Here is a 114,321-nt window from a genome sequence, read left to right as displayed (position 1 = left end):
ACAGCGTTTATTTGGTGTTTTAAACAATATAATGAATTACCCACTAGTCTAAAGACTTTTTGGCGGGACACAATTTTTAAGGACAGTTTTATTTTACACACTTTTATATATTCATATAAAATTTCTCGCCCTCCAAGCCCAGGTTTATAAAGAGCCTGGCTACTGTCTGAAAGGCGAGAGTTTACATTTTGCTAAATCTCCCCCTCTAAAGTAAAAAAGATCTGTTAAGTATTGCACTAATAGGTAGGGGGGGTGAGCTCTTTAATATCCTCAAGTTTAACCAGTAGTCCCCCGAGGATGAGGCTCCTTTTATGATGTAAAGCATCACATTCACATAGAATGTGGATAGGTGTTACCTCACCCGCACTGCAGAACTTACATCTAGAAGTTTCGGAAAGGTTCATTCTAGCAAGGTGTTAGTTCAATGTGCAGTGCCCTGGGCGGGCTCTAGTGATAACCCTTACTCGATTTCGGCTGAGCTTTATTAGTTCAAAAGCAAAACTTTGCGAGTACCTTTTATCAGTTCCTTCACATGGTGCCGACCAGGTGCTTTTTTCCAGAGCATTACACTGCTTTCTAGCCCATGATCTAAGATCATCAATAAGAAAAAGGGTAGGCGCTCTAACCTTCTACAACCTAATTCTTACAGGTGTACCAATGCAGTGCCCCATGCACCATTTGGTGGGAATGATGATGATGAAATGTATATCATCGACGGCAATCCACCACTGCATAACTCAAATTTATAGTCGAGATTAAAACATTTTTTATCATCGCTCAGAAAAATGCTGGTTTTTTCATAACAATTACATAAATTAACAAATTACAACAGGGAAGGAGAACATTTAAGAGAAGAGATATGGAAGTCTAGGCATTTACAGGGCTTATGACCTGTCTAGTCTAGCCTATTCCCTTCTAGTCCTATTTAAAATTCTCAACTCACTCTTTAATGCGCCTAAACTACTGAGCTCAATAAAATTAAATATCCCAACTAGAAACATCAGACAAAACTTCCTCTTTTATACCGATAACCATAGAACTAACTATGGTTTTCATTCCCCTATGCCCAGAATTCGCAGGTCTGCCAACAAACATACCAGTCTTGATTTCTTTGATAAGAAGTTGTCTTCTTTCAAACGATCACTGAATCAAATTCAATTGTCAACACACCTCTCCCGCTTCCACTCCCACCGAGTCTACTATATACCAGTGTGTCTTTCTACTTTCCTTTATAATAATTTTCTATGCACAAATTTGTCCTTAAAAATGTCCATTGGGCGTAAATATAAATAAATAAAAAGTTATTTTAAAACATGTCTTACGAAAGTCTTTTTTTTTCAATATACATCTATAAAAATATGCATTCAATTTATAAAATTAATTTATTTACATTTTGTACAATTGTTTTTTTAAGCCCATCAGGCTTTTACATGGATTCACAAATACAAAATATGAGGAGTTATTTCATTTTATGTATAGTTCTGCATACATATTTATAGAAAACAACAGATATATTGTATAAACTCAGAACCAATAACAGGTTTCCACAAATGAGGAACTTTAGCCCTACAGGAAATTGGATACAATAAATGTTTACTTGCACGCGGTAAAAATTGGAGCATTAAATTGTACGGCAATTTCCTGAAAATGTACAAAAAATAATTAAAAAAACATTCTGATAAAAACGGACTACTTTGAACGACGTCACAGGTTCATATGAATCAACCGGTGATAAGAGAGTTATGAAAGATTTTTGATTTGCTTGCCGCGAATGGACCGATGGGCAGAACGGATCGAGAATAAGCGGAAGAGAACCTCTGATGTCACGTGCGGAGTTATTTCAGAAATACAAAACTTTGAAATATTGTAGCGTTGATAATGCGATACAATTTATTTTATTTTTAATTTTGGCTTAGTTCAATAGTCCATTAACAAATAAACAAAATTTAAAAACCGATAACCTTCCTCATGGTACAAAGTCGTCCAGCCTGAACGTTGGCTTGCCTGCTATTAGCTGGTTTAGCAAACGTTTTTTCGTGACATTTGACATTGAGTTCGACATTTCAATCTTTTCGTTTTGTCGTCGAGTGATTTGCTGTTGCCCAAAGGAAAATCAAGATTGCAGCGCCACCTATCAGGTTCAATTATGAATCTAAACAAAAATGTATTCTGGTGGAAACCATCAATTCCAATTATCAGATAAATTTTTTTCGAAATCTCATCTATTGAAACAATTTAACGGAAATAGGATGTTTTCAGGAGTATGTATCATGTCCAAAATATGAATAAGGAAGACCAGAAAAGACTTTTGTCGAGTAAAAAATTAAAATTTAAGGGGTATACTGACAATTTATTGGCTATATTAAACATGCGGTCACATAAACCTGCGACGGTGCAAAGTAGTTTATTTTTATTAAAACCTCTTTTATGATTTTTTTAATAGATTTTTGAGAAACTTCACAGTACAATTTTAAATAACGTTGACTCCATATTTATGTTAATTTTACTAAATGGCTTAACACGTTCACTGCATTCTTTTCAAACGCTAAAACTATATTAAAATATGACGAACACTGACAGATTTCTTGCAGTGCTAAAACTAAAAAACAGCAATTGTAGACACGCTGTTGAATATTTGGTTGGGAACCTTGCGAGCACCAACATGACACGGCTCCCGTGACCGATGCGAGGCTACAATTTCTGCGTGGACACGGGAGTCCTGTCCACGCACCGAACGTGTTTTCATTTCACTTCATTTATTTATTTCTAGTTACACTGAGAACATTACAGAGTATCCAATTAATTCTCAACACATAAAATACACACATCAAATTTATTCAATAGAAAAGAGAAAAAAGTCATGTAAAATGGACATACATATTACAACAATATTTTGAGTTTGTCCAAATTTTTGTAGACAAGGACTGGATTCAACTCCCTGGGGAACTGTTTATATTAACATATTACAACAGAGATGAAGAACATTTGAGAGAAGGTAATATGGAAGTGTAGGCATCTACAGGGCTTATGACCTTCAATGGCTGGTTTAAGCGGCCACTTTACACACTGTGTAACATTCACCATTCAGCCCATATTTGAACATCTATATTCCTTCAATTCTTTCATCTGTTGATGTTTGTGAAGTTAAAGAGCTGAAACCTTTATTTATGCGGGTGAGATTCATCTAATTGAATTATTTCACCTACATACTAGGCAACGCCTGAAAATGTTATTTTTTCAATTTCTATACTTCTTCATGGACCAGGTAATTTATCAACACACAAACATCAACAGATGAAAGAATTGAAGGAATATAGATGTTCAAATATAGGCAGAATGGTGAATGTTACACAGTGTGTAAAGTGGCCACTTAAACCAGCCATTGACAGGTCATAAGCCATGTAGATGCCTAGACTTCTAAATTACTTTCTCTTAAATGTTCTTCATTTCTGTTGTAATATGTTAATACATATTACAATTTGGAAATTGCCCTCCTAAGAGAAATCCCACTGTCATGAAATATATCAACATCCAAGACGATACGATTGAATAACACGATTGCTCTGCCTACCGGTCTAACTATTGGCAGGTTGGTTCTGCATCGTGGTAGGTAGAAAAACCTGAGTTGCCTTTGTCAAAGATAATTATCAGGGACAAATAGACTGAATTCATTCAGAATATCGGAATTATGTATGCGACCACCGATGAGTTGAAAAAAGTGAACACCCAAATGAATATCCCTTCTCCCCAACAATGATTGGTAGCCCAGCATTCCTAGTAAGAAGTCAGTCGGGAAAAGCCACGGGAAATATCCATACTCCCTGAGATACAGATAATGCCGACATTTTTTCTGCACCCTCTCTACCATTAAGGAATACGTGGTTTCAATGATGCACCATCGTTGCTGGAACAAGTGGCATTCAATGTTCCGATCCGCCGGTTGCGAAACAATAATGTGCTGTTCCTTGATCAGCACACCACAAACTGTGGCTCGCATGCACCAATGTCCCGATTGTGTCGCATTGTAAACTCGAGACAAGATCTGAACTTTTTCTATTTCTAGATTTAAACAATCACTGAGATAGACCCGATCTTGTCTTGAGGTAGTAATTATTATTTAATTGTTTGTCCTAGCTTTAATTTCCTTTGTTTGTATTTTATTTCAATTGTGCCTATACAGGCATACATAGGCAATACATACGATACATCTTGTCGAGAGGTAGTAATTAGTATTTATTTTTTTGTCCCAGCTTTAATTTTCTTTAGCTGTTTTTTAAGTCAATGAGGAAGTTCAGTGTACTGTAAAAATATTTGTTAATATAATGTTAAACTAAGCCAAAAATTTTATTTTATTATTTTTATATATCGTATTATCAGCGCTATGATTTTTTAAAGTTCTGTATTTCTGAAATAACTCCGCGTGTGACGTCAGAGGTTGTTCTATGACAGTTCTTCCAATTGGTTCATTTATGGTGACAAAACCGGATATCCTTCAAAGCTTTAATATCATTGGACGGTTCATATGAACCAGTGACGTCATTCAAAGTAGTGCATTTTCATTAAAATATTTTCTTTTTTTTTTTTAACATTTTAAAGAAATTTTACCATACAATTGAACGCTCTAATTTTTACCGTGTGCAAGAAAACATTTTTGAATCCAATTTCCCCTAGGGCTGAAGTTCCTCATTGTACCTGTATATACTATAAAGAAATGTATTTACCATTGTTAAATGGACTTGATAAGTCCGTAAATGAAAAGATAAATGCTCTAATTTTTACCACGTATAAGAAAACATTTTGAATATCCAACTTCTTGTAGCACTGAACTTCCTCATTACGAAAACATGGCTCTCCGGGTTGAAAATAAATATAAATAAATGTTTTGACGTTGACTTATGAAATGAATGTCTCATTCCGTGGGGGATATATTCTGGGCTGCGGCGACGAGCGTGTCGTGGATCTCCTTGGCGTAGGACACCTGCGAGCGTGCCGTGGCCAGGAACTGCGGGTAGGACAGGGCTGGGGGTGCCGGGGGCTCCGGAGGGGGCTCGGAGCGCCCGGCCATCACGGGGAGGGGCAGCTGCTGGGCGGACCAGCCCGCCTGCTGCAGACACGCAACCGACGTTTTCTGGAAATTGTACCGTATTTATTTTCAACCGCATAAATACAATGCCCCGCATTGGATCAATACGGCAAAACTGAATAAATTTTTTTTTTATATAGAAAAATATAAATATTTGTATTCTTATGATTAACCAAAAAGATTATAAGTTGGGGTAGAGTGGAGTTCGAGCCTCGGACTTCTGATCTGTAAGTCCGCAACACTAGCCACGGGACCACAACCCGGTTGATATATGTTTTCTTTTCTATAACACCTGAGCGATAATTGCGGAGAAAGTCCAAAATCTTAATATTTTAATTTAGTATGCAGAAATGTTCCTGAATATATTTTCATATTGTATATTATCTGGTATCTGCTATATATTTTTTTCTTAAACTTCAAGAAATAATAATGGTACAATAATCATTATGCCATTGTTATTTCTGAAAACGAATTTCAATGGCACAAATGAGATAATTTTGTCCCTTTGTTTTAGCAAATTAATGTTAGTTTACTATAGCTTAATTAGAATGACAGTTGTCAGTAAAAGTGATGACATAACTTTGTGGTAACGTCTAAGGAGTGATTTATGTTGACATACGAAAAATCATTTGTATCTGGCATGTTAATTTACTTTTTTAATACGATGCTTGACATATAAACCAACATAATTATATAAAATCAGTTTTAAAACTAAAAAAAAACTAATTATTAACTACGTTCTTACAAGGTTACATTTTCCAAAAATGTTAAAGATGGGAAAAAATGATCAATGTAAATCGATCGAATAAAAAATTATTCATTTGATGTTGTTCATAAAAAAAGTATAAAATGTCTTATTTTTGGTGAATAATTGCCTTAAACACACTATAATAGGCTTGTTTTTGCGTTTTTATATCAATTTTCGGAAACACAGTATCATGATTGCATGGAAAAACTGATTAAATTGATTTGATCGGTACATGGTCAGTGATCAGTACTTTCCCATCACTAGTCACATTAGTTTGACAGCTGTCATTTTAATCAAGCTATATTTTAAGGACTATAATAGCAGGAGTGTGTGTTACGGCTCTCCTGTAAAATGAGTTTTTTTCAGTTGTGCCACAGTTATTCCCGGAATGCAGTATTATTAACATAATAAAACTGACATACATCTGTTTTCCTATTTTATTCCAGTTGCAACAAAAATTTTGTTGAATGTTACAACAATTGCAGTGTATCAAATTACTGACTTACGCTTATTGAAAAATAAGAATTTTGTAAAAATATTTCATATCTAAATATTAAAAAAATACTTTACCAAGTGTAATTCGATTTGATCACAAATGGAGTAAAATTCTTCCATATTTTTGTCAAACCGAGGTGCAGGAGAAGTTAGTCCCTTTCTGTAACAAAACATCAAATGGGTAAAAATATATGAAATGGCTTTAGAATAATTGATTGTTTTTCCAAAATCAATATGGTGTGGAGGTGTGGAGAAATGTTTTCATATATAACTTAAAATAAAATAATAAAAAAAAATGACACTAGAAAAACGCGACATGTTTGGTATTGATAGTTGTGACGTCAAGATTCGTGACAATGTTCAAAAACAAAATTTAACAGTTTTGAATGAAGTTGAAAATTAACATGAATTGTGGCGTGGCCAATGCAATGACTGTTTTTGCGAAAATTGAAAATTACAAATCAAAAAAAATTATATGCTACTAATAAGTAGCAAAAGTGTAGTTTTTTACTGGACAGTATTTCATAGACCCTTATTACTTGAAAAATGTTTTTAAAAATGTGACATTTCTCTATTCTTCATAGAAAAATGCAAATTTCATTGGAGCCTTCTCGGGAACGTTATTACGTATTAACTTATCTGGCATTAAACCTTGTGATCTTACTAAACATTCCTATGAAAATGAGACATATGTGTCATATTTTGTATGAAAATAGTGTCATACATATGAAATGAGTGTCATATTATGCATGAAATGAGTGACATATTTTTTATCAAATGTGTGTCATATTTTGTAAGAAATGTTCATTGTATTTTGTAAGAAATGCTCGTTGTATTTTGTATGAAATACATGTCATAATTTGTATGAAATAAATATCATATTTTGTATGAAACCCATGTGATCATTTGTACGGAATAAGTATTATATTTTTTATGAAACGTGTGTCATATTTTGTATAAAATAAGTTTTGTATGAAACGCATGTCGTATTTTGCATGAAATAAGTTGTATCATATTTTAAGCAAAATAAGTTTCATGTTTTGTATGAAACACATGTCATATTTTGTATGAATTACATGTCATATTCTGTATGAAATAAGTATCATATTTTAAGCAAAATAAGTTTCATATTTTGTATAAAATGCATGTTAGATTTTGTAAAAAAAGTATATCATCTTTTGTATGAAACACATTTCATAACTTGTATGAAATGAGTGTCAAATTTTGTAAGTTATGTCATATTTTTTATGAAATTAATGTCGTATTTTATATCAAATATCATATGTTTGAGTAATATTTTTAATGAATTAAAAAAGTATCGTAATTTGTATGAAATTTGTATTATATTCAATATGAATTACACATGTCATATTTTGTATGAAACACGTGCCTTAAAAAGGGCCTAAATCGCAGTCAACTGCATATTTATTGCATGACTGTGAATAAAAACTGACCTAAAATTAAGTAATTGCAAATGCAACAGAAAGAGGAAAAATAAAACGGAAACAATATGTTTTAACGATGCTCACAATATCGAAAAAAAACTGACTCAAGGTACTTAATAGTATACTTACTGAGAGCCGACATCCACCAAGTAATTCTGATGAAGAACAGATGCTGCTGACTTTAGAGTCACCTGAAAACATAGACACACAATAAGTTTTAAACTAGACAACTGTTACAGAGTTACTTTTACATTTGTATTTATATGTGCCGGAGACGTCTCGAGCCATCACCAAAGGACTGATGACCGATGATGATGACGACTGATGACAAAGGACCATCAGGCTCGAAAGCGCACTTCCAACGACATGAGATCTGTACAGTGATCCTATTGAGAGAAGAAAGACAATAATATGTCTGTTCCCAGTGATGTTTGGCTAGAAAAAAGAGGAGTACATTGTCCTATATTCCGGAAGAAAAAGGATCAGTGTGAAATGCATAGTTTGAAGAAAATAGAATCAAGGCCTTACTCATCATGCTCACATTGTAAAGTGTATTTATGCTGCGATAATAATAGCGATGGGACATCACATCACCACGCACACACAATTGTGCACTACAAACGTGTAATGTTCAGCGCTATCTGGCGGGTGTTTTACTAACTAAAATTGTATTGTGTGAAGTTAGCATCAGTATGCGGTAGATATACACATTACGGTACCTAGCGACCCGCCTAGCGGGTGTTTTAGTATCTAAAATTGTGTTGCATGAAGTTAGCTTCAGGGTGTTGTAAGTTATGAATGTACTGTATGAAGTTGTTTAGCGAGGTGTTAATCGTGGTAATCAGTAATATCACCTTAACATCGAGGTACCGTTTGAAAAAAAAATTGAATTTTATCATAAAATCTTATGTTTGTGTTTTTGGTATTACTATTGATTTTTCAACATTTCGGTGTAGGTACACAAGTCGTAATTTACAATGTATCTGCAAAATTAGCCATCAAATTGCCTCCTCCAATATTATTCATCATAATATTTTATCACAGAAAATAAAATTATTAGGTTGGTAATGTGGATTTACACCATGGGGTTATCTTCATGTAGTACAATCGTGTGAGTGTGCCCGATAACACACTCTGTTAAAAGTGACAAAACACGCTTGTGGTGTCCACAAAGTAAAAAGTGTGCATGTTGCACACTTTAACACACTGTAGTGGTACAATTGTGCGCTACACACGGTGTGTCTCATTGCTAGATAATAAGAATAATTGTATGAACAAATATATAATATTGCATAATATTTGTTTTTTAATAAGTAGTTATTGTCTGAAGGGACCCAAAAGTCCCATTGTTATAAAACCGGAATAAAAAAAATAAAAATAAGTTCAAAAATACGTGTTGCCTTATTCAACTCTTAAAGAAAACTAAGTAATGAAAAAAACATTTTTAAAAAATTCAGGCAGGAAAGGGCTAAAAATTAATGAAATGAAAATATTGATATATCAAGATCGTGTTAAATACAATACAATATATATTATTTAGTAATATTTTAAGTACATTTTTCTGCAATTTCAAAGTCCTTGCGTAAATAATAACACTGAGAGCCAAACCTGTAGCTGTAGCTATTGTAACGAGTTAAACATAAATAATATGATCTAAAGAACTACGGGTATCTCTTTCTCGCACAAATATTAGCATGTGATTAATCGTGATTATTTTTTTTTTCCAATTGTTGAGGGCAACCCAATATTTGGCAAATCATGCAGAAAGTAAGGGAGTAACGTGTCTATGTATTATACGTCAGCAGTGGATCCTGCAAGCTTCGATGCTGAATCAAAATGGATAACGTAGGGCGAGAACGGCACAAAGTGATCATATAAATCAGAACTTCAGACATAAGCTGAATTCACATGAGGACAATACAATCATCATTCCCTTTCCGCACCTAATGGTGCATAGGGCACTGCATTGGTACACCAATCACAGCGAATCTTGATCATTTTAGTAGCATGAAGGTAAGATGATCAGTGATCAGTCTTACGCTTCAGGTACCCGTCCAGGGACTATGAAATATTCAAGTGTAAAAACACCCTTTCAAATAAATATTTCACATCAACCAAGTCGGGAATCGAACCCGAGACCTCTTGCATGGTAGGCAAAATGGGCTGACCATTACACCACGAGGCCGACTATATAAATAAATTAAAAATAATAAAATAAATGTATCTTCTTAAAGGCCCGTCCCCCCATAGGTCACAGCCCTCCAATATTGATGTCCGAATTATGATGTGTCCCTGCAGGTAATTAGTGACTAATAGCCAAGTTAACTGAAAGTATGAAAACTACCTAGGATTCCTAAAGGGTTCATTTGTATTTCGGCATCGAAAGTGAGTTCATCCAAGAAAGTGCTTATTACTGTAATCAGTGCGCTTATTATTCACCATGTTAACTGTTCTATATTTCTCATAATTAGTAATTGATGTGTGTTTTTTTAACTATTTAGCCCCGCTCAGCCCCCTATCTTATTTACTACATAATGTTTATAAGAACATTTTATTTATGATACATACATTTTTGTCTGCACAACTTTGCTCCGGGGGCTAGTATGAGCCAAACACTCCGTACATTGCACACGCATAACAAATTTAGGAAAAATTACATGCCTGATTTTTTTTAGGATCTTTTTACAAGTGTTTATTTACGCAGATGCACTTGTTTGACATTTGGCTAGCTAAAAATAGAAGTAATGTGGAAAAAAACGGCATATTTTACATGTGTTGGCCGAACAATTACCCGATGTCGAAAATATCAACACAAATAACTTGAAAAATCGTATTGATTACTATAGTTCAAAAATATCCATGGTACTACTTGCCATCTTCTGTCCAGAAAATACTTATTCATGGATTTGAGGTGATTAAGCATGCGTTTTTGTCTCTTGGAGAGTTATCTAAGGAAGCACCGAAATCACGCAACAAAAATACTAAGCTTTGAACACACAAAAAATGTCACGCACTTTATCTAATACTGATCTCTTACATAGACTTCTTCTTACTTCAGATCCCTTAATTTCAAACATTAGGTATTTGCCTTGTAAGAAGAAGTCTATATTGCCAAAAGAGGTATTAGAATTGTTATGTGTTTAATTTTTTTTTTAAAGTGCAACTAATGGTTTTCAATAAGTTTTTTGAAAATATAGATTTTTGAATGCTTGAATGCTGATTTTTTTATTTATGTAAAATGACTTCACCCATGCTAGATTTTTAATAAATTGTTACTTTTTTGTATGTTTAGTTTTATATTTTATATTCACAATGTATTTTTCTGTCGAAAGGTAATTTTTGTGTACCTACTAAATAAACCGATATTAAGAAATTATAAGGTTTTGATGTGTTTATACTAAGCATCAGTTTTTAAATATTTTTTTTCTATTTTATTTAGCTAATAAACTGTATAATTCAATAAAAATTAGTTATTTTTTTCAGAAATTAGTCATTCTTATGAAAAGGTATTTTTTTAAATACAGTAGCATATGCTTTGAATATTTATTACAACAGCAAAAGGCTATGACCGCCCCTCTATGGACGCAGGACCACCGTGCACTGCTGGATATAGGCCTCTTCCAAATTTTTCCATGTTTTTCTGTCCTGGGCAGTCCGTTTCCATCTATGGCCCACGATTTCGACAACGTCGTCAGTCCATCTCCTCTGTGGTCTCCCTACTTTCCTTTTACTTTCGTAGGGTCTCCAGTTTAGTATTCTGGGGGTCCACCTATCGACTTCTCGTCTCGCCACATGACTCGCCCACTGCCATTTTTGTCTTCCCACTCTTTCTGCGACATCGGTCACCTTTGTACGGCGTCTTATCTCCTCATTCCTTATTCCATCTCTTAATAAATAAATGTAATAAATAAATGTATGATAACATAAAATCTCCCACAGCAGCACTGACTAGGAAATAGTAGATTAGGTGGCGAAGGCTTTTAGCGATGTATGTATGTAAAGAACTTCATAGAGGCTGAACTTTCCTCGATGGAGTGGAAGTCGATAGGTTTTGAGGAAGAAAAGTTATTTATTTTTGTCAATTATTGAAATAATATGAGTATTTATTTTCAATTTCTACTCATAACGCCATATGGGCCTGCCACACACTCGACGAGTGGCATGGGAAGTAGTAAGGAAAGGAGGCAGAGACGTAATGTGCAACATTACTCGCCATGCCGCACGTCACGCTCCTCGTCATGCCCACACGCAATAAGAGCGCAAGTGGCTGGACACATAATCGCGCGGTCGCAGTGCGCATCGAGCGCTCACACAAGACACACGCGTCATTTTTGAATGATGTATATTTCTTTGTAAGGCATTGATCTAATTAGCTATACTAAAATGCATAGCACGCACGCTGTCACAGTTTCATCGTCCATTGTATAGAAAGGCAAATGACAAGTGCGGAGCGTCGCGATAAATTGCGCGAGTAGAGCAGTGTGTGGGCAGAGAGGGCAACATCGGGCGAGAGGGCGGCAGCGCGAGGAGCATAGTGATGAGCAGCGCAAGGAGCATAGTGTGACGGGGCTTATTGAGGAAAAATTAATATCGTTGATGTCAGCCCGGTGCAGTAGACCGATGAATGTCGTCTGCTGCTGGGGACTGTAGGATCAATATTGCAGTATCAAGTTAATATTGACGACTTGCACGGATTTCTACAAAGGGAAAAACTGCTCAAAGTAAAATAATAATAAAAAGTATGGTCAGTAAGCACTTCTTCCGCAAGAAACACCACATAAAGCGTAAGAAAAATATTTTATAATTGAACATAAAAATTTCAAAATGGCATTTTTTGTTACTACGTCATCTCCCCAACCCAGAACGTTCCGACGCGACCCTAACAAAATCTGGGAACCCTAGACATGGGACATGACGCATACGTTTAAAAAGCTAGACGAAACATGAAATAGCGTGATGGTGCAGTAGTAAACTTACAGTGAGCGATTCCCTCAGGGGTCCGACGAGAGACTTCACTTTGGAAATATTGTCTAATTTTTCCGACGGCTGCTGAGCTTGGGGGGGCATGGACTGCTGGATTTGTTGCGGCGATGCTTGTTGCATTATCCCGCCGGGCACAGCCATAGGCATTCCGCCCCCGGGACCCCCTACCGGCTGATTTAAACCGTGCATATTCATCATGGGAACTGTAGAAACGGTGAAAATTTTTACTTGAAAATTAAGGCGATTAAAAAAGTTAATATTTGTTTTCCTTTGAAAGGATTTCAAATTTGACAGCAAACTGCTTCTTCGACACGGTCATAGACAATAACAAAGATCATAAGTGATAAAATGAAGCAGAGATGAACAATGTTCGGAAATTAATAGACAATAAAGAAAATAGACATTATGATGCAAACCATAGATACTCGTCAGAAATGTGAAACGTTAGTGATGTACATAGTTCTGTCGATATACAAAAAATATCGACAAACTCGTAGTTCATAAAAATTATTCTTTCAATTTCAAAGAATATAATGTTACAGTTAGTAGTCAAAACTAAATGTTGAAATTAAAAATAAATTACACATTAAAACCAGAACTGAAAAACAAGACAAGCCCTAAAAATATTTATTAATCTATCTACGTCTTTTTGAATTAACTGATTTGGAATTTATTTCAATTGTATTTTTTTAATATTCATGTTCTTATCTCCAGAAGAGATGAAATCCATTCCTTGTCTACAAGCATTTCGAAAAACGTTAAATATTGTTTGAAAAATAAGTACCCATATAAAAATTTGTGATTCATTTAATGTATCATGTTATAGCGTGCTAAATACTCACACACTTAATTATTGTTAAAAAATGTGTTACTCTCTTAGAGTATATACTTTAAAATTACTCCCACCTCAACATAGACTTTATCAGTGAGGCAAGTAATTGAAAATATAAATAATTAAGTAAATACAATAAGCATTTTTAAGAACATTTTTTTTAATTATGAGAATAGTAAGAATTATAACATTACGTAATACTAGAAAGACGAATTTTAATTTTTTTAAGCGGAAATTTTCATAATTTAGACTATTTATAAAATAAAATACATTTTTCAAAGTCAAATAAAAATCTTGATTTAATTTCCTAATACGGGAAAACATTTTTGACAAGGGCAAATTGCAAAGCTTATAACCTGTCACTGGCTGGCTTAAGTGGCCACTTTACACACTGTGTAACATTTATCATTTTGTCTATGTTTAAACATCTATATTTCTTCAACTTGTCTATTTTTTATATTTGTGACGTAAAAGAGCTAAAACTTTTATCATGTCGGTGAGATTCATTCGACTGAATCGTTTCACCTATTTTAATATAGGCAATTTTTGAAAACATTAAAAAAAAATACATATGCCTTTTTTTTATTTTAAGTTACAGTGTGTAAAGTGGCCTCTTAAACCAGCCAATGACAGGTGTTAAGACTTTCGTATTCCCTTCTTAAAAAAAATTTCCCCCTGTTGCAATAAATTTACGATGATTTTATATTTTTCAAATAAATTTACAGCCTATCTTCACACATTTGAACTTACTCATAATATTATTGTCTAATAAAAATTTCCGACTTTTTTTGCAAAATATGAACATTGCTAGACGGTCCCCGTGATATTTGGATAAGATGTTTGTTTTACGCATAGGGGGTTCCGGTTTCGATTCCCGGTGAAATCTCGAAATGAAATGTGATTTAAAAAGTAAATTAATAAACATAAAAAATGTAATTTAAATCAAAGTACAAACTCGAAAAGTTCTTTTTAGTCAGAAGAAATATAATAAAAATGAAACCATAAACAATAGAAAATGGACGTTGATTTTTTAAGTATTATTTTATTCAGATTTTATTAACAAACATGGCTGACACCGAAGGACGCAAGTTGAGCGATTTAAGGGTTATAGATTTACGCACAGAATTGGAGAAACGTAATTTAGATAAAAGCGGCGTCAAAGTTGTTCTATACGACAAATTAGTTAAGGTAAATCTTCTTATAAACTAAGAATTGTCAATTTCTCGTCCGAGTGAAACCACACATCGATTTGTTTCCGCCATTAATCTAGAATCTGTTAAGCCGCCCAGTTCCTCATTATTTTATAAAATTGATATAAGTTTGCCGTGTGTACAAATCTATTAATAGCTATTTCTTGATTTCGTGTTTTATTTTAATATTTCGACACGAGTATTACTTCATTTTTATTTCTGGTGCGCCGTTGCAAATCCACAGTCCAATTTCATTTTACACGTGTATGGTCGCGTGGAAGTTAACGCGTTCTATTAATATTGTATTTGTCATAATTTCTCTATTTTTCGTGACAGGCTTTAAAAGAAGAAGGTCATGACCCCGAGACATATCTATTCGAACCTTTAAATTGCACGGAAAAAAAGTCTCCAGTGAAAAGGACATCGCGCTCCGGGAGCAACGCGGAGGGAGAGATGGACGATTCTCTCGAAGATGTCAACGTGGACGAGATGGTGGTGAAAGATGAGGTGGCGGATGAAGATATGGACGCCGAGGTGGAGAAGGGCGGCGCGGAGAACGGGGACGCCGCGCGGGAGGACGGGGGGCCCGCGGCGGAGCACGAGCAGCCGGCTGGCGGGGACAAAGGACGCCCCGAGGAGGCAGAGGAGCCGCCGGCCAAGAGGGCGCGCAGCAAGTCTCCCGTCCCAGCCCCCGCGCCTGCCGAGGAGCCCTCCCCTGCCAAGAACTCTGAGATAAGCAGAATGGACACTGAGGACTCCATCAACCTGGACATAGGAGAGGATGAGCTGCTCAATGAAGAGGTGACTACTCTCTTATTACCGTAAAATCTAGTAGTTTTCTGACAAACTTATTTCTTAACGAGGAAGTTCAGCCCTGCAGGAAATTTGATGTTTTCTTAAGCGCGGTAAAAATTAGAGCATTCAATTGAACAGCGAATATTCATTAAAGTTTATGGAATGAATAAAAAATATTTGAATAAAACAAACTACTTTGAACGACGTCACTAGTTCATATGAATCAACCGATGATAAAAGAGTTGTGAAAGATTTTCGGTTTTAGAAGAGAACTTGAGATGTCATCATCATCATTCTCCTTTCCGCACCTTACGGTGTGTAGGGCACTGCAATTGGTACACCAACCGCGGCGTAATCTCGACCATTTTTGTCACATGAAGGTAAAATGATCAGTGAAAGTGATCAGGACTATGAGTATTCTAGTGTAGAAACACCCTTTTTACATAAATATCTCGTGTCAACCATGTCGGAAATCGAACCCGAGACCTCTCGTATGGTAAGCAAACGCACTGACCACTACACCACGAGGCCGTTGATGTCACACACTGTGCAATTTTGGTAATTCAAAACATCAAAATATAGCAGTGATAATACAATACACAAAAATAAAAACATTTTTGAGAAGAGAATATGGAAGTCTAGGCTTTTACAGGGCTTACGACCTGTCATTGGCTGGTTTAAGTGGCCACTTTACACACTGTGTAACATTTATCATTTTATCTATGTTTAAACATCTATATTTCTTGAACTTGTCTATTTTTTTTATTTTTGTGAAGTAAAAGAGCTAAAACTTTTATCATGTGGGTGAGATTCATTCGACTGAATCGTTTCACCTACTATAATATAGGAAAGGACTGAAAACATTTAATTGTTTTTTATATATTTCTTTTTTTTATGCAGAATGTTTGTTTGATCCTCCTTTTTTGTTTTCTTTTCAGGGAGAAGGACGACCCAAGGCCAGTAAAGGTAAGATATATTAGGATTCTTCCGATTTTGTGCAGATAATGCTATATGGGTTGGAAGTCTTAAGCCGGGTCGCTATAGGTGGGGCTTAAATATTGCGAGTGCGTGTGTGTGTGCTCAAACTGAAACAGTGATACGGCCGGAACGTGAGAGTACAGCAAGACCTCAAGAGAGCGGACGCCTTCGAGAACTTCGGTGGCCAACTGCGCTGCGGCATTCACCCGTGTCTACGCCGGCCTCCGCATCCGCAAGAGTCTGCGGCAGAAGATCGGATCATCGCGGGACAGTGACTAAACCGATACTCTCCCCACCTTTAGTCCACCCGCAGCGCTATTTAGTAAAGAAGTTATATGTTTGATAATGTAAATCCAGCTTTCAGATAATGTAATGTAGTGAGGGAGAGAAGAGGCTCGACGGCAGGTTGACACGTCTGGCGAGCATGATCATCATATTGTGTTGGTGTAGATGGCGGAGCTCAGGAGGACGGGACGACGGAAGGGGCGGCGCCCGGACAAGAAGACTCGGCGCAGCAAGACACGGAGAGCCGCAAGAGCTCGCCGGCCGTCACCAGTGCTAGGTTGGTCCCCTTATCCCCGGTGGCGCGGGTATGTGGCTACAAAGTTTTGCACCTCGTCAAGACAGAAGACGACGCCCTTCGCCCTCAAGCCTCCGCACCCGGGTGCAAAACTTTGTAGCTAAAAATTTTTTACGACATTCATTCCACTGTACAACAAAGAATAACATTTGAAACTTTGCAAATAAATATAATTTATAAATCCTCCCCCCCGAGTGTTTCCGAGTCCGACTGTTGACGTTGCGGAGTACTCGGGATGTGTACAGACCACCATCGCCGGCTCAGGGCTGGGTAATGCAGGATTTTGTTTCTTGGGTGAGATTCGCGTGATGTGCGTTTCCTGGCAGCGGAGGAAGCCGAGGGTGAGAAATCCCGAGGATCTTGCCTTCTCGTTTATACACAAGCCAGAACCGGCAAACACTTCCTCGCACAATGAACAAATCCGCAGTTTGCTTTATGGATTTCAAACTATTTGGTACTCCACCCCTGTCTATTGGAGTCTATCGCCGATTAGCAAACACCCAAAATACTTTCTTTTTATCGAGGACTCGTCGCTGACCATGTTTACGATCCGGATAGCACAATGGGAATGAGAACGAATCGCCACGCAGATTATTTTCATCTTGATACTACAACCAGAAGTCGCCGCTACAGCAGCATAAGGTGAGAAGTAAAAAGTGGATCAATTAAAAGAGTTCTCGAAGACTTGAAAAAAATTTGGATATTTCATCCACGAGGAACGAATGAGCACGGTTAACCAAGTGCTGGCAACATTCTGCAAGATGCGGAGAATACTACTGATGCAATTCGTGTTGATATAATATGTGGAATGTACATATATAGTAAGGCAGCATACGAGGCCGAGACGCTCCAGGGTATATTGAGAGCCCACTGAAGGTAACATAATCACAATTTCCACCGAAGAAACAAAAGTTGATTGCTGTTGCCCAGTACTGAACAGTTTTCATTGTTTTTTTTTGCTCTACGAGGATCGTATGATGGTACCTGACTTAAATTTATTTTTAATAAAACCTTTTTTAATTTTTGTCCAAGGTTTTTCCAGTTTTGGATCCAAGTATTTATGATCAGTTGTAAGCAATCACGGCACTCTTCTTTCAAAAAGCTTTCTTGTATCCAAAAGATTTTTGGGCATTTCTCGCATTTATCGAATTGAGAGATTTACAATCTCACGCACTTTCAATCTTCTTTCATTTGTAATTCTGGTGACATTTTAATAATCTGGATTTACAACCTCATTAAATTCGGCTATCTAATATTCTCCATATACTTAGTCTTTCAATTTCTTTATTTAGTCGCTGTTTACTAGTTTTTTTTTTTTTTTAAAGAATACAAAACCTTTTTCATACATCAAGTAGTTATTATACGATCCTCGTATTTCGTAACCTGTGGTATTTTTCTAAATAATAATCTTGTGAAACATTTTCAGCGGAGCCACTGATGGGGACAAAGGAAATAAGGAAAAAGGTATTTATGACATTATTATGTCTAATAGAGGTAAAAAAATGTAACTGCTGTTTTAAAACAGTTACCTTTCCAAAACACTTAAAACTGTTTCACAAAATAAATTAAATCGTTTAAAAAAAAAACAAAAACTAAATCACCAAGCTCATAAGTAAATAAAAAAATACATTTCTCTTAGTGCAAAAAATTCAATGCCCCGCCGCACTCCGTACCGCGCTTCTCCCTAACTTCAAATCTTTATCCGTAATACCTACCTACTCATATTGTTATCTCCTAAGGAACAAGTACATACACATATACGCATGAAATCTCCCTGGCCCATATTCACTCCGCCCCTCACCTGCGCAGTCCCATGACCTTGTGCATCCTTATTCTGTATCTTAAAATGCAAAATTTTAAACAGCACGATGTCGTTAGTCATTACCGTTATACAAATAATACCAAAAACTGAAGGTGTTTCCGCAACGGAGAAGCAAATTAAACTGAAACTGTCATAACCAGACTTAAAAGATATTTTAAAAGAACGGGAAAACTTCACCATATTAAATAAACTGTGAGCCTACACCATTTAAAAACAACTGCGTGTCAAAGAAACCGGTTAAAAATATTACTTGGGTGTTAATTTTTACATTTTGAATCCATCCATCCCAACCCCATACAATATTATCGGAATTTACACACAATAATGAGGCACTTAAGCGCATAATTGTTTTAAAACGCCGACTCTGCCGTTTGTATAAAAGGAATGCTAAGTTTACACTTAGTGGCCCAATTTTAGTGTTAGCTTGCATAAACAACGTAAGTAAAAAAGCCCGCCTAATTTACTCGTGAATCAAATAATTAGCGCTGACAATTTCTTGTATAAATTTACAATATTAATAATTTAAAGTGGGTAATTCATTAAAAATGTTAAATGAATAATTAAGTACATATAATACGCATATAATCCAAATGAAAACATAATTACAGGCATAAATTAAATGATATTTTGTGAATTTAAAGGTCTCTTTTAGCATTTAATAAAAATTTTAAGCTATAATATATTAATGTCATTCCTTAAAATGAGGTTCCTATAAAATACAATAAATAATAATTTAAAAAATTAAAAAACCTCGTAGAAAATTAGTAATTTTTAGAAAATATTCATAACATAATATTTAATGCGATAATGGAAATGGGAAGCCAAAAATTTTTTTATATACTTAAATTGAGATTTTTTTTGGGGGGGGGGGGGGGGGATGCCCACTGCACTTAACCGTTATTTTTTAAACATCTTTACGAAACAGCTTAATTTGTGAAACGGTAATTGTCATTTTTATAAAAAAACCGAAATGCCCCTCTCTAATGGCTAATATTTATATATTTATTATTCATATAATACACTATACTGTTATCTAACATACTGGAAGCTCTATCATCCCCAATTCCTCCTCAATCCAATGAAGGGTGGTTTCAGATTGAAATAAATTGTCAAGCCCAGCACAGGCTGCCTGCCAATATAAATAATAATTGTATTTTTATGTATGTTCAATACTATTAAATTGAGTTTTTCTGGGATACTGTGCCCTCAGCCGCGATTACAAACGCCATCTTCATCGGTACATATTGAGACAGTATACTTGTCTCTTATTACGGAACATTATTTTTATTCTAATAATTTTATTCTGAATTTATTTCTCCCCAGATTTCTTCATAAAATAAATAATTTCTCCTTTTTCCTTTTGAATTACCAAAATAAATAACCAAATAAAAATAATAAATTCCCAAAATAAATAAAGTGTCTGTCGAATTCCCAAAATAAATAACCGGACACGGTTGGTCCCCAGATTCCAAGAAGTCGGGCAGCTGGTCGAGCCGCAACCTGTGGGTGAGCGGATTGTCGGGGGCCACGCGGGCCAAGGACCTGAAGATGCTGTGCTCGGTGCACGGGAAGGTGGTAGGAGCCAAGGTCGTCACCAACGCCAGTATGCCGGGCTCGCGTTGCTACGGCTACGTCACCATGGTTAGCTCGCAAGACGCCGATGCCTGCATCAAGTACATCCATCGTACGGGTAGGTTACCATCACTCATTCAACATGCAGGTCCATGCGTTCCCGAGTTCATTAGATGACCACATTAAGAACGTTAACTTAATGTACACGGGCTAGGGGCCTGAGGGCCGGGAAAGCACCGACCGCTAAGTCATCCTCGATAGTTCTTTAAGGGGTTTACCAACTGGTCGTGTCGGTACAGAGAGGCCAGCACAATCAGGGCAGTCCACGGACGCAACCAGCAGCGAAGCGAAAAACCGAGCGGGCGTCAAGAGCGAACTGATTTATTATTGCAAATTGCATAGGTTATAAATCGTACTGGATTCCCTGTCCGTCGCCGATGGCACGCAACTCGTCTGCTTAAAATTGTAAATTTTATTTTAATCATCGCTTAAGTTAACTAGAGGTATATTCTCCGTTTAAAGCACATTTTAAAATGGCGTTGCCTGCATTATCGTTATTACAGCTCTGCTCAAATTTTATATTGTTTAAAACTGTTAATAATGGAAATAATTAGGCGAGAATCCAAGATTTTATATTAAATCTACATTATTCCCCAGGAAGGGCTGCTGAGTCTATACGACATCCGTAACAGTGGGAATGTGGATGTTACAACAAATGCATAGATTTTTGAAGTCAGGGATTTTCGCGAATGTGTTGCCAGACGAATGTCTCCATTAACTAGTCGAAAGGTTGATAGAGGATTATTTCAATGGTGAAATCAGTTGGTTGCAAATATCATTTAAATCAGGTAGCTAATTTTAATTTACATTTCGTTAATCAGGATTTACAAGGAGATATATAATATGTGTGAAAATATTGAGCAGTATGTTTATTTAGGTTTAACAATAGATTGTAATTTTAAATGGGATGCAAATATAAGAAAATTGTGTAAGCGATTAAGAGCAATAAGTAATAGAATGTATATATAAAAATATTATGCCCCTGTTAATACTTAACAAATTATTTATTTATCTCTCTCTGAATCAATTATACAATACGCTTTAACTTCCTGGGGATTATCAAGTGAAACTAATAATATTTTATTCAAACTTTGCAAAATTCTATGATCAAATTGCTACTACATAAAGATGTATACCGCCAGAGACACAATATTTCAATATCATTGATGTTTAAATCTGTAAATAAATTATCAGTTAGGGCTCTACTTTGGTACGACTTAATTTGTCAGCTTGCGTCGCACTCCGAGTATAAACACAAGTTGGTACATGATTACAATACCAGGTTTACTAGTGTGGCTGTACTAGAGCTAGCTGTTCCTAGATATTGCAATAAATATGGCAAAAGGACACTGCAATACAGTATACCTAAAATATTTAACATGTTACCAAACTAATTTAAAATACTGAATGAAATAAAGGAGTGAGACGTATGCTCAAATCATGGTTAAATGAAAAAAGTTTTTTGTATTAGTGATAGTTTTTAATTTTCGATAACGTAATGAAATATGGTATATGTAATGTTTTTCAAGAAAAATTATTAGAATAATCTAAGCAATTTATAAGACCCTGCTGACGATTTGTATGTATACAACTCAGCAGGACTTTAATTGAAGACTATTATGTAAATAATTTTTAATAAATAAATTTTAAAAAATAATAATAAATCGTGTATGTGTTGTTAGCAATTAGTCGTGTGCGGATCGGGAATGATGATGAATGTAAATTTCAGAACTGCACGGGCGCATGATATCGGTGGAGAAGGCCAAGTCGGAGCTGGGCGCCGGGGGCTGGGGGAGTTCCGGGGGCACCACAGGGGGGGGTGGGGCCCGAACCGCGCGCACCAAGCGCCGCCCGGACAATGAGGTAAACTATTCGTATTTGAGCTTTTTCAGATGTCATTATCCTGAGGCTATTGCCGAGTTCCTCTCTTCGCGGATTCTCTGCATTTTTCTGCAGAGGTCCCGAGGGTGAAAGGTAACGTAGGATGAGGACGACCAAGAAAGACATGCATGATCAGACAAATGAAAATCTCACAATCCGAGGTCTAGGTCGAAGTGAAATGGATTGTCTCATTCCCCCAAACCAATATTGAATCAACTGCTCCACAAATGTATAACTTATGTTATGTTTTTGTTCTTTCATTGTGCGTTTTGTAATATAGTTGTACATAAATTAATTATAAACACAAATATGTTTCAAACTGTCTGATTATTTTGTTAATTATCTCTGTTTATTAAGTCTTCTTTGTTTATTCTCAAATGTAAAAATATTAAAAAAAAGTATATTGTTAAGTGTCCTCGGTATGGGTACCCCAGTGAGGTCACATTATTTTTATTATTAATCTTAGTAAATAATTGAATAAAAATATGAATAAATAAATAAATATAAAACAAGATGTATGAATTGCGGAAGGAGCTAGAAATATATCAGATAGAACCGTGTGGTGTTCTATCGACTACTTATTTCCATGGGGAAATGATGTGATGGTAGAAGAAGTAGGAATGATAGATTCTACCGAATTATTTCGCCTACTGTGAAACACTAAAGATACTTTTAATTTTTGTACTTCTTAGACCAATTTGTATGGTAAACAGTATTTTAAGTATGTCGAAATATTTGTAGAAGTGCTGATAAAAATTCTACCCTTTTTAATTGCGTCAGAACAATTGACACGCCAAAATTTGTTGCTGTAAAGTGACAATTTACTTTCCAAAATCACATGTTTGTGCGTAAACATATATATTCAGCTTCGTGATGTGATCCGTTCCAGGATGGCGACGTCAAGCCGAAGGAGGAAGAAAAGACTGAGGGATCAGGTGGGGAGGCCCGAGACAAGGGAGCGGAGGAGGGGGCGGAGCGCAAAGGGGGCTCACAGGAGACTCGCAGAAAGATTGTAAGTCTACCGACATTCCTTACTCTATGCATCATGATCATTTAAAAACATTTTAATAAAAATGAACTACTTTAGAACTACGTCACTAGTTTTTGTGAATCAGCCAATATAAGAGAGTTGTGAAAGATTTCCGGTTTACGGTAAGACAACAGGGCAATCGGCAGAACTGACAGAATTAAAGAAGAGGAAGAGAACTTCTGATGTCACATGCGAAGTAATTTCAGAAATACAAAACTTAAAAAAAATCATTGTGCTGATAATACGATATATAAAAATTAAAAAAAATATTTTTGGCTTAGTTTATTAACAAATATAATTTTTTTAAAAACCACTGAACTTCCTCATTAGTTTAGCACATTATACCTACTGTTAAAGCCCGTTATTTAGAACTACGTAATGTTGTCAACTCCTTCTGAATAGGACATGTATGCGCAATGCACATGACACACATGCGCAAAACTGCAATCGCAGCATTGTGATGGCAATATATACAAACGGAACCTGTACTCAGTATGTGTTAATCATTTGCAGAGGGAACGTTCAGGAAGAAGAGAAAGATCTCCACACCGCAAGCCTCCGTCACCCCGAGATGTCCTCTCCTTTTCAAAGATCAGGGTAATTATGATTTCATTTCATTTCATTTTTATTTAACTAAAAAAAAAATATTTATTTCAAAAACACAAATAATCATTATTTCAATAAAGACTTAAGATTAAAAGTTCTCCACGTTGAAATAAAATATTAAAATTAGACAACTTGGAAATCTTGGAAATTTAAAAAGCGATTTATAATAAGAAAAAACCAATAAATAAATAACCGAATAAGCGTATTCATCTCACATTACCATCCTTTCAAGACAAAAAGACTTGATTTCTTAGTTCATTGGCAGCATACTAATAAAATAATATAGGATAGAATTCACTAGTTGAGTATACCCCGATAAAGAAGCTTGTATAGCTTTTAACCCGTTGGTAGAAAAAAAAAATGTGGTTAACAACAAAGTTGTCTTTAAAATTATGACTAAAAATTACAAATTTCTCCTACGAAAAAGTTGGTATATTGATAGAAACTAACTTTAGACTCTTGAGCCGTCAGTTTTCAGTGCGGATTACAAATTTCTCCGTCGTAAACTACGTGAAAAAAAAAAAAAGAAAAACTGGGTTTTTATGTGACTTCAAAAATTATATGTAAATCGCGGGGACATATTTCGGGGTTTCACTGTATTAAAATCCACCAATTTGTAAATATCAACTCTGTGACCGACTGATCCCGGACATGTCAATGTGCGCAGAAGGAGCGCGAGGTGCAGCGCGAGCGCGAGCGGATGCGGCGCGCGCGCTCGGAGGAGCGGCGGCGGCGCGCGGCGGAGCAGGCGCTGCGCGAGCAGGAGCGGCGCCAGCGTGCGGAGAAGCAGCGCCTGGCCGTGGAGCGGGAGAAGCTGCGGCTGGAGCGCGAACGCATCGAGCGCGAGAAGAGCGAGCTGCACCGCATCGAGCGCGAGCGCCAGAAGCTGGAGCGGGAGAAGCTGGAGTTCGAGAGGCAGGAGCTCAAGAGGGCGCAAATCAAGTACAGTTAAACTTTACACTGACAAATGATTTATTATCAAATTATAATACCTTCGATGAAACGAGCCCATTGCAGGTGTAAACAGAGTTCCGGTTTAGAGGGTACAAATCATCATTGTACCGGGCTCAACTTTCACTAGAGGGTGCTGTATTAACCGTTGAAATTTAATCTGTGCTAAATGACACATTGAAATTTACTTATTTCTCTTTCGTATTTTGAATGTATATTTTTTTAATATATATTTATTTAATCTATATTTATTTATTTAACTTTTTGTACATAATGTTATTTGTACATTGGCGGGCTTATTGCCAAATGGCAATTTTTTCCGACCAACCAATATACAGGTGTTCTTTAAACCTTGTCACATCCGAAACCACGATGATCAGTATGAGCAAGAAGACATATTGGCACATTAAAATAATTTTTTAGAACGAATAAAATTTTAAAAAATTAAACATAAAAAAAGCAAATGGTTGCTTACTTCTGCAGGGGTGAATCGAGGCGGGGTAAGGGGGGAGTCTGACACTGCACCGCGCTCCCCTCACTTCTCCCCTGCAGAAGTAAGCAACCATTTGTTTTTTTTAATATTTTATTTTTAAAAAAATTCTTTGATCTAAATATTTTTTTAAATATGCTATTATGTCTTCTTGCCCATACTGATCATCGTGGTTTCGGATGTGACAGGGTTTAAAGAACACTATTATATTTGGACCCCTGTAGCCTTACGTGTCATGTACAAGGCTAAGGTATTAGGAAAAAATAGTTTTTGTTTGTCTTGGAAATGGGATGTTCGATCACTGATTTTGGTTTATTACCTTTTAAGTCCAATCACCATTGTTGCAGAGTCCAAGGACAATGGCGCGTGATAACTACTTTTATCGATAGTGTGGATATCCACATATATATGTATGCTAAGGATATTCCATCTTTCCTGCACTCTGCTTCAAGATTATGGCGTAAACTGAAAAATGGGCACTGAAATAACAGATGTTCGATACTCTGCGAAGAAATATCATCGCATGGACAATATGCAGCATTCCTTAATTTAAACCTATATACGTAACTTCTCATAGCTCCGCGTCCGTGTATTTTAAATAGGCTTTTAAGAAAAAAAGGATCACCTAAGAACGATTAAAAATTTAAATGAATTTAAGCAAAAATAATGTCGTTTTTAATGTGTACCGTGGGGTACATACCGATAACCCACCTCATAACTTGAAGACGATGGTTCGGTAGTGTATTGTGATCGCTCGGGAGACTTTATATTCAATTATACCATCATGGTGCAGGTATGACGTCCTCAACTTCCCATTGTAATCGCAGCCCAGGTGTGTACGAGGGGCGTTCAATATATTCTCGGTATGGGTATGAAGGAAAAGACTCCGATTAATAATTTTCTTTTTATTCTTCAATATAGTCACCCTTAATATCTATGCACTTCTTACTTCCAGCAATCAATTTATTTAAACCCTCATCAAAATATGATTCTGGTTTGTTATCAAAATGTTCATTATCGCCGCTTTTAACGAGTCATCGTCATCAAATTGTTTCCCACGAATGTCTTTCTTTAGATTTGGAAACAGAAAAAATTACTCGGTGCCAGGTCTGGTCTATACGGTGGGTGATTGATTTCTGCGAAACCACATTCACGAACTGCAGCCTTTGCAACTTGTCGTGAAGGAGCTGAATCCCCCTGGCCAGTTTTCTCCGCCTTTTCTCTTTGATCGCCTCCCTCAATTGATGAAGGATGCTAGAGTAGTATTCTCTGGTGATATTGATGCCCTTTTTCTAGTAATCTATCAGCGAAATTCCCTGGGAATCCCAGAAAACTGTCACCATGACCTTCCCTGCGGATCAGTCACCTTGAACTTCTTTGGGTGCTCTGTACTTTTTCGGTGCCACTGCATCCCGCTTACTCTCAGTATCAAGTGATGAACCCAGGTTTCATCCCCAGTAATGATTTTTTTAATAGTTTATTTAGAATTTTCACCACATAGCTCCAAAAACCCTTTGAAACTTTGTACGCGGTGAGATTTTTGGAGTGGCGTTAGGAATCTCGGCACCCATCTTGCACTGACTTTTGACATGTGTAGGCGGTCGTGTAAAATAGAAACAATGGCACCAGTGGATAGGCTAGTAATCTGGGCTATTTTTTTCATCTTAATTCTGGCATCCTCCAATATTAAATTTTCTCCACATTTTCTTCATTACTGGCATCGATTGGCCGACCCGATCGCTCGTCGTCTTCTATGCTCTTTCTGCCCCTCTTAAATTCACCGGACCACTTTTGAACTGTCGGTAATGAAGGAGCAGACTCCCCGTAAAATTCTGACATCTCTTTGTAGATGGTTTTCTGATTTTTTTACAACGGCACGGTACTCGAGTTTGCGAAATGCCTCATCTTGCTTGTGTTTCGGGGACAGCTACTCAATAACTAATGATCCGTTTGTTATGAAACTCAGTACTTATACTCTTAATGAGTGCAATATAAGGAGGTAATTAACTATTCATTCATAGTTGCACTCCTTCATATCAATACCGAGAATATATTGAACGCCCCTCGTATTTTAATCACTCACCAACCAGTTTTGGTGGGGATTTTATAAATTTAAAAACTCATAGCGCTTATAATACGATACATAAAAAAAAAAATATCAACGAATAAAAAAACCACCCAACTTCCTCATTGGTAATACATTACGGTCTGAAGCTTCTGCTGCAGAGGAATAAGTAAATTTGTATCTGATGCATGGAATGCTTTCGGTCAGGTTGGAAGAGGAGCGGCGTGCTAAGCGCAGCTACGCGTACGGCGCGACGTCGCCCACGTGGGCCAAGGGGGGCGGCTACGAGGGGGGTAGGGGCGCTGGCAGCAAGGGACGCGGAGGCTTCGCGGGCCCCGCCTCCTTCGCGGAGCCGACCACTGCACCGCCCGCGCCCTCTTACGACCGCCCCGCGCCCCCCGCCGACAAGGCCCGCGACAGGAGAAGCGACTATCGCCACCCCACCACAGGTAATTTATTGTGTATTGTTAAAATAAGAAATAATCACATTAACTTTGTCCAAATGCACGAAGACGAGCACGAAATTCAAGACTGAAAGATAATATTAAAAATCAATGACCGGCTATAAGCCCTGTTAATGCCTAGACTTCCATATTCGCTTCTCAAAAATGATAATTTCTGTTGTTACATCTTTCGAATCCTTTCTCTTTTGAATTCGTATTTTTGTTATTGGCGCTGTTGTTATTGACATTGTAATTGACACTATTGTTATTAATATTGTTTTTGATGCTATTATTATTGACACTACTATATATTTAAATTGCTAATGACATTATTGCTATTGGCACTGTTGTTACTGTCACCGTAATTGATATTATTTGTCATTAACATTATTGTTATCAAATTATTTATTTTAAATGTCACCATTGTTATTGTAATTGATACTATTGTTATTGGCACTATTGCTATTGACATTGACACTATTGTTATTAACATTGTCATAGATGTATTATTATTAACATTGTTATTGATGCTATTATTATTGACAATATTGTTATTAAAATTGCTAATGAAATAATTGTTATTGAAATTATTGATATTGGCACTGATGTTATTGTCATTGTAATTGGTTATTAACATTATTGTTATCATATTAAAAAAATAATAAAAATTTCACTATTGTTATTGACATTTTATCAATTTATACTATTTCAATTATTGATAATAAAAGTCTATAACGAAGTTAGCAATAAATATAATTTAGTTGATAAATGTTGATAATTAGAAAGTAACGGTTTTTGAAAGGGATGAAAGTATAGCTAAATGTGAGATCAGTGTGGAGATATTTTGAATCAGGTAGAAGAATTTGTGTATCTGAGAAGTATGTTTACTAGGAATGAAAAGACTGGGAAAGATATTAAAGGAGGACAAGTGCCAGGAACAGGTTTGTCGCAGGAGGAAGAACAAGTAGTTTACAACGGAGTTCTGGTGCCTACCCTTATGTATGGGAGCGAAATATGGAATAGAAAAAACTATGATTAAAGTCAAAATGCGATCTCTCCGGTGAATGTGGGGTAAAACGATGTACGAAAGGTGCACAAATGTCGTGATCCATGCACTATGTAAGGCTGAGACTAGCATTATTGATGTTGGTTTGAACATGTAAAGCGAATAGACAGTGAAAAAATAGCTAAAAATATTTACTATGCGAATGTTGATGGATGCAGAAATGGAAGAAGACCGAGAAAATCATGGTACAATCAAACACTCGAAGGCAGACACGAGCATGATAAGATGTATGAATGTAGGGGTAGCGAGATCTGAATTACATAACGTTCTATCCTCTCTGCCTACGGCTGTATGTTATTTTGTCTGTCTGCCACTATTGTTATTAAAGTAAATGGATGTTTGCAGGCGGCAGTAGCAGCTCGAGTATGAAGTATCAGAGCAACGGGAACTCTTACGACTCCCGCCAGCCCCTCCCGCCCGGCACCCGCCCCCGCGAACAGAGGTACCCCATTTAACTCATTTTATAAATTCGAAAGCCCCCCCCTCTCACCCGAATCCCCTTTTAGAGGTCTTGTGGTTTTCAGATACACATTGCAAAAACAAATTATAAACTTTATTTGACAATTCATTGTTTATTATTATTCTTTGTTTACAAAAGATTCGCATTATTTGGAATTTACATTTATTGCTTTTAATGACCCTTTCACCGTCAGTGCGCCTCAGTACATATAGTCAATTTGTCTGTCACCCTCAATCCTATTTTACCAATTCTGATAGTGATAGGGTATGTTAGTTCATTAGCATTATTATATATTTTTTACCTAAGTATGTCAAGTATTAAAATTCTAGAGTTATTATATAGAATAATGTATAAAACAACCGTGTAATACGAGTATGTATAGATATATTGTTATTATATTATTTCATAATTTTGTAATAGAACACTGTTATTTATTATATAAATAAAACACGAGTGATACTTTAATCCACAAATTTGGAATATCCAGTGACCGGTTTCATCGCTTTCGCGACATCTTCGAGACTGGTATCTTTATTAAAAAGTTAAATGTATTTATACAGAACAGAGGTAAGGATACATAATTCAAAGTTATATGTAAGTAAATTAAATAAAGTTATTTTTATCTTAAGGATCATTATCAACAAATTTTCTATGGGTTAACTAATGAATTGATATAATGCTATTTTAATGAGTTTAAGTATTTTATTTTATTTTTGGTGTTTGGTGGTATTTTTGGTGGATTAAAGTATCACTCGTGTTTTATTTATATAATAAATTACAATGAACTTCCATCAAGAATTTTCACTTACAAACTTAAATGTTTTAGATAACGCGAACACTGTTATGTTAATTGTATTTATGTTTATAAAAGGCATTTGTGCCGTGTACACTCTAATAAATAAATAAATAAGCTAGATAGATGTCTTTGAAACAGGCAAAATAATATGAAAAGGTTGGTCTGCAAGAAAATACAATCAAATTACTATATTAATTTTGAAGCAATCAACTTAAAGATGCTTCGATCTAATTAAATTTAAACTGTAACATTCACCATTCTGCCTGTTTAAACATCCACATTTCCTCAACTCCTCCATCTGTTGACTTTTGTGAAGTAAAAGAGCTGAAACCTTTATCATGTGGGTCCAATTTTTTATACTTCTTTTACCAGGTATTTGATTCAATGTTTTGAGTATGTCCAAACACTTGCAGACTGGCTGGATTTTCTCCCCAGGGAGTTGTTCATATTTAAATTTTTGCAATGTTACACGGTGTGTAAAGTGGCCACTCAAATCAGCCAATGACAGATTATAAGGTCTGGAAATGCCTAGACTCCAATATTCCCCTCTCAAAAATGTTTTCTCTCTGTTGCAAAAAAGTTAAAGATGAACAACTCCCTAGAGAGAAAATCCAGTCAGTCTGCAAGCATTTGGACATACTCAAAACATTGCTTAGATCTATTTTAATGAAAGTAGTTGATGTAGTTGTTGGCTTACTTTAAATTTTCTGAAACAAATCTGGTCCATTTTTGAACCCATTTGAGACTACGCGTTGACATCAGCATTGCTCAGGAAATGCTTCCGTGGATTTAGATTGAATCTGGTTTTCTCCAGCCTGAGACTGTGGCCTCGAAGACGAGCATCTTGTTTAAGCCCGAACATGGCATCCAAATATGGGCAATGTTTATATATTATGTATATTACCATAAAAACATTTTGATGTTTTTTAAATTTGTGTTTGGCCCATCTAGATTTTAAAATGTCTGTATATCAATTTTCTTTATCTGTTACAGCAGTCGCCTGGAGGGCGGAGGAGGGGGCGGGGGCGGCTCGCGTGGGGAGCGCTACGGGGGCGCGGAAAGCAGCGCTCGCGGAACGCGGGGCTCTCCCAAGCGCGACCACCGCTACGTAGACTCGGCGCCGCCCACCAAGGGTAAGTCTTTTAAATATATCATCGGGTCTCCCGTAATACTGGTCCACAATGATTCTGTAACATGACCTGTTCTTATATAATTTAGATTGCTGATCTCGAATTTGCCATCAGAATTTGTAATCACCATGCCTCATTTTGTTCTGAATCTCATTCCGGGATCATTGTTCACAGGTGACTATGACAGGTCGGGCAATACGTGGCACGGCAGCAGCTCGGGGGCGTCCAAAGGCGGCTTCCCCTCGGCGCCCCCGTCGTGGAGCAAGGCGGGCGAGGGAGGCTGGGGCGCGAGCAGCGGCGGTGGGGGCGGCGGCGAGCGCGGCGCGTACGCTAGCACGGGCTACGGCAGCGTGGTCCGCTATCCGCTGCACCAACCCGCGCCCCCCGGCGCCGCACCCTCTTCCTACCCCTCCCAGAGGGACTACCGGGGGAAGTACTAGGCCCGCCGGTCGAGCGGACATCAAACTTCAACTTTTCGAGATAATAAATAGCTTGCAAATGTCAATACACTGGAACCTCTGCACGGGGGGTGCGTTCCACACAGTACAGAGGAAAAAAGCATTCTAAAAAAGAACTGTGGATTGGTTTCCTTGTAATCAAAAATCAATTGAACGTGGTTTTGCAGAAAGCAGCTAGTCCACAATTAAAAAATATATATATATTAATGTTATCGGGTGCTGTAAGGTCAATTCTATGTTCCGCTGAAAATACCCAGGCCGCTTTCATACAAAAAATTGTTATCACCCTCTGAAAAAGTGTTGATCACAAAAATGGCATTTCTTAATTTTCAGAAAACACACAGCCCTAGAGAAACCTCATGGTGTAGCTGTGATTGGAAGATTAATGCCTTTAGAAATAGATTAGAACTAGAGTTCTCTTAAATAAATTAAAGTGGACAAATATACAGTGGAACTTGGTTATTACGAGGAAGATGGGACCACTTGAATTTGCTCGTTATAAGCGTTACTCGTTATACCAGAGAAAGGTTTTTTTTTTAATACAATCGCTATTGGACATTGTCACTAAGTAAACAAATCCATATATAATTCATACAGAATTTTTTTACAGGGGTTAAATTTTAACTGATCTGGTCTAGAACTCATTTGATATCACCCACTTGTAATGTTTATTGTGTATTGAAATAAGCCTAGAACATTTAAAAAATCTAAAAAAACCCCGAAACAAGCATGTCATTCATAAACTAGAAAAGCAGCTGTAAATTGTAACAATGTGCTGAACCGGCACTTACTAAGTTCACAAAGCTTAGACTTTTTTTAAAACCATGTGTGTTCGTTTTTCAATATTGTCGGCAAAAAATTCAATTAGGTACTTTGACACTTACATATCTATTATAAACATAACGTTCGGCAATATTTATCCTTTACGTTAGCTGACCGTTTAGATTTTATTACTTAGATTCTTATTTCGAGAATGATGTTTTTAACAATTGAAGATTTTGTATAATTTTTGACAGTATTTTTGTTCGGTATGTCCGAGAAGTAGCTAGCTAACAGTGAATAATTGTATGGAGAAAACCAACCATCAACTAAAATGTCAACTAACGTTTCCTCCTTACATCCGAGATCTCGCTATTTCCGTGATCGTTATATCCCAGTTCGACTGTATAAGTATTTTAATTTTATAAATTCATCAATTTTAAAGTACCAGCCAGACTTTAAAAATCATTAAAACTGGTCAAATACATGATATAAAAAAAAATTGTATAAAAAAAAACGAATGTAAAGGTAAAAACCATTCCAACTCTTGTGTAGATTTGATTATTCACTCTTTTCTCAAAAGTGCTATTATCTCAGTATCACTTTTCTATGGCTGGCTGCTTTCTGCATGACTACTTTCAATCAGAAATTATTTACCCTATTATACTTATTGTTTTTTCTTAAATATAAGACGACATCAAAATACTTTGAATTGTAACAAAGATTAATCACTATCATATTTATTAGTCCAATATCGCGGATGAATCATTTGTTAAAATGTTCAGGAGAGACAAATAATCTTGTGTTTTTTAAAAAATTTTAAATTAAAAGTTTATTTTGTGTTGTTGATTTACATTAGAAAATCTATATTTACTGTCGTATGCGTCTATACGAAGTTAATTGCCACAGTTAAACAGGCAGTTACGTATGGCTTATTTGCGGTATTGCCTTTACCTAAATCGAGTATGTCTCATCCGCATATTGGCTTTAGGGATGTATGCAGATTTATTTGCAGTACTGAATTTAATCTAATATAAGCAGCCTATTGGTCAATTTTGATATTCAAATATACCAGCCAACGTGGCTTGTCCCATTCAATTGAAAACGCCAAAAAAATACATTTAATTTTTTTAGCTCATACGCAGTATCGAACTTACACAGACGATATGCCAAGTAAGTAAAAGAGCGATGTAGGACATTTGAATAACCTAATACTATAACCCTATTACTATCATTACGCATTGTTAAATTATTGTTAAAAAAAAAATATTTCAAAACCGTGTAAAAAAAAAAAACATGTAAAAAGAGGTTCCAATGTTTGCTATTTTTTGAAGGGTACTCTACAAAAACGGGCTCATTGCGTTTTGTTAATGCCTGTTTTTCTCCTGAATGAGTTCATTAAAATGGAATATTAAAAACTGACAAAATGTGGGTCTGATAAATTGTAGGCAAAAATATGGGACCCCAGTGACCACTGCTAGAAAAACAGTAAAAATGTATTTTTCATCAATGAGGACGTTCAGTGGTTTTGTATGACATCACAAGTTTTCTCTGGCGAGTTCCGCTTCTGGTGGGTCGGCTTCCTGTAAACCGGAAATATATCACAACACTATCATTGGTTGATTCGGAAGAACTAGTGACGTTTAACCTCTACAGTAGTAAGATATTATTGACATTTTAAAATGACTGTAACTCGGTCGGTGAAATCAATATTTTAAAAAGGATTTATTTTTCTTTGTCGAATCGTCCATAGATGTCAAAAGTAATGAAATTTTAGACAGTATCTGGGTTTTATAAAGAAATAAGTACTCGGTCCCAACCGTAGGGCCATATGTTTTTTGAGCAGGATTTTTTACGTTTTCAAGAAACCTCGTTTGTACATGTGAATGTTCTAATTTTTACCGCGCGTAAGAAAACATTTTTTATATCCCATTTCCCATAGCACTGAACCTTGTTGATATACAACTGATTTTGAACTGAAAACCCATATTTATTAAATATGAACAGAGTGTCCCACAAAGAAAGCTTTTATTTTTACATTTGTAAATGAGCCCGTTTTTGCTACAGTACAGTGCCATTTTTACCTCAAGTAATATTTGGAGTGGCGTAAACTAAAAAAGGGTTTGGGGAAACTCGGTGACATATGAACGGTAGTGGCCCTATACTCTAACGCAACTTACAAAACCCACACTTGTGATCAAATATCTACTAATTTGCTCGGTATAAAAAGCCTCTAGAGCGGGTTTCGTACCTCTGCAGCCAAAATCTATCTAATGGAGAAATGAGAATGGAGGGCTTTTTTTTTCATATATATTTTAAGGTCTTACAAATAATGACTGTTTAAGAAGTTTAGAATTATTATCTTCTTTAGATAACCAAATTGATGAGAATATTTTGTCTAGCTAATTTTGACTACTATACATTTTCTCGCAGATGAGGATGGAATGCTACTTATGATCGTATTTTTACAATTCAACTTTTCCTTTATATTTGTACATATGACATTGTTTTACCTGTTGTCCTTTGTCTCCTTCGGCTTTAATAACCGAACAGTATTGAAATTCAAGTCGTCTTTTATGTTCCTTAGTCATTGGATTCTGAAAATCCATTTATGTATTATTCTAATAATATACTTTACTTAAATTTGACTTTCCTCGCAAGTAGCGATGGTCCGGGTAAGTTAACGGATGTTATTCTTCGCTTCTTTGAACTTATTTCTACATTCCACTTCGTCTGCAACATTTTTCATTTCTGTTATTTGATCCTAATAATTCCATTATTTTAAGTTAAAACATTGTAATGTAATAAATTAATAGTTAAAAAGCTAGACAATGTTGTATAGCACTACAAACGTTGTATATACAGCGCAGTATGTTCTCTCTGCCGCATCATGTTGATTGATAATATATGGAGGGTTCTTGTGTATAAAATTTACAATAATATTTATAATGAAGGAAAATGTGACGAGTGGATACACGCATAGTTTGGATTACTTTTTGTAAGTATTTTAAAACATGCGACGAAATGTAAGGACTGAAATGTTTGTCTGAAAGCGAAAAAAAAAAAAATCATAGAGCATTTTGTTCACTCCCTAGAGAGTTATTAAGATAAAAGTTTACCGTAACAGAGGAAAGTCTAGGCATTTACGGGGCTTATGACTTCTTATTGTCTGGTTTATATTCCCTTCTTAAAAATGTTTTCCCCCTCTGTTGCAGTAAATTTCAGCAAATCATAACTCAGCCTGTGTAATTAATTTTATAGGATTATTTTTTGTAAATGACGATCGCATCGCCGTAGTAGTTAAATTTCTTCCCACAGCATTGAGCGGAAAGGGACAACCGTTCATTTAAATCATAAGTTAAATTATTAGGCACTTTTAATGCCTGTTCCAATAATGAGAAAATCTTCGCACTACATAATTTGTTAAGCTGCCTTATGCTAATGTTCGCAATACAACGGTGAGATAAAATCAAATTACTTACTGAAAGAATGCAGCAGTTAAATCGAGAGGTTTTCCATTTTATCCGCAATTCACCGGATGACACTACTAGAGTGCTCGTTGAACCCACTGAACGAGGTTTAAATTCTAGCACTGTCACTTACGGATCACCTCTGGTCAGTACGGATGTTGGTATGCGAGTCATCCGAGTAGTTCCGCTCGCTGTTTATACCATCAGTCCAATCCTAGTCACGCACTGGGAGTGACGAGACTAATCTAGAAGCTCCAGCACTCCAAATTACTAATTTAGAGTGGTGAAGCTACATATATATGTCTTTTGTATTATAATTATTTTAATCTTTGTTCATAAAAAATGTGCTAATAAAACATAAAGTTTTCTAGATTTATGGAAATTAGTTTAATAAAGTTTTTTTTTTTTTAATAAACCTGTTTATTCAAAATTTTGGCATTTTATTTATAAATATTATCTTCAGTCTTGTGTGTTTAATCTTATTAATAAAGGGTTTATAAGGAGTAAAACTATAAAACAAACTACATAAACATGTTTAAAGATTATATTCCATTTCATAAATAATAATTATAAAATATTATATTCTACATAATTTTTTATCTACATACATATTAATAATCATATTTGGATAGGTTCATAAAAAAGATGATATTATTATGTGATAAAATAAAATATTAAATTTGACAATGTAAATTATGTCTCAAAAACCCACTAAAGTTATGGTAAAAGAACCAATAATTAAATTGTATGTATTTAAAAAAAAAAGTTAAAATGCAGGTGTTTTGTATAAATTTCAGTACAAAATCTGACTTAGATAAAAAAATGTTATGACGAAAAATAGTACCACTCTCATTTAGATACTATTTTCGGTCATATACGTATAAAAGCTATAGAACTAACGAGCAGTACGATGTTTAATTCGCTCGAGGTTCCACGATCAACATTCGCATGTAACTCTGGAAGTTTAAAGTGTACAGCTGATGACCTTACATTACTATTCTAATTGTGCACGAGATTTAGCAAAAAGTTAACAAAGAACAAAACATTAGTACGAGAGCCTTTAAATTTGAATAATTAAAAATCAAAGAATTAAAAGTTGATAAAAAAACACAGTTATATAAACTATATTCATAAATTGAACAAAACTATTAATAAATTAATAAAACAAGATCTATAGTGTACTTTTTGTAAATCTATCTTCAACATATAACTCGAATTACAATATTCTTCTACACTCTTTAAAGAAAATGTTTTCAAAAGCTGGAAGCTTTTTATGGCGATAAATGCCAATTTATTAAAACTCTCACTGACAATCGTAAGACGATCAGAGAGGAATGATGGGTAAATAATGGGTAATAATAAGTGAAACCGTAAAACTACCTTAATTATACGTATATTATCTTAAACGACAGTAATTCAGTCCCAGTTTATTCACAATATGGATCCGAGACCCAAACAAAATGGAATGAATAACACGCATACATTCATTCTTAATTTTAAGAACACATCGAGAAATAACTATTTATATTTTATGGCTTCAATGTTTAAGGCTTCGTCTGAAAATTCTCAATTAACGTGAATTTCCCAACATTGTCTCAGTGCAGAAATGTTCTTTTTCACCGTTGACTCTGATCACAGTTTCTCAATAAAGACAGTGAGAATCTAATAATGGACATGGTTTAGATTATCATTAATAATGCATGCTTATGGCTTACTCTTTGGTCGACGACGAAAGTATATAACTGTACCTCAGAGGCAGACGGATGCAAATCCAAACGTCAAATGTTCAACCAAAGCCTAAAAAATCCACTTTCTCCAAGTGATTTCTAATAATTTATAGTATTCATTTGTATTTTCAGTATCTTAATACATTGGTTCATTCATTATAAGACTTACATTTCTTCAAAATCAATGGACATGATCATAAACTGGATACGAAAATCGAAATGTCATTTCATCAAATTTTGGATTTGCATCCGTCTGCCTCTGAGGTACAGATATATAATGTTATGTTAGTACCACTTTTAATCTAGATTTATTTTTTCAAAATCTAAATATCCGAGGATAGACTCAGAAAGTAGGTAATAAAAATATGAGGTAAACTTTAGACTGTAGGAACTATTTGTAGCTTTACGTGGAGACCCAAAAAAATTTTTTTTTAACCAACAGATGGATTTTAAATACAAATGCCAGAAGTCTATGGCGGCTTTCTTCAGCCAAACTGTCGAGGAATGGACTAGGTGTGCAGAAATGCCTCACCCCGAAGTAAGTAAATTTAGAGTGGACTGTATTTGAAGGGAAGGTTGCGCAACTCCGCTAACACGCTGTTGTGTTACGGCGTGACGTGGTGCTGGCGCTTTGTTGAAGAAGCTGACGGTCAAGGTGGACGCTTGCAGGGTAATGTCAGTCGAGTACTAGCGATTTAAAGTTTGACAGCCACCGAAATGCGTGATTATTGTTGCGTGGAGCTGCGCTGGGAATCAATGGAAAGTGGGACGGGTATGGATAGATGGAGAATAATTTTACTACGAACAAAACAATAGGCTTATTTTAAATTTGAATTATTCTTGGTAAAGTTGATTATATTATCGGAAGCATTTCTGGAAGATTCATTTCAAAAGGGCCTTCAGCAGTTCCGTCATGGCCTTTTCAATGTCGGGAATAGTGTCATAGCGTTCTATTAGCAGTTTTTAATTTTGGGAAGAGCAAGAAGTTGCATAGTGTTAAATCCGGAGAGTAAGGCAGATGTGGACAGACAGGAACCTTTTTTTCGGCCAAAAACACGCGGATTAGAAGCTAGGTTTCGTGCCAAATTTTGCACTTATCTCATTTGCAAATTATCGGTTAAAATTCTTGATGCCATGATGAGCAACACACGATAAACACAACCTCACTCTTTCCGTTCCGGAAGCCGACTGACAAGTCACAACTAGTTCAAACTTGACACTTGACTATCTCAACGGATCAATTGGACTTATCACTTCAAATGGACGTAGCTCAGCAGTTACTGCTATAAAGTCATTCACCATATTTTTTCATCAGAGAATGTATAGTTAATATCTCGCATAACGTGTTGTGTCGTGGTGTATGGTTGGTGTTACGTCCCGGGTTTAATTCCTAATGAAATGTCGACATTATTTTTTTTTTTCAATAAGGCGTTTATATACGGCAATATTTCGTAGTCTGCAAAGGACATGTAGCAAAGCACCGTGAGGTGCAAATAAGAGAATGGTAAAAATATTTATGTTGGGTCCATGTAATGTTGCAAATCCGTAGTCAACCTTTCAAGAAAGATTTTTCCTGTAGGTTTTAATGAAATATTGATTAAGGATAACCAATTTGCAAAAACAGGTGCATGGTTTGGATCAGTTCTGAAAAAGTTTGCACAGGTATATTTTGATATAAAAATAATTTTTGGAAAAATAGCAGTTTTGAATCTTTTGCATGAACCTGGTAATATTATTTGATATACTGATTCAAGAATTGAATTGTGCCCACGTAGAAGATCATATACCACACAAATGAAAAAAAACAAACAAAAAACAGTTTTATTTAACGAGGTACCAACGACAATCATTGAATTTTGTGAAATAAGCATTGTCTTATAGAAAAAACAATAAAATTTATTTAAAAGAAAAAAGTTTTTATTAATATTATTATATTTACTCTATAAAAAAACGAAATCTCTTATACGTGGGCATAATTGAAACGTCAACAAAGTGCATATTATCTACTAATTAAATTTCCAAAAATAGCAGTTCTGCATAATCCTGACAACCTCTCTGGAGATGTAAAATTAAGAACATACCACAATGGGTGTATATTTACAATAAATTGTGGTTTAGTACGGACCTGACGATATCTTTGCAGTTAAATATTTAAGAATTTGCCATAAGTGCAGGTTTCCGAATAAATTTGCAAAAGCGGCGGATCCGCACGGAGCTGATGATTTCCTGATCACATGATGATCTGCGGTTCGGGGACGGAGAGAGCGATGGACTTGTGAGGAAGGACCTGTCCCCCGTTGACGTACAGCTCGTCCTGCACCACCACGTCCTCACCCAGCACGGAGCAGCCCTCCATGCGGACCCACCGCCCCACTACACAGCGCCAGCCCACGATGCACCCGGATAGCCACGCGTGCGATCGGATCAGCGCGCCGCTCATTATCGTGCTGCGCTTAATGCACGCACCTGCGGAAATTCAAGCGGTCAATGAGTCCAAAATTAAAATAATCGAGTTAGACTACAGCCTTAATGTTCGTTAAATGAGATGTGCCTAAATTGTTTCTTAAAAATTTTTATCAGTGTTAGTGAAATACATTGATTTTCTCTCTAAAATTTACTCAAAAAGTTACACAGTCGCCTCAGAACTGGTGTGAGTTTGTGATGTTATAAAATAAAGTCGTTTATCATGGTGAAATCAAATGAAAAAAATAAATTATTATGGAATATAGTCAAAAAACGCCGGTTATTCTCATCAGGTTTTACTCAGATTTCAAGAACTTTTAATGGCTATATATATTTACCGTCTTCGATGACCACATCAGGTCCGATGGTCACGTTGGGCCCTATCCGACATCCCGCTCCTATCTTGGCAGAAGGATGGACCAGCACATTACCCACGATGCAACTCCTGGCACTCAGACTGTCCGGGTTCTTCTGTCTCACGCTGGTCAAGTAGAGGCACATACCTGCGATGTATTTAATATGACGTTGATGATTGAATTATCGGCTGTGAACTAATTATTTGCCATGTTACATTTATTTATGGTTTACTACAAGAAAGCCTGTAACTGGAAGAGGATATTTTTAATTTTGTAATATTAGATTTATACAATAATTCCTATCATCGTTTAGCTAACAACACAGGGTAAGTCAATTTGTTATTTTTACAGGGTGACGAAAAAACTGCCTATTTTATTGAAAGCTCAACTAAAGTATGCCTTTAAATGTATTAAAATGAATTTTTTGTCTATAAAATGTCACCAATTGAAAACTGAAGTCTGATATTTCTTTTCAATTCAATCAAATAAGGAGTTTTTTCATCGTCCTGTAAAACAAACAAAAATGACCTACGCGATGTTGTTAACCAAGGGACGATATCTGTTGACCTTCCTATAAAATAAACACACATTAGAGCAAAGATAATAACAAAAGAACCATGTCACCAGAAGTCAATATCTGCTATTTATTATATCTTCTAAGAGCAACTTTTGTTTTTATGCCCCAATGTCCAGAATGTGTACATTAGTCAATTCATCACACGACTAGGAATTCTTAGGGATAGATCTTCCGGCTTTTCGTAGATCTCTTCGCGACTAAACAGTGAGGGATGAAGTTGGATTGGCATGGTTTAGCTCGAAGTCTTATGTCTTTCGTTTTTATGAATATATTGTATACCATTATTGTTTTGCACTTGTTTGTCTTTTGCTACATAGTTTTATGTTCTTTTTGTTCAGTTTCTTGTATTTATGTATCTTCATGTAACTGTTGTAATTGGCTTAGGCCGTATATATAATAAATAAATTAGAGTGCCGGGTAGCGCTATCACGCAACATTGTATATTCTTAGTTTATTTATAAATTGCACAAAATATAATTAAAACTGGTTTTAGTTATAGCATTTTAATTTGATACCATTTTTTTCTTTCCAATAGTGAAAATATTTTCAGCAATTCAATTATCTACTTGCAAAAAAATCTTAGCACTAAAACGATTATTTGAATGAATTAATATTGATGCAAAGTATCGATCAAACTTCTTGGTTTATTTCTTTATTGACCAATGAACGCTTTGGCCTAAGTTGGCATCTTCAAGACTCGTGAAGAACATCAATCTTGTAAGGCCAAATAACCATCACAGAGTGATGAAAATTATTATGCAGAGTGAGTTATGAAAGAACACGTGTTATTTTATATAAATGTTCTACAAGTTAACCACCCGTTCGATCGATAAATGGTTATGTACTAACCGGTGAGAAAATCTTTAGGCTGTCCCACGTCCATCCAGAAGCCGCGAAGCTCCATGGCGTAAAGCTGGCCATCCTGGGACATGGCGGGGAATACCTCCTTCTCGATGGAGGTCGGTCTCAGCTCAATGCGGGACAGGACGGAGGGATTGAGTATATACAGCCCTTAAAAAAATCACATATCTATTAACGAGGAGGTTATGTTAAGGATGGGATGAATGATTGGATATTATTATTACCAGAGATTAGGTGTAAAGCTGTGATTTGATTGAATTATACTGACCCAAATAAGAATGTTTTTAACCCTTAAGCTTTGAATGAATGTACTAAAAAATTGGGAGAATGTTATTTTATAACATGTATGAATGATTGTATTTCAATGTTTACAAACAACCATAGAATTCAGAATAGTCCAGAAGGAGCGTAGAATCATATTTCAATACATCGGACTGTGTCCAAAAATGCCGCACTTTCGCCGCGCTCATACTTGAAGTCACCGCCAAATATTGCCAGATCGCGAAGAATATAATCATAACGCAAATGTACGTTTAAAAAAAATAGATTGTTAATTTTTATAAAATTTTATTGTGCAATCGGAAACATTGATTGACACAACAGAGTAGACAAGTAAAGGGTCATTTAATAAGAATCATTGAATTAATGAACTTTGAACTTAAATATAAAACAAATTATATTTTACATACAACGGATATTTTTATATGATGTTAAATAATATTTGATGTTTTAAAGATAATGTCTGTCAAATGTCCACCGAGGCGTTGTTTAATCCGAGGTTCAATTTTCATTATTTCTCTTATTATATGAGCAAAGTAGGGTAAAAAAATTTACTACCCTGGCAACACTAACGAAATTTCGAATTTGTTTCTTCGACAATCTGACAGATCGAAAAATAATTTAATTTTTAAGTAATGCCTTTGTTATATACACATTCATTTGCTAATTACACATGAAATGTGACTGCATCCTGTTTCTTTAAGATCCTAGAAGTATTTCTACACTTTAAAAGGACACAACACGGCATAGTTGAATTCAAATCAGGAGTTGTAAACTGAACGATGTCTGCAAAAAAACTAATGGGTCAAAACGTAAACCTACTCATTTGTAGTTGAGTCGCCTTCTGTTAGATGTGCGTATGCGGTTTCTGGACTATTCTTAATTCTATGCAAACAACATTCTTTTTTATGTATCACATTTTTGTAGCTCTAAAGCTGTAAAATAAATTATCAAGTATTTTTCAATAGCATAGATATATTTAACTACAGTAAACCCACTTTTAAAATGAAAATTAAAAAAACATTATTTGAAAAAAATTCTGTTTCTTCATAAAAGATATATATTTACATTATAAATTTAAGATGTTTCTATTCACTCATATCAAACACACACTCACCCTGTCCGTAAACCCACCCTCACACTCATATACACTCACACACATATATACCTACCAAAACCACACTTAACTCACATACCCACGCATCCTCACACACAAAAACTCGCACACATGCTCTTCTACATGTATTTATATCTAACTTAACTGGATTTTTATAATTGTATTTATGTGGAAAACTGATTTGGCTTTATTTTATGTTTTTTTATAATGTTGTGTATATTTTTTTGTATTGCTGTTGTTTTTCTGAATAAACAGAATTAAAAAAAAATAAATTATTTGTTCTGTAGATAAAAAGTGCGTCAATGTTTTATTCATCATTCAGCTGGGCTGTATTCGACGAAAATGCATGTACTATAAAATTCGGACAGTGTTATTTTTTAACATGTAAAAAAAATTGAATTGCAATGTTTATAACAATATAATTTTTTTATGTATTGCAGTTTTGTATCTCTTAAAATATTTTATTTGTTTTAAAGAAAAAAAATACCTTAATGTTTTATTCATCATTTAGCAGGACTGTATTCGAAGAGAATGCATGATATCGTATCAGTGCAAACCATTACAGACAGTTAGAATTTATAATTTTATGACTAAGACAGTTTTTCCTTATCACAGTAATATAAAAATAACATACAATAATATTTACGCAGTAAAAAATGTGTTGTTGAATAGATTGATTAGATGTATATTCACCTGAATCAATATAGTACTTAAAGAGTCAGGCTCGGGTAAAATGTACGCTATAATTATTTATTATTAAAATATTGTTAGTTTGTAGATAAAATTGATCAAAGCCAACATTAAAAAAAAAGCTTGAATTAAAATAAAACACCTAAATCATTACAAGAAATTAATCTGCGATTTAGACTATTCGGTCAATGAAGATTTAGAAAAAGATATTTATTTAGTTTAGAAACAATCTGTTCATCTTTAAATAAAGCAAGGTTTACATACATTGACAACAGATATGGAGAAAGGAATCATTAACAGGACTTATGACCCGTCACTGACTGGTTTTAGTGGCCACTCTACTCACTGTGGAGCATCGACCATTCTGCGCAGTTAGCAAGACGGCCAACTACGGAACTGGTGTCGCGGGTTCGATTCCCGCCAGTTGAGTAAAAAATTGAGTAAAAAAGTAAAAAATTCAAGAAATTTGACCAACAGGTTTTATCAGCAATATTTTAAGTCAGTCAAAACGTTTGCAGAAAGTCAGACGAATCTCACACGCACTGATAAAGGTTTCAGCTCTTTGATTTCACAAAAATCAACAGATGGAAGAAATATGGATGGTCAAAACAGGCAGAACGATGAATGTTGCAAAGTGTGTAAACTGGGTATTGTTGAAGAATTGTAAAAGAGAAATTACCTGCATTAATTTTATTTGAAACAAATTCCTGTGGTTTCTCTATAAAGCTCTGTATCTCCCCATCTTCCTTGTAAAGTACGACTCCGTATTTTGATGGCTCTTCGACCTTAGTAACTACTATCGTGCCTTCCTGAAATAATGTACAAAATCAACTCAATACACCAAAAAAACTAACAGTTTAAGTTGTACATTCTTTCGACATGATTAAAATGACATTAAAAGGGTGCACGGCAAAAATGGGCTAATTGCTTACAAAATATCAATGCCATTGTTTTCTCCTGAATGAGTTCAATATAATGGCACATTCAAAACTAACAAAATGTGGCTCCTTGTCCCACAAAAAAGTAGGGAAACACACAGTCACGGCTGGCAAAGACCCAGTCAAAAATGCGACCTTTGCTTCAATGGCATTTCATGTCTGAGTCTTTAATTCCAGAAATCGAATCAGGGACTAATCTTCACATGATTGTCTATTTTAGTATTTTTACTGGAGAGTAAAACACTTCTCCAAGGTTCTGATTCTATTTCACACACAGAATTGTATTTTTTTTTCCACCCGGACACTGGATAAAATATTATTACAATGAAAAATTACACACAAGATTAGTTGTGTGAAAGATCTGGGAGGAAAGATAAGTATCGTAGGTGAAATTGCTGTACCGCGTAACCTGTTTTTTTTTTTTTACAAAAATGTTTTAAAGAAATACATTCGCTATAGGGACACTTATAGTCGTTAGTTTAGACTATTTTTACTTTAACCACCCTTCCTTTGGGTTATTATTAAAAAAGTAGGTAATTAATATCAGGTTTTTTTTCACAAGATTTCTCAATAACAATGATGTTCAAAATGAACACCAACACCTTTCCTTGGGCCATTCTTCCATTGCATTTTCAGGGTGAACTGCTAAATATGAAGAGGCTTGTGAATTATGACTTTTTACCGATTCCTTCCTCATACAAACAAAACACAAACACATCCTTTAACTTCGACTGACCTCGAAATACTAAACTCGCCGTATAACGTATTTGTATGGCGGGTATACTTTTTGTACCTGGACGCACGGGATACAGCTTGTTGCGTTCGGGCGATAATATCGCGGACGTATCACGTACGTTTGTATGGGTAGAGCAGTTTAATAAAGATAATTTTTCTGATACTCTAGGGGTATTTTTGGTTGATTAAAATCGTGAGTAATATATTGAGAAAACGCTTTTTAGATTTCGCTGCCAAAACATTCGATTGATAGTTACGCGGTATTGCGGTATCACCGACGATACGTAGACAAACATGTAAAATGAAAAATATATTGTTATCTTTGTCCCTCTCCATTACAATTAGTTTAAACATTGGTACAATAATTAACTAAAATAAATGTTGGCGTAACAGCTGCATGTTGTTTGCAAGCATGAATTTAAAAATAATATCCGCTTAAGTAAATATTGCAAATGTGTCCACATCTTTTCAGTTATGCAGGTCAAATACCTGTGATAAAAAGTAAATATACAAAACAGGTTTGTCTTTAAAACCAAATAATGTAATCAATTTTGGTATGCACAAACAACGTAAGAAAAAGTTATCAGACTGATGAAAAATAGGACAAATATTTAAGAATCATTCAAAGAAACTGTCTTAATTTTTTTTCTCTTTTGCACTCAAATGCTGCCACAGTGGTACACAGCGGCACACATATGAACGGTAAAATGACTGATGTGTCAAAGTGAATTTTCCAGGGTCAATTAAAGGTTTAAAAAAATTAAAAATGGGCATTAATATTTTTAATAGTTTCCAAAACAATGTCGGTGAACAGGTGTTATGTAAAACATATAGAGGTATGTAGGATAAACTTAATCACCATTTCCCTTTCCACACCCAGTGGTGCAAAGAGCACTGCATTGGTACACTAATAATGCAGACTATTTCGATCATCCGTTACATTTCTCTAAATTTCTTCGAATCTCTAAGTTCAGTCATATCACTCCACTACTTCGGGAACTACACTGGCTACGTTTTCCACAGAGGGTCGAATACAAACTCTGTTGGCTTATGTATAAGTCACTGCACAACTCGGCTCCGGAATATCTAAGGGAACTATGCATTCCAGATGAACTAGCTGACAGGCGTCTCACGCTTAGATCAGCTACGTCTACGGCGAGAGGAAAAGTTATTATACCTCTACGCAAACAGCGCACTAAATTTGGTGAGCGCGCATTTGCGGTCGCAGGCCCTATGGCATGGAATGCTCTCCCAGCAGAGGTGCGAGGCTTCCGTAGCACGTGACAACAAAATAAATTATTTTAATTAAATTACAAATTTAAAAGCTTCAATTAAATTAACTTAACAATAGAATCACCATGTAAAGCGCCCTTGAGGTATTTTATTACGAAAATGGCGCTATATAAGTTATCCATAATTAATTAATTAATTAATTTAGGTAAAGTAATCAGTCTTACGCTTCAGGATAGTCCGGGGATAGTTCAATATTGCAGTGAATCACTTTTAAAATAAATATTTCTGCTATCCCACATTACGGGTCAGATATTCCAAACATCATTCCAACGGAAGAAATATTACTGATGATTTAACTGTTAATTCTTTATGGATGGATAGGTAAATATCTGAGGTATCTCAAATTGGTAATGAAAGGTAGTGAAATCCAAAATTGAAATTTTCAAAATACCATGAGAAATAAATCCAGGAACTGTAAAATTTGCAAAAATGCTTTTTCTGCCCATGGTTTAAATAAAAAAATATTTTTATAACCCCAGATAAAATAAGTGTAATACTCCAAATGCAGTACAACCACTTCAAATAATTAAATTTTCACTGTAATGAGGAAGTTCAGCCATATGGGAAATTGGATATAAAAAACGTATTCTTACGTTAGAATGTTTTAAAAAATATATAAGTATATTTTTAATAAAAATGAACTATTTTGCATGATGTCACCAGTTCTTTCGAATCAACCGATGATAAGAGAAATATATTTTCGGGTTTATAAGGGTAAAAGAACTTGAGACGTCACATGCAAAGTAATTTCAAAAATACATCATTTTTTTGGCTTAGCCTATTAACAAATATAAAAAAAACATTAAACGTCCTCATTCGGCACAACTTTTGAAATATTTCAAAATGCTAGAGTCGCCTCTTTCCTTATAAATTAATATCGGAGTATTCACGCATGGCTAAATAAATAGAACCAATATATTCATTTATTTGTCAGTTTAGAGAAATACTTCAATAATTATTTATTTATTTATGAACTCATTCAGTTCATTGAACATTGGCAAACACATTTTCTTATAATATATACGGGTACATTTAAAATAAAATACAACTAAAGAAAATTAAAGTTAGGACAAATTAAAATTATTACCTCAAGACAAGATCTGGACGCACGTGGGTTAAAATTATACATTAAAAAATATATATAAGCCAAGATGTGGGACCCTGTATGTACATAGAATACCTGGTGTCGGCGGTCCGCTAGTTTGTCTGTTGGGCCTTAATGATAAATAACTCACTTTGCCATGATTCCTGTGAAACTTTGCCAAGTCCTTGAAGGGGAAGTCACAGATCACGTCCGAGTTGAGAACGAAGAACGGCTCCGGGCTGACAAGGAGCAGCTCCCGAGCCAGGGCCAGTGGACCGGCGGTGCCCAGCGGCTCCGACTCGTGGCTGAACAGCAGCGTCACCCCCAGCTTCGACACCTCCTCACTCAGTTCTCGCTCCATATCCTCAGCGCGGTAGGAAACGGCTAAAATTACCTGACAGCGCGTACAAAACAAGTCGGTTAGTTAAGATAATGTAATCCTTATAGACAAGCCCCGGATTTAACCCTCTAGGGCAGTGATGGGTAACCTTTAAAGCTCGGTGTGTCAAAATTCTGAAAAAAACCTCGATTCGGGAGCCGTGTTACAACTAAGAATATTAATAGTTTTTGAAACACTAGTAAATGAAAGAGAAATGAAGAGGGCGCATCAGTTGTTCTTGGGTGAAGATAGTCTTGGCGTGTCACATCTGATACGCGTTTCATAGGTTACCCTCACTGCTCTAGGGAGTTCATCAAAATGTTGCAGGAGTGAAAAATAAATATTTAAAATAAATAACACAACTTTGTTTTTAACCACATTGTGGTTATAAAAACTTATAAGTGGTTAAAAACAAAGTTGTTTAAAAAAAAAAAACAAAAAAAAGTTTGGTTAAAAACATCTGACTGAATTATTTCACATACTAGGCAACGCCTGAAAACAATTTTTCTGACTGGTCCAGTCTTTTGTCTATGAACATTTGGACAAACTCAAATATTGTAATGAAACCAACTGGTCCAAGAAGAAGTTTAAAAATTGAAAAATTGTTTTCAGGCGTTGCCTAGTATGTGAAATAATTCAGTCAGATGAATCTCTTCACAACAATAAAGGTTTCAGCTCTTTAACTTCACTAAAATCAACAGATGGAAGAATTGAAGAAATATGGATGTTCAAACAAAGGCAAAGTGGTGAATGTTACACAGTGTGTAAAGTGGCCACTTAAACCAGCCAATGACAGGTCATAAGCCCTGTAAATGCCTTGACTTCCATATTCCCTTATTTAAGGTATTCTCCATCCCTGTTGTAATTTGTTAAGCTTAATGGCTCCCGAGGGGGTGAAATTCAGTCTTTTGTCTATGAACATTTGGACAAACTCAAATATTGTAATGTTTTATTTTTATTACATTACATTACATTTTTTTTTGTACAACAGGCCAGGAGGCCTAATTTCAGTGGTGAATTACATCACAGAGCACCCAGGCTTGAGAAATCTCACATTTTAATTTTTTTGTGTTCTCACCGGGAATCGAACCCGGAACCTTCCGTGCGTGAGTCAAGCGTCTTGACAACTACACCACGAAGGCCGCCATGTTTATGTTATTATAATGAATAACCACAAAGTTCGAGCTTCAAATATAACATTTATAGTAAATATTTATATCTCTTAAAAGATTGAGAAGGAAATATAAAAATATAAGCATTAACAGGGCATATAATCTGTCATTGTTTGGTTTAAATAATCATTTTGTATAACATTAAATGATTTAAAGAAAAAACATGAGACCGTTTTTATCAAACTGATAGTTACAAGCCATAAAAATTCTTATATTCACCGGTATTTTTAAGTAGTACAAGAATCGTAAAGTAAAAGAATTTATAATCTATAATTTCAAACCCCCCTTTAATCGAAAACGAAAATAAAATTGTTTAAATGTAATTTAACAAATAATAATTTAAATTTGTACGGATTATTTGCTTCAAACTCCACTTTAAATTAGAGAAAAAAGAACGCTCTGTAAATCATCGGTGTACTGATAAAACCTTAGAGTAATAATACGCCACACGCCTATATGTAGAGTCGCCCATACGCACAAAAACCATTCTATGATTATTTTATTTTTATTTTTTATTTTATTTTATTCAGAAAACATACAGTCATACATAATAAGTATTAAAAGCAACAATTTTTTAACATCAAAAGACCAATTAAGTTTTCATGAATTATGCAAAAGATGTGATGTGAAAAATGTGACAAAAAAAATTTAATAAATAAGAAATTCAAGTGAGAAAATAATAATTTTTAACATTTGCGTTTCCCGTGGAGGTTATCCTTATCACGAAGTTAGCTACAGCGATACAACAGGCCGTAGGTACTCAGGTTGAGAACTGCAAGCGCAAACTGAAACCGTCCATTACACGTTTGTTGCTGAACCAAAAACCCAATCAAAATTTTTTGACGTTTTTGTTCTATGTAATAGTGCGAAAGGGTGTCTCTTTAGCGGGTAGCGAATTATTACTCTGAGGATAAAACCTTTGAAATGCATTATTGCCTATTCTGAGAAAAATAAATTTGAATGACTAGTCTTTAAAAAAAAAAAACTGGTAAATGAAATTAACGGTTTTCTCATTGACATTATATGACAGACATGAAAAAAAGTGGCTTAGTTTGATAGCTATTAACAAGTATTTAAAAAATACTCAATTTCCTAATTATCAACAAATCTACTGCTTGGCAAATGTTATCTTGGGTTTAGATTTAATCAGGTTTTGTCCAGATACAATAAATATTGTGGAATATTACTTTTTATCTTATTTTAAGTATTCTATTTGTAACAAACCTGAGTTACCCCGGCTTCTACGAGAGCTTCAATTTGGTGCATGAGGATAGGTTTGTTCGCAAACTCTACTAAAGGTTTCGGCCTACTGAGTGTCAAGGGCCGCAGACGAGTTCCGTATCCTCCCACCAGGATAAGAGCCCTAAGGGAGCCCATCTTTTTATCGTTTCCACACATATTACCTACAAAATACACGAAACCCTTATGAATGTCAGAAGTATGAGAAAACCGGAACACCGACGGCTAATTTAATACAATTTAGCCCTTACCACGTACTTCACTTGACACGTTTACTTACTACGATGATTTACTGAAATTATTAATGATGACGAACACGGGTAGATAAAATTTAAAAATTATAGTTTTACACGTCATTTGTAAATATCGTGAGCGTTTCTCGAAATGAAAACGTCAACAAGACGACAGTTCGAACTTCGATTAGAGTGAAGTTATGTTATATTCGAATGGATTATTATGTTATTGAAATTTTTATCTTAAACACTTCGACATACAGCTTATTTTAGCATATAGATATTCATAAAATTTTCACGATCAATTCATGTTTATAGCTCCTCCCCCCCTTGTCAGTTAAAGATGGCGCCTTAAACTACGCATCAAAAAGATCAGTGTTGTTTTGTGCGGCCAAAAATGTCCGTTGCATGATTACTACCCTTCTTATTCAAAACATCCAAAAGCAGACCAAATTTTTGTGGTGTTTGATCATATGGGATGAATAAAAATGAATCAAATGACTAAATTTTCTGTTTGCATACAAATTTTAACCTTAGGTATATAAAAAATTATGACGTATTCGTGTAAATTGCCCAGTTTTTTTCATCTGTCTTGCATTTTCAATATTTTTTTAATCTGTCATGCATAACGTGACCATACCTTTTTTAGGTAGCCTGTCCCGGTGACCCCAAGCACCGCTTCGGGACCCTAAAATGTCCCGATTTCAGAAAATAAGTAAAAACATCTAGTTAAGCATTTAACAAATAAAATAAATGAATAGCATGTGTCATAACAGCATGTTGGTTGTATATTTTGTGTACTATGGTGAAGGTGTACAGTGGAATTAGCGTGTTAGTGTGATTAGTGTCTTGACGAAACCGGTAGACGTAGGAAAAAATAAACGGTCACATATTAGTCCAATGCAGTTCCCTATGCACCACTGTGTGAGGAAAGGGAAATAATGATTTTCAATACCTGTATTGTGTTGTTTTTAAAATACAAAATCACGCAGATTTCCTTAGGGGTAGGCAGAGGGGATAGAACACCACACCTCTTCATCCAGTTTCAACTCATTTTTACTTGAACCTTATTAGCTCATTTACTACTATTTCACCCATCACATACTAGTCATTTGTAGATTTCCTATTGGAAAATATGAAAAAAACAAATGGCCAGAGTGATCAAGGTATTCTTTTTTTAAAAAATGATTACTTATATGTATGTGTGTATATATATGTATGTGTATATTTTTAACAAACAGATTTTTTTTATTTGAAATTATATAACTTCAAATGCACTTAAAAACAAAAACAGTGTCAACCATTCTTCAAGCACAAGACCTAGTCTCATTTTTGGTAAGTTACAGCTTTAAGATTTTCTAAATATACATAAAAGTATGTTATAATAGAAAAAAAAGCATGTATCATTTTTATTATCATTCCCTTTCCACTAAGGCTTTCTAGGGCACTGCATTGTTACACCAATTGCAGCGTATCTTGATCATTTTTTTTGTTACATGACAGTACGATGATCAGTCTTACACTTCAGGTAACCAGTCCAGGGACTACGAAATATTCTGGTGTGAAAACACCCTTTTTAAATAAATATTTCATATGAACCATGTCGGGAATCGAACCCAAGACCTCTTGCATGGTAGTCAAATGCGCTGACCATTACACCAAGAGGCCGACATATCATTTCATGTAACCATATTATTTTTTTTTGGCAATTCATTCTAAGAAGTATGATTTCTGTCATCCATGTAAATAATTTTATATAGTCTTGGCATAAAATTAAGAATTCATAATTCCATGAGTCTGGGATTTTTAGAAGATCCAAGTAGGAATAGCAGCCTCCTAAAAGTTCACACCATTCTCTTATATGAAGAATCACTTCGTAAGCGGGGGTAAGTGAAGATAGGAGAGAAATGACATTTATAGGTATAATTATGCTGGGAATTTTGAAATAAATATTGTATCTGTCAGTTATTGGGCAGCCAAAAAGTATGTGGCCAGGCGTTTACATTTCTAGGCCACACTCGCACCGTGGACTTGCTACTTTACTTTAGCTACTTTAATTTTTAAATAGGTGACTGTTAGTGCAGCAGTGTCCAATTCTTAACCTACAAATATTGGATACCAATCTTTTTGACAATTTTGCAGAATTAAACCAGGGTTTAAAAGGGATATGATTTTGCTAGCCTTTAAAGTAAGAACCCTTAGTTTTTCCTGGCTCATAAATAGAAGGGACAAGTCTGAAATCTGCAAATGGAAGAAGGGAGGAGGTGAACCGCTTGTCAAAGCCTCTCTTGCCAGTTCATCGGCTTGCTTGTTTCCCCTGATTATATTAATTACTTTTGTACATCTCCCTTCCCCTCCTTATCATCTCTTCAAGCATTCTTGTCCTAATCCCGCCCAATTTACAATAACTTACTGTTCTTAAAAAAAATAAAAAATTCTTTGATTATTGAAAAATATTTACGAGTACATGAAAATAACATTTTTATATGTATTTATTTGAATATATTTGTGTTTAGTAAAGTACCTCGGTTGTTTTATTAGATCTTTTTATTATTTTAATAACAAAACATAATTTACATAATACAGTACAAGCATGAAAATACTTATTAAATAATATATAAGTTTGTAAGTGAAAATTCTTGATGGAAGTTCATTGTAATTTATTATATAAATAAAAGACGAGTGATACTTAAATCCACAAATTTGGAATATCCAGTGACCGGTTTCATCGCTTTCGCAGTCTCGAAAATGTCGCGAAAGCGATGAAACCGGTCACTGGATATTCCAAATTTGTGGATTAAAGTATCACTCGTCTTTTATTTATATAATATATTAAATAATAGTTACAAAGAATGTTTCTTTATAATACAACCACCATGTAAATTCATTAAAACAGTTGCTATTTAGTGACGAATTGAGAGATTTAAATTATGACTATTTTTGTTCAAGTGTTTGGAGGAAAAAAATATTTAACCAAATTTGAAAAGGCAGAAAAGAAAAGAAAAAAAAATAACAGCGAAGTAAAAATGTTAGTTAGGTTCATTACAAAAACTGGCAACATTTGTTATTGGCAAGTTGCTAAAATGAAAGAGTTGTCATCGGTGATACTGCAAGTGTAACCTGTTTTTTAAGAAAATGTTTTACTGCAATACATTTGTTATAGGGACTAAGAGCCGTAGGTTTTCAATTATTGCTTTTTTAAACTCTAAATAATGGTAGTATTTTTGGTTAATTAAAATTGTAAGTATATAATATATTAACCAAAAAAGTCAATTAATAGTTACAGGGCATTGCAGTATCAACGACATTTAAGATGACAGTTAGCAGATATTTCTATATATTTTTATTAATTAAAAAGCTACATGAATAATTTAATTGATGTCTGCTCTTGAGGTAGAGTTTACAATCTTCTCAAAGTATTCCCAAAGACCCAATTACAATAGGAAGTTAAAAGAGTTATATTAAATTGTCTTTAAAATAAATTTGAATTTACTGAAAGAAAATTTTCTAAAAGAATTAGTTGGGTTTGTTCATGCCATGTTTTTCTTGATCTTCCTCGTTTTCTGCATCCAACAATATTCGCATTGTAAATCTTTTTAGCCGTTCTTTCCCTGTCCATTCGCTCTACGTGTACAAACCAACGCAGAACTCCTTTGATTTTTTCAATGATAATTCAATGAATTGAATAAGTAGATAATTACACAAATAGTAAACCGACAGCCAGTGCCGTACCTACGGTAACGAGTTACACAGAAATACAACTAAAGAAATATATAAGTATCTCCGTTTCTGACAAAAGTTTGCATAAATTGTTTGTGATTATTATACCAATGTTGTATGTATTGTTTGTGAACCATAATAAATAAAAGTGTTGAACGCTATACTTTCTAAATCTAAGATGTGATTTGAAAAGGAATAACGTGTCTATTGGTTATACGTCAGTGATTTCCAAGTCCTTCATGCTTACCAGTCAATAGTAAGTAAGATTTAAAAATAGTTTTACATTTGTTTAGTTAAGAATTTGTACTAATATAGATGGAGAGAGAGCCGTTCAACACGCGGGCATTACTCGGAAGCTTGAATCCAGAGACGAGGGCTCTGTGAAGTGGTGTCGCAGCATGAAGGAAGACACCACCTGGGCGACCTCTTCGGGACAATCCTCGTGTACCGCGTGGCCACAACGTGTCAACACTTGCATCTGGAACTTCCCTGGAAATTAAAAACACATTTCAATTCAACTATTTTCGTCAACAGCGTTGCACTTCTTTGCGACTCCAATCGCCGGTGTTTACCTTGCATCTGGCCCACTGTGAGCTCTCTATCAAGGCCGCTGATGCTGGCGAGGAGCAGCATCTTAGGAGGCTCGCAGGCCAGGAAGGCCGAGGACAGTCCGCTAAACCAGCCCGACCAGTGGCGCTCGGTGCGCGATAAGTCAATACGCCAAGCGTAGCTGAAAACATCAACAAAAACTCTTCATAACAAAGTAAGTTTATAATTATTTACTAAAATAATTTCTGTCTCTTTCAAGACCTGCATATCTAGACTAAAAAAAATTTGGAGAATCCACAAAAAAAATGCATGCATACTGCTGTCCTTGTGCAGAAAATGGCAAATTAGTTATATTTATTAATTTTTTTGTATCCAAAGTACAATATCTAGCTAAGTTCAATAGCGCGTACGAACCATTTGTCAAAATGTTCAGGGGAGACATAAAACCTTGCAATTTTGTTAAAAAAAAAAATTAAAAAAAATTTACGTACATTTAATTTTGTGTTGTTGATTTATATTAGAAAATCTATTTTTACTATCGTATGTGTCTGTGCGAAGTTAATTGTGGCAGTTGAATTGGCTTATTCGATGTATTGCCTCTACGCAAACGAGTACGCCTCATCCGATGTATTGGATTTAGGAATATATACACGACTGCTTTGCTTCTTTAGTAAGGGAAATCTATGGCATTTCAAGATGGATAACCAAAATGTAAGGCACGGGTGCCAATTAAAAGGCTTAAAAGTAATATAAAAAGAGAATTTAAGAGGCGCAATCTCAACATAAATTCAATAAAACAATAATTCAAAATCGGTCTGGGAACAGGACAAAAGATAAAATTGTATATTTGCTAATTTCATTTAAAGGTGGAGGGGAGGACACATACTTCTTGCCTTGGTCTTTGACGTCGAGTGGTGTAGGATGTTTGAAGGTATCGTCCGTCATATCTTCCTCCTCGCTGATGGAGTCAGTCAGCACTACTCCGGCTAGGCGTTTGGCAGGAGGCCCGAGAGAGTTTGGGTCATCTGAATCATAGTTCTCCAGCTCGGAAGACGCTAGTAATCCACTTTTAACACTAGAAAGAGGAACTTACTTAGTCACAATTAAGAAACAGACAGGTCATGATACTTTTAAATGCTTAGACTTCCATATTCTCTACTCAAAAATGTTCTCCGTCTCTAGCATAAAACAGCATTTATGGATATTATTCCTGGCCGATTGCCTTGGTTTCCCATCCACCCCTTAACCCATCCTTATGGTACCTACCTAACATCAAGATAGAAGATTTACAAAAATAGAAAATTTAGATTTGGAACATTATTAACTAAATTTTGACATTACATCACATTGCATAAGAATTCTCAGAATCGTTGTGCGTCGTTGTGAAAGTTATCATAAATCCATAGAATTACGAATAGTCCAGAAACCGCATACGCGCATCAAACAGAAGGTGACTAAACTAGTAGTTTTACGTTTTGACCCATTAGTTTCTTTGTAGACGTTGCTCAGTACGCAACTCCCGATTTGAATTTAACTATGCCTTGTTGTGTTTTTTCAAAGTGTAGAAATGCTGCTGGGTTTAACAAGAAACAGGATGAGATCACATTTCATGTGTAAGTAGCAAATGCATAAATCAATTTTTTTATTATTTTTCCACCTGTCAGATTGTCAAAGAAAACAAAATGGATATTTTGTTAGTGTTGCCAGGGTAATCCATTTTTTTACGCTACTTTTTATTAATAAGAACATTGGTTTTAATTGATTTAGTGGAATTTTAGCTTATTTTATGCTAATCTAATGAGAGAACTAACGAAAATTGGACCTATCGGATTAAACAACGCCGTAGTGGACATTTGACCAACATTATTTTTAAAACATCAAATATTTAACATGACATAAAAATATCTGTTTTATGTAAGATAATATTTTAAGTTTAAAGTTCATTAATTAAATTAGTCTTATTAAATGACCCTTTACTCTGCAGATGAGATGCTCTGTTGTGTCAATCAGTGTTTCCACATGTACAATAAAATTTTAGAGAAATTAACAAATTACTTTAAAAAAAAAAAATAATTATCTTATATTTGTGTTATGGTTATATTTTTAGCAATCTGGCAACATTACGCGGCGACTTCACGCATGCGCGCGGCAAAAGTGGGGGGATTTTCGGACACAGTCCGATGTATTAAAATATGATTCTGCGCTCCTTCTGGACTATTTTTAATTCTATGCATAAATCATTAAATAATTTATAGTGAACTTTCATCATCCAGTGCGTCTATATTAAAGAACGTCCCCATCGCATCAAAGGTAGGTCTATTCCTTTTTTTCAATACTCTAACATTGCACAAAATTTAATGATATTCGTTTTTACATTATACAGTCTGCTTTTCATTAACAGTTATAATATACATATTACAATCTTTGAAACTTCCTGGGGTGTGGAATCCGGTCAGCACTGGATCTTGCGTGATTGAGCATCCTGTCACTTACTGAAAAGGGATGCGAATATACAAGTTTGTAAATTAATGCTAGCATATTATCTCCCCTCCTTTGTAAGCAAGTGCCTGGTTCTTTGTTCCAGCTAAACCTATGATAGGTCCAGCTCTGAATCCAGTCCACGGTACAAACATTTGAACGTAAATTATTTGCAAAGATAATATAATATGCTTACTTGACAATTTGTCCCGGCATGGAAACTCGAGCTGATTCAATGTTTCTTGTTTGACCGCTGCGAACACTGTTAAAAAAATAACAAGACTCAATTATTTATTTTAGTTACTGAAAATAACCAAGCATAATAATACAAGATGGATTCTTCTCCACTTCTAGTTTTAGGATTTTTACCTGAAAGTAGCCATAGAGTAAAAGACATTCATCTATGATTCTGTTTTTATTTTACTCACAGAATTATATTTTTCATCTGCCAGAGATACAGAAATAAAAAAGCCCAAAGTCGTCAGAGCAAAATGACTTTATTGCAGTGGCGAATAATGATTTTATTTACAGGTAAGCTATAAAAAAATATCACATATTTGTACCTACATAGAAGGTACATAATATAATGTAAGTAATATATACTATAAATTTATATTTTTCTGAGGTTCGGTGGGATACAAAAACTCTCATTCATGAAATCAACTCAAACGATGTAACTTTGTGATATATTATATTATATAGATATATTATGCATTACTCTTAATACATAACTCATTAAAAAAGAAATAAAAAATAGCACTATGAATTCAGTCGATATTAGGTATTCAATTGAAATGTCAACTGGCTGAATTGTTCTAGAAATTAATAGTGCTAAAAACAGCTGCGTCGAGCGCCATATGTCCCGCAATATGACGCATGAAAGTAATTATGGTCTTATGTCAAAAGTACCATCTCAAAGAAAAATATTGTTTGAAATACTGTTTTCCAAATCAAGAATCTTCAAATAATTTGTGTAAACTGCAAGTTTTACTCTAGGAGAAAAAACCCGCACTGGGGTTAAGACATTCAAAATATAGTATACTTATTTGTTTGAAAAAATAAGCTTGAATAATCGGCTAGTTTCTTGGCTCACCGCAGGCGCTGGGCACGCTTTACCAATAAATATTTATATTAGGATAAAAATACTAAAGGTGGAAATAATTAAAAATAAATAGTAATTATTTATTTGTTTTTCTGTAAATAAAGTTACAATAAAACACTATTATAGTCAGTCAAATATAATGGTAAGCTGCGCATAATCGCTTCTATACACGGTTGGCCCCTGCTATATTGTCTATGTAAGTTCAATACTGCGGATGAACCATTTGTTAAAATATTCAGGAGACAAAAAACCTTGTAATTTTGTAAAAAAAAAGATATTTAACTACATTTTATTTTGTGAAATGGAGATCAAAATGAATGCCTTTCTTTAGAGATTGGTGTCTTTTCTTTTTTTTACAAAAGTGGGAAAATATGAGAGGTTTGTGGGAGAGTACAAAATATATTCTTACCACCATTCTATCGCATGTTCTATACTTCTAAAGTGGGTGGGTCGTCCCCTTAAAAAGCTCTGCATACTGGACAGAGAGTCCATGGCAGTTCCTAAAAAAATATTTACAATTCATTAGACAAGAATTCAAATCAAAATTAATTGAGGATACTTTGTTTTCAATTACAAATTTCAACAGGGAATAAGAAAGTTTGGGCATTTTAACATCTTTGTTGCAAAATTTTCAATTGAATTGTATCGCCTTTTTTAGGTGATCTTATTTGGGTATTTAAAAAAACACTTTTTGTAAACAACAACAACAAACCATCACCCCATTTCGCCATTTTCCTCTACATTCATACATCTTCTCATGCACGCACGCTAATTATTTCTATTCTTGACATGTCCATCTTCAAGTATTTGATGGACTTGATCGTGCTGTGTCTTTCTCGGCCTTCCTCGTTTTCTGCATCCATCAACATTCGCATCGTAGATCCTTTTAGCCGTTCTTTCGCTGTCCATTCGCTCTACATGTCCAAACCAATGCAGCACTCCTTTCTTGATGTAACAACTTTTTGTACATAATATAAATGGTACATTGGCAAGCTTATTGCCAAATGGAAATTATTATTATTATTATTATTATGGATAACCAATTACATAATGTAATACCTCAAGGGAGCTTCACAAAGTGATAATATAAATAAATTAAATCGATTTTTGACTTTTTGAATTTACTTTAATATTACATGATACGGATTTGATCAAATGATTTAAAGAACAAGTGGGTTTTAAGATTTTTCCAAAACATCACTTCACTCTCGCAGTTTTGCACTTCTGCTGGGAGAGCATTCCATGCCATAGGGCCTGCGACCGCAAATGCACCGAATTTAGTGCGCTGTTTGTGTAGAGGTATAATAAGGCAATCCTTTCATTATTCATTATTCCATGTCCGCTCCCTAGTTGGAGCATATGGTGTCCACAAAAATCCTCCAAGCATCTCGGTCAGCTGCCAGCTCCTGTGCTCCTCCCAAGTCAGGTTCGCGTCCGTAGTTCTGATACGAACTGCCGACAAACAGTCAGCAGTAAACGTCCAGGACGTCGAGAACCTGATGCCTCGTAAAGTAGCATGGTAAAGGCTCCCAGGAGGCATCCGCAGCACATGGCCAAGCCAATCGTATCGCCTTCGCTTAATGACTGTCGACACCGGAGTTTGCTGCGTCTGTTCTCTTATTACTTCATTCCTCACAAAGTCAAACCACCGCACACCCAAAATTCTTCTAAGACACCTATTTTAAAAACTCAGAATTTTGCTGCTTTGCGCCCTAGTGAGGTGCCATCCGCATCCGTAGAGAATAGCTGTTATGCAGGCGTTATATAGGCGGCATTTGGTTTTTTCAATGATTTGGTTTGACAGATTCAGGGGGATTTTGGGTATCGAGGAATGATACGTAACACAGTACATGGGTTTTTGAAATATTGATTTTTATTTGCATATAAATCACCTTAAATCAATACTGTAGGTTGGATTTGTTCTGAGAAAAAAAATCTACACACCTAGAAATTTAATTGGTTGGACTTGCCTTCTACAACATCGATGACTGCGAGTCCTAAGATGTTCAGGTATGCATCATTCTGCGCCACCCGGACCGCTATAGCTCCTCCCATAGAGTGGCCAATCAGGACTACGGGGGGAGGGTTCTCAGGATACAGGTTATGCAGCACATTTGATATATCGCTGCAATATGACCGAAGATCGCACATATAACTCAGACCTTAGATTTGTAATACTCTTTCCAAAAATGTACAGGATATATCAGAAACAAAAAGATTTCTAATGGGAAATCACATATCGACGTGATTGTAGAACAACGACGGATGTGCGAAAAATGAGACAGGGTCTTTAATTTATATTTGATCTTGAAAAGGTTTTATAAAGGCTCTCAGTTCAGTGCCGAAAATCGGCGTTTATTATAGTGAATAATACAATATGTTCTGTTAGCAAAACACCGAATAAGGGTATAATTAAGTAAAATTAGACGTAGCACAATTATGTCACATTAAATTATAAGCAAACATATTAGATACCGTCTATCCTCACCTGTTCTGAGGTAGGCTGCATTTAATTAATTTTATATAATACAGCATATTATTTAGTCTTGGTAATTATTTAAATATGTAAATCTTATATAAGATGAAATAATATTTAAAAATATGAAAATCATACGAAAATGATTGAATTTAAAAAAATCAAACTGTCAAAGTGTATGAAACTGAAAAAAATATATAGAAAAAAGTCCAAGAAGGTAAAAACTTATAGAAAAATGGTAGAATCCAGTGACAAAATAACGTTTTTGAAAATACGACACACCGACAACAAAATTATGAATCCCACGCAAACTCTTAATTGCTGCTCCAACTGGCTCCTTCTCATTTTTAAAAGCCACTCTTTTGTATAAATTTAAAATTTGTTTTTAGCTAAGCATAATATATCTTGTTGGAGCATATTGTATGCGCAAGGGCCTATAAAAAATGAATTCCTTTGGGCAAAATAAGTTTTCACCGGTGGAGTGTTCTTTTGTTATTAAATATGCATACCAAAAGTGTATTTACATACAATTGTCTTACATTTAATATTTTGGCTTTACAAAATAAAGGTTCCAATTCACAACGGAAAGGGTTTTTGAATATAACTCTAATAATTGCCTTTTGCACCTTTATTAATGGGTTAAGTATGGTGATTGCAGCTCTACCCCAGCCCACTATTGAAAAAAAACAAAATATATGCAACTAAAGTATAAAAGGATATATGTACTTTTGTACCTATCGAATTGTCATTGTTCTATGATCGTGACCCAGTCATGGGCACCCAGTTAGTGTAATGTGTAACAATAATTTGTCTTTGGGCAAGAGCGCAATGTTCTATGCCAAGTTTGTTTAAGAATTTTTTGTATAGTTTATTTATAATATAAGGTAAAACTGGGTTTCTGGTAAAAAAAAAAAAAAAACTTGTAAAATGTATTCCTGAACAAGATATACCCCAATGAGGAATAATTAATATTCAATTAGTAATACATACTTTTTCATGTCGTTCAAAATTGAACAAATATATACTAAACATTTTATTAGGCAATTGAAGCAACTTACACAGAGAGAGTATCAGCGCTGAGATCATCATTGTTAATAGTTTTGGTGTCGCCGTGTCCGCGAAAATCTATAGCTATCACTTGACAGTGGATCATATTAGTAACTTCAACCTGAAAAGTTTTAACAGAAGTGTTACAACAGAAGTAATTGAGGACCGTTTTAACAAAGCGAAATATCTACAAAATGAAAAATTTTCAGAAGGCTTTTTATGTTAAAAATAAAAGTATTACGATTTTAAATTAAATAAAAATTACATTTCATAGATATATAAAATTCTTACACATGTACTAAAAACCAACAATGTAGAATCAGTAAAATTATTTATAAAAATGTTCTAAATTCACGAATTTCCACAAAAAAGAAATATCTACATATTTTTGTGATAGGAATGTATGGAAAATTGATTTATGTTGGGAATTAAATAAGTTTACTTTTGCGTGAAATCATTTTAAACTGATTTTTTGTAAAATTATGTCTACTGGCATATCTAAGTACCTATGTAAATATACATATTTAGGTATTTACCTTCTATATATATATTTTACATACATAAAAGCACAAATAAAGTGAAAACAAAATATATTTCAAATAATATTCTTTTATTATTATAATTATACTTCTTTTTTCTTGGCCAAAATCATGTTTTGTTTGTGATTTTTTTTAGATTTTAAAAAACTTAACACCCCAAAAAAATATGTAGATATTTTGCTTTGTGAAAACTCTATGTAGTGTAGATATTTTTTTTTGAAAAATTCACGATATTTGAACCGCTTCAACTTCGCATATATATAATTTTGTTACAGTTTTATTGCACCAATCGATAAAGCTCACATGGAAGAACCCATTTCAATAAAAAAACGCATTTGGTTTTCTTTGTTTTGGGGCCGAGAGTTTCCAGTCTCTCCGCATATGGAAGCCATTTTAGGCTCGGCGACAACTTTGTAGCTCATCTTTGGACTCTTTCCAACAAGTTGATATCCTTAACAAAATAGGGATTCCATATCTGAAGCCCGTATTCGAGAGTAGGTCTGTTATAGGTTTTGTATATTTCTAGTCTAGGAAGAAGTCTAGGCATCTTATGAGGCTTAGGACCTGTCATTGGTTTAAGTGGCTACTTTAAACATTGTGTAACATTCACCATTCTAACCATATTTGAACATCTATATTCCTTAAATTCTTTCATCTGTTGAAGTTTGTAAAGTTAAAGAGCTAAAACCTTTATTTATGCGGGTGAGATTCATCTAAACCAGCCAATGACAGGTCATTAGCCCTGTAGATGCCTAGACTTCTATATTATCTTCTCTTAAATGTTCTTCATCTCTGTTGTAATATATTAATATGAACAGCTCCCCAGGGAGTTGAATCCAGTCCTTGTAAATTTGGACAAACTCAAAATATTTTTATGAAGAGTTTTTTTATTTAAACTTTATTTTTTACCTATTTAAGCACAGGCTATTTAAATATAAATAGCCTGTGCTTAAATAGGTAAAGAAAATTTTCAGCATATTAAAGTATGACTCACAGCAAATTGCGACCAGCTGAGTGCGGAGTAACCTCCTCCGTGAAGGACTACAACGCGAGGTCGTTCGGGGGTGTCGGGAGGAGAGGTAAGATACACTCTGAACGTCTCTTCTCCGACCGGAATATCACGAATCTCGAAGAAGTATTGATTCCAAGATATGGGAGAGTAGTCCTTTTTTCTCGATCCAGATTGGGAGTGCCTGCAAAGTCAGAGGTCATTGTTTCACGAAACTTAACCGGGAAGGCGTTGCACTAATAATCCAATATATTTATAATAGAATCCATAGTTCACTAAAGTTGCCATTAAACTTTCCCTTACTGTCTTAAAAACACACCCGCGTGTTACGGTGCTGTGTTGTCTCTACACATTAAAAAAATAAGAGAGTTAAAAAGGGAAAATGGAATATTTATAGAGAATGGCTTTAATTAACCATCATTAAATTCAAAGATGATAATATTTCAAATCTAACTGCTGAAAACATGAAAAAACCATTAGGTATCACTAATGACCCGGGCGAAACGTGCACCCGTGCCAACTTCCCGAAAGCTACTAAGTAGCTAGTATTGGACTACGTGACTGGATATGTAGTTAGACGCAATGTGTACTAGCTACACATCATCGGGGAGGGAGGGTTAATTTTAATTCATACTAAATTATATTATAACATGCAATAGAAAATATTTTAAAAAATTGCTTTGAATGGGCAAATATTTATTCAAAAGGACTTGTATCCGCGTCCAGGCGGATTCTGTTGTGTGCGATGAGTGATTCTAAATAGAAAGGTAAAAATCCTAAAAATACTACTCGACCTCGCCAGGAACGGAACCTCCAGTATCCACGTCACCACTACAGTATGAGGTACACTTATCTTTACTCAATTCCCTTTTCCAGGATTTTTACCCTTAAAGTAATAGAGTAGCCATAAATTCAAAAACATTCAGCAAGGGCTCTTGTCCTATTTCACACACAGAACTGTCTATCTGCCTGAACAGACACCAAATTATTATACGTAACAGAAAAGAAAAACGTTGCGAAGAATAGGCAAATATTAATTAAAAAGTGCATAATATGAAAGGTCTTCCATGTTTTAAAGACTGAAAATACATGTATAAATACACATTACTTTAAGGAATACATACTTTAAAGAGGAGAGAGATTTAGGCGGTCGGGGAGGTAATTTTGATTTGACCATTGTTCTTTGAAGGGCAGACATCTTTAAATAAATTTCTAGCTGGATTAATTATTTTAATGCCTCGATGTATAAATATCAATTAGATACGGAACGTGTATTCTGGAAATGTTTCCGACGTAACAAACATTTTAATTCTGATGATCGCTATGTATTATTTTCTTAATAAAATGAACTCATTACTATTATTTTATTTGTGTAATAATTCTGAAATAATATTTTCCCCCTGACGAGAACTGGCGGAAATACGCCGAAAACAGAATGGAAATTGACGGAAAATGTAAATGTCACAAAATGTCAAGTCAAATGTATTTTTACATAGAGGTTTAATGTTAAAGTAAAGATAAATTTAAATCACAGATGGAACGGAATGTGTATTATTTTTTGTCTATGATTATGAAAATTTACGATATTGATATTGAATATTTATTTTTAGAATAGTAATATTTTTATACATCGATTTCCTATTTTTCTTTATTTTCTTAAATCTATCTATTGATGATAGGAAGAACCAGGGCAAACACAATGGTACGATAATAATCAGGTTGTGGTCCCATGGCTAGTGACTCACGGATTAAAGGTCCAAGGTTCGAATTCCACTTTACCCCAACTAGATTTCCATTTTCGAATAGTGAGTTATTTACAACGCCGCCAAAATTGAAATATTTGGGTAAATAATTAGAAAGCAAATTTTTTTTTTCATAAAAAAAATAAATTATTGGGTATCCTTTTGGGGCTCACTGACTCTGCAATATAAATGTGATGATTATTACACATATCTTATAAACTTGAATATCATGTACGTGATGATGCGTGATAAAATATTGGTAATATTAAATGAAAACATAAAATGTTGTATTGCAATGACGCAGAAGCTAGAATTTTTTCACCAGGACAGAAGCGTATAGCATTTTTTCCTTTCTTTCCGTATTTGCTGTGAAATTACAAGCTCTCCTAAACTCTTAACTGATACTCTTACAATTAGTTAATGAATAAATAGTAAAATTTAAAAAAATAATGGATTTTGAATTAGATTGTGGTCCCATGGCTAGTGTTGCGGATTCACGAATCATAGGTCTGAGGTTCGAACCCTAATTGATTCCCATTTTTTAACTGTGAGTTATTTTACAACTCATTGAAAATGGTCCCGAAAACCGAAATATTTGGGTAAATAATAAAAACGCAAATGCTTCCTTTTTCTAAAAGTTTTAAAAAAGAAAATGAAATAAGTGACTTTTTTATTAGATTTTTTTTCTTTATTTTGAATCGCTCTTAAAAATTAGAGGTTTTGTTGAATTTTAGTATAAAAAAAGTTATTTGAAGATATCACGTGAAAGTTTTGTGTAAAACTGCGATTTTTGAAATAAAATCGATTTTTTCGCATCTCTATAAAAATCAAAATGACAATCGACTGTCAAATTCACACATGGACAAATAATGCATGTAGAGTGTAGAGGTGTTCCTAACCAAACATTTCACATTGTTTTTCTTTTTATTTATTTCTAATTAGGATATAACCTTATTTCAAACATAAAAGGAGTTTAGCAACAAACCATCAAAATGCCGGTAAGTAATTATTTATTGCTGGAAATCGTTACAACTGTTAATTATGGAAAACCATTAACATTCTTTACATTTTCACTGGCAGAATCTAACTCCCAGGTGTTAAACTAAATTAATTTGATGATAAATTGTTTGATTTTTAGAAAAAACCCAAAATGAAAGTAAGTAAGCTGAAACATAGCAATCAAGTGATCACGAAATTGAAGAAGCAGGGTAAAATCAAGACACAGAGGCATAGGAAAAGGAAAATTATTAACCGGCCATCAAAAGCGCTCGCTGCAGCTGCTCAGCAGGAGTACAGCGATGATGAGTCTCTTCATGGGTCCGATATGATGGACATGATGGAAGATGAAGATTTGGACTATCTCATGAAATCAGCTGGCAAGACTAACGGCTTTGATAAAAGGTAAATTATGATCCTCATCAATAGTTTATTTTTATTGGTTTCCCAAGTCTCGGCGGTATAAAGAAATATAAGTTGACAGGTTGCATATTTACAATTTTACACACCTACAATTAAAATTTAATAGCATATAAATATTGTAAGGGCGACAAATGTAGAGGTACTCATCACGACAAGAGTCAACCGCGAGCTGATTATTATTATTATTTTAATTTTAAGCGAGCAGCTTAAATCTGTTGTAACGAAAGTTAGTTGTTGGCGTATTTTTTCTTTTCCAAAACAAATCTAGCCCATTTTTTAGTTATTGAGACCAGCTCCCGTGGCAGCATATTCCAACCATTGACAACTTTGTTGCTCAGAATATGGTTTCGTGGGTTTAAATTGAATCTGTTTTTTTCTTACTGAGGACTGGCCTTAAGTCGGTATCCAGAAAATGGAAACCCAAGAGTTTATTAATGTCCTGACAAGACAAAAAGTGTCACATTATACACTCTTGTATATATTTTTAAAAATCAAAGTAGAATTTAAAACAGCTGTTATTTTTAATTATGTTTTTTTTTAAATATTTTATTTTAACATATGTATGTATCTTTTGATATATATTTATGGGTTTTTAGTACAAAATTTTTAACTAATCTCTTCTTTTGACCAATCTGTTTTTTGGTTGGCTGGAAGATATTGCTTTTAGCAATAAGTCCGCTAAAGTACTTATTTGCTTGTACTTTAAGTTTTAAATAAATTAAGCACTCAAATCAGTTAACACGATGGAATTTTGGTATATAACTCTTTTATGCTAAAATTATAACATATCTAGCCAATTTTTAAGTTATTGAGACTACATTTCAAAACCATGTTTTTTATTTTTCTGGATTGTAAATGTACATATTAACTAATTTAAAACAATAAATCATCGTCATACCCTTCCCTTATCCACAACCGGTGGTGCATAGGGCACTGAATTTCTGCACACCAAACTCTGTGTATAGGCGGATACAATTCTGTGTGTGAAATAGAACCAGAATCCTTTACTTATGTTTTTACTAATGTCCCTACAATCAAAACTCTTTATTGCTCAACTGTTTGCCCTCTTCTAGAATATGCCTCCGTGGTCTGGTCTCCATTCTATGTCAATCGCATAAATCACAATAAATCAGTCCAACATCTCATGCTTCGAAATGTAGCATGGATGCTTGGACTAGAGAGAGGTAATTATTCTTATGCTGATAAAGAGTCAATTTTAAATATTTCTAGTCTACAAAAACGTATAACTAATATTGATTCTATACATATGTTCGGCATACTAAATGGTATAATCGATGTTTCATCATTACTGGGACAAGTAAAATTCAATATTTCGACTTGCAGGTTGAGAAACAATGAAGTACTGTTCATCGATCAGCATAGAACAAACTATGGCCTTAATTCTCCAATGACCCGTCTTTGTCGTATTGTTAACTCAAGACAAGATCTAGACTTTTTTGGTTTAAGTTTACAACAATTTAAACGAGCACTAAATAAATAGTCCAGATCTTGTCTCGATGTCCCTTATTTCATTTCATTTTTTTTTTTTTTTTGCACCACAACAGGCCAGGAGGCCCAATTACAGTGGTGAATTACATCACAGAACAACCAGGCTTGAGAAAAATCATATTTTTAATTTTTGTGTTCTCACCGGGAATCGAACCCGGAACCTTCCGTGCGTGAGTCAAGCGTCTTGACCACTACACCACAGAGGCCGCCAATGCTTCTTTTCTTCTTTTTAAAAATGTTTTGAACTATTATTTTTCTGTAATATTTAAACCCTATAAATTGTATACATGGACAATGTCCATTAATAAATAAATAAATAAATATTTCTGAAATAACTCCACGTATGACATCAGAGGTTGTTCTCTATTAGTTCTTCCGATTGGTTCATTTACAGTAAGCCAACCGGATATCCTTCACAGCTTTCATATCATTGGTTGGTTTATATGAACCAGTGACGTCAATCAAAGTAGTGCATTTTTATAATTTTTTTGTACATTTTCAAGAAACCTTGCCTTACAATTTAATGCTCTAATTTTTACCGCGCGCAAAAAACATTTTTGTATCAAATTTCCCGTAGGGCTGAAGTTCCTCATCGGTACATCAATCTGAAATTAGACGATCAGTCTTACGCTTCAGACCAGGGACTCAGAAATATTGCATTTATTTATTTATTCTTTTACAGTTTTTTACATTATTATTTAGAATAATGTTCTCTCACTGGTATCCCGTGCCAAGAAAAACGTTTTACATATTTATTATTGTATTATTTAAATACTTAATGATATAATTATTGTGTTATTGAATAAATACAATTATTTACTAGAATGTCCGGAAAGAAAAGAAAAGCAGAGGATGGAGATGAAGATCTGGAAGATGATTACGAGAAGATCGATCGACCGATTGTGGTTAACAAGAAGAAAAAACAGTTACTTCCTATCAAAACTAAACATGGATTTCAAACGAGAGAGTTGGATGATGATGGTATTTAAAAACTTAATTTTGGCACCGTACAATAATTGAACATGTAGAATATTTATTTATTTCGACGGCTTACGCCTTTGACAAAGTATAAAATAATATTGAAAAACAATTATAATGAAACAGAACACCTGTGCACAAGTATAGAAAATATAGATACATAAAATAAAGTCAGTAGAAAATAAAGAAATAATAAAGGCAAATTAAAAAAGAAATTATAACATAGGTATGCAGCAAATTAACAATAAATAAAGAGTTCAAATATAAGAAGTATTGAAGTAACAGAGGCGATGTATCATAGTATAAACAGTAAAACAAGTATAACACTTGGTAAATTTTTATAATTTTGAAAAGAAGTCATTAAAAAGTAATGATTTTAATTTGTTTAAAGATAAATTAAATAAATCTAAGTTTCCATGTTTCTCTGCTAACATGTGGAGCCGTGGAATAGGTGAGTACTTAGCATAGTTTGAACTATGCAAATTAACAGCAAAAGAAGTATTTTGTCTCGACCCACGCTGTCTCACATAAAAATTCACACAATTTAAAAGTTTGGGACTGTCAAGAACATTATTTAATAATTTGAAAAGCAGCACTAAATCTTAAATTTCCCATTTATCACTAATAAATATGAATTTTAACTGCTTGATTAAACATTTATAGTTTAGCTCTTCAATTGGAATGTTTAATTTGAAATTCATGAATCTTAAAAACTTGTGTTGGACCTTCTCCACACTGTTTATATGGGTAACATAATGAGGAGACCAAACTGAGGACCCATATTCTGAATGAAACTGTTCAATACTGTTACATATTGTATTGTATCATTTATTAAATTGATTTTCTCTTCTAGATATGCAACCGAGAAATGCTCCCGAAGGTTGGTCAGAAGACGAAGAAATGGAAGAATTGACAGAAAAAGCAGATTCCGACGAAGAAGTGATTAGCAGGAAAGAGAAGCCACTGATAGATACAAGTAAAGCTCTGTCCACAGCGGAAATATTTGTTGCAAGGCACGAAGAACTACAAAGCAAAAAGTTTAAAATTGGAGTTCTTTGTTCCGGAATATTAGAAAGTCCTGAAAACAAGGTTTGAAAAATATAGTGGTTTGGATCTGATTTATTACTTCGAACAATGTCTAATTTCCATATTAATTTTTATTTAATATTATTTAGAATAGCTATCTCCTAGAGCCACGTGCAAACTAAACGAGGTTTTTAACGGTTCTTTTAAAGTTTGCACATACAGTACTCCCTTTATAATCCGGCACTTCACTTCTCGGGCCCTGTCAGTAATCCGGTATTTTTACACAGGTAACTATCAAGCGGGTAGCTTGGTAATTTCGAGCGTGAAATGGAGACAGGTGACGGCTTGATGCGTCATTTTCAGTGATTTCCATTAATCCGGCAGTGCTCCGGTCCGATATCTGCCTGATTACCACCACACAGATCACTTTACATACATACCGTGTGCGTCAAAATTTTACTAAATATTTAATACCAAATTTTTTATTTATAATCAGTCATTTATAAAAACAGCTGTTATCTATAATCAATTAGATTTTTTTAAATATTTTATTTTAACATATGTATGTATTTTTTTATATATATTTATGGTTTTTTAGTACAAAATTTTGACCAATCTGTTTTTTGGTTGGCTGGAAGATATTGCTTTTAGCAATAAGTCCGCTAAAGTACTTATTTGCTTGTACTTTAAGTTTTAAATAAGTTAAGCACTCAAATCAGTTAACACAATGGAATTTTGGTATATAACTCTTTTGTGCTGAAATTATAGCATAAAATCGCTTGTTACTATATTTTAAAGTACCAAATTGTGAATTATTGTGTTGGTTCACTACTAGGTGAATACTAACCAACCAACCGCTTCCCTAATCGAAAACCCCACCGCACGTCCCTGATACCTATGTATTTTGAGTTCAATTTTTTTTAAATAAATTATTCCTGCATCTATATATACTTATGCATAATCAGTGTATTCCAATTTACACACTAAATCTAACTTTTTGCTCTTTTAACGTGCTAAGCCAGTCTACTAATTCTATTGGAAAAAAGTAGTAAAGGTAAAACAAAGTTCATTACTCAAAGCCGAAACCTATCCAACAAAGCGAGAGGTAGCGAGCGGTTTACATATAATTACCCTTTAAAGGCAGTCCACCAGTTCACATACTTAGGCTCTCTTCTCACGGAATGTAATGAGAAAATAACAGAAATAAAGAAACAAATATTGGCAGGCAACAAAACACATTTCACCTTGCTGCTAGTGTTTAATTCAAGAAGCGCCCATAGGAAAATGAAGATTACCCTGACTTACTGTCAATACAGTCCTAATAATGGTCTTGTACAAGGTAATCTTTGTTCATACTATACTGACGGTGAGGTCCATTGAGATACTGGACATATTTGAAAGTAGATTTTTTCGCCGAATCTCTGGTCCCATGAAAGATAGAGAAGAGTGGCGCGTATGAAGCCCCTAGTATTTCAACACGCATAAAATTGCTCATGTTGAGAGGGGCTGGACACGTACAAAGAATGCCCGATGCGCGAGTAACTAAGAAAATCATGACCAGGGGGTAAAAGAAGGATCGGATGACCCAGACTGAGGTGGGAGGATGATCTAAAAAAAGATGCAGCACAGCTTCTATAAGTTGCAAATTGGAAAATGGCTGCTGAGGACAAGTGGAGTTGGAGGCAAAAGTTGAAGTAGGTAGGCCAAGGCCTGATTTGGGCTGTATCGCCATCGAAGACAAAGAAGTAATGTAGATAAAGATTAAAATGCTCATCCTCTAATGTATTGTTTTCAAAATTATTTCTCTAGTGGTTAAACAAATGGCAAATGTAATTTTGCCAAAGATAAATTCAACTTTCACGAAGATGAACTGTTTAAGCATAGTTTTGTTTTTATAATTTTTTAGTCTGACAACTTCTTCGGACTACTTAATTTTTTGGATGAAAAAACTAAAGCAGGAAATGAAAATCTACTGACAGTCAGAAAGCTCACCGCCATTTCATTATTAGAAGTGTTCAAGGATATTTTACCAGATTATCAAATCACGCAACAGGATTTCGGAGAAACTAAATGTAAGGTTAACATACAAACTGAATTATTGTAATCATATTGCACCATGTTCGTCTATCATATAATACAGTTGCTTTTCAGTAAAAAAGGATACATTGATGCTCCACAAGTATGAGACATCTCTCCTCGCTCATTACAAGAGATATTTACAAAGACTAGAGAAAATGGCATCTGTTCTCGTAAAGAAGTCAGGCGACTCTAGAAAATTAAACATGGGAAAGATGAAACTCGGGCATATAGCCATTACGTGTCTCTGTGACTTGCTTGTCTCGCATTCCTACTTTAATTACTCTTCAAATATTGGGCAGATGTTGGTGCCATTCCTTAATAATAAAGATGCATCTGTAAGACTTATTGTTAGCGAATGCTTCAAAACTATTTTCAAAGCGGATAAGAAAGGAGTCATATCTCTAATGGTAAGATCACTCGATCAAAAATGTTTTTCTCCTAATCGATATGGGTAGATCTTTATTTATTCTTTTTTGTTATAGCTTGTCAGAAAAATTAATCAATTAGTGAAAAACCAATCGAATGATGTGTACTGCGAAGTATTAAATTGCCTGTTGTCGTTGCGGATAAAGGATATTAATTTGGATGATGAAAAGAAATTGGAAATGAAACAGAAGAAACAGATATCGCATAAACAAAGGCTGATAAGCATGTCGAAAAAAGAAAGAAAGGTTTGTTGATTTATTCTAATAAAAACTAAGATATTCACCATTACGTGTATTGAACATGATTTGTTTTGCAGAGAAATAAAAAACTGCAAGAGCTCGAAAAGGAAATGTTGGAGACTAAGGCAGAAGAAAACAAACAAACCAAACAACAAAATCTTACAGAAATTGTAAAAGTAGTTTTTACAATATACTTTAGAATTTTGAAACGGTCTCCGAATTCCAGACTTCTCGGGGCGACGTTAGAAGGACTGTCCAAGTATGTATTTAAAGTCAAAATAGATTTTTCTTTTGTTTTTGCTTAAGCTTTAGAAACATTTTTTATAGTGTAAATATTGATGGCAGGTATGTAAATGAAAAAAATTAACATTTATTTTATTTTATTTTAATTTTAATTTTTGCACCACAACAGGCCAGGAGGCCCAATAACAGTGGTGAATTACATCACAGAACACCCAGGCTTGAGAAAAATCACATTTAATTTTTGTGTTCTCACCGGGAATCGAACCCGGAACCTTCCGTCTGTGAGTCAAGCGTCTTGACCACTACACCACGGAGGCCGCCAAAGATGTTAGTGTTGATCATAGATATTACTTAAGAATGAAGTACGATTTGTATGAAGTTTACCAAGTATAATCCTAAATTCAAATAAATACCTTTAAAATTATAACAATGGTCAATTATTATCAGCTCTCCTGAAAAGTTGATATTTTCAACATACAGTTACGTAACTGCCAACATTATATACTCGTACATACACACCGAGGCTAATTGAGGCATTTAGAATAAATTCACCAAGGAGACATCAATATAAAAATGTAATTGTCATAAATGACGCATTATTATATAGACAAGAGCAAAGTCAATGGCATTCAAATTCGTGGGTTCCCCAATGGCTTTCGTTGTGATCGTTTTAAAATGACGTGTGTGATGAGAAAATGCTTTAATTACACTCCAACTGCAATACGTACATAATTAGCTATATTTCAAGTGCATTTTTCATGATTTTAAAGCACATAAATAATAACAACTATGCCCAGTGTCGTAACTATGGAACTGAGTTACGCAGAAATATAAACAAATAAATATGTATATCTCTTTTTAACCAAATGTGTGCACGTGTAGCATGATTTGCTATCTCTTCATTTAAAGTTGCTGAGAGGTAGCAGCACAATATTATCTCTCTCACTTCTTTATAATATTTTTCACAGCCTTTGTACTCCAAAATATCTCACTGAGAACTTCGTTTATCTTTCCGATCATGGTCTTTCACTGCGCTCTTCTCAGGAGAGAAAACTTTCATTTCTTGACATAGCTCGTAATTTTTCAGCAATTCCTGTGCTAGACTTGGGAATGAGTTACCTCTTCATATAAAAAATGCACCTTAAGAAACGCTTTAAACATTACTACATATCCTTCATTTTATTGTTTTAAAAAAAAAATGTATTCCTTTTCTTTCCTCGGTTTCTCTTTCTCTCTCCTTCCAAACTCATTGCCTGATTTCACACTCCACATCCTTTAATATGTATAACATAATGTACTTTAATTTAAGTTAATACAGGTATGTGCAAGCCTTATCTCCCCATTAAAAAACAGCTTCTATTTTTGATTACTTAGGTTTTTTCATGTATGTATCTTTTATTACATATTTTGGTTTTTAGTACAAATTTTTGACCAACTCTCTTGACCAGTCTGTTTTTTGGTTGAATGGAAGATATTGCTTTTAGCAATAAGTCCACCAAAGTACTTATTCTTTGTACTTAAAGATTAAAATAAATAAATATTTGATTAAAAAGATGCGTGGCTTGTAGGGGATAGTGTGTATATTTGTTATATCATCAGTGATACTGCAATACCGCGTAACTTGTTTTTTTACAAAAACGTTTACTGAATTAAATTCATCAAAATTACTAAGAGCCGTTAGTTTTAAATTATTGCTATTTTTGCGAAATAATCATAATTTTTCTTACCAGTGGTATTTTTAGTTGGTTAAAGGCGTTCACAACATCTGTACCTTAAAGCTGAAATGCTGGAAGTCACATATGATAAATTGTTCAGGAGAGAGCGGTTTGAAGTTGTAAAACTGTTTCTTGAAGTAAAAACTCAATTGCTGTTTTTTTTTGGATTTATAGGCTTTTGATAAGAATATTTAAGAAAAAAAAAAATTAAAATATGGACTATAAAATAACCGTGGGACTTAAATGTTTTTTGTTCTAACCGCCCGGCCCGCGCCCCAATTCCTCCTCGGACTTTAATATAAAAATTAATGTAGAATATTTAATGAAAAACAATGTACTTATAAAACTTTCTTCAGGCAAAAACATGAAATTACGTGCCATTAATTAAAACATGAATTATTAATGAAAATAATAGGTAAATATAAATTTAATGACATGATATTAATAGCAATTAAACAGTAATTGAAAGTAAACAGCATGTGAAAAAAAGCAAAGTAAAATAATAAAATTAACGGCAAAAGAAATGACATGATAGTTAAGTATGGTTGATTATGACAATAATACTTAATCTTGTGCAAAATCCCTCGCTGCGTCAGAGGTAGTTTGTTATGAAACTTGTGGAATTTATTCGGTATCCACTGCTTTAATACCAGCAAACTGTTGAATTTTGTTGAAAGCATGAGTATTATTACTGCACTACTGGTGTGTTAGAACAAGCTATTTCAGTAGTGGTATACCGGAGGACTCCAATGTTTTTAACATTAATAGAATCTGAATATATGAACAAAATGACATTCATAACGCAATTTTGTTAAAAATGTGACTTCCAGCTTTTCAGTAAGGTACAGATATATTAACAGGACACTTTAGGTTCCTCTGCCAAAAACTTAAATTGATAGTTATGCGGTGTTGCCGTATCACCAATGATATGTCATTAGGTGTTAAACAAAATAATTGTAGGAATTATTGTCACCTATCAATTACCGAGCGGAATATGAGAAATAAAAGTAATCACTTGATAATGCGGATGCTTAATCGAATATTTAATTCACTATGAGTGATCAGAATGCAGGGAGTAGGGGGCGATGCCAGCAACGCACAGTAGAAGAAGGTGAAGTGGACGACCGTCTTCGCTGTGTCCAGATGTGTCCATATGTCCATATGCCACAATTTTTGTTGTGATTTTACATTTTTTACCTGTTTTTTTTCCTTCAGATTTGCACACGTCATGAATTTGGAATATTTCTCAGATCTAGTTAATTTATTAGATAAACTATTAGAAGATGAAGACCTCGGTCACAGAGAACAACTTCACTGCGTGGAAACTGTTTTCACAATCCTATCTGGACAGGGAGACATCCTTAATATTGATCCTTCCAGGTTCTATTCCCACCTTTATAGGAACTTATTGAAAATTCATGCGGGTGAGAGGTTCTTTATTATATGTTTTTTTACTGAAATACAAGCGCTATACAAAAATCGTAGTGTGGCGTTCTTCAGATGCAAGTTATCACATAAGCAAACTATCGTAAGAAGATGTGTAGAAAGAGAAAAGGGTGGTTATAATAGGTTTCACACTGGATGGGCATTTCGGTTATTTTAAATAAGTAGCAGTAGCAGTTACTGTTTCACAAATGAAACTGTTTAGAGCAGCGTGGGGCAATAAATCTGGTACAAACAGCTGCTGAAACAGTTTCACAAAAATACATTAAACTGTTACTTGTAATGAAAAACTAGTCGGGATATTTGAAACTGATGACAAACAAAAATGGTGCAATCCTGGGGAACGCTACTGTTATTTTTAGAAACAGTTAAATTTAAATCCTGACTAGTTTTTAGTAACAGTTTGATTTTTTCTCCAAACTGTTTCAGCTGTTTTGGGAGAGTAACTGGATTTTTATCACCTCCATTTCGCATGGGTTATTACACTATAATAATTTGCGTACAATCTAGTAGGGCCACCCTCATCCACTCTCTCTGTCCATCGTTTATGATGGTTAAACATAATTATATAATTTTTTGCGTATTATAATATATAAGTGGAGAATAGTTATTTAAAAAAAAAAAAAATTATGCACAACAACAGGCCAAGAGGCCCAATTACAGTTGTGAATTACATCACAGAACATCCAGGCTTGAGAAAAGTCACATTTAATTTTTTGTGTTCTCGCCGGATTCAAACCCGGAACCTTCCGTGGGTGAGTCAAGCGTCTTGACCACTACACCATGGAGGCCGCGAGTTATGTGATACCAAATGTGACGAAAACTATGACACACAGAATTAGCAGAATGATATGATTGAATATGTATGTTATTGTATTTCAGGGAAGAATCACAATGATCTTGCAATTATATTGCGAGCCATGACAAGTGTGCTGATCAAAAGGAGAAAGAAAGTCTCTCAGCAAATACTGTTGGCATTCTTGAAACGAATCGCAACACTCAGCATGCAAGTTTTGCACAACGGTACCCTCGGATGCTTGGGGACTATTAAGACTGTTATGCAGGTAACATATAATTTAATTTTGTGCTATTATCATGCTGTTTTGGGAAACAACATTTTTGGCAGTATTATTTATATCTACAGCAGAAAAAGGTAATTATATTTATGGCCGGTGTTATAAACAATTTGACATCATCAATCATCAGAGTGAGAAAATTCAGAATACAACCCCTGGGCTGGTATTCCGAACGGCATTTACAGCGCACTATAATGCGTATTTAGTACGTAAAAATGCGCTATACTTCGCTATAATTGTGTTCAAAATACCAGCCCTGCAGTCTGATTCTAAGTTGGCGATAATTTAACACGAGCTCGTGTTAACAGGAGTGCTATTCTGAACCACTCTCGTGGCACGAGAAAACTGTTTTTCTCGTGTATTTTGTATGTAAATACACGAGATAATACGAGAGCGTTTGAAATACCGCCCAAAATACGGATTTGATTTTACGTTCAAAGTAAAACGTGGCAGTGTTAATTTTAGCTTTAACTTGCGATAGCACGGACTCAGAACCAGACCGCAGGTGTTGTTATAAACTTTAAAAAACCTGTATTTAAAAATGGAATGTGTTTATTGTAACTAAATGGACTGAATGAGTCCGTAAATAATATATATTTGATTAATTTGTATAGCAATCGAAGCAGAGTGACATCCTTCTGGAGCTCGACCAGGAGCTGGGCTCGGGTGTGTACGACCCGGCGCTGATGGAACCGGAGTACTGCAACGCGGAGGCCACAGCGATGTATGAGCTCACACTGCTCCGCCGCCACTTCCACCCCACAGTACGCCAGCTCTCGCTGCACCTTATGAACGGTGTTCCTACCACCGGCGAGGGAAGCCTGCCTCCTGATATAGGAAAATTGTAAGTTCTTTTTTCATTTATTTAGTCTTTCACAGTAGGTATTTGCATTTTAAAAAATTAAAAATTATGTTCCCTTAATGTGCCGAGACACCCCATTGTAAAACGAGGCTAGCACAGAGACATGCATATTTTATAGGCCCAAAAATTTTTAATTCCTTTTTTACTGATAATATTTCATTGACTTTCAAATTTTCCTTCTTTTAAAAAACACTATCTTGGATTCAAACTAAAGATATGAACTCTTTTTTTCAATGATATATTTTGTTGCCCTTTAAGGAATATTTTTATGTTTTTTATTTCCTATTTTAATTACTATAAAATAAAAAATACCTTATAATCTTTTTCTTATGTTACACAAAAATATTATAACTGTCTATTTATTATAGGAGCAAAAATTCATAAACATTTCTTATATACCCACAAACAGGCCATGCCTTTGTGGGATTTTTTGTTTACTATTTTTACTGTTTATATGTATTTCATTGCTATGTAATTATCCTTCTTTTTTTTAATACTCTGTTTTACCTCTTATGTATATTGTAAAGAAAACCAAAAAAATATATGTATACTGGTGACGCGACAGAGGGGTAAAACTTATTTCTTTGATAGCTAAAGAGCGCATGAACTAATCCAAGATGGTCCAACAAGGTCAGCCAACATACACATTACTAAGGACATTCACTGCTACTTACATCGCGGAAATCGACTCACCTGTTTTGTAGAAAAATAGTTTAAGGCCCAAAGATTTTTCACAATATTTTTGTTCTGAATATGTATTTGTTTTCTAACGAAACTTACTTTCTGGTTATACCTCGTATTTATTATGATAAGAGATTGTATATCAATATTAATTTATTGATATCAATCCCCTCAGGGAAAAATACAAAATTAAAAAAAATATATTTGGTAACTTGAAATACTGTTAATAAATAGTTGTATAAGCTTTCGCTCGTAATTTTCTTTTCAGATCTGGTGAGCAGTTGTTTGAAGTGTACAATGGCTCCCAGATGGCTTTCAAACCCTCCATTCCGGTCCCCAAGAAATGTCAGCCTAAATCTCATCCCACAAGACACTCCTTCACTCACCCCCACTTTGAGGAATATTGCATAGGCACAGCCAACAAAAATCTATCTGGCTCATTTAACTTCCTGAAGAAGTTTAATTACACCGGGAAAGCAGTCTAAATTGTATATTATTTGATTCAGAAATAAAACACAATATTTTAAATTTATGTTTCATTTAAATCATAACAGTAAATCCAAATTATTATTGATACTTTTATGCTGAAAAAGAAAACATAATAACATTACAATCTTACTCACTGTCATGAAATTTGTCAACATCTGGGGCGATACCATTTAACAAAGAAATTGCTCCATCCACCGGCATAACCAGGTTGGTTCTGCATCTTGATAAATAAAACAATCTATGCTCTTTCTGTCGAAGATAATTATTTCATATTTTTCTCTTAAAAACTAAACACATTATAGAATTTATACAAAGGTTTCAATATGTGGGTAAAAATATATACATAAAATATGTCTCAATTACATTATTAGGATAACTTTTACTATAACATAATAATATTTATGCTAAGTACTTGTCTTAGTGTATCAGTTTTATTATTGTACATGTTAGTGAGGGTGAGTATATATATTTATATTGTATAAGAATTTCCTACCACGTTCTCTTTAAGAAAAAAAAGCTGTTAGATAGTGGAAATGTTTATTGCAGGAAATAATTTGTTCTTATAACTACTAAGTTTTTATTAAATTAATCTGTTGTCAGGTTTGGATTACTGAAGGAACACTTGTAGATTCTTTTCCACTTGGTCGACAAAGAACGGGAAATCAGGATCCATGATGCAAATTTTTAGGAAACTCTCAAATTCAAAGTTCTGAGGGAACAGATCACCTAAAATACATGTTCATTAAATATACAATGAGAGTAACAGAGCTGAGCTCATTGATAAAAAAGCTTAGAGGAAAAACTATGAATTATAAGAATCTGATTGCTCACTGATATGTACTTCCGGCATTGACTTATGCGGCAGAAACATTTACACTCACCAAATCGACTATAAGGAAGCCCCGTGTAGTACAGAAAATATGAAAAAGCTGAAACCTTTATCACGTGGGTGAGATTCATCCGGCTGAACCAATTCACCTACTAGGCTACGCCTGAAAACAATTTTCCAATTTTTATACTTCTTTTAAACTCTTTTACTTCACAAAAGTCAACAGACGGAAGAGTTGAGGAAATATGGATGTTCAAACAAGGGCAGAATGGTGAATGTTACACAGTGTGTAAAGTGGCCACTTAAACCAGCCAACGACAGGTCATAAGCCCTGTAAATGCCCAGACTTCCATATTTCCTTCTCAAAAATCTTTTCCCTCTCTGTTGAAATAAATTTAAATATGAATAACTCCCTAGGGAGGAAATCCAGCCAGTCTGCAAGCATTTGGACATACTCAAACATTGTTGAATTAACTACCTGGTAAAAGGAGAAGTATAAAAATTGGAAAATTGTTTTCAGGCCTTGCCTAGTAGGTGATTTGGTTCAGCCGGATGAATCTCACCCACGTGATAAAGGTTTCAGCTCTTTTACTTCACAAAAGTCAACAGATGGAAGAGTTGAGGAAATGTGGATGTTCAAACAAGGGCAGAATAGTGAATGTTACACAATGTGTAAAGTGGCCACTTAAACCAGCCAATGACAGCCCTGTAAATGCCTAGACTTCCATACTCCCATTTCAAAAATGTTTTCCCTCTCCGTTGTAATAAATTTAAAGTTTGTATTCTTACTTATATTTGAGGCAGTACTTTTCCTTTTCATTTCTTCTTTGAATAGTTCATTGAAAGTTGTAAACTGTTCTAAAAATCCACGCTGTCCTTTAAAAACATTTTCGACTGAACAATGCAGCTGAAGAACATTTGTAAACTTGGTTACATCATCCATTGAACAAGATAACTGCATTTTGACTTTTCTGATAACTCCCTTAATAAAACATATAAAGATAAATATTTACTTGCTCTTGATAAAGTTGATTGTAATGTAAATATGACAAGAAAAAAACGTACCTTTTCTTCGTGACAAATGAGAAAGATTTTTTCTTTAAGATAAATATTTTTTATATATTTAAGTTTAATTGTGTCGAGAACGAAATTTTCAGATATAACATGCATTTCGTCGAAATGAATTTGAACGAAAATGTTGTCTTTTATTTCTCTTTTCCACTGATTTATAAATTTCGAATACTTCTCAAGAGGCCAATAAGCATTCAAAAAGTTTCCTATTAAAAAAGGAAATGTTTATAAGATTAGATATTGGTATTATAAAACACTACAGATAACTATCGTAATTAACTACATTTTAAAAGAAATATCTATACCTTCCGACATTGAAGCTTAACTTGTCGATGTACACAACAGAAAAATATTTTTATTGAATAATCGAAAAAGGTATTATATTTATTGGCGCATATATTGTCTGAATTTCCCACTGTTTCCGCACTTACTGTTGAGTGTTGCTGCTTTATGATAAAAAGTATATAAATGCTAGGTTAGGTACCCATATAATTTTTTAAAGTTTTTTTGGCTTTTTCACCTCCAACTGGAATGTTCTAGCCAGTATCGAGTTTTAGATTTTTAATTTATTGAAATATTTACAAACGTGTCAAAACTATATACATACAAGTGCAGTACCAGCACAATATGAATAGCGTTTTAAAAATAAATATGATGCTCTTTTAAACATGATTTTGCGCAACATGCAATGCAACGTTTGTGCAACTGACAAATAATGTGTCACATTTTAATGATTAAATTTACCCATACCCAAAATGACACAAAAAAATTACGTTCTTAGAAATTTTATTTTTCTGAGTCTAACTATTATAAAATATCAATGTTTGAAAAAATTGGGGAGTTTTTATTTTTATACAGACACGGTAAATGGTTAAATTTTAACATTTATTCGTTTAACATTTTTGAATAATTACTATATTTATCAATAAACAAAAATATTTCATAATTTACGCTATCACAGTTTTCGAACAATAAATGATGAAATAAATTAAAAATTGTAGCCGTTGGGAAAAAATAAGGCTAGTAGGATTTCAATAAATTTTCATAAAAATTTAAGCATTTAATTTTTTCCAGCACCGTGGTGTCGTTTCATAGAAAACAATATTTTTCTAAAATGACTTCCACGATATTTTCCACTATATTTTTTTTCAGAAACCTGCTACGTTTGAATTTTGTAATTTTTTTATTTATTATACTTTATTTTACCATTTACCAAAATACATTACTCGACCAAAAATCTTTCATAAAATAAATCGAGGGGTACGAGCGACTTTTGCGTAAATGAACGTAGCCCAGTCTTAAGATGTCATGTCATTTATCTGTGGCATTAGCTGTCCTATTTCTCGTCTTTCCCGATTTTCTCTGTACTGTCAACCTCAAACTCGAAAGTCATAACAATTTTGTTTAGAATTTTATATGGAAAAAAGTTTTCTGGTTACCTATTTGTATTTTATACTATCTGACTTTTAAAATGAGTCGAAATCATGATATAAAACGCGAAGTCGAGGGTCCCGCTGAACTCGAATCTCAATTTATATTGAGGATGCCTGAGGTTAGTACACATAATGAATCTTATCAATTATAAACAAATACGCTCTTGTAATTTCCACCAATGAAAGTCTTGCTTGTTTTCAAGGAACCTTCCAAGGTATTGAGAGAGTTGTTAAGATCGGGAGCTAACCTAAAAGACCGCTGCTCTATTCGTTTAGAAAATGATATGAGATATGGAGAAGTTAGAATGGATCATTGGCTTATGCACGCTAAAGTTGTAGACCTGCCGACTGTTGTGGAATCGTTAAAAACAATCGACAATAAGAGCTTCTACAAAACCGCAGATATTTGTCAAATGGTAAGTCGGGAACAATATACAATTTATATTTTATATACAGTGATGTTCAAATGTCTGGAAACACCTATTTTTGATGACTACCGATTTATTTAAAAGATATAAAAATAATTTAACGTAGTTATGCAGAAAGCAGCCAGCCATAGAAAAGTGGAACTGAGATAATAGCACCTTTATGAAACGAGCGAATGATCAAATCTTCACGACAGTTGGAATGTTTTTAATTTTGACAGATGATAATCAATGAATACATTAGTTTTTTTACATTGCAAACAAGAATCTAAGTATGTATTTAACCAGTTTTAATGATTTTAAAGTACCGTCAGATTTTTCTAGTACTGTGGGTGTTTTTTGCAAATCGAGAAATGCCATGTTTGTGAGCGATATTGCATAACTACGTTCAATTTAAATCATCATCGTTCCATGTCCGCTCCCTAGTTGGAGCACATGGTGTTCACGAAGATCCTCCAGTCATCGCTGTCAGCTGCCAGCTCCTTTGCATCCTTCCAAATCAGGTTCGCGTCCCATAGTTCTGACATGAACTGCGGACCAACAGTCAGCAGTGGACGTCCAGGACGTTGAAAACCCGATGCCTTGTAAAGTAGACGAGGGTGGTTAAGGTTCTCAGGATAGCCTGTTTATTTATCTACTAAAAAAGTATTTATTTTTAAATGCTTTAAAATTTAGAATAATCACTGCTTGTTCTTGACTTTTCGTGTTATTGAAATTTTGCACTTAATTTTATTTTTACATTACTTAAGTCTTTTGGATCACAAAATCGAAAAAATTTCTGAAAAAAGTATTACTTAAGACTTTTTTTATCTGTAATGCAAGGATTGATTGGTATCAAAAACTTCACGAAATACACAAAAAATTCTTAATATCTTCAAAAATAATATTTTAATAATTAATGACCGCAGAAATGTTTAAAATGTTTCCAGACATTTGAACATCATTGTAGTTTGATTATTTGATAGTTTTTAGTGTAGTACATTATTATTATTATTATTATTTACCCCTTATTTGCGTTTGATGGACTTGGTTATTATACTATATTTATATAAAGAAAACAAAAATAATAAGGTGTGCCCATTTTAGAGCTTTAGCTAAAAGTCCGCGTTGAGCGGAAATATATTACTTAAAGTAGAATGATGTATTTGTTCATTTCTTAATATGAGTTCAATACACCGCCGTGACACATTTGTTTTTTTGTCATTATTGAAACCTTAATTTTGAGGAAATTATTCAGATTTAAACTAATTTTGTTTTTAAATGTAGCCCCTTTTTCAAGCTATTGTATTAAAATAATGAAATAATTATGTTCTATAAACTAGTATCAGCTTCTTCTTCTCTGTTGTCTCTCAGTTCTGAAGGTCGTGATCGTTGGTACTCTTCACAGCTATTCCATCGACAATGCGTCCCTACCCTTCATGGCTCTGCCCCATTCCGCAGCTCCATATAGGGTCGCCATGACATTGTTTTCACCTGGTCATGGATTGAGCTGCAGCTCTGCCTCTCCTTCATCCTCCTGGCACACCGCCCGCGGTTATTATTTTCTCCAGATTTTCTAGGTCACATCTGGCTATGAGTCCGAAGAACTGCAGAATGCGTTGGCTGCATTTGACTGATAGGAAAACTTTCACATTGAGTTCCTCCGGCATGGAGACATTTGTTCTTCTGGCTGCCCACATGATTCTCAGCATTCGACGCCAATACCACATCTCAAAGGCATCTATTCTCTCCTGCTCACGTGCTTTAACTATAAGAGTATTGGAGACACAAGCGTACGCACTACGTACATTTTAGTTTCCTTTGAGATGCCCCTATCTTGCCAAATCAAATGAACTTCAAAATACTTTTAAAAAGTACTACCTGTGTAAAAGTGTACCCGAATGTTTTCAATGCAGAAATGTTCCTAAATGAATATATTTTCTATTTGCACAATTAATGGCATAATTCTTTAAAATATTTATGTGGCCTCAATCAAAAATGTCAATGTTATACTATAAATGTTGACTCCGATTCAAGCAAGCAATAAAAGTGGCACCACAATCACTGTGCCATTGTTATTGATAGAAATATTTACCGAATTCGACAAACAGTTTGCAATTTAGAAGAGATGGGTTCACTGACTGCTTTTAATGAGAACTTGGCCATTTTTGAGAGTATCAATTTTTATGTTCCCGATTGTTATCTCCGACAGTGTCAGCACAGACTATTTTCCTCCCAGCTTCCAGAACCAACCGGCCTCTGGTTATGCCGATTAGAAGAGCAGTCAGCCAGCTGAACATTGTGAATTTGGAGATGGACACCTTTCACATCAGTAAAAGTATGTTTAAGAGGCAAATACTCTTGTTATTGGAATGTCGAACAATTGCTCAAGGGTTCCTGGTTTGATATGTTGTCCCAATATATACTCCACAAGTGCCAATGTATTAAAGAAATATGTTTGCAATTTGCTGCTGCACATCGATAGGAATAAGGTTGTCATTATTTTTAAAGTTCGAGATTAGTGAAAATTGACTAATCTGCTTTGCTTCCGTACTTTTATTTGCTTCTTATATATCTTGATATTTTGTTGTTTTTTCATTGTTTATTTTTATATAATTTAATTCAATACATACTGTTATTAGGCATACTATTTATCACTCTAATTTATTCGTATAGTATAGAGTGAGTTTATAGAAACCATATCTCAGGTGATCAATGTTACGCTTTAAACATAATAATAGCGTTTATTATATTTTCAGATGATTTGTAAAGAAGAGGCGGACCAACCATCAGCCGACGAGGAGTCCCCCAATAAAAATAAGAAAAAGGATCCATTTAAAGTTGAAAAGAAATTTTTATGGCCCCACGGAGTTACTCCTCCCGCCAAAAATATTCGGAAGCGTCGGTTTCGAAAAACACTGAAGAAAAAATATGTCGAGGCGCCTGAAATTGAAAAAGAGGTTTTTTTGTATATTGTATTTGAAATAAATAAGTAATAATAATATTGTATTTCTAGCTCTTTACAAATGTCATTAATAAGTTTTTCATATTTTATTAACGATTCATTTTTAACAATAAGCAATACGTCATGATTTCATTCCAATAAATTTAGGTTTCAAACATGTAGTTATAATCGACTTTTTAAGATTTTTTTTATTTCTTAAACAGAAAATATTAATTTGGTCAGGACTTACGATAAAAATTGTAATTCTTTCTCAATTTATTAGTTTGTGGTTGTATCTTAATTTATTATGTTTTGAAACAACGTTTTAGGAATTTACACCTATGTAAAAAATAAAATTCACTGAATCATACACTGGATCATCAACCATAATATAATATTGCCATTAATGAAAAAAAGCCTGTAATTCCATTAAGAGTTCATACATAAATATATAAATACTAACCCTATTTTCTAGCATGGTTAGGTATTTACTTGTTGGAAATAGTCCTAAAATTTTATTTTTTTGTAATTATTTATTAGGTTAAAAGGCTGCTGAGATTTGATAACGATGCTGTTAATGTGAAATGGGAAGTATTGAAAGAAGAAGAGGAACAGGTCTTGAAGACGGAACCTTCTGGAAGCCTTGCTCATGAGGAAGGTGAAGGAGTTGTTAAGAAAGAAAAGGTCTCAAAGGTTAAGCAAGAATCTCGGGTCAAGGCGGAGCGAGGAATCGTAGAACCATCAACTAATGATACTTCTAATGTAGACGTCGGTAAGTAAATACCATTTATGTATTCTTGTAGAACTTAGGGTGCATTTGAGGGCATTGGAAGCAAAGATAGTAACCTCCAAGAAAATTTTTTTTTTGGTTATGATGTCATTCTGTAGTTTATCAACTTTATTTTTATAAAAATCATGAATCGAGTTGCAAATGTAGTTCAAAATCATACTTCTGATGGTTTGAAAATAGTGTTGCGAAGCTAACATAGCAATATCCATCAGCCATTTTATTCGACCAATGACCGGCTTGAGATTTAAATTTTCAAAATGGCCGTGCCATACAAATATTAAGAAAGTTTTTTGAATTTGTGTTTCTATTAAAGCTAATTTATTAGTATCTTAAGTTTAAATTCAGTGAAAATAACATTTCTAACATGAAGACTCTTTGGCATTAGTGTAGCAGTTTTTGTTATTTTTCTCGAAAACACCAAAACGGGAGTTTGCTATCTTTGCTTCCAATGCCCTCGTTTACTCTAGTGTTAATGCTAGTTAAAATACACAGCTGGTATTTAGAGTGTAAAAAATACATGCTTTATTTATTCCAGAACATGACATATTTGGCGGAGCCGTCAGTGATTCTGATGAAGAGTTAGGATCCAACATCAACGTCGATATGGACGAGAATAGTCGTCTCTCGGAATATGACAGTCGATTAACAGACTCCAATTCATTCCAGGTATTATTTATACCGCGATTTCCATTTCAAAAGCACTCAAGTTTAAAACATTCAGTTCAATATAAGTATCTTAAAAAAAAACCTGCATTGATTAATACCCCGAGCTTTGAATATATTTATTTGAAAACATTTTCATTATTTTTATGTAATATCTGCACTCTTCGTGTACCTGCATACAATGTTATAATTTATTTATTTATTTACGGTTACAATAAACTTTCATAAAATCATATATCTAAAATCGTAATCAAATCACAACATATCTAATTTTAAAAGAACTGGACAAATAATATTTTCCATATATATATTTATCTAAAGAGTCTCTTTCCCCTCTAGGGGCAGTCCACCGACATGAAAGGGACGTTCCCGACTCAGTTTGCCCCCGATATGTTCTCCCCGGGCAGGGCTGGCACCCCCATGGACGACTACCAGGACCAGACACTCAGCAATGGTGAGAAACCGTACATGTTATAACATTTAGAATTTAAATACATACAAACTTATTTTATTTTCTTATAGTTGAACTTGTTTAAAACGTCCATTGAAAAACATAATTTTCAAAGATGTGAATATTAATTTTTAATAAAAAAATATAAATTTGTATTGTTGATAATGATTTCCGGCGCTGGTATTGCAGAGACTATCCAGATGAGAATGGAACAGTTGAGTATAGAGCTGGAATCCCTGAGGAGTCAGAGGGTCCGCAAGGAGCAGGAAGTGGCTGGCATGGAGAATCTGGCGCTGCGCCAACGCTTCCAGGACTTCCTTCAGAGCCTTATCGAAGAAATCCTTTACAAGGAGATGGAGGTACGACTTGCCATAACAGTATCAGCTGCATTATGTGTTTTAAAGTGTAAAATTGATCTTATTTGAAAATGAATTGAATTGATGAATCAAATATCAAATTTATAATTAAGGTAACCTGCCGGCTGGGGTTTCAATAGTATAATGTAATTTAAAAATCAAAATTCCACATGTTTTTTCTACACATCACACATCTGATAAAGTAGAATCATAACTTTAAAAAAATCTGATTTTTCGTTAAGTATACAGAAAACATCATTAAATAAATTCTGATGAATTAAAAATGGATATAATTCTAGCTTTACGATTTACTCGCTTGATGACTAGGACACAATTAATTTTTCTTATTTTTCAGCCCTATTTGCTTCAAGCAATAGCCGAAGTTCCTCAATATTTAACAATCAAATTGTTATTAACATTTATTTATTTACATACAGGTGTATTGTTACACATTATTTGGCATATAAGTCCCAACTCCGTGGGACTGAAAGTCCTGTGTTAAGTTGAGACAAGCAATTTGTTGACACAGACACATGAGTATATAACCACAAATATAGGATCAGAAACACAAATATATATATTTTTTTGTTAACAGATTTATGGCACATCAATATGGTAAATTCATTTGCTAACGTTTATTTCTTTTTTTTGCAGTATCAGGATTTGCAGAACTTATTACAGCAAGCTGACTGACTTATAGTAATTATGAAATGTGAATTTAATCTTTGATTACAAATTATTTGATCTATATATTTTGAAAAAGGGAGAGTTAAATCTTAATGCCTTTGGACGTGAGTTAATTATATGTACTACAGGATTTTTTTAGAAATTATTTAACATTTAAATGAATGAAAACTGAGTCTTTAACTGACAATTGATTGAAAAACTTCCCTACACATGTGTCATTGTCTTATAATATAAATATTTTTAATCAATCGAATTACTTCAATTTGAGTATATATAAAACTTACCTTAAATATCACTAAGGGAGATGACAGAAACGCGCTCTAAAACTCAAGACAGCTGACAAATTGAAAATGAACTTTTCCGTGTGATGCTGACTTCCAACTTAAGCAGAAAAAAATAGTCATATTAAGGAATACCAGTAATTGAAACAAATCTCTCAACTTTTTTATTTTATTGGGAATGGAAATATTTGTTCCTGATTTGGTCTGAAAGACTCGAATGAATGGTCCAAGAAGAAGTTTAAAAATTGGTAAATTGTTTTCAGGCGTTGCCTAGTATGTGAAATAATTCAGTCAGATAAATCTCTTCACAACAATAAAGGTTTCAGCTCTTTAACTTCACTAAAATCAACAAATGGAAGACTTGAAGAAATATGGATGTTCAAACATAGGCAAAATGGTGAATGTTACACAGTGTGTAAAGTGGCCACTTAAACCAGCCAATGACAGGTCATAAGCCCTGTAAATGCCTAGACTCCCATATTCCCTTATTTAAGGTATTCTCCATCCCTGTTGTAATTTGTTAGTTTTCAAAAGATGTAAAAAATATTTTTATCAACAACAGAGTATGAATAAAAAATGATGTATTATATTTATTCAAAATGAACGTAATAATCCGTAAGGATTAATAAATATATTTTCAAATAAAAAAAGTTTTAATTATGTAATGAGAAAAATCGGTGGTTTTAAATTTTTTTTTTTTTCTGCATTATGATTTTTTAAAGTTTCATAATTTTGAATTATTCCGCCTGTGACATCACAAGTTCACTACGGTAAGTTGTCCTGATTGGTTGGTTGGCTTCAGGTAACCGGAAATGTATTACAACCCTGTCATTGATTGATTTCGGAGATCTAGTGACATTGTCAAAGCAGTTCTAATTTTTACCACGCTAAACTTCCTCATTAAAACAGGTAATTAAAAACCCTGGAATATATTATTATAAATTCATATAAATTGCAGTCAAACAAATTTATAATAATGGTCTTGAGGTCAAACTGCTCTAGAGCATCAATGCGCAGAATTGCACGGCGCGTCGCAGCAACACGAAATATTATTTTCACTGTTTTGGATGAAATAAGCAGCACTTTAGCTGCGGCACACGCACGGCATCCCATACAAAATTTTGGCACTCGCAAGTAATGCGGTTTGACCTTTATTATACAATTTTGTATTGGCTGTGTTTAGTACATTTTACTCTGTTTATTTAACTTGTGGTGCGTCACAATACTTAAAAAAAATAAATGGAAATTAAAATCAACTCTGGAAATGATTTTTATGATTATGTTTTAGTAATTATAATGAATTATTTAATAAAAACATTTATCCCAAATTATTGTCCTTATTTTTATAATTGAATTAATAATATCATCATCAGTGGTTCTACAGCCTGTCGTGGGCACAGTAGCTTAATCACAAATAACTATCGACGTGCCAATAATTTCCTTGGTTGCTTATCATATTCGCGATCACAATGGAACATCCGTGAACACTTAATATTAAATGTCAAAATATTTACGTTTTGCGACGTATAATCCTGCTGCGCATCACATATTTGAATTTCACCTGTGTAAATATGGAAAATAATTCAATAATAAAAACTGATATTTTTATTTATTTATTATTTATCATGCTATTCATTGCATTTAGCTGGTGGTTGGCAGGCCAAATCTCAAGAAAAGCAGTCGCCATAGTAATTGTAATTTAATTTTCACTTTTTTGCATTAGATACTCCTTGCTGTTTTGCAAATGCAATATATTGTATTATTTTTTATAGTAAACGCCGATTTTTCACCAATAAACTATTTATTTAAGAGGAAAACAAAAAACAAACCGACAAGAGCTTTGACTTAGAGATTACATACGCGTTGACTTATGTGATAACTTTAGCATGTTCATTGTGATCGCTCAAATGCTTAGCATGTTTTTAAGCACGTCAATAGTTATTTGTGATTGAGCTACTGGGCTTCTCCAGAACCTGTCTCCATTCCTCCCTGCACCCAGCAACTTTTCTCCAGTTCACCAGGCCAATTGCTCTCCAGTCACTTTCCTCATCATCTAGATATCTTAATGTTAGTCTGCCTCTGCTTCATCTGCCTTAAGTAGTGATATTAAGGGGTACGATCATCATTCATTCTGTGGTCATGGCCCAACCATTGTAATCTCCTTATTTAATGCCATTCACTCATTATTCCCTTTCCGCACCTAATCGTGCATAGGGCACTGCATTGGTACACTAGTCGCAGCGTATCTTGATATTTTTTTGTAACATGAAGGTAAAATGATCAGTCTTACGCTTCATATACCAGTTCAGAGACTATGAAATATTCTAGGGTGAAAACACCCTTTTAAATCAATATTTTATACCAACCATGTCGGGAATCGAATACGAGACCTCTTGAATGGTAGGCGAACGCGCTGACCATTACACCACAAGGCCGAAAGTTAATATTTATATATTTAATTTTACAATACGCCCAAGGGGCATTTACAAAAATTATACAGGTAAGTACAAACATAGTAAGTAATAATTTTTAAAATAAACAACACTTTTTTGTATACGTGTAGAAACAAAAAAGCATGCTGCAATGCAAAATAAAAAGTGAAACTTTACATATTAAAAAATATGGATATAAGAAAAATGTTAGAATTAAAAAGCAAATTATAAATAACTTGTAAAGAATTTAAACAAAAAAAATGGTATTAAATTGATATTAAAAACAAATAATAAAAATTAGTTTACAGTGAGTATATATAAGATAATAACATAATATACGGTACACAAAAATATTTGGTAAATTAATTTTAGAAAGAGATAAGATAATAATAATACACATCAAAAACAAAGAAAAAATTGCATGAAAAAGAAAGTTTTAATACTTTAATAATTAGTTTTAAACAATGCATTTAAGAACGTTTTAAAATTGTTTTATTGAAAATGTCTATATCAAAGTAAATTTGTTGGCCAAGGAATGTAAACGCGGAATAGGAGAGTGTCAGTACCTACATATGTACTCGTAGTTGTAAACAACTCGGTACTTCTAGTGACTCGATTCAGTATTTTGAAGTTAATACGATTCAGGAGTTCACAACAATCGAGCTCCGGATTAAAAATTAAAAATAAAAAAAGGTCATTTATTTTTTCTTTATCTAGTATTGCCAAAAATCCAGTAAAAATAAATTAATGTGCAGAAATGAAAAGGAATTTAAGGAAATAATCCGATTGGGATCCACAAAAAACTAATGTTATTTGTAAACATACTAATAAAATGTAAAAAAATCACTTACTCCCAATTTTTTAATACCTATGTGCATTCTCGCCGAAGGAAACCCTGTATTCAACAAAGTAAACGTTGAAACAGTAAATGAGATAAAGGTGTTGAGAATATGAAAGTATCACTTAAATCAGCTGATGCCGAAATAGGTACTCCGCATTTCCGCAAGCATGGGTTTAAAAATCAATATTGCAAAAACCCATGTACTGTGTAACATTCAATATGGAATTGCTCAGAACTCTCATCTCTCATCAACTTCAGGGTGCCTGGAAGAATGACTAGACAGGTGCCACCGTTCTATAGCAACAATTCACGGACAGTGTATACTTGTAATGCTGTATTGCACAGACTTCATGAACTCGGCAATAGTTATTCCCATATATTGCATATATTTAGTGTAGGGTATTGTTCCTCTAGAACAAACCTTTTAAACTTTTTCAAACATGGTGAATGGTAGTTAAACCTTTAGTATAATTATTATTTGAAACAGTACTCAATGATTTTCTTGCTATATTAATACTTTGTCATATTTTAACTTTTAATTTGATCTTTAAATTGTTTTAAACTTCTGCTGAACGTATTATGTAATTAAATCTTGGGAAAAAAGTAATGTATGTTTTAAAAAAATAATTAAACCAAATATGTTTATATTATAAGTTTTATAAAAGGCAATTTAGCCGCATACGTTAATAAAATAAAACACTTTGTGCCTTGATGCTCAAAACCCCCTGACTGTCAAACCAAACCAAATCATAGAAAGGGTCGCGGGTTTCAAATACCTAGGAGTATGTGTTACAGAAAATGGCACCTTTCAAAAAGAACTGGGAGTGCGGCTAGGAGTAGCAGGCGCCACATTCAACAGCATGAAAGCTGTCTCTCGTTCTCTCTCGATCTCCATCGGATATTTATTTAGTGAAAACCAAATGTCGCCTATATAACGCTTGCATAACACCTATTCTCCTCTACGGATGCGAATCGTGGCACCTCACTAGGGCCCAAAACAGCAAAATACTGAGTTTTGAGATTAAGTATATCAGAAAAATCTTGAGTGTGCGGTGATATGACTTTGTAAGGATTGAAGTAATAAGAGAACGGACGCAGCAAACTCCGGTGACAATTGTCATCAAGCGGAGGCGATACGGTCGGCTGGGCCATATACTGATTATTTTTGTTAATATTGCTTATTTTGTTTAAGACGATAAATAGGTTAATTGGATAAATTACGTTTTTTTTTTTGTTACTATGTTAACTATGTAAAATAACTAATCAAACGCATGTTTCACTTATTGTAAAATGTTTCCCTCGGCACGGGACACCCCAGTGAGTGAACATTCTTCTGTATAAAAAAAAATACAAACATTGTAAAAGTATAAACAAATAAAATAAAAAGGTTCTCGACGTCCTGGATGTCCAGTGCTGACTGTTCGTCGGTAGTTTATTTCAGAACTTCGGGACGAGAACCTGACTTGGGAGGACGCACAGGAGCTGGGAGCCGATAGATATGCATGGGTACCATATGCTCCAAATAGGAAGCGGACATGGAATGATGATGATGAAATCAGCCTATGACAGATCATTAGCTCTGTAACGACGCACGTGATTTTCTTTAACTTTTCATGAGAGCGGTTAAATTTTTTTTGACACTATGTCACTAGGTACTTATAATTTCAAAAGCATAGAATTTTAATATACCAGAAGGCGCGTATACTCGTGTTTCCATACATCGCACTGTGTCCAGAAGTCTGACATCCCGCCTGCGCGCATGCGTGAAGTGGCCGCGTAATATTACCAGACCGCAAAAAATAATAATAACGCGCGAATAAGATAATTTTGTGTAATGTTATGTTATGTTTTACCCATAGAATTAAGAATAGTCCAGAAACCGCATACGCGCATAAAACAGAAGGCGAATAAACTTCTCTTAAAGGAGTAGTTTTACGTTTTGACCCATTAGTTTCTTTGTAGACGTTTCTCAGTACGCAACTCCCGATTTGAATTAAACTATGGTATGCTGTGTCGTTTTAAATTGTAGAAATACTGCTTGGGATCAAAAAGAAACAGGATGGGATCACATTTCATGTGTAAGTAGCAAATGCGTTATTTAAAAATATTATAATTTTTCCATCTGTCAGATTGTCAATAAAAACAAAATGGACATTTTGTTAGTGTTGCAAGGGTAGTCAATTTTTTTACGCTATTTTGCTCATATAATGAAAATTAAACCTCTCGGTATAAACGACGCCGTCGTGGACATTTGACCGACATTATCTTTAACGTGGATGTTTAAACATAGGCAGAATGGTGAATGTTACACAGTGTGGTTAAAGTCTAAGTAGTTACTTAAACAAGCTAATGACAGGTCATAAGCCCTTTAAATGCCTAGACTTCCATGTTCCTCTCTCTAAATGTTTTCCCTCTCTGTTGCAACAAATTTTGATTTAAATTATTTTTAAATCTGGAATATAAAGCCATAGTCGGCCTCGTGGTGCTCTTGCCTACCATGCAAGAAGTTTCAGGTTCGATTCCGGACATGGTTCACATGGAAAATTTATTTAAATGGGTGTTTTTACACAAGAATATTTCATAGTCCCTGGACGCAGACCTGAAGCGTAAGACTGATCATCTTACCTTCATGTAACAAAAAAATATGATCGAGATACGCTGCGATTGGTGTATCAATGCAGTGCCCTATGCACCATTAGGTGCGGAAGAGGAATGATGATTATACACGGTTTTTCAGGGCCAGTCCGCGAAACTTCAGAGGAACATTCCTCATGGTAAGCTTTAAAAAAATCCTAATAAAATTTTTCCGAAACGTTAATTTTTTTTGAAAAATTGAAAAAAATTGTTATCTCAAAATGAAATCCCAGAAAAACCCTGTATAGCCTTTTCAGAACAAATATAAAAGATAGTCAATTTCGGATTTTTCGCATTTCCGTCGTTTTTCTGTGATTACGACGATATCTAATATTGATGTCTATCTACTAGAACTTCTACTACTACTACCATTACCCCATTTTCCCGTAGGAGTAGGCAGAGAGAATGGACCGCCACACGCGTCTATCCTGGCATACATTCCTAGCTTCTTCCACATTCATACATATTGTCATACATGCCCTTCGGTTCTGTCTGCTTTTGACATGACCAGACTTAAGTTTTTGGTTTATCTGATCATGCCACGTCTTCCTTGATCGTCCTCGTCTCACGTTGCCGTTCATTTTCGCCATGTATACTTGTTTTACCATTTTTGCGACGTCCATTCGTTCTACATGTCCAAACCATCTCAGAGACCCTTTCTTATATCAATTATACTTGACTCAGCTTCGAACTCTCGCCTGATTTCATCATTCGTAACCCTGTCATACATTCGCCTGAGATATCGCATTTCAACCGCATTTACTCAGCTTTCATCTTTCCTCTGCCAGTTCCGTGTTTCACTTCCATATATAAGTGTTAGGTCTAAAACTCCGTTGTGCACTGATTGACATATTTTTATTAGCAATTACTGTGCGTAGTAGTGCGCCGTTCATTTTGTTGCTCGCATTCACTCTCCTTTCAGCTTCGAGACATTCGTTGTTTACATTTATTATGCAGTCAGTAACCTCACTTCACCTTTCAAATACCATCACTTTTGACTTATTTATTAACGGACATTGTCCATGTATACAATTTATAAAGTTTAAAATATTACAATAAAAGAATAGTTTAAAACATTAAAAAAAAGAAAGAAGCATTGACAAACATAAGGGACATCGAGACAAGATCTGGACTATTTATTTAGTGCTCGTTTAAATCGTTGTAAACTTAAACCAAAAAAGTCCAGATCTTGTATTGAGTTAACAATACGACAAAGGCGGGTCATTGGAGAATTTAGGCCATAGTTTGTTCTATGCTGATCGATGAACAGTACTTCATTGTTTCTCAATCTACGAGTCGGAATATTGAATTTTACTTGTCCCAGTAATGATGGAACATCGATTATACCATTTAGTATGCCGAACATATATATGGAGTCAATATTAGTTCTACGTTTTTGTAGACTAGAAATATTTAACATTGACTCTATTTCAGCATAAGAATAATTATCTCTCTCTAGTCCGAGCATCCACGCTATTTTTCGAAGCAAGCGATGTTGGACTGATTCAATGTGATTTATGCGATTGACATAGAATGGAGACCAGACCACGGATGCATATTCTAGAAGAGGGCGAACAGTTGAGCAATAAAGAGTTTTGATTGTACGGACATGAGTAAAATGACATGACTTACTTTCGTTCATCGCCAATGAGGAAGTTCAGTGGTTTTTTTGATTTTTTTATTTGTTAAAAGACTATTAAACTAAGTCAAAAAAAATATTATTATTTTTTTATATATCGTATTATCGGCGCTACGATTTTTCAAAGTTTTGTATTTCTGAAATAACTCCGCGTGTAACGTCAGAGGTTCATTTCCGCTTATTCTCATTCAGTTCTTCCCATTGGTCCAGAAGCGACAAGCAGACCGGAAATCTTCCATAGCTCTCAGATCATAGGTCGATTCACATGAACCAGTGACGTCATTTAAAGTAGTGCGTTTTTATCAAAATATTTTTTATTATTTTTTCTATAAATTTTCAAGAAACTTTGCACTAAAATTTAATGCTCTAATTTTTACCCGCGTAAAAACACATTTTTTGTATCCAATTTCCCGTAGGGCTGAAGTTCCTCATTCGCTCTTCAGACATACATCATACATTCTAGAGACTATTTATTGCATATTATTCATTGCTGCTTGCTAACAGAACTGCATCATCAGCATACAACAAGCAGCTTACTGAAGAATTATCCATTTTGAGCTCCAATACCCATAGGTACATTTTATCTCTTTCATACAGTTTTCCATGTATAGATTAAACAACCATGGTGACATTAAACATCCCTGTTTCATGCCTTTTGAGATCGCAAACCAAGATGTGAATCCCCCGTTAACTCTTACACACGCTGAAGAGTTAATGGGAATCTTGTCAGGGAAAAATCCAAAATTCGTCTATAAATATTTGGACATACCTAAAATACTGTTGACTTTTTAAACGTTTGGTTACGGAACGGCGAGTTTTGCCAGTAGAGCGTAATTCTCCAGCTCTGATTGGCCAGCATAATGTACATGTAGGTACATAATTCATTCCGTATATTTATTCACAGTAAGTTATTTCTCTGATTTCGTTAACTCAGTTTGAGCTAACGATGCAGTTCTACGTAATTAACTGGACTTCTCTTATGCACCGCACTGTACAAGTTAGGGGCGAATCATTCAAATAAGCGATTATGCATAGCTTACCATTATATTTTACTTTCGATAATAATAGTAACAAATTGTAACAGGGATGACCAATACTTTAAATAAGGGAATATGGATGTCTAGGTATTTACAGGGCTTATGACCTGTCATTGGCTGGTTTAAGTGGCCATTTTACGCACTGTGAAAAATTCACCATTTTACCTGTTTGAACACCGAGGCTTGCGTTTCACAAAAAATCAAAGATTTTTGAGTCGAATAATATCAATCTAAAACTCCGCAAGCAACTTGCCAAGACATGTGTATGGAGCATATTGATGTACGGTTGTGAGACATGGTGCCTTAAGACTAGATGCCTTCTAGATATGGTGCTACAGAAAAATATTAGGAATTTGCTGGAGAGACCACATCACTAATGACGAGGTTCTCAACAGAATCGAAGAAGGTAGGCACCTAATCAAAACCATCTCAGAGAGGCGAGCCCGATGGATCGGCCACATTATGCGCCATGAGGGTCTCCTGCACGACATCATAGAGGGAATCGCTGAGGGTACAAATTGTAGAGGGCACCCCGGACGGGAATATTTGGAGCAAGTGTGCGAAGATTTAAACTGCGCCTCATATGTAGAGCTGAAGAGGGCTGCAGAAAATGGAGACCAATGGAGGAAGAGATGCAGGCCTTTGCTGCAAAACAAACCCCAGGATTGAGACTGCGAAGAAAAAATCAACGCGTGTGTAATCTCTAAGTCAACGCTCGTGTCGGTTTGTTTTTGGTTTTCTTCCTAAATAAATACAGTTCACTGGCAAAAAATCGGCGATTACTATAAAAAATAATACAATATATTGCATTTGCAAAATAGTAAGGAGTATCTTATACAAAAAAGTGAAAATTAAATTACAATTACTATGGCGACTGCTTTTCTTGACATTTGGCTTGCCAACCGCCGCCACCGGCTAAATGCAATAAATAGCGTAATAAATAATAAATAAATAAATAAAAATAGCAGTTTTGGAATATTTTCCATATTTATACAGGTGAAATTTAAATATGTGATTGCACAGCAGGATTATACGTCGCGAAACGTAAATATTTTTACATTTAATATTGCTAATGTAGCTCAATCACAAATAACTATCGACGTGCTAATAAGCGACGTGATAACAATTTCTCACCATGGTTGTTTATCGTATTCGCGATCACAATGGAACATCCGTGAACACCTCTAAAATATTTACGTTTCACGACGTATAATCCTGCTGCGCAATCACATATTTGAATTTCACCAGCGTAAATATGGAAAATATTCCAAAACTTCTATTTTAATCAATTAATTATTTATCATGCTATTTATTGCATTAAGCCGGTGATTGGCAAGCCAAATGGCAAGAAAAGCAGTCGCCATAGTAATTGTAATTTAATTTTCACTTTTTTGTATTAGATACTCCTTACTATTTAGCTAATGCAATATATTGTATTATTTTTTATAGTAAACGCTGATTCTTCACCAGTGAACTGGATTTATTTACGAGGAAAACAAAAAAACAATCCGACACGAGCGTTGACTTAGAGATTACACACGCGATTACAACTTATGACTGCGATAAGTTAAGCATGTTCATTATTGTTCATTGTGATCGCTCATATGCTTAGAATGTTTTTAAGCACGTCGATAGTTATTTGTGATTGAGCTGCTGGGCCTGGAGGGCGAGAACTGTTCACGGGGACCCGTCGCACTAGATTTTACAAGTCGCAGTGACGTCAGGAGCTTGCCCAGCACTGACCCCCACCACTAAGAATAAGAATCAGAATAAGGTAAGGTTATGGCAGGTTGGGTTGGATCAGGTTATATTTACCGTAAATAAAAAGCTATCAGTATTAAGGCTTGATTGCACACGGAATCTTGCAAGCTCGGCATTTCTATTCAATGTTAGTGCTAGGTTCAGCTCGCTATTAAATCTAGCAAAATACGGCCACGAAGTAAGACGGAAAATACTAAAATATGCCACATTTAGCCTCGAGGATAAATCGCCGAATTGAATTTTGCAAAAAACAGCAAATTATCTCGGCGTTTCTCCGCAGGGGTAGGCCGAGCGTGTAGAAAGCCGCGGCGCTATCTTAGAATATTTTTTTATTATATCGGCGGCCTCCGTGGTGTTGTGGTCAAGACACTCGACTCACGCACGGAAGGTTCTGGGTTCGATTCCCGGTGAGAACACAAAAATTTAAATTAGATTTTTCTCAAGCCTGGGGGTTCTGTGATGTAATACACTACTGTAATTGGGCCTCCTGGCCTGTTGTGGTGCAAAAATAAATCAATAAAATATCTTGGTTGAAAAATAAGTCGGCCTCGTGGTGTTATTTATTTTTATTTATTTATTTAGTATCATATTATATACAAATTTATACAAAGTTGCTTTGAATGTGAAACTAGGGTTATTTAGCTCGTTCTAAGACAGACAAAAAAGTATATAAAAAACAGTAATCAATACATAGAAAAAAAAGGTAGTAGACATAGTAACAAAATATTTAAAAAAATAGTAAAATACATAATAAAAAACGTATTAAAAACAAAATGCATGGTAAAAGATAAAATAAAAAATGTATACATATTAATAAAAAATAATATGGTAAAACCAAAGCAAAAAATAATGAGGATCTCCAAATTAATGGTCAGCGCGTCTGCCTACCATGCAAGAGGTCTCAGATTCAATTCCCGAAATGGTTGATATGAAATATTTATTTAAAAGTGTGTTTTTAATCTAGAGTATTTCATGGTCCCTGAACTGTTACCTTAAGCGTAAGACTGATCACCTTAACTTCATTTAACAAAAATGATCAAGATACGCAGCGATTCGTGTACCAATAATGGTCACACTTCTGGTCGAACAATAAGGAGAGGGCTCAGCAAAACGTTTGTACGAGGTTTTCTCAGGGATGAATTGTGTTAAACCCAAAATCCGGATGACTTTTGCTCATAGATACCTCTCCTTTATCGCACCAAAAGTGTTTATTATTTTGAAATAGCGTGTAAGCTCCCAAGGACAAAATCTATTTTCCAAAAAGAGTTTCAGGACTGGATCTCCCTTAGGGGGAGGGATTTGAGGTAGAAACTTCTTTATGGTTTTTCTGTGTTGGTTTTACTTCAATTAATTTTTTCATATATTTGAAATGTTTTTTATTGCCTATATTAAATATTTAACCTCGCTACCCGAAGAATGATGTCCGCAAATACATCAATACATCTGTATTAGAGAGCACGAAGATAAAACACATAACAAGGAAGACAGAGACGCAGTTCTGTAGCCGGTGTTACGTGAAACAATTTCAATCGGTTGCTGACAGTGAGGGGGGGCGCACGCGTAAATTATGAGCGGCGAATTAATGTTTTTTTTGTTGTTGCTATAAAAGGGCTAAATTGTATGTTTATACTTATAAATTATGGAAAATGAATTATTAAACTGTATGTCTCCGTGTTAATTTTTGTTTTTAAATGTCTGAGATTTAGAATATTTATTTATTTATTTACGGGCATTGTCCATTTAAACAATTCATAATATTACATTATGAGAACAGTTAAAAAATAAGAAAGAAGCTTTGACAAACATAAGGGACACCGAGACAAGATATAGACTATTTATTTAGTGCTCGTTTAAATCGTTGTAAACTCAAACCAAAAAAGTCCAGATCTTGTCTCGAGTTATCAATACGACTAAAACGGGTCATTGGAGAATTAAAGCCATAGTTTCTTCTATGCTGATCGATGAACAGTACTTCATTGTTTTCCAACCTACGAGTCGGAATATGGAATTTTGCCTGTCCCAGTAATGATGTGACACATCGATTATACCATTTAGTATGCCGAACATAAATATGTAGTCAATGCTTCACGTTTTTGTCGACTAGAAATATTTAACATTGACTCTATATCAGCATATGAATAGTTACCTCTCTCTAGTCCAAGCATCCAAGATATATTTCGCAAGCGATGTTGAACTGATTCAATGAGATTTACGCGATTCACATAGAATGGAGACCAGACTACGGAGGCATATTCAAGAAGAGAGCGAGCAGTTGAGCAATAAAGAGTTTGGATTGTGCGGACATTAGTAAAATCAATAGTCCGTCTTTTGCTTGTGGTAACACTGTGTTACATGATTTTTATAGACCTACATATTAACTTTTGTAATGAAACACTTGAATTGTAATTTTGTACCTGTTATGTAAAAGCCCTCTGGGTGTATATAATAAATATAATACTCTGTCTCCGGAAAAATTAAGAGTAAAATTCTGTGTGATAAATAGAACCTGAATCCTGGAAGAGTTTTTTCGACTCGATAGCTGCTCTCTGGTAAAAATCCTGAAAAAGGAAATCGAGTGGAGATAACTCACCCTGCAGTGTATTTGTTAGCATGATTGAGGTTCTAGGATCGGATCCTGGCAGGGTGGGCGTGAATTATTGGTTTTAAAGGTGGTTCTACACTGCAATATTTCATTGTACCTGAAGCGTAGTAAGACCTTACCTTAAATGCAGTGCCTTATGAACCTGTGAGTGCGGATAGAGAGATTAAATTACTTCGTAATGTTCTTGAATTGGCTGTTTTTCATTTCGATAGTATTTTTATTTAATTATTTAAAAATTACATTTATTTACAGGTTTATGAACTTATTATTGCTTTCTAGGAGTGGTAAAACTATGCACGATAGATGCACAAATGTTGAGATTCGTACATTATGTAAGGCTGAGATAAGCATTATCGACAAAAGTAGAGCAAATGGACAGCGAAAGAACGGCTAAGAATATTTACAATGCGAATCTTGATGGATGCAGAAATAGAGGAAGACCGAGAAAGATATAACATGAAGGGTAGGGTAAGATGGTACAAGAATTCGCGGTTTTGGGTTTTGGAATTAATGCAAATAAACATTACATTTTAGAAAAATAAAAATAAGTTTATTTCAACTTTTCGCTATCTAGCTGTAACAGGATAAAATGCGAGTAGTCTAACTCTTACCTACATATAACAACACATAATTAAAAAACTAAAAAAATGTCAGTGCGCGCACTCATGCACACCTTGCAACCCAAGAGTGCGCAAGAGGGTGTACACCAGTGCGCAAACAGTATATGGTGCGATAATAAAAGACAAAAATCTCAAACATAATTTGCAGATCCAAATAACAAGTGCATCTATCTTGCCACAATTCCTGGAATATTTTGCACTGAATCAATGGTTCCTTAAATATTTCTCCGCAACCTGGGCATTTCCAGATTTTCTTCTTTAGATCTTGCTGAGGTTTTTGAACATTTTTTCTTAAAGGAGCAGCTTTTTTCTTCGTTTTAGTATTTCTAGTTGTTTCAACTTCTTCGAATTTATCTTTGTATGGAGAACTGCTAAGAATTTCCGATTTTTATGCGCGAGCACTCTTGCACATTTTGTCGTTGCGCGCTCTTGCACAGCCGGCGAATATTTTGTCAAAAACATACTACTACCGCCATCTAATGAAACCTCCCAAATTTTGGTCGTATGGCAGCTGATTAGATAGATTTGCAATAGAAACAACAACACAAAAACAATATATTGCATGAAACGTCCACATGAGAGAGTTTCCAGAATAGGTAAATATTATAACGAAAAAGCAAAAAACGATTCTCTTACATTTTTTTACATCGTCAATTTTTTACCTAGTAACACTCAGCAGGCAACGGCAACATGGCAACACGGCAACGCGGCCTCCGTGGTGTAGTGGTCAAGACGCTTGACTCGCGCACGGAAGGTTCCGGGTTCGATTCCCGGTGAGAACACAAAAAAATTAAATGTGATTTTTCTCAAACCTGGGTGCTCTGTGATATAATTCACCACTGTAATTAGGCCTACTGGACTGTTGTGGTGCAAAAAAATGTAATGTAATGTAATAAAAAATGTAATGTAATCACTTTACACTATCACGTGGTGATTGAATTTCTTACTAAACGTCATGGGCGGTAATTTTAAATCGAAGAAGCACTCTTGTACACTACGCACTCTTGTACCACCCTACCCTACGTCTCGAAACCGGTAGATATAGAAAAGTCGGTAATTGGTTATGTACAAATATTTAATAACATTCAGTAAAATGTTTGACCACAGGTCAATGCTTTAAATAATAAAAATATTAAAAAAATGTTTTAAATTTCGTTGGAAGTTTATAATGCGTTGATTTTTGAACAAGACTCTCGAAAAGAGAAATGGTTCCCTGCAGAAAATATGTGATTGGTGATCAGATGGCATACGATAAAATGATTTCTGATTTTCTAAACCATCGCCCTAAAAATTGGCTATCACATCTTCTATCAGGCAAAACATTTTACGATTTAGTTTATCGGTGGGGGTTGATTTTCCAACCCCGCTGTTTTAAAAATGGAGGCATGAAAAAGAGTTGGATTCTTAAGTAAAAAATGAAATAAAATAATGTTTACATTATTTGAGATATGTAAAATTTACCTCTTTTCTACAAAAGGTGGCCTCCGTGGTGTAGTGATCAAGACGCTTGACTCACGCACGGAAGGTTCCGGGTTCGATTCCCGGTGAGAACACAAAAATTAAAATGTGATTTTTCTCAAGCCTGGGTGTTCTGTGATGTAATTCACCACTGTAATTGGGCCTCCTGGCCTGTTGTGGTGCAAAAATAAAATAAAATAAAAAATAAAAAAACAAAATAAAAATGTGTCGCCAGTTTTCACCATACTTTTATTCTTATTAGTCCGTGTCCGGGTGGAAGAAGAATACAGTCCTGTGTGTGAAATAGAACCAGAACCCTGGACGAGTGTTTTTGACTCAATGGCTGCTCTCAGGTAAAAATTTTAAAAATGGAAGTCAAGTTGGGAAAATTCTCTTTGACCTTTTAAACTTTTCAGCAAAGAATTCTTAACGATGCAATCAATTTTTATAAAATTCTGAATGGTATACTGGACTTTCCCGATTTAACGATACTGATAAGTATCTAAGTACCAAATAGATGCACAAGATTGCAGACTACCTTTGTTGTGGCGTCTGGTCGACATAATTATTTAGTAAATTATCCTATCGTCAGACTATACCGGCTCGGAAACGAGTATGGAGAAATTGATATGTTTCGTTTTCCATTTTCAGTTTTTGTATTAAAAATGCTTACGGCGCACATAGGGGCAAGATCAATCGAAAATCGGAAACAATTCACTGGGTGCATTTAAAACAATATTTTTGGCCCAAATTGATTAGAAATGGCTACTAGTAAAGAAATAATATTTTTTTTACTATTTTAACAAGTTTTATTATATTTATACGATGTTAGTAAGTAAATAAAAGTATAATCTTTATATATATAATTCCTCTGTACGTGTGATGTCACCGTACTCCTCCTAAACGGCTTAACCGATTTGCGTGTAGTTTTTATAGAAGTATAGATCTTTGCGCTGTGCGTGTTCGTAGATATTAAAATCTTTAATCGAATATGTAAAAAAGAAGTTAGGAGCATAAATGTTTTATTCATCGATCTACCAGGGTTGCATTTGAGGAGAATGAATTTGCAAAAAAACGGAAAGATGTTGTTTTTTTGAGTAAAAAAAAAGTTTGTTTTTGAATGTTTACAAACATCATTTGTTTTTTGTGGATCTCAATCAGATTCTTTCCTTAAATTTCCTATAATTTCTACCCATTTATTTATTTTTATTGGATTTTTGGTAACACTAAAATAATATTAATTTCAATACATTTAAAAAAATCGTATTCCTACATAAGTGCACCCCTTTGTTGGTGAGACGACCGGAGTTTGACGTTTGCAAAAAGAATGCTATATTTGAAAAAATATTTATTGTATGTTTTGGAATTCAACCATAAACAAGTACCTACTTAAATGTAATATTTGAATATGAACTAATTTTAGTTTTGGAATTTAATCACAAACAAGTACCTAGGTTCCTACTTATCAAAAAAAAGTATTTTAAAAAGGCAAGCCAACGTTCGGGCAGGACAACGTCTGTCGGGTCAGCTAGTACAGTATAACTTCGTTTGTTAGTATGTTTCGAGAGAGCTTGAATTGTCACTTCTGCAGAAGTAGGCGTGATGGTGAAATCTTCCATATTTGAATAACAAGATTTCTTTGTAGATTGTATTATTTTATAAGACGGGAATCTTTCTGGATCTTTGGCTCTCATGACGTTATATTGGTGCCTTGTGAACTGAAAGGGCTTCTTCCCCAGACATCTGCTTAGATTTATTTTCAGCGATTGCCTTGTAAGTTTGTTTATATTTGGATGCGCGCCTAGGTGACCGTATTATTTCGGCTAATAATTTTGATGCAACCTTTGCAGAACCTTTCAAAGTCATTTTCGTTGCAAGATCTAATTGTGAAAGCGAAGTGGAGTCCCGAAGATTTTGGATTTTGCGACGTTTGCCTCGTTCAGAATTATTTTCAAAAGTTGTTTCCGGACGGCCGCGCCTTCCTTTTATTGCAAAGGTAACTTTGTGCTGTGTAAAACAAATTTCGATTTCCAGTTAATCTTTATTATTCGACATAAATCTAGGTTTTATTTTACCAGTTTTAAATTTTACTCTGAATCACGATGCAAATTGCGAAATCTTATGATTCAGTTCCTTTAAATGATTTTCATGACAATTAATGCATTTTATAAAGTGTTTTTTCAAAAAGCTTAGTTGGTTATCGAATTTTTTGCATTCCGATTTTCTCAAAGTGTTAAATAACTCCATTCTTTAGATAAACAAGCCATTTGGATTCGAACCTGTATCAATAATATACGAATTTAAAAAAAAATACTTAAAAATCAATTATTGTAAAAATTTTATGTTTTAATTTTCATCATCATCGTTCCCTTTCCGCACCTAATGGTGCATAGGGCACTGCATTGGTACACCAATCGCAGCTTATCTTGATCATTTTTGTTACATGAAGGTAAGAAGATCAGTCTTACGCTTCAGGTACCAGTCCAGGGACTAAGAAATATTCTAGTGTGAAAACACCCATTTAAATAAATATTTTACATCAACCATGCTGGGAATCGAACCCGAGACCTCTTGCATGGCAGGCTAACGCGCTGACTATTACACCACGAGGCCGATAGGCCGATGTTTTAATTTTATGCTTACTAAATTATTTTTTTTTAAATATGTGCACAAAAAAAATGCGTGATATTTGCAAATTGCAAATGCAAAGATTTGATATTTTTTCATAAATAAGAGTAGTTATACTTAAATATTATATTTAAATCTAAGCGTGGACGGAGGTAGAAGTAAACTAGAACTCAACGTTTTAAAAAATATTTCTTAAACTTTTGGCGTATTCCTTTTTTGGCGTAAACATCATAAAATAAAAATGGCAAATATAATTAAAATAAAATAACTCAAAATACATAAAACATACTTGAAGGCATCGGATTCATGTCGAAAAAATGCTTAACTCTCTTTGCTGAGTGGAAATAATATGTCAAATATTTGGAGTAAAAGTCGCCGGTTGACACTCACGACCTGACCGGAAGAAAGCTGCCTTTTCACTGACCTTGTAACAGGAGAAGAATCGTGTAACTAACTCGAGTGATGGGGGAAATGATGCTCTGATATCTGTGTTCGAGAAACAATAACACCATATAGTTATATAGGTCGTCTCTCTTATTTAATTTAGATATTTCTTTCCGATTCTTGTCTAAGGCCTGCCCGTATGTGCGGCGGTAAAATCAAAATAACTTACATTATTCAAACGCTGTAAAAATCACTTTGACTTTTTGTACATTACTTATCTACATTGAAATAATACCGACTGTATACTTAAATTTTTTGCTCAAAATTATTATAATTTTTCAAAAACATTTGATTATGTACCAGGGGCGAACCGTCCATATAATCGATTATTCGCAGCTTACCATTATATTTACTACCAATAATAATGTTTTATAGTAGTTTTAATTATAGGAGAATAAATAAAATAATCTATATTTATTATAAATTAACGTCACTGTTTATATCTTCCTCAAAAAATAAATATCAGCTGCTAAATGCGCACCCAGCGCATTGCCCGGTTCCGATTATTGCAGCTTATTTTTCAATACAAAATGTGTACTGTATTTTAACATTTAAAAACCCAGTGCGTATATTTTCCAAGTTCACTTGCAGATTATATATATTATTTCAAGCTTCTCTATTTGGAGAGTAGCATTTCGAGCGTTATTTCCTAAAGACTATTTTCGTTTGATAGTATTCTGTTGACATATGACGCCAGTTTTTTAGTCCGCGCGTTTTAGCTAGTGGCGCCTCGCTCGGTGTCGTCAATTTCTTGCATTATTCATTCTCAGTTTAGAAGGAAACGAAGCTGACGGCTCGGCGCGGCGCAGCGCGGCGGTCACGACGGTCACGTGACATTTTTGTTGCAATATTATTGCGAATATTTCTAATGAATGTTATTGTTATGTTATATCATGTAATGTAATATGTAAAGTTAAAATTATGTATTTTGGCATAAATAAATAAATTTTAATCTAATCTCATTGTTTTTTTTTTAATTTTCAGAAAAAAAATGTATATCGTAAAAGAAAACAAATTTTTGAGTACATAATGGGAGTGAAGTCTTACAATAAAATGTTTACTTTCTTTTATATTAGTACCTAAATATTTGCAGTATAAAATGTAAATTACAAACAAATATACGGTGTTTTTAATCAGTGCCAAACAAAAAGGAATTATGAATATACTTATTTTATTATCCTTATTTTTTAACATATTTTATTTTTTAGAACTTTTGCATACATGTACTGTCTAAAAATAATGGAGAATATACCTACATATTAAGCAAAGTTATTAATTGTTGTTTGTTTGTTGGGTTATTGGTTAAAATTATTTTGATTAAAAATAAGTAGGTATTGCGTCTTCTGTTGCCAGCAGGTGAAAAAGGAGCTGGAGAGATGAAGTTGTTTTGACAAAAAAACATAGAAAAAGAATCCGTGTACCTGTATATACTTTTTTTTTATACGCCTCCACTCATTTGAGAGATTACTTATATGTATGTATGTACATACAGATACAAATTATGAAAAAAATTAAAGCTTACCTATAAAAAAAGTCACCGTTCGCCACTGTTATGTACCTACCTACTTTTAAATAGGTGCGAAGGTTTTCACGGTCATTGTTATCAATATGTTTCTTTTTTGGGTGATACCGTGTGTGTTGGATTTGTTCCGATGTTTCGACTATTGTTGCAGAAGCCATCTTCAACTCACCCCGAAGGTGGCTCTTGCAATGGTAGCCAAAACGTTGGAACAAATCCACCCACTTTTATTTCATGTGTATCTTATCTTTATTTATGTATATTTGCAGGGTTTATAGTCCATAATCGATGACACACACGTGCTAAAATGTTTCACCCGAAATAGTGTGATGACCGAAGAAAGCAATGTCATTATTTTCTATAGAATCCGATAAAAATATTATTATGCAACTCTAACAGTATTGCGCATAAATCGGGAGCATCGTTCTGCAGTACATTCACATCGTCCCTACCATGAAGAAATGAACTACAAAGGAACGTCGCCTATAAAGAGACTACAGGGCGTGGCAAAGCCAGTCAGTCAGTCCAACAAGTTCAGTTCAGTCAGTCAGACCAGCTCGACGAAGTCACTCAGTTCCATCATGTAGTTCAAGTGCAGTCTCTTCAACCCATCATCGCCGCTACGCTCGCGCTACACAATTCACTATTTATTCTCCATGTAATAAATACGCATTAAACAGCAACCTCGTGTCTTCTCTGTCAATCTCTAACTGGGGTAGGAGCTCCAATCCCTTACTACCAAAACCCTACATATCTATAAAGCATAATGTAATTGCGATACTAAAAAAAACTGTTTATTAGAAACATATTTATTAGATATTTATTTATTCAATTGTTATTTTGTAGGGGTCATGTAAAAGCTCTCTGGGCGTTTATAATAAATAAATAAACAAAAAATAACGAGCATATTGCTTAGCAGAATACACATATGTTTTATTTTATTTATACAGGTAAACGTCGTTTTGCGCCGGTTCGATTGACGCCGATTTACAATTACGCCGGTTGGTGCCGGCGTCGGATTCCCCGGTTCGGACTACACCAGACGACAGTAGGCGCCGCGATTCATACAGCAGACACACTTTTACACGTTGTTTTCTTCTATTACCGTGTACAGGAGCAGCCTGTTGTGTGTGTGAAATTGTTTCTTAGTTGGTTTTCGTTTTGTTTTTAAGAAAAATAAAAAGGTATGATTACATTTTTTATTTTATTATTATTAAAATTAAAATAATATTAAAATATTTGTAGTTTATGCTATGATTCTGCAAGAAATGAAGCAACAATCAAAGCAAATGAAATTGGATGCTTTTTCAGAAAAAGTGTGAGAATTTAATTTGGTACCGACGAACTGGTGAGTTAGTATTTAATAAAAAAAATCATTATTGATTTACTTTATAAGAGATTATTATTTATTTTGTAAACGAATTTAAACGGAATTTTTAAATACATTTATAATTTATTTTGAATAGGGTGTGTGTTAAATAAACATGTTAGATTGTTCTTATTTTGGACACGGAACCTAACCTTATATCTTCCATTATTGATTGATTTGGAGTTTATTTTGTAGAACTCCATATTTAATCAAACACTGATTTGAGTCTACTGAACACTTTATTTTATTTTTACAAATATAAACATATTAAAATAAAAACTTCGTGACGATTGTTTCGCCTTATTAGGGCATTTTCAAACGAATGTGAAGATTATTTGGATTGAATGTCCTTATATAGTTATATAATTCAAGGTACTTAAGTAGAAAATAAAAATAATCTTACGAACTATAGCATGTACATTAATTATAATTGAGGGAAAAACCAATGGTTAAGGGTGAGGCTAAGTGTTTAATAGGTAATGGGGAATTTAGGTATTTATATTTGAATTTCGGGGAAAATATAACAAAGTAAGTATATATTGACATACAAGTATGTATTGTGAGATAATTAATGAAGCTTTATAGTTTTGTAAATTTAGATAATTGTTGCCGAAAAAATATCAAGAACAATTGGAAATTAATAAATATCTAAATAATCCTATTTTTAAAATAATAAATGAACAAACCAACCTAATATCTTCACCACTATTAAACATATTTAAATAGACTGTTATTCTTCACTTTGTTCCTTTTTGTACACGCTTATATGACGCGTAATTAATAGATGAATACAAAATTACAATTGCATTTATATATTTTGATAAGAAACTCTTAAAAATAGGAAAATTGAATAATAATACATTTATGTTTGTATAAATTTCCTCATAATATTTCAATCATGTTTTAAAATTAAAATGAACAGCAACCTGTTATAATATTGTTGATATTTTTTCAACAACAATTATCTAAATTTACAAAACTATAAAGCTTCATTGATTATCTCACAATACATACATGTATGTCAATAAATACTTACTTTGTTATATTTTCCCCGAAATTCAAATATAAATACCTAAATTCCCCATTACCTATTAAACACTTAGCCTCACCCTTAACCATGGGTTTTTCCCTCAATTATGATTAATGTACATGCTATAGTTCATAAGATTATTTTTATTTTCTACTTAAGTACCTTGAATTATATGACTATATAAGGACATTCAATCCAAATAATCTTCACATTCGTTTGAAAATGCCCTAATAAGGCGAAACAATTGTCACGAAGTTTTTATTTGTATATGTTTATATTTGTAAAAATAAAATAAAGTGTTCAGTAGACTCAAATCAGTGTTTGATTTCTAATTATAAGTTTAAATCTTCCATTATATTTGTGTTTATTTTACGCCGGTGGCTCTCGGAACGGAACCCCGGCGAAAAACGACGTTTACCTGTAATTTTAGATAAGAATATTATAAAATATATTGCTCCAACTTGTATGTATGTATATTGCGCAATGTTGTACCTGTATTGTTTGATATAGTGTACAGCCCAAAATCGTATATTTATTTATTTAAACGCCTTGTAGACTTTTACAGGCTTTACATATATAAATATAAAGACAGACGTATATTTTACACAAAAGTAGCAAAACATTAAAATTTTTGAGAAGAATTAGAAAAAAATATATTAAAAACCATCTTTACATATTAGTTAAAAATATATGGGTATACATATAGAACATACATATACTGCAGCGGAGAGAACAGAAGTGTATTTTATACATATTGTTTAAAATGGCATATTTCTCGATAATTTTTATTAACATAACATTGTATATTGCTTGATATTGTATATTTCTCGATATTGTTTATTGCGTAGTACTGTATATTTGCTTGAAATTGTACATTGATTGATTCCGTGAATCCCATAACATTGTATATTGCTTGATATTGTATATTTATCGATATTGTTTATTGCGTAGTACTGTATATTAGCTTGAAATTGTACATTGGTTGATTCCGTGAATCCCATAACATTGTATATTGCTTGATATTGTATATTTCTCGATATTGTTTATTGCGTAGTACTGTATATTTGCTTGAAATTGTACATTGGTTGATTCCGTGAATCCCATAACATTGTATATTGCTTGATATTGTGTATTTCTCGATATTGTTTATTGCGTAGTACTGTATACATGCTTGATATTGTATATTGATCGATTTCGTGAATCCCATAATATATTGTATGTAGCCCAATATACATTCGTGTGGAGTATATTGATTCTAATTATTAATTGGTACACGTTTACTTGTATTTCGTAATGCTTTGGTTTCCTAAAAAAAAAAAAAAAACATATAACATAAAAACATACGAACAGCCGTGTTTGCAAATAATATATTATCCTTATATTACAAATCTAAAATTAATATATTATATTATAGAAATAAAAGACGATTGATACTTTCATCCACAAATTTGAAATATCCAGTGACCGGTTTCATCGCTTTCGCGGCATCTTCGAGACTGGTATCTTTATTAAGGAGTTTAGTGTATTTATACAAAACAGAAGTAAGGATAGAGAATTCAAAATTATATGAACGTAAATTAAATAAAATTATTTTTGTCTCAAGGATCATTAACGAAGTTTTTTGGGTTAACCAATGAGCTGATATGATGCTATTTTAATGAGCTTAAGTATTTCAATGAGAAAGCGATGACGCGAAAGCGATGAAACCGGTCACTGGACACTCCTAATTTGTGGATTAAAGTATCACTCGTCTTTTATTTCTATAATAAATTACAATGAACTTCCATCAAGAATTTTCATTTACTAACTCAAATGATTTTAATCTAAAAAGTATTATGTTTGAATTATTTTTTTAAAATTCACATTTATGTACACATTCAAATTCATTTTGGATTACTCACATACATTTTTTAATTTCTTATAGAGCAAGATGCATAATTATTTTTGAAACAAACATTTTAAAAGTAAGATACTAAATAGATTGAGTTTTTCTACCGACATTTCTCGATTTCCACCAGATCCTTGCATTTTAATTATAATAATATAATTGGCATAACTTAAAAATTGAATTATTTTTCCATGTGTCAGATTGTCGAAGAAAACAACATGGACATTTCGTTAGTGTTGCCAGGGTAGTACATTTTGCTACCCTACTTTGCTCATCTAATGAGAGAACTAATAAAAATTGGACCTCGGATTAAACAACTCTGTGGTAAACAT

General features: G+C 34.2%; 6 protein-coding genes and 1 long non-coding RNA gene across 9 annotated transcripts; 3 read left to right on the top strand and 4 right to left on the bottom strand.

Annotated features, from left to right (window-relative positions):
• Window positions 1-4,256: 4,256 nt before the first annotated feature.
• On the bottom strand, window positions 4,257-13,096 carry ix (mediator complex subunit intersex). The gene is made up of 4 exons (XM_088239604.1): window positions 12,749-13,096; window positions 7,901-7,962; window positions 6,402-6,486; window positions 4,257-5,128 (listed from the first exon to the last, which is right to left on the bottom strand). The coding sequence occupies exons 1-4, from the start codon at window positions 12,950-12,952 to the stop codon at window positions 4,910-4,912; spliced, it is 570 nt and encodes a 189-aa protein (XP_088095730.1). The 5' UTR covers window positions 12,953-13,096; the 3' UTR covers window positions 4,257-4,909.
• A 1,544-nt stretch (window positions 13,097-14,640) lies between these two features.
• Saf-B (Scaffold attachment factor B) lies at window positions 14,641-34,007 on the top strand. 3 transcript variants are annotated; one of them, XM_088239595.1, is made up of 14 exons: window positions 14,641-14,774; window positions 15,113-15,577; window positions 16,510-16,537; window positions 17,000-17,111; window positions 18,556-18,593; window positions 20,417-20,641; window positions 22,313-22,446; window positions 23,354-23,476; window positions 24,008-24,091; window positions 24,771-25,042; window positions 27,814-28,055; window positions 29,461-29,557; window positions 31,365-31,504; window positions 31,676-34,007. In XM_088239595.1, the coding sequence occupies exons 1-14, from the start codon at window positions 14,652-14,654 to the stop codon at window positions 31,939-31,941; spliced, it is 2,349 nt and encodes a 782-aa protein (XP_088095721.1). In that variant the 5' UTR covers window positions 14,641-14,651; the 3' UTR covers window positions 31,942-34,007. The 3 variants fall into 3 exon arrangements, with proteins under 3 accessions (XP_088095721.1, XP_088095720.1, XP_088095722.1); XM_088239594.1 differs by having other exon boundaries at window positions 24,768-25,042; XM_088239596.1 differs by lacking the exons at window positions 14,641-14,774; window positions 15,113-15,577; window positions 17,000-17,111 and having other exon boundaries at window positions 16,512-16,537; window positions 24,768-25,042.
• A 5,812-nt stretch (window positions 34,008-39,819) lies between these two features.
• Gmppb (GDP-mannose pyrophosphorylase B) lies at window positions 39,820-51,501 on the bottom strand. Its single transcript, XM_088239599.1, has 7 exons — window positions 51,350-51,501; window positions 51,084-51,262; window positions 48,460-48,702; window positions 44,938-45,067; window positions 42,161-42,322; window positions 40,717-40,881; window positions 39,820-40,381 (listed from the first exon to the last, which is right to left on the bottom strand). Exons 2-7 carry the CDS (start codon window positions 51,255-51,257, stop codon window positions 40,146-40,148), a joined length of 1,110 nt encoding a protein of 369 aa, XP_088095725.1. The 5' UTR covers window positions 51,258-51,262; window positions 51,350-51,501; the 3' UTR covers window positions 39,820-40,145.
• A 2,767-nt stretch (window positions 51,502-54,268) lies between these two features.
• On the bottom strand, window positions 54,269-65,745 carry LOC148272760 (protein phosphatase methylesterase 1). The gene is made up of 9 exons (XM_088239597.1): window positions 65,376-65,745; window positions 64,237-64,435; window positions 62,715-62,824; window positions 61,151-61,305; window positions 59,590-59,680; window positions 58,275-58,340; window positions 56,487-56,675; window positions 55,624-55,781; window positions 54,269-55,540 (listed from the first exon to the last, which is right to left on the bottom strand). Exons 1-9 carry the CDS (start codon window positions 65,447-65,449, stop codon window positions 55,383-55,385), a joined length of 1,200 nt encoding a protein of 399 aa, XP_088095723.1. The 5' UTR covers window positions 65,450-65,745; the 3' UTR covers window positions 54,269-55,382.
• A 1,106-nt stretch (window positions 65,746-66,851) lies between these two features.
• On the top strand, window positions 66,852-80,217 carry Noc3 (Nucleolar complex protein 3). Its single transcript, XM_088239590.1, has 12 exons — window positions 66,852-66,991; window positions 67,132-67,394; window positions 69,745-69,902; window positions 70,753-70,988; window positions 72,832-72,997; window positions 73,077-73,411; window positions 73,487-73,675; window positions 73,747-73,928; window positions 76,843-77,051; window positions 77,953-78,134; window positions 78,761-78,990; window positions 79,958-80,217. Exons 1-12 carry the CDS (start codon window positions 66,986-66,988, stop codon window positions 80,172-80,174), a joined length of 2,373 nt encoding a protein of 790 aa, XP_088095716.1. The 5' UTR covers window positions 66,852-66,985; the 3' UTR covers window positions 80,175-80,217.
• A 461-nt stretch (window positions 80,218-80,678) lies between these two features.
• On the bottom strand, window positions 80,679-82,516 carry LOC148272758 (uncharacterized). Its single transcript, XR_015824780.1, has 4 exons — window positions 82,384-82,516; window positions 82,073-82,284; window positions 81,797-81,989; window positions 80,679-80,904 (listed from the first exon to the last, which is right to left on the bottom strand). It is a non-coding gene; the product is annotated as an uncharacterized LOC148272758 (long non-coding RNA).
• Window positions 82,517-83,407: 891 nt separating this feature from the next.
• On the top strand, window positions 83,408-91,327 carry Taf7 (TATA-box binding protein associated factor 7). Its single transcript, XM_088239588.1, has 8 exons — window positions 83,408-83,630; window positions 83,715-83,927; window positions 86,675-86,875; window positions 87,400-87,631; window positions 88,185-88,315; window positions 88,652-88,766; window positions 88,953-89,122; window positions 89,774-91,327. The coding sequence occupies exons 1-8, from the start codon at window positions 83,550-83,552 to the stop codon at window positions 89,810-89,812; spliced, it is 1,182 nt and encodes a 393-aa protein (XP_088095714.1). The 5' UTR covers window positions 83,408-83,549; the 3' UTR covers window positions 89,813-91,327.
• Window positions 91,328-114,321: the final 22,994 nt, after the last annotated feature.

This window comes from Micrasema longulum, unplaced genomic scaffold (assembly GCF_059751315.1).
Source record: "Micrasema longulum isolate JH-2025_06_02 unplaced genomic scaffold, ASM5975131v1 h1tg002195l, whole genome shotgun sequence".
Classification (NCBI taxonomy): Eukaryota; Metazoa; Arthropoda; class Insecta; order Trichoptera; family Brachycentridae; genus Micrasema; species Micrasema longulum.
This window is presented reverse-complemented; position numbering and strand designations above follow the sequence as displayed.

Excerpts from the sequence above, each read along its gene's own strand:
- ix (XM_088239604.1), bottom strand. The coding sequence starts at position 12,952 with ATGATGAATATGCACGGTTTAAATCAGCCGGTAGGGGGTCCCGGGGGC. Across the intron at positions 7,963-12,748 it reads CCCTGAGGGAATCGCTCACT|GTGACTCTAAAGTCAGCAGC; the intron begins GTAAGTTTACTA and ends CTATGTTTTCAG. Across the intron at positions 6,487-7,900 it reads TTGGTGGATGTCGGCTCTCA|AAAGGGACTAACTTCTCCTG; the intron begins GTAAGTATACTA and ends GTTTTGTTACAG.
- Saf-B (XM_088239594.1), top strand. The coding sequence starts at position 14,652 with ATGGCTGACACCGAAGGACGCAAGTTGAGCGATTTAAGGGTTATAGAT. Across the intron at positions 14,775-15,112 it reads TATACGACAAATTAGTTAAG|GCTTTAAAAGAAGAAGGTCA; the intron begins GTAAATCTTCTT and ends TTTTCGTGACAG. Across the intron at positions 31,505-31,675 it reads CTCGGCGCCGCCCACCAAGG|GTGACTATGACAGGTCGGGC; the intron begins GTAAGTCTTTTA and ends CATTGTTCACAG.
- Gmppb (XM_088239599.1), bottom strand. The coding sequence starts at position 51,257 with ATGTGTGGAAACGATAAAAAGATGGGCTCCCTTAGGGCTCTTATCCTG. Across the intron at positions 48,703-51,083 it reads TAGAAGCCGGGGTAACTCAG|GTAATTTTAGCCGTTTCCTA; the intron begins GTTTGTTACAAA and ends ACGCGCTGTCAG. Across the intron at positions 40,382-40,716 it reads TGATGTGGTCATCGAAGACG|GTGCGTGCATTAAGCGCAGC; the intron begins GTAAATATATAT and ends GAATTTCCGCAG.
- LOC148272760 (XM_088239597.1), bottom strand. The coding sequence starts at position 65,449 with ATGTCTGCCCTTCAAAGAACAATGGTCAAATCAAAATTACCTCCCCGA. Across the intron at positions 56,676-58,274 it reads ATGCCGGGACAAATTGTCAA|TGTTAAAAGTGGATTACTAG; the intron begins GTAAGCATATTA and ends TCCTCTTTCTAG. Across the intron at positions 55,782-56,486 it reads GTCAAAGACCAAGGCAAGAA|CTACGCTTGGCGTATTGACT; the intron begins GTATGTGTCCTC and ends TGATGTTTTCAG.
- Noc3 (XM_088239590.1), top strand. Across the intron at positions 69,903-70,752 it reads GAGAGAGTTGGATGATGATG|ATATGCAACCGAGAAATGCT; the intron begins GTATTTAAAAAC and ends TTTCTCTTCTAG. Across the intron at positions 73,929-76,842 it reads ACGTTAGAAGGACTGTCCAA|ATTTGCACACGTCATGAATT; the intron begins GTATGTATTTAA and ends TTTTTCCTTCAG.
- Taf7 (XM_088239588.1), top strand. The coding sequence starts at position 83,550 with ATGAGTCGAAATCATGATATAAAACGCGAAGTCGAGGGTCCCGCTGAA. Across the intron at positions 83,928-86,674 it reads CCGCAGATATTTGTCAAATG|ATGATTTGTAAAGAAGAGGC; the intron begins GTAAGTCGGGAA and ends TTATATTTTCAG. Across the intron at positions 86,876-87,399 it reads CGCCTGAAATTGAAAAAGAG|GTTAAAAGGCTGCTGAGATT; the intron begins GTTTTTTTGTAT and ends ATTATTTATTAG.